Genomic DNA, 143,115 nt, shown 5'->3' with positions numbered 1-143,115 from the left:
GTAGCTTTGGTTCCTGTCCCGGAACTAGCAGACCAGGCTGGCCTCGAACTCCCAGAGATTCGCCTGCCTCTGCCTTCTGAGTGCTGGGATTAAAGGTGTGCGCCACCATCGCCCGGCTCTTATTTCCTTTTTGGTGATGGAGGCCGGACTCAGGCCTGTTACCACATTCAAAAATCTACAGTCAATGTGTTCGGAGAAAAAGAAGAAGAAGAAAGAAGAAGAGAAGAAGAAGAAGAAGAAGAGGAGGAGGAGGAGGAGGAGGAGGAGGAGAAAAGCAAAAGCAAGCTTTGGGCCAGTGAGAAGGCTTGGTGGATGGTGGATAAGGGCACTTGCCATGATGCAAGTCTAAAGACCTGGGTTCAATTCCCAGAACCCATATAAAGGTCTTGGAGAAATTGCCTCCATCATAGTGTCTGTGTTTTGTAGCATATATTAGCTTCCATCAGGAACATACATAATAATAATTATAACATAGACAAGAGCTGGGCAGTGGTGGTGCACACCTTTAATCCTAGCACTTGGGAAGCAAAGACAGGCAGATCTCTGTGAATTCAAGGCCAACCTGGTCTACAGGACAGGCTCCAAAATTACAGAGAAACCCTGTCTCGAAAAACCAAAAAATAAAAAATTTAAAAAAAGAGAGAAAGAGACTGAGTTCATGATGGGGAGAAGACCATTGGGACTTGAACTAGAGATTACTCATGTTATATTCTGGAAAAAATTTGTCTCTGTCCTGAACATTTTGAAATAGGCTGTATTAAGAAAGAATGAGATGGCTCAGTGGTTAAGAGCACTGGCTGCTCTTCCAGAGGACCCAGGTTTAATACCCAACACCCACATGGCAGCTCACAACTGACTGTAATTCCAGTTCCAGAGGATCTGACACCTTTACACCAATGCACATAAAATAAATTTAAATAAATTTTAAAAAAAGAAAGAAGAGACTAATTACTTTGGCAGAGTAATTTCAAGGCAGCATGGCATTCAGACTGTTGAATGATTTGTTTTTATTTATTTTTTTAAATTTTTTTTTCTGAGATGAGAGCAGAAAGTGGAACAGAAAGATTTGAAAAAAGTGCAGTTTGGCCATGAAAGGTGAGTTTAAATTCGCAGACAACAAACCGGTTCAGATGCAGCTGCTTACTATAGTGCTAAAGAAATCAGTGCCGCGAACTTTGCCCTGGGACAAAGGAAAATGGTTTTGACAGCAAGACCACACCTGCTCGTGGCTGCAGGGTGTGTAAAACTAAACACTCACTTGGAAGACATTACTTTATAATAGTCTCCTGGTACGTGGAAAAGGCCATCTGGGAAGTATCTTTCTGGCTGCAGCTGTATACCTCCGAAGCCTCTGTGGCTGTACTTCAAGACACCCAATTAGTACTTGAGAACCCAGTAAGAACTTGGTGTTTACCATTTGTTGTTGGTTTTGAGGTTTACAGATTACAGAAATTGCAGAATTATGAAGAACTCAACCTGAACTTTTAAGGACCAGCTAGGAGCATCAGGGATATGCAAATTAAAACCGCTTTGAAGCCAGGCATGGTGGCACACACTGGGACAGAGAGGCTGGCAGACTTCTGTGAATTGTAGACCAGCCTTGTCTACACGGTGAGTTCCAAGCCAGGACGACACAGAAAGACATTGTCTCAAAAGAATGAAATAGAAAACCCCCAAAATCTCACTTTGAAATTCATCTTAACCCAGTCAGAATGGCCGAGATAATAAAACAAAAGACAGCTCAAGCCAGAGAGGATGTAGGAAGGGTGTGGAGTCTTAAACCTGTTGCCACACCCATCGTGCCCTCGAATGTCCCAGTTGTCCAACATGGAGCTCTAGGATTTAATGCTTGCTCTGCCAAGTCTCGGGCTTGGTCTTACTTTGATCCAGGCCCTCATTACTCTCTACTACTGTGTATTGGAACGACATAATTTTCTTTGTGAACTAACTGAGGCTCACAGGATATTTTGTGTGTTTTGGTTGGTTGGTTTTGGGGACTTTGTTGTTCGTTGCTTGTTTTTTTTTTGTTTGTTTTGGTTTTTCTTTCTTTCTTTTTAATTGATATTTATTGAGCTCTACATTTTCTCTGCTCCCCTCCATATCTCTCCTCTCCCCCCTTCAATCTTCCCCCAAGGTCCCCATGTTCCCACTTTACTCAGGAGATCTTGTCTTTTTATACTTTCTACTTCCCATGTAGATTATATCTATATAAGTCTCTCTTAGTGTCTGCATTGTTGTCTAAGTTCTCTGGGATTGTGGTTTGTAGTCTGGCTTTCTTTGCTTTATGTTTAAAAACCATCTGTGAGTGAGTACATGTGATAATTGTCTTTCTATGTCTGGGTCACCTCACTCAAAAGAATGTTTTCTAGCAAATTTTCCTGCAAAATTGAAGCTTTAGTTATTTTTTTTCTGCTGTGTAGTACTTTATTGTATAGATGTACCATATTTTCCTTATCCATTCTTCAACTGAGGGGCATTTAGGTTGTTTCCAGGTTCTGGCTGTGACAGACAAAGCTGCTATGAACATAGTTGAGCACATGTCCTTGTGGAATGATTGAGCATCCTTTAGATATGTACTCAAAAGTGTTATTGCTGGGTCTCGAGGAAAGTTGTTTCCTAATTTTTTGAGAAATCGCCATACTGATTTCCAAAGGGACTGTACCAGTTTTAACTCCCACCTTGGTGGGCTGGCGGTGAGTGGTTATCTACCCCGACTATGCAGTGTATGTGGCTCCCTCTTTGCCCAGTTCAATTGCCCAGGTTTTTTCTCTCTTCTTTCTTTCTTTCTTTCTTTCCTTCTTTTTTTTTTTGATTTTTTGAGATAGGGTTTCTCTGTGGCATTTTGAGCCTATTCTAGAACTAGCTCTTTTGGACCAGGCTGGCCATTTATGAATACTTATTCCCCAGCTTGTGGCCCTGCTTTGGGAGACTGTAGAACATCAGGAGATGGGTCTAGTTGACAGAAGCAGGTCACTAAGGACAATCTCCTTTGATGTGGTATTCACCTCTTGATTTGACCTCTCACCAAACGCTGCTTCTCAGACTACCATATAAGGAGCCCCTGACACTTATTTTGCTACTGTGAACATGGTCAAGCCTTTCCTGCCATAATGGTCTGAAATCATGAGTCAAAACAGCCCCTTTTTTTCCTTCTATTTTTTTAAAAATATTTTATTTATTTATTTATTTATTTATTTATTATGTATATTGGGTTTTGCCTGCATGTATGTCTACATGCCAGAAGAGGGCACAAGATCTCATTATGGATGGTTGTAAGCCACCATGTGGTTGCTGGGAATTGAACTCAGAACCCCTGGAAGAGCAGTCAGTACTGTTAACCTCTGAGCCATCTCTCCAGCCCAAAACAGTCCTTTCTTTCTTCAGGTTGTTTCTGCCAGGCAATTTGGTCATAGGAACTCAAAGTAACTAATACATATGTGTATTCTAGATGATGTTCAGAGTTCTCTCCGTCCACCATGGTGTTAGGTCCAAAGTAGGCCACCAAAATGGCAGTACTGGTGATAATGTCCTAAACAAAAAGAATCTAGCCAAGTAACCTGAATTGTCTTGATGCATTGCATTGTAGAATCAGGGTGCAAACACACTGAGAAAATGAGATGGGAGAGACTAACAACTGAGTGAAATAAAGCTTGACAAGCAAAATCTTCCTTGCAAATAAGGTTCTAGGCAGCATGGCACAGGGTCTGTTCTGGAATTTGTACCAATGTTTTACAAGATTCTTTTCCGGATTTGCTTGTGAAACACTCTGTGCTTTCCCTCTTCTTAGTATCTAAGTTTACACACAAGAAACTAGAGGTTCCTAAGTATTCACTAAAGAAAAGCTTCTCTTTGTTTAAGCCACCAGTTCTCCAACAAAATACTGTCTGCTTTTTGCCTATTAATACCTAAAGGGATGGCGTTCTGTGGAATGCAGCATGGGAAACACTGGCCTGGGTTTTTATTTATGGTCTGAGTAGGAAAAGGACAATACCACCTTTGAAGCACACCAAGAACGTAGCGGTTTCCAGAGCATGCAGGAAGCTGCACCTGCCCCTACCATGTGGACCTCATAGACACTGACTGAGGGGCATGGAGAGACTGAGGATTTCCTGGGAGGGCGAATGCACACTGAAGCTGTCCTGGTGCGAAAGCTGACATAGAAAAGGCTTTTCCCTTCCTGTCTGTCTCAATGCAGGATGCTTATAAGGGGCGGCAAGGGGAGGTAGGATACATGGATGATGAAGATGCACCAAGCGGGCTGAAAGGGCTCTGGTGAGGATTGGACCTGCTTCTTCTGCAGGGGTCACTGGGAAATGGCTGAGAAACATTTACTGGCACATCTTGGAAGGGGACCAGAGAGCAGATTTGAGGCAGGCAGATTGTAGTTACAGAGAAGCGAGAACATTTTCTGAGCATGGGCACAGTCTGGGATTTGGTCCCAGAACCACAATAATGAGGACAATAATGTTTTTTATAATTTATTTATTTAATCATATGTGCACTGGTGTTTTGCCTGCATGTACATCTGTATGAGAATGCCAGATACCCTGGAATTAGAGTTACAGACAGTTATGAGCTACCATGTGGGTGCTGAGAATTGAACTTGGGTCCTCTGGAAGAGCAGCCAGTGCTTTCTTTCTTTCTTTCTTTCTTTCTTTCTTTCTTTCTTTCTTTGTTTTTCAAGACAGGGTTCCTCTGTAGCTTTAGAGCCTGTCCTGGAACTAGCTCTTGTAGACCAGGCTGACCTCAAACTCATAGGGATACACCTGCCTCTGCCTCTGCTGGTATTAAAAACGTGCGCCACCACCGCCCAGCTTGCAGTCAGTGCTCTTAACAGGCCTCAGGAGAGGCAGCAGAGTGAGCTCCTCTACTTGCGTGCCCTTAGGGTCTATTCACCCTCGCCTGTGGTGAGGGGTGGGAGCCAACTCTCCTGAGTGCAGGGGCCAGCTCTCTTGCTGTAGTAGGCAGCAAAATGCAAGCCCGGCTTTCCTAGTGTAGCGAAAGGCGGGGCCAGTTCAGCATGACCCTCTGATTTCATCTTGAATGGCCTTCCGAGTTGACACTGGCCATAGACATCAATAGAGACCCCAGCTACAGCTGGACCATGAACTCTGACATGGCTCTCTGTAGCAGCTTGGGCCCAGACACATCCTGGTAGAAGGGACGGCCCCTCAGGTGTTCTCAGGAAAGGTTCTGGCAGCCATGTGGCCAATGGACACCGCCAGTCGATACCACCAAGGCCTCAGGCTGTAGCCCCAACCCTGGGCCTCTATGTGATCTTTGGTGGCAATGCAAGACCAGGACTTCAGCTCAGACCCCAGCCACAGTAGGACCAGGGACCCCCAACATGGACCTCAGCAATAGCTGGGTCTGAATATCACCACTGTCTCAATGACAATATGGCCCTGAGACACCAACATGGCCTTTGATCTTGGGTATCTGCCTTCAATGGTAACAGGGGCATTAGACTTCAGCACAGACCCTGGCAGCAGTAGGGCCATTGACCCTGACATGGCCCGGACATCACCATGACATTGAATAGCAGTAATAGCAGTACAGAACACTCAGATCTAAATGCATCCTGGTCCATGGACATCAACCTGGACTCAGGTGATTGATCTGACCCCGGAATAAACGTAAGTGGAGAGCTATTGTCAGAAACCTGGGCCTTGTGCTCAAAGGGACATTCAGAAGACTGGACATCCACAAGGGCACTGAGCACCACAAAAGATCGATGGCCGCTTGGTGAGTAAAGGGCTCAGCCCATGAAGCCAGGAAGTGAATAAGAAGACAAACCAAAGAAAACACATCCAGAAGCCACTAAAAAGAAAGCAGAGGTCAAAACGCTGAAAGCTCTGAAATAAATTTCATAGGTCACACCAAATACCAATTCACTGAAGGAAATACAAAGTAAATGTTTGTGGAAAGTGTGAACAGGGACTAGGGATGCAGCTCAGGTTGCAGCAGTGCTCACCGGTGTGCACAAGGCCCTGGGTTCAACCTCCCAGGTTGAACTTCATAAAGCTGAACACGGTGACACATGCTTGTAATGCTAGCACGTACTAGCACGTAGGGGTTGGAGATGGGAAGATCAGATGTCCAATGTCACCCTTAGCTACAGAGTGAATTTGAGGTCAGTCTGGGATATATGAGACACTACCAAAAAAAAAAAAAGGTAGCCACTTTGGATGACACAGCAAGTCAGTCTTGACTGCCCAGGAACTCCCTCCCTGCTGACTAGATACATCATGCCATCTGGGAAGGAAATGCAGCAGAGATCTCAGACAGTGCTTGTCCCTGCTGCACTACAATGCCAACATGTCTGGCTAGATGTGCCCACGGACACAATAATGGCATTACAATTATGGGGCAATGTAGGGCCCACAGGGCTACCCCTCCTCCCAGGATCATCTTGAGGACAGTTTCTGGCCAAACATCTTGTTGCAGTTTCCGGCTAAACATCCTGTTTGTTTCTGTGCTCCCTCTGCCCCCACTGGTTTTGTTTACTCTTGAGCCTGGTCATTTCCCACCTGCCTGGGGGGATTTCCACTGTGCAGCTGCTAGGTATATAAGGTTTTTTTCTAAGCTTGAATAAATGGCATTCTGCATCCTTTCCTCATGAATGACCCACATCTCTGTGTGTTCCTTGATCTCCTGGCCCGTGCCCGGCTCGCGAACAGCACAGTAGTGTGAACTGTATCATAGAGAATAACACAGGCATTACAGTTGGAGGCCACCAATGAGATCGGGAAGTAGGGGACCCCTGAGAGATTGCCCTCGGAAGGCTGGCCAGCAGGTAAGATATTGATGGTGAGGGTGAATTGAAGATGGGTGCTCGTGATTCTGTTCAACTATTGATGGGCCAATTGACAGGCCAATTGATGATTCTTTTAGAGAAGCAAGGTATCAATTGATAGTTCTTTTACAGAAACAAGGCACCAGTATTAAAACTAAGACAGCACAGGAGTGCATTACCTTATTTTCTGAGATAGTTTAGTCCTCGGTTTCTACATGTAGGGGGCTTTAATATTCCTGATTGGGAGCAGGTAAAAGCTGACCTTCAAAAAGAGTTAAAAGAGCGAGGCCCAGAAGAATTTCCCATAGCAACGTTTTCACTATGGCGTTTAGTCAAAGACTCTCTACAGTGATGATGTAAAAGTAAAAGAGCAATTAGAAAATTTGGCAAAAACCTTTGAGGAGATTCAGGATGAAGAATCTGTGAAGTCTATCAAGAGTTTTGAGGAGGAGGGGGAAGATTAAAATATTAAAAGGGATATAGAAGAGGAAGAAGAGACTTTAGAAAGGGAGATTATATTGTTAAAAAGGAAGTTGGAAGAAGAAGACATTGAGCAACTAAAAGATGCAGTGGCTTTGATGGAATCCTTTGTGGATTTGTTATAGAGAGGTGAAATGCAGGAAAACTACACAGATACCGTGTGGCGTATCGCCAAGGGGGGTTTCCCCAAGCGTAACCTTGACATGTTAACTGGTGCAGGACAGTACGTGGGCTTAGCAGCACAGATTACTTATGACCCTGATGCTTATGCTCAGATAAATGCTGTGGTCGATAAAGCGTGGAAAGCTCTACCTAATAAAGGAGCAGGGGAACAGCTGTCTAAGGTTCTTCAAGGAACCTCAGAACCTTATCCTGAGTTTGTTGACTGCCTGTTATAGCTGGGAGGTCACATTTTTGGGGATGTGGACACAGCTATGCCTGTCATAAAGCAATTGGCCTATGAAAATGCTAACAAATACTGTCAGGAGGTTATATTTGGCCATAGAAATAGGAGTTTGGGCTGGAGAGATGGCTCAGCAGTTGAGTGCACTGCCTGCTATTCCTAAGGTCCTGAGTTCAATTCTCAGCAACCACATGGTGGCTCACAACCGTCTGTAGTAACATCTGGTGCACTCTTCTGGCCTGCAGAATACTGTATACATAATGAATAATATATCTTTTTAAAAAAATTGAGCCGGGCGGTGGTGGTGCACGCCTTTAATCCCAGCACTCAGGAGGCAGAGGCAGGTGGATCTCTGTGAGTTGGAGGCCAGCCTGGTCTACAAGAGCTAGTTCCAGGACAGGTTCCAAAAGCTACGGAAAAACCCTGTCTCGAAAATCCAAAAAATAAAAAATAAATAAATAAATTAAAAAAAAATGAACTCAACGGGTTACATTTTTTTTAAATAAAACTAAAAAGTAAAAAGATATGGATTTGGAGGGGTATAAGGAGGTGGGGTAGTTCAGAGCAGAGTTAGGAGAGGTGGGAGGGTGAGTATTGTCAAAATACAATTGTATGAAAACCTCAGAGAATAAGAATATTACAAAACAAAATGAGGTCTATATGCTGACAGATCACCAGGCCAGGATCTAGTCCCGGACACACAAAGAACAGGAAGTAACCCGTCCACAGAGAGACTCTGACTCACTGGATGTAAGGGGTACTGACCACATCCTTTCAAGGGCTTCCTTGGAGACCACCAATGCTATATTGGAGTGGGAGCTGAGAAGACCAGAGGAGCAGGGACTGAAGCACCCAGAGCCTGACTAGGAACTGCTAAGCAAGGGGAGTTGCCCCAAAATGTACCAGGCTTTTTCTTTTGGACCACCAACCAGGTCCTAGGTCATGACAGAGACTTATTGTTAGTTTTGAAAGTTCAGCCTAGCTTAGGCATGCTTCTAGCTTGCTCTTTTAACTTTAGACCAATCAGGTGCCTTAGGCAGGCAAGGCAAAACAAATGCAACACATCTTTTCATAATTAAACAAATGGAGCACAAACAAAAGCAACACGCCTTACACAGTTAAAGCAATATTCTGCAACATAAACGTAACACATCTTTGTCTAGTTATAATAATATTCCACAACATCAAAGCTCTAAGCTCTGGAGTTTGCTCAGGTATCACCACTGTGTGCCCCCCATTCCCACCCTGGCACACTCTGGGAACCTCACAGCCTTGCTTAGTCATCATCAGACCAGTCAAATCCAGTAAACCAAGTAGGTGACATATCATTGCCACACTGTCTTGCCTCCTGGACAGGGCTGGGACTGGCCAGCCGAGTCCCAGACTCTGGCCTCAGGCCTCTCGGCCAGCCAGGCAGGATGAGTCATTCTGGGAAGACACTGTCTCGGATGGCGGTGAAATGCTTCTGTCTCCTAGAGCAATCCAGAAAAGGCAATGTGGAGGAGCAAAGAGCATGTCTTTAAAAATGAAAGTGTTGTTAGGCATGGTGGTGACTCAAGAGCTTGAGGCTAGCCTGGACTCTACATAGTTAGCACAAGGCCAACCTAGGTTGCACAGTGAGATCCTGTCTTAAAAAAAAAGCAAAGCAAAGCAACAACAACACAAAAATAAATAAATAAAACCCAAACCATAAAAGAAATGTCATAACTCAAACACACCCAGGGGAGTGAACTGTCAGTTCAAGAGGTCATACCTTGAATGCCACTCATGTGGGTCAGCTCTCCTTACCACCTGTGAACGAAAGTACATCCATCTCCCTGCTGACCTTTGTTTCCAATCCCCTGCCTCCACCTCTGTGCTCCCCTGCTGCCAACCTACACCTACGTGAGTCTCTGTAATCATCTAAGTGCTCGAGCTGACTTTTAAATGAAGCAAACGCTGCACCTGTCTCATTTGGACTTCTACAAAAGTGAAATCTGTGTAGAGGTTGTTTGGAAACTATTCCAAAAAGAGGGGAAGTGAGACAAGAAAGGAAGGCGTGTTTACTACCGTGAGACACGGTCCTACTGGGGGGGGTCCCTCTGAGCTGTCCTGTTGAAGGCTACTCAGAGAGGTCTGATGAAAGGAACCTAAGGCCTGGCGCTTGGTTGAGCGGTGTCCTTGGGCTGCGAAAGCATGGGTGTGTCCCAGGCTGGAGGAGTGACCACGTGTTGGAGAAAATGCTGACACTTTTGGAGTGGGCTTCTGTCAGGGGTGTTCCATATCCACCATGGAGATTTCTTCATGGTTGTAAAGTTAAGAATCCACATCTGTATCCCAGGCAGGTAGAAAGGTAAAGATACAAGTAACAGTAACAGCTCTGTCTGTCTGTCTGTCTTCCCCGCCCCCACGTGTGTTGCAGAGGTCAGAGGAGAACATCGGGTGACCTGACCTAGCACTCTCAGCCTGTTCTAGTTTGCTTTCTGTTGCTGTGACAGACCACTCTGACCAAAAGGAAGCCAGGGGAAAGTTTATTTCAACTTCTATGTCGAGGTCGCAATCCATCATCGAGCGATGTCAGGACAGAGTCCTGCAGCAGAAGGAACAGAGGAGCCCTGTCTGTTGCCTCACTCCCTAGCTTCTGCTTGGGGAGCTTTCTTATACATTCTTATGCCCACCACCTCGGATGGTGAGCTGACCTCCTACAACAATTAACAATCAAGAAAACATCCCCACAGACATGCCCATAGTCCAATCTGATCAAGGCAATCTTTGGTTAGGATTCCCTCAGAGGACCAGGAGGGATAGCTCAGTACTTAAGAGCACTTGTTGCTCTTGCAGAGGACCTGGGTTCAATTCCCAGTACCTACATGGTGGTTCACAAGCATCCTTAATTCCAGTTCTAGGGTATCTGATGTTCTCTTCTGAGCTCCTTAGACACCAAGTATGCAAATGATGCACAAACATACATGTAGCCAAGATACTCACATAAAATAAGTAAGTGTAATACACACACACACACACACACACACACACACACACACACGTCCCTCAGTAAACTCCAGACTGTGTCAACTAACTGAAGCCAACTGAAGCTAACTAGGAGACTGCCTTATTCCTTTGAGGCTCTCACTGAACTGGAACTTGCTGGTAGCCAGCAAGCCTAGCATCCTCTTGTCTCCGCTCTCTACACACTGGGGTAGGAAGTGCACATACATTCATGCCTGACTTTTATGTGGGATCTGGGTTTTGAAGCCAGGTCCACATCCTCAAGCAAGTGTCTTACTCACTTATTCATCTCCACAGCCTCTAACACTTTATTTTTATGTATTTTCCACCAACAGCTTCCACCTACATTCTAACAGCCAGATGTAATTTCATGACCATACTTACCCACAAGAGATACTGGGAAACTGTTTGTTTGTTTTTTGTTTTGTTCTTGTTTTTTTTTTTTGGGGGGGGGGGGACAGGGCTTCTCTGTGTTTCCCTGGCTGTCCTGGAACTTGCTCTGTTAAACCAGGCTGGTCTTGAACTCAGAGATGTGCCTGCCTCTGGCCCCTGAGTGCTGAGATTAAAGGCATGTGCCACCACCATGGGAAACAGTTTTTATATTCGTGGCCAAATTCAGGTAATCTAATGGTTAAGTTACTTACCCAGCCAAGATTTTATTTTTCTATTGCTATGAACTAGAGGAAATTAAGCACAGGGCTGTGGCCTCCAGTCATCTGTGCCACACGAAAGGAGGCAGAGCTATGCCTCCTGTTATACATACCACAAGGCAGTCCCTCTGGGACAACAGGAGCATCCCATCTTCTAAAACATTGCTCAAGGATGGCCAGGAGAAGGCACTAACCAGAATGGAACCAGGGGTCCTGGGGACATTCTCATCACTCTAAGGAGGAGAAGCATAGTTTAGCAGGAGAAGAGCAGGAACCCCTTTTGCCTGTTTCCCTGAACATCTATGGCATTCGCTCCACAGGAAAGTTCCCTTCGTCTTACAACCAATTGTTTCCTGTTCAAATCCTTATGGCCAGGGCACTGGCACATTCATCCTTTTAATGCTCATCCCAAATTGAGAGCCCCTCTGCATCCATATCAGATGATATCATCTTCCTTCTTCCTTCTAGAAGCCTTTGTTGGACCCTAGAGTCCAAACACTGAGGAGGAGTTGCCCCAAGAGACCACTTCTCACACCACAGATGATGTAAAAGCATGAGGATTTTATTAATTCTGTCATGACAGGGTCCTCCAGCATTAGAGGCCAGAAAGACCCTGAATAGCTGGTACAGGCTACTTTTAAAGGAAAAAGCCACAGAAGTAAGGGGGGATTTCGGGGGGTTGTTCTTTGACCATTCTGATTGGCTTATTCAAAAGGGCTATTACCAATATTGGCTGGAGAGCAGTTGCCAGATCAGAAGAGGTAAGAGGTCACTTTGACTCCTTTTCCCAGGGACTGAGTCAAAACATACATGTGTAGGTAATTGTTCAGGAACTGAGTCAACATCTTGAAGGTTATCTTGCCCCAATTTCTGGAGAACATACATGCATGTGTAGCTGTTAGGTCCTTGGTTCCCAGGGTGGAAGGGGGGGAGCAATACTGCTGAGACCGAGAGGGCTCAGAATTGTCAGAAATGGCTTCAGAATTGTCTTAAAGTTTTACACCTTGAGCTGAGTCATTTTCTGGGACTTCTTCCTTTGTTGCAGGGATGCACAGTGTGGCCACTGAACCAATCAGCATTCTCCGTTGATGTGACTTCACACCCTTAGAGATACCCTCTCTCATTTCACCAACCTCATCATAAGGTTTCGTCACTCATCTCTGAAATCCCCACAAGGAATCCTAGTCATCGGGAGGTCTTGCCCTACAGACTTGACCTCCCAAGGGCCTGGATGAGTCAGGAGCTTGAGATCTGCTTGTTCATTGCTTGGTTCTGAACTGTCATTCACTGAATGACAAGAGTATGTCACCCCTGAAGAGGGTCACTGCCCTCTTCACTTCCCTCTCTACATGTGGATTTGGGAAATCACTTCTTTGAATTGGGAAAGGCCTCTGTGAGTGGGAGGGGCACTTGGGGAGCTGAGGACTCGGTCCCAAAAAGCCATGGAGCTCTCATCTGGCCATCTTTTTGTTTTTGTTTTTTTCGAGACAGGGTTTCACTGTAGCTTTGGAGCCTGACCTGAAACTAGCTCTTATAGACCAGGCTGAACTTGAACTCACAGAGATCTGCCTGCCTCTGCCTCCTGAGTGCCACCACTGCCTGGCTCATCTTCCATTTTAACACAGATGCATTTGAGATACTTCCCCTCATTCTCCAGCCACTTTTTCATAAGGAGTCTCAAGCCACCTTGGAAGGCCATCTTAGGAATTTTAGTTAATTGCTCCAGCTGAGTTCTGAGCAGTTAGCATCAACTGCCAGTCCTGTAAATGAGCCATCCTGAATTTGGAGTCAGATATTCAGATGACTGCTACCCTAACTAACTCCCAAACCCAACCCAATCCAAGTGAGAACTGATCTAGCCCCATCATCTCCCCCAAACACAATACTCACACCAAGTGTTCAGCAACTGAGTGTTAGTATTCACAATACAGGAAAAGATGAGCAGAAAAGTGGCTAAGTCAGGAACCGGTCTGTCCTAATCACCCAGGAATGCCAGCCCCCCCCCCCCCCCCCCCGTCTGCCCACCGCCTGCTCCAGGTGCACTACCGGCTGGCAGACGGCAGCTGGTGGTTCCGCTCATGCAGATGTAAGTGGAAAGTAGGATTTAACTCTGGAGTGGGTGAAGACGCAATAGATATTTGCATAAAGAGATTTTTGTTCGTTCCCCTTGAATAACCTGACATGTTCCACTCCCACCTCACTCCTGTCCCATCTCTCTGTGTTGTGTTTTTGTTTGTCCTGTTGCTTTGGAGCAAATGTGGCAGGAGAACAGAACAGCACCTTTTCAGAAGACGCCTGGGCGTTCCTGTTTGTTTCTGTCTTCCAGAAGCTGTTAAGGCCCCATTTCTAGGTGAAAAGCAATAGGGTGATGATCGTTGGGGGGCACGCACACACAGTCTACCACATGGGGTGATCGTTGGGGGCACGCACACACAGACGACCACATCCTAGAAGCCATGGAAATCATGATGAAACTTCACAGTTGAGAATACATTTGACCCTAGTCATGAGTGAATGGCGCAGTTCAGGAAGTATGCTCCACTGACCTGCGCATAGCCAAATCAAGGCGGGGACAATCAACAGTGCAAAGCACAGAGAACAGATGCAGGAAAGGGTGTGGTTCTATGGAGCTGGGGACAGGTGGGATTTGAGTATGGATTTATAAGTACAGTGATTGATAGATACATAGCAGGATGAACGTAGACATCGATACCTGCATTTAAAGAAAGAAATATATAGAAATATAGATGTGTATAAACACTTCTCAGGTAACTCATCTATGTGTGATAAATATAAGTATCTTTATAGGGAAAGGATTATGAGAGGGCTAGCGATTTGAAGAAATTTTTTTTTTTTTCAAGACAGGGTTTCTCTGCGGCTTTGGAGCCTGTCCTGGAACTAGCTCTATAGACCAGGCTGGTCTTGAACTCACAGAGATCCGCCTGCCTCTGCCTCCCGAGTGCTGGGATTAAAGGCGTGCGCCACCAACGCCCGGCTTGAAGAAAATTTTAAATTTTCTTTATTGTTGCTATTCTTTCAAAATCATTTATGAGTATAAAGACTTCCAACCTAGAAATATTCTCTCCCCCCCCCACCACCAAATTGGTGTCACTATGTAGCCCTGGCTGTCCTGGAACTCGCTCTGTAGACCAGGCTGGCCTCGAACTTCTGCCAGCTTCTGTCACCTGCCTCAGCTTCTGGAGTGCTGGGACTAAAGGTGTATACCACGACTGCCTGTCTTATAATATTCTTTAAAATTTTCATGAAAATATTTTTAAAAAATGGTATAAAGAATAGCATGTATATTATAAATATGATTACAAAAATGTTCAAGAATATGCCCCATTGGTACTCTAAGAGCACTTGTTACTCTTGCAAAGAACCTGGGTTCAGTTCCCATCATCCATATGGTAGCTCACAAACACCCTTAACCCCAGTTCTAGGGGACCCAATGTCTCCTTCTAATTTCTGAGGGCATACATACATACATACATACATGCAGGCAAAATATTTATGCACATAAAACAATGTCCCATTGGGTATCTATACTGGGGAATAGCACACAAAAACTCTTGGGAGAGTGGAGTATGGGATCAGTTTATTTAGCATTGTAAATTGTTTTACAGCATTTGTCAATAAAAATAATTAAAAAGTGAAAGTTCAATAGTAGGGTGTAGCCGTGAGAACCTGTATCCTCAGCTACTGGGGTGGGGTGGAGAGGAATCCCCAGGCAGTGTGAGTCCAGAAGGTCAGAGCCAGCTAGGTCAACAGGAATCAAAAAAAAAAAAAAAAAAAAAAAGCACGACTGGCTTAGTACTGTCATCTTTTTTTTTTTTTTTTTTTTTTCGAGATAGGGTTTCTCTGTGGCTTTGGAGCCTGTCCTGGAGCTAGCTCTATAGACCAGGCTGGTCTCGAACTCACAGAGATCCGCCTACCTCTGCCTCCCGAGTGCTGGGATTAAAGGCGTGCGCCACCATCGCCCAGCTAGTACTGTCATCTTCTAAGCGGCCACCAAAGGCCACCAATTATCTAGTGCCTGCCCTCGCGGCCACGCCATGGAGTGCCTTCATAAAGCGGCGCTGGACATGCTGCAGATCCCATAGTTCAGAAATGAAAACTCTTTATCTTCAACCCGCAAGACACCCCTGTTCTTCACAGCTTTAATGATTACAGTGCCTATCGGGTTGTATTTTACAACTAAATCTTATGCATTTGAAAGCACTTTCGGAATGTCTAATAGAAACAGCTACTTTTTTTGACGCAGTTGTTGTTGCTGTTGCTGTGGTTCTGGCCCCGTTTGTCTGTGTGGCCTGGAATGAGGCTCATGGCAGTGGCATGAAGGCAAACAGGATTAAAGTGAACATCACCTTCTGACAGCATGAAATTTATTTTTGAATATGTTAAGTACTTCTGGGATATTCATAATAAACACAGTTTGTTTGAATAAAGTTGAAAGAACACACAAAAACCAAAAACTCTTGTAGGGGGAGAGAGAGAGAATAAGAATAGTGTCTTAGCTTCTTTCCCTGCTGCACATTAACTATAACCAATTGGGGAGGAGGGACACTTTTCTTCTCAGTATTCTATTCCCAGGTCACACACTGGGGGATATCAGGGCAGGAACCTGGAGGCAGGAACTGAAGCAGAGGCCATGGAAGAGTGCTGCTTCCTGGCTTGCTCCTCATGGTTGCCTAGCTTTCTTATACAGCCCAGAACCACCTGCTCAGGGGTGGCACTGCCCCCACACTGAGCTGGGCCTTCCCACATTAATCTTTTATTAAGAAAAAATGGGTCTACCAGCCAACTGATAGAGGCATTTTCTCAGTTGAGGGTCCCTCTTCCCAGGTGACTCCAGCTTGCGTCAAGTTGACGGAAAACTAACTAGCACAGGAACCAAAAACCTTAATTCTGAAGCTGAACCTGAAGGTCAGTCAAGTCTTGGAATTCCATCTCTCTCTCAGGAAGCTGAGGCGGAAAGATCTGTCTAATCAAAGACAGCATAGGCTACTCATGAGACCCTGTGTCAGTCAGCAAACAACTCCAATCTGGATCCACCAAGCAGGAACAGTGCTTGCTTTGGAGGTCGTGTTTGTCTGAAGCCCTTGGGAGGCACGAGGTTTACTGGCAAAGTTCACAGCAGTACGGTGGGCAGGCAACTGATTCAGATGCTTTCTGAGTCCTCTACAAGAAATCAGGCCAGAAAGGAAAACCGGAAACCACTAATTGTGTCAGAAATTGAAACAAGAAAGTGCTGACTCATTCGTGTCCTGGTTTCCTTTTTGGACGCTGGTCAGCCCTGGCCATGTTTAGGCTGTAGGAAAGTGACAGACCTAGGCCCTCTGCTGTCTGTTAGGAGCTTCTACACAGCGGGACACTCCCTAGACTCCAGCCTCTTAAGACTGGGAGGTGAAGCCCCTGAGCCGATCCCTGGAGCTGAATGTGAAGTTCCCTGGGAATTCGGCAACAGTAAAAGGTTTCTGAATGCATTGTTGTGATCTGCTGGTCTGTCACCTGGTAGCCATATTTGTCACGTGATTTCTCTCCCACCCTCCTGAAGGTCACGCAGGAGTGCTTTGCTCTGTTCATTAAACTTGGATTTATTAATTTGGTTTGATTGGCTTATTACATCAAGCAACAATGGATAGCCAATAACCAGGGATTCCCATGCATGGTGGCAGGACAGACAGGACTGTTACACAGAGAAACCTTGTCTCAAAAAACAAACAAAAGTAATGGATTAAAGGGCTGGATAGATGGCTCAGTGGTTAAGAGCACTGAAGGCTCTTCCAAAGGACCCAGGTTCAATTCCCAGCACCCACACGGCAGTTCCCGCCTGTCTGTAACTCCAGTTCCAGGGCTTCTGACATTCTTGCACAGACATACATGCAGTTCAAAACATCAGTGAACATAAAATAAACATAAATTATTAACAAACTAAAAAGAGGGCTGGAGAGATGGCTCAGCAGTTAAGAGCACTGCCTGCTCTTCCAGAGGACCTGAGTTCAATTCCCAGCAACTATATGGTGGCTCACAACCATCTGTAATGAGATCTGGTGCCCTTTTCTGGCCTGTGGGCATACGTGCAGACAGAACACTATACATAATAAATAAATAAAATCTTTTTAAAAAATTAAAAAAAAATAAAAAGAGCTGGAAGGTGATGGCACATGCCTTTAAATCCGGCACTCGGGAGACAGAGGCAAGCAGATCTCTGAGTTTCAGGACATCCAAGGCCACACAGAGAAACCCTGTGTAGAAAAACGAACCCCTCCTCAAAAAAAAAAAAAAAAAAAGAAAAGAAAAGAAAAGAAAACTAATAATTTGACTTGTGATTAGGAGAGAATTCCCAACAGTTTAGAAACATTTAGAAATGCCCTAAACATACTTCTGTCATTTTATGTTACTAATTTATGCAAATGGAAGCTCAGCATTATAAAATTAAAATGTCAATCAACTCTGAGAAACACTGACGTTCTCCATCTGAAGTGCCACTCAGCCAACGCTTCCTCCACAGCCAACCATGGAGACAGAATGGCATCCATGTCATTAGCGTGTACATTCGCTTTTGTGTTTAATAATTAAAAAATGCTAGAATTATATGTGTATCAGAGAAATGTTTTAAAACAAATCTTTGATTTATTATTAGGAGGAGTTTGGTTGGTATCTAGTGTGTGTGTCACAGTACACGGATGGAGTTGTGAGGACAAATTGTGGGGGCTGGTTCTATCCCTCCACCTTGTGTGTCTCAGGGATCCAACTCGGGCTGGTAGGTGGCAGGCGCATCTGCCCACTGAGCCATGGGCCCCTTAATCCTACAAGGCAGTGAGCTTTCTACAGATTTAAGCTATCTCACGTCCCTGATCAAAAACCTTCAAGGCATGCCTGTTGAATAGTCAGGTCTCGCATTGTGTAAAGCTAACCTACTTCCACTTTGTAATTGTGTAGTTTTTTTGGGAATTTTCTCTGCCCATGGAGATGGTTCCAGGGAAGCAGACGCAAACCACAGCAGCCAAGCAGAACTCGTCCTGGGATGTTTCTACCTGGGGACCTCAGGGGAGACTTGGCCATGCACAGGAGTTTAAAGCATCCTGAGAATCTGGCTCCAGCCTCCCTGATGTTTGATGGCCTGAGAAAGAGGCCAAGCAGCATTGTAACTAGTTCACTCCCCTGAAACAGGTTCTTTGCTCTGGTCGTTGTGGCCGTCAGACCCAGACTGACCCATCAGAGACCTGAGGAGGCCTCGGCTCCCGTTTCTAGAAGGAAACAGGTCAGGCAGTTTGGGAAGCCCAGGAAGAGAACTCTGAAAGGAGGAAGAATATGGCACAGCCTATAATCCCCGGTGCTCCTAGGCTGTCTGCAGAGAGCACACCAGAGACCATGATACAGGAAGAAGGAGATGCAGACCTGGCCACATCACTCAAACCCTGGGCAGGGGAGGATTCAGCACAGCAGTCCCCAAATTCCCTTGTAAATTTTAGTCAACTGGAACAGTGTTTTTAAAATTTGCACTCTCATGAGCCCTGAATGATTCACTGGTTCTTTTTGGAAGCAGCTGTATTTTGAGATCATTTTCAGGCGTTCTTTAAATATCCTGAATGTTCCACTTTCAAGGGTGAATCAAAAAGAACCCTTTCCATGGGGGAGGGGAAAGGGAATTGGTGTCCATTGAGTAGAGAGCTTGGTTTGCAAGATGAAAAGATTCAGGCACAGTGCACAACAGTGTGCTTAACACTGCCGACCTGCAATCTAACAATGCTTAAGCTGGACCAGCATCATGGCTCAGGATTGACCGTCATCCCACAGGAAGGAAGACAGAAAAGATTCCTTAGAGCTGTCTTTCTCTACATGCACAAGCCATCAGGTGCACGTGCGCACACATATGTGCATGCACAAATAAATACATAAACATATGAATGAGCCGGGAAGAGTTGGACACCCCTTTAATCTCAGCACTTGGGAGGAAGAGGTGGTGGATCTCTGAGTTCAAGGCCAGCCTGGTCTACAGAATGAATTCCAGAACAGTCAGGGCTGCACAGAGAAACCCTGTCTCAAAAACAAAACAAACAATAAATGCACACATAAATAAATAGGACTGAATTGGGAAGCTTAAAAGTATGTATGTTAAGCACAACTTTAGAATCCTGTAGAGGGCTGGAGAGATGGCTCAGAGGTTAAGAGCTTCGCCTGCTCTTCCAAAGGTCCTGAGTTCAATTCCCAGCAACCACATGGTGACTCACAACCATCTGTAGTGGGGTCTGGTGCCCTCTTGTGGCCTGCAGGCATACATGTAGACAGAATATTGTATACATAATAAATAAATAAATAAATATTTTTAAAAAAAGAATCCTGTAGAATGCTGGCACACACATGTGTCTGAGTTCATCCAACTGTGAAGTTAGAATTGAATACTTATGCCAAAGGAGTTGTGCCTTAGTAAAACCTACCCCCCCCCCCCCAAAACAGGGTCTATGTAGGTTTGGTTGTTCTAAAACTCCATATGTTGGCCAGGCTGCAACTCAAAGAGAGCGCTTGCCTCTGCCTCTCCAGTGCTCGAAGTGAAGCTGTGCCTCTGTGCCCAGCTAGTAAAACTGATTTAAAAAAAAAATGGTTTCTCCACAGCACACAACCTCATAGCATCCTGTGACATCCTGCTTCAGAACTCCATCAGGACCCAAACACCCACTCCCTCACGGACAGGGAATGTTCCGAGGCAGATGCTGTGGACTTGTTTTGTGCCCCAGAGAATGTTGTGAAAGGACTGGACAGACGTCCAACTGGCTGAGCAATGGACCCACCAATGCGCAGAGGCATGCTATGTCTTCTCTGATTCATGGACTCCTCCTCTCAGCACGTGCTTCTTTAACAGCGGCTGGCTTAGAAATCTGAAGTGATACAAACTAGCAAAAGTCTGTGCTCCTGTGCATTACATTCTGGGGGGGGGGGGGGCACAGTAAAGGAATCCTTGTGATGTCAGAGGGCAGCATTTCCTCAAGTCCCTCTGAAATTCTCTCTGGCTTATGCTATAGCGCTATAGCTTTGATTTTTAGATAGACTTTAGGACCACCTTGCGACCCCTCCCTACTTTTCCTGTAGGACTTTAATTAGGATAGAATTGCAGTTGTAGATAAACTTTTGCTTTATAAAATTGAGACTTAATAAATTAACAAAATAATTATTACGAATCTCAGTAAGATTCCATGAATTTCATTAAATGGGTTAAGTAACTCTCCATTAACTTAATCCTCAAGTGTGTTCAGTTTTTGTGAATGAGACTTTGTTTTATTGAACATGGAGATAAGTATTATCTAGATATCAGCATGCTAAAGTGGAAACACCCTCAACTTTTATATTCTCATCTATTTTACTAAATTCTCTTATTTGTGCTGATTTATTATTTTTTAAAAATTTATTTCTAAGCCGGGCGGTGGTGGCGCACGCCTTTAATCCCAGCACTCGGGAGGCAGAGGCAGGCGGATCTCTGTGAGTTCGAGGCCATCCTGGTCTACAAGAGCTAGTTCCAGGACAGGAACCAAAAGCTACGGAGAGAAACCCTGTCTCGAAAAATCAAAAAAAAAAAAAATTTATTTCTAGACAGGGTCTCATGTGGAGGCCTACTTGTTTTGGAACTCACAGAGATCCTCCTGCCTCTGTCTCTGTCTCCTGAGTGCTGGGATCAAAGGCCTGCGCCAGCTACTAAACTTGGCTCTGATGTTTAAGACAGTCTCTTGTTTTTTGAGGGTTATAATAGACTTAGAAACTGTGACTGGATTTTCACTTTCTCTCCCCCTAGGCACTTCTCATTTCTGTGGCAAGAATGAAATTTGCCATGTTAGATGACACAATTTCATTTCCATTATTTTCTGGATCTCATGACCCATTCTTTCTAGCTTAGCAGTGCTGAGGGTTCTCTGCTTCCGCTCAGGGAAGAGGTGACACAGCAGAACAGAGGAAAAGGAAGTCATGTTGTCAAGTCTTTGTCAGATATGGAACAGCAGATGACAGAGTGACCATATATCAGGCTCCCCAACGTTGACCCAAGTCCCTGAGCTGGGCGTCACAGATATGGAAAACAAGCAAGCCTTTATGAGCTTTCCCAGATGGTGCCACAACCAATCAAAGGGCACAATTTCCAGACAGACAAACAGATATCACTGAAGTACAGATCAATGGAAGTCAAAGAGAATCGACTCTCCACCACAGATGGCTTTAAAAGAGCCTCTTTCTCTGTGGAGCCCTGTCTGTCCTGGAACTTGCTCTGTAGACCAGGCTGGCCTCCAGCTCAGAGATTCACCTGCCTCTGCCTCCAGAGTGCTGGGATTAAGGGTGTGCGCACTCGGCTAAAAAAGTGCCTCTTAACACTAATGAAATGCCTCTAGATTCTGAAGGAAAAAATGAGTTAGAAGCAAATGTTCAACACTGAAAAATATTGCCGCACCCTATCTTCATGGTCCGGAATTCCAGGCACTGGCATAAAGAGATGGTGACAGCTGGGAGGGTTTAACTGTCAGGAGAGAGACCCCAGGCAGACAGGGAGGGTTTAACTGTCAGGAGAGAGACCCCAGGCAGACAGGGAGGGTTTAACTGTCAGGAGAGAGACCCCAGGCAGACAGGGAGGGTTTAACTGTCAGGAGAGAGACCCCAGGCAGACAGGGAGGGTTTAACTGTCAGGAGAGAGACCCCAGGCAGACAGACAACTGGAATCTAGGGAAATCCATGGTCTTTTCCTCTGCAGTGTCCAAGAGGCAGCAAGTCTAATGCTTCTTCAAGGAACTGAAAACTCTGGGTTCACTTGGGCAGCCGAGCACTGTGCTGGAGGCAGCAGCATGGCTTGACATGGGCCTAGAGGGACCGCCCCAAAGCTGTTACATCCTTGGACACTCGCACCAAGTAGGCACAACTGCTCCTGCATGTCCAGCTGAGAGGCAGAAGCATCTGAGAGACACAGACCGAAAGAGGATTCTCAGGGGAGCCCAGGGACTGTAGTGATATTTCATTTGTATTTTAATAAAGAAAGCTTGCCTGAAGATCAGAGAGTCAAACAGCCCCACTGGTCAGCCTTACAGACCAGGCAGTGGTGACACACACCTTTAATCCCAGTAGTCAAACACTAGTTGCCATAGAAACAGAATGGTGCATGTCTTTAATCCCAGCACTAGAGAGGATTATAAAATGGGAGGAGACAGTTCTCAGGCACATTCTCATTCTGAGATTCCTGGAGGCAGGATGGACATTTTAGGGCTGAGGGAGAGGTAAGAGCCAGTGTCTTGGTATTTTGCTTTTCTGACCTTCAGGTTGAACCCCAATTTCTCTGTGTTTTTACTAATCATGCTTCAAGGGAGCCCCACAGAAGTTACGCTGTGTACACTCTAAACAAGTCATATTTTAGCATGTAGTAGCCTCAGCATACATGTGGGTCCTAGCACTTAGAAGGTAGGGCAAAGTTCAAGGCTAGCCTGGGCAACACACACTGCCTCAAAAATTGTATGAATGAAACAACAAAAGCTCAGGGGCAAGGAGATGGCGCAGCGAGTAAAAGCACTGCTGGCACAAGCCCGGTGGCCTGCGCATGCCGGACACAGTACGCTCATCTGTCATCTTACCAGTCCTGTGCGGAGATGAGAGGTACAAACAGGAGAACCACCCAGAACTAGCTTCAGGTCGGCTAGCCTGGACTACACAGCACAGCACAGAGACCCTGCCTCAAAAGGTGGAAGGCAAAAAGCAACTCCCCAAAGTCGTCCCCGGAATCCACACACACCCTGTGATGTGTGTGTACTCTCTGGAATAATGCCCGTGCTCACACACACGTACACACACAAAGTATTTTTAAAGACTTATTTATTATGTATATATAGTGTTCTGTCTGCATGTACGCCTGCACACCAGAAGTGGGCACCAGATCTAATTATAAATGGCTGGGAATTGAACTCAGGACCTCCGGAAGAGCAACCAATGCTCTTAACCACTGAGCCATCTCTCCAGCCCCCACAAAATAAATTTTAAAAAATTAAAACCTACAAACTAAATGCTAGTGTAGATGCTCATGGGTCAGGGGCTTCCCCTCCGCGGAGCTCTTGACACTACATGACCTCCTTGCTCCCATTAAAGGGGGATACTCCTTTAATGACTGAGTGGATTTCCATGACCTGGAAGAATGATGACTCATGACAGAAAGTCAAAATTCAGTGGAATTTTTTTAAATTAAAAAAAAGAAAAGCCGTACATTTTTAGGATTTGAGTGTGTGGTCTGAGATTTATGCCTGCTGTGGTCTCATTATCCAAAATGACAGATGTCTGTAGGCACCCCCCCCCCCTTGCTTCTGATCTTAATGGGAATGCATCTGACATTTTGTTAGTTGTGATGTCTGCTGGTAATTGTTCATGTTTTAGGAGGTTAGGTGCCACCGTCTGTTTGAAGCTGGGTGGGGTTTATTTGTCAATACTAAGTTCAGGATGGGTATTCAGCTTTACCGGCTGTAGGCTTTGGTATCTATCAAAATGGTCACACAACTTCCCTGCTTCACCTGTGAAGGCAGGTCAATGTATAACACAATACTCTTGACTTTGCCGACTTATTTTAATCAAAAGCTAGGCTTTATCCTTCTATAACTTATTCATAATCTTAAAATCAATATTTGGAAATTAATTTGGGCAAGATTTTATGAGGGTTATACTAGGTTTGTAAACAGTGACACATTTAAACATTCTTCATGGTCTAGACTCTGCAGTCACCACAGCCCTCAAGGTTTATTAGGAATTTCACAGCATATTATCAACTAGGTCTGAAAATTCAGGGAAGACTTTAAAAAAAACTATATATATATGTGTATATATAATGTATATATACATATATATTTTTGTTCTTATACATATATTTTGGTTTTTTGAGAGAGTGTTTCTTTGTGTCCTGGCTGTCCTGGAACTAGCTGTAGACCAGGCTGGTCTTGAACTCACAGAGATCCGCCTGCCTCTGCCTCCCTAGTGCTAAGATTAAAGGCGTGCGCCACCACGCCCCAGGTTAAAATTTACTTGGATGTGTGTGAGGGCATATGCATGCTGGTGTTCACAGAAGTCAGAGAGACTCAGTCCCCTGGAGCTCAGCGGTCATGTGGGTGCTAAGACCTGAACAAGTGCTCTTAACTACTGAGCCATCACTCTAATCCTAAGACTTTTTCTTCAGTGCTAGGAACCAGGGCCTTATGCATGCAAGGTAAGCATTCTACCAGAGTCACAGTTACAGTCTAGACTGTGTGTGCGTGTGTGCACACGCATCTGTGTGTGTATAAGGATGTAAGAAGTGTGTGTGTGTGTGTGCGAAGGGGACAATCTCAGTGCCAGTCTTTGCCTTCCACTTGAGACAGGGTCTCTTTGCTGCTTGCTGCTTCACAGGACAGGCTAGCGGGCTCCTGTGCTTTCAACGGTCCAGTCTGCTTCCCCTCTTGCTGTCAGGGCACTGGGGTAATGTAGTGTTAAGATGTTTTTGCTCTTTTGGGAAGCCCGCCACCAGATAAATCACATGGAGGCTTATTCTTAGTTATAAAGGTCTGGCCTTAGCTTGGATTGTTTCTTGCCAGTTTTCCTTAACTTGTATTATTCTGTCTACCTTTCGCCTCTGGTCTTTTACTGCTCTCTCTTGCTTCTGTAAATCTTAAAACTTACTCTGCAGGTAGCTGATGGCTGGCCTCTGATGTCCTCCTCCTTCTCCGGTTACCTCTCCTCCCAGATTTCACCTTCTGTGTATTCTCTCTGCCTGCCAGCCCTACCCTATCCTTTCTCCTGCCTCACTATTGGCCAATCAGAGCTTTACCAGTCAGGTGTTCTTGATAGACAAAGCACCACAGCTTCACAGAGTTAAACAAATGCAGCATCAACAAAAGTAACACACTTTAACATAATATTCCCAACAGGGTAAAAGACGTGTGCTACCTGGCCTGGCTACACTTGGATTCTGGGGATTCAAACTCAGGTCCACATACTTGAGCAGCAAATTCTTTACCTACTAAGCCATCGCATCAGCCCTGGAGTAAGACTTTTAGGTGTTTTTTTTTTTTGTTGTTTTTTTTTTTTTTTAGTTTAGTTTATTTTGAGACAGAGTTTCTCTATGTAGCCCTGGTTGTCCTGTAACTCAATACATAGACCAGGCCGGCCTTGAATTTAAGAGATTGATTGCTTTGCCTCCCGAGTGCTGGTGGGATTGGGAGGTGTGCACCACCATGTCTGACTTAAAGTTACTTTTTAAATATTTTCTTAACCATTTTATTATTTTTATGTTTATGGGTGCTTCGCTGAGTTATATGTCTGTGCGCCACATGCAAGCAGAATTCATGGAGGACAGAAAAGGCATTGGAGTTCCTGAAACTGAGGTTACAGATGTCTGTGAGCTACTATTAAGGTGATGGGAATTGAACCTGGGTCCTCTGGAAGAGCAGCTAGTGCTCTTAACTGCTGAAACATTTCTATAGCCCCTGAAAAATGATTTTTATCACCTTTTCCAGTCCACCAGAATTAATTTCCTTCAATAGCTGGTCCCTTCTGAGGCAACTGTCAACTAATTGTGTGCATGAGAGCTTTGCTTGCATGTTTGTCTGTGCAGCGGGTGTGTGACTGGAACCCACAGTGGTCAGAAGAGGACATCAGGCTGTAGATGATTCCTTTTTTGACTCCTGATTAAAGCGCTATGTCTACAGTAGGTGCTCAAACTACAGACATATAACTTCATGGAAAAAGGTGGAATTCAAGGTGAATTCATATGTAATTTAAAATCAAAGGCTTGAGATAAAAGCCAAGGTTAGATTAATGCCATGACTGATTATAGTTAAAAATGTGTAAAGGATCTAGTTGTATGATAGAGTGGACTTCAAAGTTCCTGCTCTGCTTTGGTGGTTAATGTTTAAGTTGAGCTGCTTTAACAAAGAGATATTTTGCTCTGAAAGTACTCTCTAGTACCTAGTTTCGGTGATCTGGGGCTTGGTAGGCAGGCAATGCAGGTCCATTCTGCCAATACTCGATATGCCATTATAGACTCTGTACCTGCCTCCTTTGGTTTTTCTAGATTGCAAAATCAGTCTCTGTACAATGAGAGATTAATGTCTTTGATGCCAATCTGATAAGACTGTTGGAAACAGAAGGCTTTCCTGCCCCTTGCTGGAGGAGAACTCCGGAAGCACCAGCACTGCAACACAGTAGGAGACCTCATGATCAATGTTCAGAACAAACAAGAGGCTTGGCCTAACACCAGCACCACTCCATGGCTCTTTGGGTGAATTCCCCATTAAATTAATTCCCCATTAAATGCTTTACCATTTTCTCATATTCCCAGTTCAACATAGGCAAGCCAACAATGTACCACATTTACAGAATAAACAAAAAATACTGATCAACCGGGCGGTCGTGGCACACACCTTTAATTCCAGCACTCAGGGAGGCAGATCTCTGTGAGTTCGAGGCCAGCCTTGTCTACAAGAGCTAGTTCCTGGAGAGCTAGGGCTATTACACAGAGAAACCCTGTCTTGAAAAAAAAAAGTACTTATCACCTTAAAAGATGTAGAAAATTGTCTACTAAAACTCAGCATTCTGCTGGGCAGTGGTGGTAGATAGCCTTAACCCCAGCACTCAGGTGACAGAAGCAGGCGGATCTCTGTGAGTTCAAGACCAGTCTGAGGCCAGCCTGATCTACAAATTGAGTTTCAGTGTTGTTATACTATCTGAAAAACAAAAACCCCAAAACCTTGGCATCCTTTTATAGTAAAAGCTCTCAAGAAGGTAAGCACAGAAGGAATATACCTTTGAATAATAAAGACCATACCTTTTGCTTCTGGCCTTTTACTGTTCTCTTACTTCTGTAAATCTTAAAACTTACTCTGGGGGCTAGAGAGATGGCTCAGTAATTAAGAGCACTGGTTGCTCTTCCAGAGGTCCTGAGTTCAATTCCCAACACACCCACATGGCAAGTCACAACTGTTTGTAACTCCAGTTCCAGGGCATCTAACTCTCACACAAATGAACATATAATAATAATAATAAATAAATAAATAAATAAAATTTAAAAAACTTACTCTGTAGATAGCAGGCCTCTGATGTCCTCCTCCTATACATCAATACCAACACATTTATCTCAAATGCTATATGAGATTGTTTATACTTTTTAAATTTATTTTTATATGTATGGGTATTTTGCCTGCATGATTATGCACCACATCTGTCCCTGGTGCCTAGGTCCAGAAGAGGGTGTCATATTTCTTGAGACTGGAGTTAGACAGCTGTAAGTCACTATGTGGGTGATGGAGATGAAACCCAGGCTCACTAGAAATACAGCTAATGCTCTTAACTGCTAAGCCATCTCTCCAGTCCCGGAGGAATTTATTCTTGAGCCAAAACTGAGTGACCATGGCCCCTGAACACAGATTTAGGTCGCCCCAAATTCCACATTCCATCACAGAGGCAGTTTTAGGAAGGTTTTTTTTTTTTTAAATATTTATTATGTATACAATATTCTGTTTTGTATGTATGCCTGCAGGCCAGAAGAAGGCATCAGACCTCATTACAGATGGTTGTGAGCCACCATGTCGTTGCGGAACTCAGAACCTTTGGAAGAGCAGGCAATGCTCTTAACCACTGAGCCATCTCTCCAGCCCTAGGAAGTTTTTAATAGTAACGTAACGAACATCAGTCAAGGCACTATTCAGACACAGTGGTGGAACACTAGGAAGGTGGGTTATGGCAAGCCAGGAACCTCACCACGGGCCTCAGATGCCCTCTGATGACATTCTTGGCTTTTTCAGTTGATGGAAACAAGAGTTAATATGTTCCGAAGGGTTTTACCTGTTAGTCACAGGATCTTAGGTCAGACACAGAAGTGGGCAAGGAATGCCTATTTAGGGAAACTGTAATTAGGCCCTGGACCTGCAACATTCCAAACTCTCTACAATCCTTGAAGTCCTAATTAGTTAATCAGCCTTGCAGAAGGTTCAGTGGGAGGTCAGCTTCTTTCTGGGAACTTTCATTCCCACATCACACACTGGTTAATACCATAGTCTTGGAGAAAACGTTGGAAGGCGTCCCGCTATGGCTGAGGAGAAAGTAAGTCTGCCCATCTCTCCACTTCTGAACAGCGCAGTATGGAGAGGCTTGGGGCAGTTAGGCAAGGAGAAGAAACGGGAAGGTGGCGTCCACATTAGAGAGGAAAAAAATCAGTCTGTGTGCAGATATATACCTTAGTATATAAACAATACAACAGCCACTCCCTGAACTACCAGAATCAAACTAAGTCAAGTTTCAGGGTACAAAACCAACACTCTTGTGAGACCCTGACTTCCTACAGCGCTGCATAATAAAAGCGGCAGACACCAGAGCAGGTGGCCTGGCTTGCCCTGGGCTGCTCATGTGGCCACACCCAACACCTGCTTCGAATGTAAGGCATGCCAGCCTCAACTGTGCCAGGCCATAAACCCTCCTAGGCCGCTGGTGATTCCGCTGCTGCCACTTTCAGCATCAGAAGCCACCAGCCTCAGGGAAGCAGATTCTATGAGTTCCAGAGAAAACCTTCTCAAAGGATTAGCTCAGACTGGAGCATTTACAGCCGGTTTTCTCAACTTACTGAAAAGGATGGAAGAATGGGCTTGTCAGACTCACGGAGGAGGAAAACCACCGCCTTCGATAATCAGGACTTAAGTCAAGTTTGCAAAAGGCTTTTCCTGCCTCTCTTGGAGGGGAGAAACTGAGCAGGCTGCTCTGTCCTCATCTTGGAACTGTGTTGGTTTCTCATGCTCACGGAAGTTTTCTCAGAGCCTTTCTGCACGGTTTCCCTGCCCTGGCCTTCTGGAAAGTTTCCTCACCTCCCGCCCCATTGGTTTTGGTTAGAGTGATGGTACCTCAAGAGGGCTACCTCTCCTGGATTGTCTTACCCCTCCTAACCACCAGCCTAAGGTGAAGACATGGACTAGAAGGTGTAGAGGGCTCAGGGATAACGAAAATCCCAGGATCTTGTTACACTGCAAGCTGACGGAGCGCAGGTCCCAATGCTGCATTCTGACAGTTCCCAAGCGGTACTCCTCTGCTGGGTCAGAGCAAACTCCTGTGATGGTCTGGATGAGAATGGCCCCACAGGCTTGTGTATTTGTGACTGGCCAGCAGTTGGTGGGAGCTGTTTAGGCAGGACTAGGAGGTCCATCACTAGGCCATTCCCAGTTAGCTCCTTTCCTCTGCCCTGTACTTGTAGCTCAGATGTAAGCACTCAGGTACTCAGTGCCATGCCTGCCTGCTGCCATGCTATGATGGTCATGGACTTTAACCTTCTGAAACTCAGCAAGGCCCCAGTACTCTCTTAGAAGTGTCTCTTCACAGCCACAGAAAAAGAATACAGCTTCTAAGTAGTAAGGGGCAAGACAAGAGTAAAACAGAAAGGACAAGCTTCAGGAGGTCACAAGTGCTGCTGTCACACACGTCACCTCCAAGGTCTTCTCTGCAAGGTTCTGTCTACGCCTTTAAGAACTGGGGCACACTGGCCAGGCGATGGTGGCACATGCGTTTAATCTCAGCAGAGACAGGTGGATCTCTGTGAGTTCGGGCCAGCCTGGTCTACAGAGATCCAGGACAGGCTCCAAAGCTACAGAGCAACCTTGTCTTGAAAAACCATTAAAAAAAAAAAAGAACAAACAAACAAAACCAACAACAAAAACTGGGGCACACAAAGGCCCAGGCCCAGCCACAGACAAAGGATTACTTCACACCCTCCTTACATCCACAGGAAAGCAGCCCTGCCTCTGGGGCAGCTGTCACAGAACGAACAGGCTCCTCAGAAGGGAAGGACGGCAGATGAGTTCTCTGGTGGGCCCTGCCCTCTGACAGAGCGGCCTTCACTTTTCCCAGCAGCAGCTTTATTTAGCGGATGCTGATGTACTCAGTTCTGTGCACAGGTCCCTCCAAAACTGCTTCCCTGAACTCTGCCAATGCATCCCTAAGGAAATTTATCCCATGTAATAAGTAAGTAAAGCTCAAGGTAATATGTCTAACACCTCATAGCTAGGAGTGTCCTTTCCTCCCATGCATTAAACCATAAACCACATACCTTCGGGACAAGAATCCTCAGGATAAGATTAAGGTAACAAGTCAATAAGCTAAATGACTGGCAAGTGATACTTCAAGGCAAAAAGTCACATTGTGGAGTTGCCCTAACACTGGGTTCCTTTGTTGTACACCACATGCTCTTCTGAGCTAGATGGTCAGTGTAGATTCTGGACCCACAGGACAAATTCCAGGTAGAGGTCTGACTCATCACCACCGCCAAATTGCCCGCATGGTAGCGGGCACAGGACCACATGGAAAAGTCTGAATTAAGCAGAACCAGCTCATCTACCCAAGCTGCAAAGGAAAACGGAATGTTGACATTTTGACTCTTCATATATAAACAAAGACAAATCGTTATTGGAGGGAAATTTGTAGTCTGGGTCAAGAAATAAGCAAGTTGTGGGGACTACTACAGTGAATTGGGAAATCCTGCTCAGTTAAAGCTACCTTTACCTGTTCCAACGTGCTCACCAATTTCCTTTTTAAAAGAAATCAAACGTAACATCACATAACTCTTTTTAAACAAAATGCAAGCCAACAAGTGACCATTAGTTTGCCACCCCTGTCCCTCAGGACCACCCATCTTTTCTTGTTGTACCTCCAGGAAGAATGGAAGCGGCAATTCATATCTGATATACTGGCCACGGGTGGCACTTGACACCACAGTAGCAATGCTTGGGTTTGGTCTTCACCACACGCAGCACACCAGGAGTAACTGAGGCAGTGTCTCCTTTGTGTTTCCTGGGAAGTGTAATAGTGGTCACAGTGACTTGTGCCATCTAGTCTAGTCAACAGCCCAAGATGGCAGGCTGCTTTCTGCCTTTGGGCAAACGCTCGTTTGATAAACGGCCTTGGTCTCCACTGCTCCTGCTGTAAGGACTGTGCACAAAGTCTCAGCAAACAGTTTAGGGAATGCTTACCAGGGGCTGCAGAGATGGCTCTGTGAATAGGAACGTGTAGCACTCTTCCAGAGGACCTGAGTTTGGTTCCCATGTTAGTAGCTTAATAACCTGTACTTCCAGCTCCAGGGGGTCTGGCCTTTGTGGGCACCCATACACGTGCCAAATTCTCATGCATATGCATTACGGTTTTTGTTTTTTTTTTTAAATCTTAAAAAAAAAGTTTACCATCGTTATGGAGATCTAGACCTTTTCTATAAAGCACCAAAGAATACAGTTACAGTCAATGCATCTAAGTCTGATTTTAGCTCAATAAAGAGATATTTGTGTATCTCTTATTAATAAGGCCGGCCACTAAAATGAGATTATTAGTGTGACATGGGACATCAGAGGAGGGGTCTAGCTCCAGGCAGTAGTCTTAGGATGATCTGATTATGCACCTACACAATATAGACTAGTCCACCTTTGACACAGTAAGAAGAGGGTGTGGCTGATGTATAAAGTGTTAGCAACACTGAGGCCTCCAGACTGGGCATTGCGGGAAATGTGGCTGGGTTCCTTGGGTATATAAAACTGTGTGTAGGGGGCTGGAGAGATGGCTCAGTGGTTAAGAGCATTGCCTGCTCTTCCAAAGGTCCTGAGTTCAATTCCCGGCAACCACATGGTGGCTCACAACCATCTGTAAAGAGGTCTGGTGCCCTCTTCCGGTCTGCAGGCATACACACAGACAGAATATTGTATACATAATAAATAAATAAATATTAAAAAACAAAAAACAAAAAACTGTGTGTAATAAAAAAGACAAAAAGGGATCCCAGAACCATATAACTGGGCCTGGTTTTGGTTTGTTTTCTTTGAGGCAGGATCTCACTATATAGCCTTGGATGTACTAGAACTCACTAAGTGAACCAACTTGGCTTTGAACTCAGAGATCTATCTGCCTCTGCCTCTAGAGTGCTGGAATTAAAGTGTGTGCCAACTACCATGCCCACCAGGGGCATGTGTTTCTATGCTCACGACTGTCTGGAAAGTAACACAAGGAACTTATGTGGGCCACATGGAGATGAACCCGAACAGATCTTACCCTTGAATTCTATACCCTTCTATCATTTCTTATTCTTTGTAGCATCAACCCTATAATTTCCACCAAGATCTTTGGTACGGCTGAGCAGCCAGTTGTTTCCTTCTAAGTGTGTAAGTCCACTGGTGAGCTCTAGCCCCATGGCTCTGATGATACTATCCAAACACCGACTCTAACATTTCTGCCTCCAGACAAACCCAATCTGACTTCCAGACATACAGCTCTGCAACTGTCTCCCTTTCTATAACTCTCCTTGGATGCTGAGTAGACATCTAGTTTCAACACATCCAAAAATTATCTTTTTCCCCAAACTCCCCTGTTAACAATCTTGCAAATCTTAGTTGATGACAGCCCAGACTTCTAGCTGTCCAGGTCCATAACCTCAGAGGAAAAAACTGATTGGAAAGCAGAGTCTGACTCATACAGCCAGTTACCCAAAAACAAAGACACTCCTGGGTACTGGGATTAAATGCACCAAATCATTAGAATGCTTTTCTAAAACACGCCTAAAGAAAATCATTTTAACTCCAGAATTTGAATTATGACACTTTAGTATTTTTTTAAAATGTCACTTTTTGCAAGCTGAAAACCAAATTTGACCTAATACATTAGCAGGGATCTTGGCCAAGTCTTGTAATACTGAGCAGAATGATGTCATAGTACCAGGTGCCAGCAGTAGGGTTATAAACTCCAAGCACACGTATCTACAGTTTTACTAAGAAATAGCCCAAGTCTCATCCTTAAAGATGAGTCACGTACCCTCTTGATCTACGAAAGCAGGCTCACCTGAGTTTTGTGGAAGGTAACCTATGGAGAAACCAGAGGAAGTATTTTGGTTTTGTTTTTTTATTTCAGAGGTCTCACTTGGCAGCTCTGGTTGTCCTAAAACTCCACGATCAGGGCATATACCACCATATCCAGCGAAGCTTACATTATGAAAACATGCTTTGCGGTTTAAAAATTCTAGGTTGCTGTCAGTTTTAAAAAAGTCTATTACAAGACAGGCGGCGGTGGTGCACGCCTTTAATCCCAGCACTCGAGAGGCAGAGGCAGGCGGATCTCTGTGAGTTCGAGGCCAGCCTGGTCTACAAGAGCTAATTCCAGGACAGGAACCAAAAGCTACAGAAAAACCCTGTTTCGAAAAACCAAAAAAAAAAAAAAAAGCCTATTATAGATGGATCACAGATATTTAGTCTTATCAGAATATGAAGGTTTGAAGGTAGAGAGCATATAGGATGAGACAGATATTTTAATTTTACCATGATGTGCAGGTAGAGGAGAGTGTGAGGGGTAAGATAGATATTTTAAAAATAAATTACTTAGTAATAAGAAACTATACATAATACATTTTCCATATGCTATAAAAACTGACGACAAAGGCAAAAGGGAGGCTCACCCCAAGGGTCGCACTTTTCACTACGGAACAGTCTGCCTTCCCAGACAATGAGCCTCACAGTTCTGACATGATGCATACGCAGGTGGAAAAACTTGTCAAGCTGCGCCAGGGCCAGCAGAGGAAAACAGCATGTCCTAATTAGCTAATTACAAAGCATGAACATTTTGGAAAAGGACTCAAACAATCCGGCCATTGTCTTGCAAAACATCTGCAAACTGTAGACTTCCTCAGCCCTCAGCCATAGTTCCTGCCCCACTAAGTGGGTGCCTTGTCTCTTCAGAAGGCCGAGGTGACTGCTAGTCATCAAAGTCTGGAATGTCATCATAGGAGTAACCCCGGTAGCCTTTGGAGGCATAGTAGGCGATGCGCAAATGATAAAATCCAGGCAGGAACACCAAAATGCCAATGATGAGGACAGGAACAGCTCGGTCTGCCCCCTGGTGGCAGAAGGAAAATATTATTACCACACAAGTTACACCTTCGTATCTCTTCCTGCTGATCATAAATTGTCACCCCCTCTTTTCTCTTATCCGTGTTGGGGATTGAATTAAGACCCTTGGGCATGTTAGGCAAGCACTACACTCCCAATTTCCTTTTGATTACAAATTAACCAACAAATTCAAAATAATAAAAAAGAAAAACTATTTTTAAGTTTAAGGCTTATTTCCTTCTGCGGTTCCAAACTCTGTGTGCATGTGTATGAGCAGGCGAGCGCACACCTGTGTGTTTAGTGGGTATATACTATCTGTGTCCACAAGTGCACACAAGTGCACCCGTACGCACGTGTGCCAGAGGTTGACCTCAAGCAACTTCCTCAAGGTTCTTCTTTTTCTTTTTGGTTTTTTGAGACAGGGTTTCTCAGTGTAGCTTTGGAGCTGTCCTGGAACTCACTCTGTAGACCAGGCTGGCCTTGAACTCACAGAGATTCACCTGCCTCTATCTCCCTAGAGCTGGGATTAAAAGCATGAACCACCACCACCCAGCTTTTTGTTTTGTTTTGTTTTGTTTGTTTTTCGAGACAGGATTTCTCTGTAGCTTTGGAGCCTGTCCTGGAATTAGCTCAGACTCACAGAGATCCAACTGCCTCTGCCTCCTGAGTGCTGGGATTAAAGGCATGCTCCACCACTGCCTTGTTTTTCTTTTTTAAAAAGATGAAGGTTGCTTTCTCACAAACCACCACGTTCCACTACTTGGTCCCCATAGACTTGTTGCCATATCATAATGCGAAATGTACTAGTCCAACTTCAAAAGTCCCAACAGTCTTTCCCAGTCTCAACAGTCTAAAAGCCTACCAGCTCTTCTGAGACCGACAGTCGTGAACTCTACCATCCATTGGAACCGTGAGTCCTAAACTACATGCTTTCTTTTATAAGTTACCTTGGTCATGGTGTCTTATCACAGCAATTAAAAATATCTAGGGCATGTATTTTGCTTGTATGTATGTATGTCTGCACCACAAGTGTGCCTAATCCCAAGAGGCCAGTGGATGTCCTAGAACTGGTGTTATAGCAGCCACGTGGGTACTGGGAATTGAACCCAGTCTCCTGGGAGAACAGCCAGTGCTTTTAACCACAGAGCTATCCCTTCAGCCCCAAGATTTATTTTTAATTATGTTCCACATTTATTTTCAATTTATTTTTAATTAAGTTACTAAGAGTAGACGCTGGAAGTGGTCAGAAGCTTCAAGTCCCCCTGGAGCTAGACTTACAGGCAGTTTTGGCCAGCCAGCTCTGGGGATATGCCACCTCCACCCTGCAGTGCTGGGTGACAAAGCATGCCAAGACATCTATGTGGCTTTTTATTTGAGGGCTAGGAACCAGAACTCAGAGCCTGAAGCACTTTCTTGATGAGCAACTTCCCTATCACTTTTTAAAATTGTAAACACAACACACTCTTGTCCTCTGATACTACTAATATTAGTAATATTAAATTAATATTACATAAGCTGCACACACCTCTAATCCTAGCACCCTGGAGGCACAGGTAGGAGGATTTCTAAATTCAAAGACAGCCTGGTTTACACAGTGAGTTCTAGGTCAGCTAGAGCTGTGCAGAAAAACCCTGTCTTAAAACAAAAACAAAACAAAAATACCCCAACTCTTGCTTAAGCTATAACGGCATGTAACAGTCCCTGAAATGCATGCCCTACAATTTTACTTAACTGTCATCTGAGCAACTGGATGATGCTTAATTTTTGCTTTTTGAATTATAAAACACCAGTAGGGACTGCACTTTTTTCTAGGGTATGAAAGAATGGACCTGCACCGTGATCAGAATACCTGTTTAGGATAACTTAAGACACAGAGTACATAACATAACCCAAGGGAAAGAACTGCCAAGAACCACTTAGGCTTTGAACACTGAAACTCAACAGGACTCTGACCAAACCAATGGAAAAAGGAACCCAATTACAAGGTCCGGTGGCCACACTCTTACACAGACTCACTGCCTCTCCCCAGACACTGCTGCAACACTACGATGCATACTACTCTAGCTACAGCCTGTATCAGTCTGGAAGCCTGAAGCCAGGCACAGATGTATTATTCTAAACTCTACGAGAAGCTGTACCTTATAGGAATTATGGAAACATTTGCTTAAAGGGGAAAGGAAACCACGCCTTATTTTAGTAGAATTTAATCTAGAGCATAAAGAGTGCTCTGGCTCACAGGTGAGACCCATGGCAGTCTCACACACCCATTAGCTTACCCCTTTGCTGATGTAGCCGGAAAGCAGGAGAGAGCCTATGATTATGAGGAAGGTGCCAATCAAAAACAGCACGGTGGCTAGTGCAATGGCCTTATAAGGGATCTTAGGAGGGCTTTTCTTAAACTGGAAGAGAGAAATAAAAACAATAAACAAATATGTCAAAGAACATTATGAAAATACCAGGCCCAATGTACTTTAAAGCAGAGAGGGTAACTAAGAAGCCAAGTGGATACTTCAAGTATCTTAAGTATGTCCTAAGTCAGTCTTACGTCAGTGCAACAAAGCAGGGACATGAGTAGATGATGCTCCTGGCATTCTAAACCCCTCATTACAACCAAGAAGGCCCTTTAAAGCTACTGCCACCTAGCTGTCTTACTAAGTACATGTGCACGGAAGCTTACACTAACCTGTGGGGATTTCAGAGCGAGCACCATGCTCTGCAGAGTGAAAAGGTGACTTCTGCAACTGAACGTAACTTAGCATGCAGTCAGGCAAAAGTTTAGAAATAGAATTTCAACTTTCCTTTTTTTAAAAAAAAAAGATTCACTTTTTAAAAATTGTGTGGAGGTATGTACATGCGAGTGCAGATGCCTGTGCAAGTCAAAGGAACTGGATCCTCCAAGAGCTGTAGTTACAGGCAGTGTAAGCCACTGGACATGAATGGTGGGAACCAAACTAGGGTTCTCTGCAAGAAGAGTACTTGTAGACAGGAGAGATGGCTCCAGGGTCAAAGCATTTGCCTTCCAGATGACCTGAGTTCAATTTCCAGCACCCACATGGTGACTCACAACTCCAGGTCCAGATGACACCACACCCTCTTCTGGCATCTTTGAGTACTGTATATCCATGGTACACTGACAGGGGTTTGGTTCCTAGCACAGGTTATGAGCATGGGCGGCTCATAACCTGTAACTCTAGTTCCCAGAGATCCAATGCTTGCTTTTGGCTGTCTTTGGGCACCAGGCACACACATGGTGCACATGAAAGCAAAACACTCCTACACATTAAACATAAATATAAAATATTAAGAACACTAGAAGACTATGTGCTGTTAACTGCTGAGCCACCTCTCTGGCCCAAATTTCAGCTTTCTCAAAGCACTACATTCTGAGTAAATTCAGGTCAAGATCAGAAACAGATTGTGGGTAAAATACAGCATGAACACATACGAAAATGTCACAACGAACCCCACTATTATGTACAAATAATATATGCCACTAAAAACATTTCTAAAATGGTTTAGAGGCAAACCTTCTAAGATTTGGCTCATTTCTGAATCTGATGTTAAGTGGAAGCACACCAGAGCTATTCTTACCTTTCTTCAAATAAGTCCAAAGAGTAATTGATTTATTTACATGTAAAAGAATGGATTCCAAAAAAAAAAAAAAAAGAATGGATTCCTTCTTGCTACTTCACCCCCGGCTCAAACTTCACCCTGAATTAACTGATAATGACCTGAGTTTACTCAGAATGCAGTGCTTTGAGAAAGCTGAAATTTGGGCCAAAGAGGTAGCTCAGCAGTTAATAGCACATACTGTTCTGGTGTTTTTAATATGAATACTAGAATATTCTATCCTAAGGGAAAGAGGGGAAAAGGAGATGCTATCCTACTTGAGGTCAGGAGAGGACACAAACTTATTTACTGGCTGTCTGCCATAAAGAGTATCTGTAACTAACTGCATCCCATGACATCAGGAAAGAAGATACTTTCTGGATAACAGCATAAAAGTTGTAGCTACATGGCTTTAGCACTTCAAGTGAAACGGGAAATGGGTAACTCTGTAACGGTTTAAAATGGCCCTGCCAAGACCCCTTCTCCAAGCTGGGGCTGGAAGGGTCTTAGAAATAAGCTTGCTTTTTGCTAATCCCGATAACAGATACACAGCTACATGATTTATTTGTTGGTTGGTTTATTTCCAATTGTGTTACCTGAAGGTCAATGTAGCCATCGTCTGTGCTGGCAAGTCTTGAATATTTTACTTTACTACTGGGGATTCCAGTCGCCAGGTTGGTACGGGATGGCATCATAACACGGCGGCACGGCTAGTCTGGAAGGAAAGACTGTTACTGCCATAGAAATAATAGTGCATGACGGGCAAGGGCATCAGGTACTGTGCACTGGAGTTCTGCAATGCCATGTTCTATATCACATACATGGCAACTTAGGCTGCACTGCCCTTACAATGACTGATACCTCTTGGACACGCTAAGCACACTTCCTCTATGTATCTGGCTTGTCTTCACGGAATGACATCGAATGATGCATTTCACATAACATCAGACCTTGTTACTTTGCCACCAATGTTTCCAAATTCTTCCCAAGTCACACAGAGGTGAGTGAAGACTTGAACTCACATTTTCAACTCCTCCCTTGCAGTACTGCCTGCCCTTTAACTTTCCTCAGGCTGTTATTTTCAAGTTAACCTTTTGTTTGCGATGAGGGGAGGATAAGCAATGGTACACACTCACATCTTCGCTTTGTCTACTCTAGATGTGATACCATCCTAAGAGCAAGTGATCCGAAAAATCTCATCAACGTGGGTAACTTACTGGCTATCAATACCACACCAGAAACTTCAGAGCCACCTGCCTCTCTGCTCCCATCCCAAGCATGAAACAAGTGATTTTACTTCCCACATCATGCAGCTCCTGAAATAATGGATTTAAAAAATCTGTTTTACTCAAACTATTCAAATCAGACAGCAGTAACAAAATCATAACTACTGTATTATTTGAGAGTAGGGAAGGTTTAAAAACAATGACGTTTAAATTTTAAAAAATTTAAAATTTGAGCTCTTACTGCAGTAGGTGACTAATACCAATCAGCTCCTTGGGAGGACAGGTGTGAATTATGAAGTTGGAGGACAGTCTGGGCTGCATAGTGAGACCATATGCTCTCCCCTACCATGATGGAAATTTGCAGATTCTTTACAAAGTCATAAAATTATGTAAACAAAACGGTATTTTAATTGCAAAAGTAATTGTAAAAGCTTATATCATTAAGAAGAAAACTAAGCTGGGCGGTGGTGGCTCACAGCTTTAATTCCAGCACTCAGGAGGCAGAGGCAGGCAGATCTCTGTGAGCTGGAGGTCAGCTTGGTCTACAGAGCGAGTTCCAGGGCAGGCTCCAAAGCTACACAGAGAAACCCTGTCTTGAAAAACAAAACAACACACAAAGAAGAAAACTAAGTATTTCGAAAGCCAGGCCTTCACTGGTGTGGTATTTTGCACATCATCTCCATAAAGGCATGTGGTATTCATTTGATCTTGGTGAGGTGTCAGACACTGCTATTACAGTCGAGCTAAAGTAACTAGCATGCAAAAACTGGTGCCAAATGTTTCTGCCTTTTGTTAATTACAGTCTAGCTCAAAGCCGAGTATTAAAAAGCGGCAACGTGTTTCTAAAATTGTTAGATCAAGTTGCGTTAAGTACCAAGATTTTTGGGTTTTCATCCAATAACATGCTTAATTCCTTAAACCTGAAAAGCCAAGCTACCAATAAGCGAGTTTTGAGGCAATAAACCACGCCTGATTTGTAGTACATGCTACAAAGTTACGTGCTTTGTCATTATAAACTTGCATCAAAACAAAAATGTTGGCGGAGTATGACGGGAAAGGAAGATCTGTGCTTTTTTTAGCCCAGGATTCTAGAAGGGAGTTATCACATCCTAAATAACAATTCTAAAAACTACCAGCCCAAGTTTCTGCTATGCTTTTACCGGTTCCACAGCAACCTTCGCCACCCCCCACACCCCCAAGCACCTGCGCGTGGCGCTGTGGGCAGCCTCCCGCCGGCCTCCGCCGTCGCCACCCACGGTCAGGACCCACGCGAACTTAGCACTGACAAAACTGGCTCCCGGGAGCAGCCTCGGCGGCGGGGCGAGGCCTCGCGGATGGCTTCCGGGAGCGCGCTCCCGCCCCCTATCCGCTAGGCGCTCTAGCACCGCTTGCCCAACAGCCAACGACGGTCAGAGAGCCAGCCCACCGGAAGAGGTGGACGAACAGGCGCCCCGGAAGTGGCGCCACCAGGAAGCCACGTCATCACACCCAGCGGTGCAAGGTGGCAGAGTTTCTCCACGTAGCGTTGGCTGTGCTAGGACTCCCTACGTTAACCAGGCCGGCCTTGAATTCGGAGTTCCCCTTGCTTCTGCCTCCGGAGTGTTGGGAATACCCAGCGGGCCAGCAGTTTGGTCTTGTGCTGGTGACCCTGGCCTGCCACCTCGATATGGTGGGTGGGCATAGAGCCCTTCCTACTGGGATGGAACCCACAGCAAGGCTGTTCACGTGGTCCCAGCTGACTCATCATGCCCAAGTCTGTGCATAGCTGAGCCCCCGGGATCCGGAGGGGTGGGCAAAGAACTGACCAGGAACCTTCCCCTATCCTATTCAGCCTTTCCCCGAATCCGGTCTGTACCCACTGGAGTTTTTAGTCCCAAATTCTTCTGCTTGTTTCCGTAACCCCGCCCATATTAAGAGTTCTAACTATCCTCATGGAGCAGTGACCAGACTTCATTAAGCATGCCCATCACCCCAGAGTTCTGTAAGTGGGGTGTTATTTGCAGCCAATTAATTTCCTTCTCTGCGAGTTGGCACAAAACTTTGAATAGTAATAGCTACTGGGTATGAGCTCTGATTACCTAGAATTAGCAAAACAAATGGCCAAACACAAAGTACATTGGGAAAACTAATTTGAGAACTGGAGATAGCTCAAGTGTGGCCCTCCCATAAACCCAGACAAGACTTGCTCTACAAGCCCTGGGTTTTCCACATGCATGCCCACATAAAAATTAGAGCGGGATGGTGGGGTAACTTGGATGATCAGTACTGGGTGAAGGCACTTGTCTCCAAGCCTGAAGAACTGCACTTAACCCTGGAAGCCACATGATAGTGGGTGTACCAATGCCTATAAATTGTCTCTGCACTCTACATGTGAGCCTCCACACATACACAGTAATACAAAACATTCAAGTATTCTTTAGTATGTAGTATGTCATGACTTTTCTTTAAACCCACAAAGCCTTTTAAATCCTTCTTGCTTAGATATCCACAAGATTCAAATTAGGCCTTCGAGATGGGGGTCTATGTAGTCCTGGCCAGCCCAGGAAGCGATCCACCTGCCCCTTGCCTCTTGTGCTGGGATCAAAGTATTTTAAAAGCTCCACCTCAAACAAGACTACTCATACTAGAAAATATTTTATATAACCTAATCACAGACTAAGGCTAAACATCTATTGTCACCTTCATGATGCATTTAACTCCAGGCTGCTTTAAAATGGGAAAAAAACAAAAAGCCATTACATAAAAGGGTAACTTCCACTGAGTTCAGAAGTCATGCTTCAAGACACTGTTGACTTTTGAAATTCAGTTAACTTTATTTAAATTGAAAAACATTTCCTGAAACTGTATTTAGCGTCAAGATCATTTATAAAAATCACCAGTATTTCTAATGTAAAAAGTTTATGTAAAAAGAACCAGTTTTTACTTTGAAGTTTATTCTTTAAACAAATTGTGAAGAGAAAGAAAAAGTAGGTTATTTACAGAAGATATCTACATATGTACTCAGGTACAAACTTGGTGACAGAAAAAGACTTTAAAACATGCTGGCATGTCAGAAGCAGTTCTCCAAGGGGATTAGTTTTCTCAGATTCTAGCAATGCCTAAGATCCTTCTTCATCTTCGATCTTGGGAGCCAAATAATATTTTAAGTGTCCCATGTCAGAAATTTTGTATTCTACAACTGAAAGACAGGAAAAGTTAATTACTGAGGAGTATTAAATACCACACATAAAACAATGCTCAAAGTTAATATCTTACCAAGAGGTACATCTGCAGACATACTGAGTGTTACCGTAGGAGACAGTGGTGTGGCTTTTGTGAAAAAGTTCAGATACCTCAGTGCAAAAGTTAGCTGAACCGGCTCATTCATGTCTACGGTTACCTAGGAGAAAACAGGCTCACTATAGACAACATCAAGAAACTTAGATTAATTCATAATACACAGCACAAAGCAACACCTTTAGTTACCACTTTGGAAGGTTTCTTATGAAAACTTAGAGGAGACTTAGGAAAAAAAAGTATTTAGCTTGTTTCTCCTGTAGAACTGTACCCCAAGCAAGCAAAACAAAGGCAGCTTATCCAGGCAACCACTAATCTCGTCTAAAGAATATAGAGGAAAAAGAAATGGAATGGTAGCTAACCAGTAAAGCACTTGACTAGTATGAGTACAAGCAAAGTTCTGGGTTGAATGCCGACACTCAACTCCCACCCCAAAAAGTAACCCGGGCTGGAGAGCTGGCTTAGGGGTTAATACTCAATGTTTTTCCAGAAGACCTAAGTTTGGTTCCCAGCATCCACATCCAGTAGCTCATAACCAAATCCAATCACTCCAGACCCAAGGGATCTGACACCCTTTTCTGACCTCAGGGGCTCACACTGACACACAACCACGTCTAAAAACAAGAAAGACCAACAGATTGAATGCAGGCTAAGGGACATGTTGACCAATTTCCATTGCATCAGCATCAATTTTATTCAAGTCTAACTCAAACTAATGAAGTAAGAACATGTGAATACTGAAAAATTCCTTAATTTCCTTTCTTGTAGTAATGCTATACATCAAACAAAATACTTAGGAATTAAATGTGTTGAGATCTGAGGTTGACAGGGAAGCAGAAATAATTCAGCACAGACTGTGTGTGTGTGTGTATATATATATATACACACACACACACACACACACACACATATATAGTCTAATTATTATACATTTATTTTAAACTCATGCAGAGGACAAGTTGATACTTGTGCCAAACATTCTGGAATTTCACCATATTTAGCCCTAAAATAATTTAGTTCAGACTTCTGCCTGCAATCCTGTTGCCTGTGCCCCAGTCTAAGTTGACACTCAACTCTGCTCAGCCTGCTTCTGCACCACTGAATGGGCTAGCACATGAACCTCCAACTCATAAGCTACTACTAAAAGAACTACATGATCCCAACAGACTTTCACAACCCCAAACATTTTCTTCTGTTCACATGCTAACCCTCACATATTTGTCAGTCACTTCTAGGAAGCAAAACGTTGGACACCTAGTTTTCCAATCCCATCCGTGACAACACACGGAGTTCAAAGACAGCCTGGCCTACTCAGACTCCATCTCAGAAAAGCTAGGGTTGGAGAGCTGGCTCAACAGGTAAGCTTGTATTTCCCTTTCAGACATTAATTATGCAACAACTCTTGCTACTTACAGCTTCCTCCTCTTTATCAACGTTACTTGTTTGTGACAACTTAATGTGTCCATTTCCAAGCTCTCCACTTGCAGAAAACGTCACCCCGTTCTTTGCACAGGATATTACCACAGCATCTCCAATATGGCTAAGGTCTCGGCATATGCGTGCAAATTCACCAGAAGGCATCTTCACTACACAGCTGTACTCCTGTTCCTGTAAATCCCAAAGTTAAAGGTCAGTAATGACAAGCGTGAAGACTGCTTTACTCTAATTTTAGACTGGCAGAGCTTAGTGAAATTGTGCCATTCATTCCAAATCCCACAACCCCACTGTGGAACATGCAGCAGCTGCTATCACAGCTTGGGAAAATACACCATCAAAAACAAGATAGTCTGCCAGCACCCAGGAGGCAGAGGCAGACAGATCTCTGTTGAGTTCGAGGCCATCTAGTCTACAGAGTGAGTTCCAGAACAGCCGGGGCTACAGAGAGAAACCCTGTCTTGAAAAACCAAAACAAGATACTCACAGGGATTCCAAGTTGCTCAACATCTAAGTCCATTAACTTCATTTCATAGTCTGAAACTTTCTCTTGATCTAACAAAGAAAAGCAAATGTTACTGAAGCACATGTTTACAACTACGATGTAAAATTTATAACCATAATAATTCTGATGTTTAGTGTCGAGAACATCATACATTGTTTTACTTTCTCTTGATCTAACAAAGAAAAGCAAATGTTACTGAAGCACACGTTTACAACTATGATGTAAAATTTATAACCATAATAATTCTGATGTTTAGTGTCGAGAACATCATACTTTGTTTTCTGTAACTGAGTATTAAAGGTGTTAACTTACTTGGTGCTTCAAATACAAGCGCTAAGGTGTCAGCGTTATCTTCAGCCCTCAGTGTAATTATGTCTTCATTGCCAGCACACTTTAGTATTTTGGACATGCTACAAAACAAGACACAAGGCTTATCAACATGGGCTCAACAGCTACGTTCTTAAAGGCAATTTCAAGATGTTACTATTTCACACCCACACCGATGGAGGAACAGTTAAACAGGCTACTCCAAATACCCTCGGAGTGAAGTAAACTATTGGGAGTTGTGACTCTTAAAACCCACTAAATGGCAATATGCCAGGAAACATTTTTTTTTTGGTTTTTCGAGACAGGGTTTCTCTGTGGTTTTGGAGCCTGTCCTGGAACTAGCTCTTGTAGACCAGGCTGGTCTCGAACTCACAGAGATCCGCCTGCCTCTGCCTCCCGAGTGCTGGGATTAAAGGCGTGCGCCACCACCGCCCGGCCAGGAAACATTTTTTGAGCAAGGTGTCCTTGTCTTCCAGTGTCCTAGGAGAGTGTGCCCTATCACGTCTGACCTTTTCATAAATCTTTAAAGAATGTAAAGAAGTGATATTAAAGCCGGGCGATGGTGGCGCACGCCTTTAATCCCAGCACTCGGGAGGCAGAGGCAGGTGGATCTCTGAGTTCGAGACCAGCCTGGTCTACAGAGCTAGTTCCAGGACAGGTTCCAAAGCCACAGAGAAACCCTGTTTCGAAAAACCAAAAAAAAAAAAAAAGAAGAAGTGATACTAATTCATGTATCTGTAGCAAAATTAAGTCACACATAGCCATTGAATACGCGCACAGGTGGCGCTAATCCAAGGAGCAGAGGCAAAGCTAAAAACTAAGACTGGCAAATTTTCCCACAAATGATGCGCAGTAAAATTTCGGAATCCAAGACCAGAAACTGTCTATTGTCTCTCTAGGTGGACATTTTCACTAGCACACGTTTAGTAGGCAGCTAAAATTTGCCAGGATCAGGTTGTGCCACTAAAAAGCTGCTTGCATTTAATGAGCAGATCTCTGAAGCGGGCATTTTCCCGCCGGCACCCGTTTTGTGACTTTGGCGGGGAAACAGCGGGTTCGCGCGGCCGCCAGCGCGGGCTTTTCAGAACGCGCGCTTCGCTGGGCTCCGCCTCCGGTTCCACAAGCCAATCAGAAGGCGCGGATTATCACGCCAGCCAATGAGAGCATGGGGCCGGAGCCCCGCCAAGAGCCGAGGCGGGAGGGCTAGGGCCCAGCTCCCGCCACCCGCTCACCTGGTGAGGTTCACGCCCATGGCGAGGTTGCGGTCGCAGCGGTACGTGTCGAAGCCTTCGGAGCGCAGAGTGAGCTGCACCAAGGAGACGTGCGACGAGTCCATGCTCTGCAGGTTCACGCCGCCCGAGCTGATGTCCCAGCAGGCCTCGTTGATGAGGTCTTTGAGAGCCTCCAACACCTTCTTCAGGATGGAACCCTGGACCAGGCGAGCCTCGAACATCGTGGCGGAGTCGCGACAACTAGATGCTAGCTAGACACTGACTGAAGCGAGGTCTGGCAGCCGAGCTCTCCCGGTTCACGATGCAGAAGAGGCAGCGAAGACCCAGAGGGTACGACTGGAGCCCGCTGCGCCCGCAACCGTTTAATGCTGCCGCATCCTATGCGCGCGCTCTTCCCGTGCTCGAGGGTCACGACGTCACCGCGCTGCTCCACCCACCTCCCCTTCCGGACCAATCGTATCTGTGGGTCGCGCAAGGCCCGCCCAGTCGCGCACGCGGAGGCGGGGCTGCGGCATACGAGCGTGGGTGGCGTGGGGCATCATGGGATCCGCATAGAATGTCGTAAAGGCCCTGCTTTGTGGCGTAGGCTTGGTTGTTTTTTCTTTCCTGGGATGTTTCCGCGCCACTGAAATAAAAGTCACGTACGAAACGAGCTGTGCGCGGCGGCCCGCCTGAAGCCGAAGAATATACCTACATCAAACACTACAAAGCGCGTTCCTTTTGCTACTACGTAAGCGAAAACGCTGCAAAATATCGAGTAATAAAGAGGCCATCGTATCTTAACCCCGATTTCATAACACTTCACTGTGTGCGTCGCTCGGAACTTTCTCCCTATAGATTAAAGAATACCTTCTTACCGTGAACACTTCTGCAAAGAACCACAAAGTATCACTATCTCTCAAATATATAACCCACAGGTGCCACCTACTTGATTGGTTTGTTGTAGTGCCCGTTTCTCGTATTTTCCTAACTGTAGGTGTTAGTGCTTTCATCTTAATTTGAGGCTGGAGATGAACCCAGCCTGAACCTTATCTAAGCCGGGGATGAACCCAAGATCTTGACAAAACTCTTTGAGCTAGACGCTAAGCACCAATAATCTCATTTTAAAATCTGTTCCCATTCGGGAAAACGTCCGTCAGCTATTACAGGTGGAGCGTCTTTCACTGTTCCTGGGCTCTGCATTTTGTTCTACTGAAATTTCTTTTTCCTATTGATTATAAGGGTGAGGAAAACTGAATGCAGGTCATAGGCACCAGCTACAAACGGATGTAAAGCTAATTGTTTTTCTATTTCTAATGTTTTTTATTTTTGGTGATGGATAAAATATATTTGATGCTTAGTGTAAAATGTTAGTGTGAAACGCCACAGCTATTTCAAATGCCTCTTCTAACTATAGAAATTCATTGAGTTGTTATAGAGTTTTGGTGTGTGATGTTTTTATTTATTTGCAAGTTTTTAAAATAATAAGGCTTATAAAATTTTAAAAACTTTAATATTTTAGCTGATAAGAATGGTTTACAACTGTAATTCCAGCACACGGGAAGACTGAGGGTGGGTGGTAATGGATTTTAATGTTGGCTTTGACCATCTACCAAGACTGACACAAAGGGGAGAAAAGGAATATTTTACATATGATAGTATTAATCAGGTATCTTGTATACGTATCTTTTTCTTGTTTATAGCATTTCTCTTTAGGTCAGTCTTGTTTGTTTTTGCTTTTCCTCTCTTGGAGATCTAGCCAGAAAATGGTGTAAGAACTCTTTATCATTGAGTAGAAGATCACTCCTACTGTCCAAAGCCAAAGAGGACCAGGAGTTTGAGGGCATCCCTGGCTACGTGACAAGTTTGCAGCCAGCCTGAGCTACATGAAACCTTGCCCTGCCCCCCCCCCAAAAAAAAACCAAAAAACAAAAATGAGAATAGTGGGGGGGGGCTGTCAAATTTAAGTTCAAATGAATGTAAATTCAGTAAGAAAAATACTTTGATAAATTCTTATGAGATCTTGCTTGTGTTTTTCTAAACAAATATTCCATAAGACATGAAGAATGACATGACTTTTAAAACTAATATTCCTGCCAGTCAGTGGTGGCTCACACCAGGACAGGCTCCAAAGCTACAAAGAAACCCTGTTTCAAAAAACAAAAAGAAACAAAACAAAAAAAGAGGGAGTTGCTGTGGTCATGGTGTCTCTTCACAGCAATAAAAAGCTCAGCTAAGACAGAGGGAAGACTAGTGAGCAGGAAAAAAAAAAAAGAAATCAGGAATTGAGGAGGCATAAGACAACGTGAAGGAAGCAAATTCTTTGCCTGGGGATAGATGAGACTTTTTTTTTTTTTTTTTTTTTTTAAGTTTTTCTAGATGGGGTTTTCCTATGCAGCACTGACTGTCTTGGAACTCATTCTGTAGACCAGGCTGCCTCTGCCTCCCAAGTGCTGGGATTGAAGGATTGAAGGTGTGAGGAAGAGGAAGATTTTTTTCCTTTTGATTTTTTGTGCAATCGAAAGAAAGGTATTAAAACTGACATAAAGTGCTATTAGCATGACTTCTAGAACTGTCTGAGTAATGAATTCTTGCTCCCCACAATGCTGATTTTAGGTGTGAGTTCAGTTAACCAGTTCAATTCACTACTTGGTGTGATCCGGATAGGTCTGATGATGCTAATTGAGAACTTTGTTCAGGTCAAATTCTAAGGCATTATCTAGTTGAATACATGTTTCATAATTCCATAACTCTGACTTCTATTAATTGGTTTCCAGGTCTTGGTTTATTTTATTTGATGTGTATGGGTATTCTATCTCCATGTATGTTTGTGTACTATGTGTGCAACTGGTGCTGTCAGAGGCAGGAAGAGGATATTGTATGTCCTAGGTCTGGAGTCAAAGACATTGTGGCCTGCCATGTGAGCGCTGAGAGCCAAACCTCTGCAAGAGCAACAAGTGCTCTTAACCTTTGAGCCATCTCTAGCCCTGTATTTTGGTTTTTGAGACAGGGTATCTCATGTATTCTAGACTGGACTTGAACTCATTATATAGAGGAAGATGTCTTCAGACTTTTGATTCTCCTGTCTCTACCTTTCTCATACTGGTATTACAGATGTGTACCCTCATCACACCCAGTTTGTGGGATGCTGGGGACTGAACCCCAGCTGTGTGGGTGCCATGCAAGCACTCTACCAACTGAGCTACATCCCAGCCCTCTAGCCTCTTATATTTGACTGGGCTTGAAATACAGCAACTTTCATTTGTACAGACCAATGAAACACCCTTCAACTACATGATTGGTACCCAAAAGGAGAGCATCTGGATAGTAACCTTTATTTGTCCCAAAGATGCGGTCGCTCTGAACTGATGCTCTAAATCCTTTAGATGCTTTGATAGATAAAGCAGTGACAAATGGTGTTGGTCCAACACAGACTTCGAAGCATTTACAAGCGTTTTAAAATTATCATCGGTATGCTTATTTTTAGAGACAAGAAAGAGCAGCTTTTGTGGTCTGACGGCAGTGGTACTTTTTATCTGATAAAAGAAAACAAAACCCCAAACCCAACAAAAACAACAGCCAGCTGAGCAGCAAGAGCACCTAAGTATTTGTGCAAAGTTGTTAAAAAGGAAACAAAATTCATCGTTCAGAGCTTCTGAAGTTTGTCTAAGTGTTATACTGCCACTTTGGCTCCATTCTTCTTCCTCTTCCTCCTCCTCCCCTACCCCTTCTTCTTTCTAGACAGGGTTTCTCTGTATAACAGACCTAGCTGTCCTGGACCTCACTCTGTAGACCAGGCTGGCCTATAAACTCACTTGAGATCTGCCTGCCTCTGCCTCCCAAGTCCTGGGATTAAAGGTATGTGCCACCACTGCCTGGCTCACTTGAGTCATTTTTTTTAAAGATTATTTATTTATTTATTATATACACAGTTTTCAGCCTCCATGTATGCCTGCAGGCCAGAAGAGGGCACCAGATCTCATTACAGATGGTTGTGAGCCACCATGTGGTTGCTGGGATTTGAACTCAGGACCTCTGGAAGAGCAGTCAGTGCTCTTAATCTGAGCCATCTCTCCAGCCCCACTTGAATCATTTTTAACAGGAATTGAAATATACTCAGAGACCAGTATCATTTATTTATTTGTCTTTTTCAGATACTTTCTGAAAACTCACAACTCAGATTGAAATTGCTAAGAAGAAACTGTACCTCCCTGTTGCAAAGACCTCTTACTGTTAGATTACAATATGTTTTAGGGCTGGGAGCCCCCGATTTTCACCAGGGCAACGCTGGAGCAATACTAGTGTTACTGAGTTGGGGCAGCTAATGGGAACAGTGACTACAGTGTGATTTTGGTAATACACTGGGTTTTTTTTTTTAAGATTTATTTATTTATTATGTATACAGTATTGTCAGTATTCTGTCTGCATGTGTGCCTCCAGGCCAGAAGAGGGCACCAGATCTCCTTATGGATGGTTGTGAGCCACCACGTGGTTGCTGGGAATTGAACTCAGGACCTTTGGAAGAACAGGCAGTGCTCTTAACCACTGAGCCATTTCTCCAGCTCCCAATACACTGGGTTTTAATTCTTACTATTTTGTAGCTTCCAGCTAAATACAGGTTTAAAATCCATTCATCAACTGCTTAGGCTATGTCAGGCATGTAGGGGAGCCATAGTAACATTCCAAAAATCAATTATGGGAGTAGCTTACTCGTAGAATATGTTAACATAAGCTGGCCTGAATTCTGTCTTCAGCACAAACAAGACATAGACTTAAGACAAGAAATTTGTAATACTTTGTGTAATGGTTAAGTAAAACGGTGCTGTTTCCTCGTGTGGCAGCAGTGGGCAGTGGGCACGAGACCATTCCGCAGGTCCCTGAAGGCAGCTGGTCCCCGGCAGGGAGCCCCTGAGTGGCCCACGGGCCATGAGTGGCAGTGGATCCCAGGCAGGGAGTAGCATGGTGGGTGAGAGACCGAGAGGGATAGGCACGGCATGCAGAGAAAGTGGGTATTTATTTATTTAGTGGGTTATGGAAGGGAAGGGGAGAGGGAGACGGGGAAGAGAGAGAGGGGGGGGGGGGACAGAGGCATACATACACACAGATACACACATTTATAAACACACATGCACACAGAGAGGAGAGGAGCCACAGCAGTAGCTACCTCTTTGGAAGAAAGGAAAAGGAGAGCCTCTCAGACTGGAAGCTGAAGAAAGACCCGCCTGCCTCTGTGGTGAACATGGAAGGCAGTAGGCGGGGCTTGTCTTGTCTTGTCTTTTTTTTTTTTTTTTTCCTTTGGCAGGGTCTCATTGTGTAGCCCTGGTGCAGGCTACATAGATCAGATCCACTTGTCTCTTCACTTGTGCTGGGAAGAAAAAAGGCATATGATTTGAACGAGACAAACTAGCCAAAGCGATTTCTGAGCTCTGTGCCTAGACAGAATCAATGCTCACTAATTTACTAAGCACGGCTTGACAAGGCAACCTGCGCTTAAGTTTGGGTTTCACCTCTGCTATGAAGCCCTCTGCTCAGAGGTCCACCTGGTCTCTCCATTTGGACTCCAGGCCGAGAGCAGCAAGTGATGGCTAGTTTAGACCGCCGGGGGGCGCTGTCGTCTCCCAGTAACGGGTTACATCCTGCGCGGGCACACGCGGTAGGACGCAAGCGCCCATTGCTTCGTTTTGCTCCCTTATCCCGCCCCTCCCTGTCCTGTCCAATGAGCTCCTTCATCTTCTCCTCGTACCCACCCCCTTCCTTCCCGCTGCCCCGCCCCCTAGCGTCTAGGCTCCCGGGGCCGAGATGGCGGCGGTGCGCGTGCGCGCTGGCTCACAGCTTCCCGGGAGGAGGAGCGAGCGGCCTCCAGGAGGCAGCGGCTCCGCTCTCCGGGTAAGGGCGGCGGCAGCGGCGGTGCTGGGCGGGGCCGGGCTCGAGGCTAGCGGCGCGGCTGCAGGAACTGTGCGAGGTATTGTGGGGCTGCGAGGCATTGCGGGGCTGCGAGGCGCTCGGGCCCGCGGAGAGGCCGTGCGCGCTGAGTCGACCTCCGCGGCCACCGCGCTGCTCGTCCTGGGTGACGTCGCGCCTTGGTCCCCAGCATGACCGAGCTACGGCAGAGGACTGTCCGCGAGGACGCACCGCCGGAGGACAAGGTAGAGGCGTCGTTGAGTGCGGTGGGCGGGGGTCGCCGGCATTCTAGTCATCTGACCTTTGTAGCCGCCCTCGGCACCGGGCCTGGGCTGCGCAGAGGGTCGGCGGGCGTCCTTCGCTCGTGGGGTAGCCGTCCGCGGGCGCGGGGAGTAGCGCGTGAGCCCTGGGGTGGGGGGGGTGGGGCCCACGCTTTTCCTAGGCCTTCCCGGTGTGGAGACTGGACACCCCACAGACCTTGCTTGGGGCCCGGTGAGTGCGATGTAGGCTCACCGCTCGCTTTAAAAATGCTGTCGTTAACTGGGGAGTGGGGGAGACTCAGGCCATAGCATTTGTTCCCTGGGAGATTAAAATCCTATTTTGAACATGATTAAAACATTAAATCTGTTGGGGTCTATCCGGGAGGCGTCTTGATTCACGCGGTGTGCCGTCCAGTTAATGAGCAGGTGTGTGCTCCCAATGGTGGGTTTGTTTACTGCGCCAAGTGTGGGCATTGATGGGGTAAAGGAGGAAGGTAAGGAGGAGGCCATTTTGGCAGGGACACAACCAATGTGGGGAGCGTTCCTTTGAAAGTGCAAGGTTTGTGTGGAGAAGTTGGGAAAGGTGGAGAGTGCTTATGTTACTGTGGACGTTGTGTGGCCTTGCGCTTTTCAGCTTAGCAGTGGTCAGGATCGGTGATGTGTAGAACAGACTGAGGGGTCCTGGACCAGAATGATGGAGATGCTTTCTTAGGCCCACAAGCTGATACGGAAATAAGGGTTCTTCTGACGGTTTCTAGCCTGTGTTCGATATTGCAGCATCTGCCGCGTCTCCTCTGATTAATAGTTGACAAGGTTTAATATCTTTTTGTTTGTCCGAGATAGGCTTTCTTGGTGTCGTAGCCCTGGCTGGCCTGGAACTCGCTTAATAGATCAGTCTGGGCTTGAACCTAGAGATCCTGCCTTCCAAGTGCTGGAATGAAAGGTGTGGACCATCATTCCCAGCTTAGTATCACCTCCCCTTTCCGTTTTTTTTTTTTTTTTTTTTTTTTTTTTACATCAAGCCTACATTTTTCCTCTGAACTTTTGTTTGGTTTTAGACAGAATCTCTCCATGAAGCCCTGCTTGCTGGCTTGGACGTCATCCATCTCTGCCTACCTGTGCTAGAGTTAAAGGCATGAACCATCCAGCCAGCTTGTATCTTTTGACTGTGTTTAAAGTGGTTAGAGAGGACATCAGGAAGGAAATAGGCATAAGCTTTAGTGACAGTACACCAACAGCAATTTTACCAGGAAGAATGTTTCAGATGAAAGATAAAGGGCGTCGATAACTTTGTTACTACTGTAGACAGTGTGGTCAGCAGAGGAGAGCTCTATCCCTTTGGAGAAAGTTAGGTCCAGATTTCCGAGTGTCTTGCAGACAGAATTTACAAATCTCTAATCCTCCCTCTTGAGTATGGTAGATTGGCCCTGGATCCTCGCTGGTGAGTTTGAAGGCTACCCTGTGAGCCCCTGTCTAGTTAGTGGAGGTTCTGGACCCAGGAGGTAGGAGAAGTGGGAGAAGAAGGCCTAGAGGGGTGGAGTGTTGTGCTGCACCTTTAGGCCCCAGCAAAGGCAGAGGCAGGTGGATCTCTTGAGTCCTCTGAGTGAGACCAGCTTGGTCTATGGAGCAAATTCCAGGACAGCCAGGGCTATATAGAGAAACTTTGTTTTTTTGGGGGGTGGAGTGGGGAGCCTAATCTGGTGGACTACAGCAACCCCCCCCCCCCCTTAACTATAATAACTAGATAAGATAAAACGTCCGTGACGTTAGCGGGTGAAGCAGTTTCTACACTCACTGCCCAGCTTTTTGGCTCCATTCCCCAAGCATTATTGAATTCTTCCATTCACATCCATATTTTACATAGAGAAGGTCTGAGGAGCTGTCCAGCCTTAGTAATTATAAGTGCTTTTAAAGCGCGTGTGTCATGGAGGAGGCTTGTGGTTGTGAGGTCTGCTAGATGTATGCTCCCTAAAATATAGCAGTTATGCATTCTGTTCAAAAGATTGTTGTAGGCAATTAGCTCATGCAGGGTAATGATTGTTTATTATATCTAAATCATAATGGGATTTTTTTAATAAAATAAAATATATAAAAAATTATTTTAATAGAATAAAATGGGATTTTAAAAATAAAAAATATTTCTAATAAAAAGTACATTAGGAAACATTTAAAGATACATTATTTTCTTTTGATGAATAATATATGTAGTGAATTTTTTTTTTTTTTTTTTTTTTTGAGACACAGTTTCTCTTTGTAAAAGGATGTCCTGGAACTTGCTTTGTAGACCAGACTGATCTTGAACTCACAGAAATCCACCTGCCTTTGCCTCTGGAGTGCTGGGATTGGAGGCATGCACCACCACTGCCTGGCTTAAAAAATTAAAAAAGATTTGTTTTTATTTATGTGTCTGTGCCTTTTTAAGGAAACGAATTGTGAAATTTGAACTCTGTTACTTCATATTTCAAGAATCCAAAGAACAGTTTTCAGATCAGTTTTTTAAGGGGCAATCTTGAAAGATTTCTCTAAATGCTGCAGTTGCTAAACTGTGTTTGCAAATCTGTCTTGTTAATAGACAATCACCACTATCAAAATAATCTGGAGAATGTGTTTATAAAGGTCAGGAGGTATTTTGATATATTTAGCATCCTAGAATGGAATTCTCAAAGCACGTTGCTAATAAAGGAAATGTTCTCTGGGATCTAGAGTCCCAAAGCAGTTGCCAGACTAAGACCCCTGGAAGGTAGCTTTAGCAGAGTCTGCGCTGCCTCGTCATGTTTTCTCAGCATAGTTTAGGAAGAAAAAGGATAAAACCTGGACCAAAATACTGAAAACGATTTGTTTGTCATTTCAGGAGATTGTTGTTATGTACTTAAATGTAAGGCTCTGGGTTTTTGCTCTACTTAGATGCTGAAATGGTGTGAAAATTACAGCTTTAGTTGTTTCAAAGTTCCATTCTAGATGGATGAAGTTAGTATAGAGAGGCAGCAAGTTATTTATTGCTCTACCTGTCTATCTATTGATTTATTTTGAAACGGGGTCTTGTGTTCCCTACCAGTACACAGGCCGGCTTCAGACTTGCTTGTGTGTAGCGCAGGCTGGTCTTGAATTGGAAGTCCTTCTGTCTCTGTCTTCCCGGGGCTGGTATTATAGGTGTATGCCTCACCTGACTAGAAAGGAGAATTCAAGTTTTATCTGTAGACAATCTACCTTGTGCCTGGGCTCCGCCACTTTACCACTTCTATAAGTCAGTTCATCAAGCCCTAAACTATAGATGGTGAAATTGCATGGGCTTCTTCCAGTCATTTGACTGGGTTCAGTGTATACACAGGGTATACACTAAGACAGTATGGTGCATTGTAAGAACACGTCAGCTACTGTGGCTGCTGGTTAAAGTAGATTTTTAAAGGATTTAAATTAGTATTATTTTTTGTCTTGCCATGTGTTTAAACCTTCAAGTTATGTTTAGAATAATGCTTGGCCTTCTGTGACCTGTTTTGAGTTCATTTCCTTGCTAAACTTTTCAGTGCTCAGATGACACACTTTAATTGTAGAAAGAACACTAGGTGTTAGCATGTGCAATCTTTGTCTCCTTGGTACCAGGAAAGTGGATCCCAGGGCTTCAAACATTAAGCAAGTGCTCTACCACTGAGCCATATCTCCAGCCCTCTTGTTACTTTTACTTTCTCTGTCATTATGTGGACTAGGCTGGCTTTGAAGTTGAGTTCCTCCTGCTTTAGCACCCTGAGAATAGGCAGGCGACAGGCTTGTGCCTCCTGGTCTGGGTTGTAGTTATCCTTCTTCCATAGCATTAGCTATGATAAACTTCAAGACTCTCCTAAACAATTAAAAATGTTTTTTTGGTAGATTTTGAGACTACACTACTGAAATTTTATTTTAAGATCTGTAACTAGGTTTTCAGAAGCAGAATTACGTTATTTATTTTTATAATTAAAAAAGATTATTTTAAATGTGTCAGTGTTTTGCATGAATGCATGTTTATGTACTACATGTGTGCCCACGGAGTCAGAAGAGGGCATAAGATTCCCCGGAACTGGAATTGTTGATGATTGTGAGCAACCATGTGGGCGCTAGGAACTGAACACCCTGGTCCTCTGGTAGAGCAACCAATGCTGTTAACTACTGAACCATCCCTATGTGAGTCGTGAATTGGCAACTGTGAAGGTCAGAGGATAACTTGCAGGAGCAGGCTCTTTCCTTCTGCTTCTTGAACCCTGGAGATTGCACTCAGGTTGTTGGGTTGGCAGTAAACATCTTTACCCATTGAGCCATCTTGCTGGTATTTATGTTGGTAAAACAATATTGTTTTATTTTAAAGACTCAGTTGCTTCCCCATTTATTACTGCTGGAAATGACTTTTCCTACAAAACTGATCTTATTAAAAAAAACTATGTCGTGCATTTGTATGTTTTTCTTCTTCTTTCTTTCTTTCTTTCTTTTTTTTTTTTTTTTTTTTGGTTTTTTGAGACGGGGTTTCTCTGTAGCTTTGGAGCCTGTTCTGGAACTTTGTTCTGTAGACCAGGCTGGCCTCGCATTTGTATATTTTTAAAGTATCTTATCTATTAGATGTAGATGGGTTGAGAGTGTGAAGTCACTTAACTTTTTCTCTCATATTGCATACTGCTGCCTTTAAGGGTATAGAATTAATGCATTAGTTTACAGTCTTTAGGAGTTCCTATACTGATGAGTTTTGGTTTGGAAAAAAAAGCCTAAATTTTATCTGTTTTTTTTTTTTGTTGTTGTTGTTTTTTAATTCCTTTATGTTTTTTGGGACAGAGTTGAGACTATATAGTCCTGGCTGCTCCAGAACGCAATGTGAAGGCCAGGATGACCTTGAACTCAAAGATTCTCTGCATCCTGAGTGCTGGGATTAAAGGGATATGCTACCACTTGAGGCCTGATTTTCTTATGTAGTTATAAATAAAAGATTGCAGGGGCTGGAGAGATGGCTCAGTGGTTAAGAGTATTGCCTGCTCTTCCAAAGGTCCTGAGTTCAATTCCCGGCAACCACATGGTGGCTCACAACCATCTGTAATGAGGTCTGATGCCCTCTTCTGGCCTGCAGACATACACACAGACAGAATATTGTGTACATAATAAATAAATAAATATTTAAAAAAAAGATTACAAAATCATCTTTTAAAACGTAAAATATAAAAGCAAGTAAGGTTTTAGTGTGTGTGTGAGTGTGGGGGTGAGAACTTTTTTTTTTTTTTTTTTTGGTTTTTTGAGACAGGGTTTCTCTGTGGCTTTGGAGCCTGTGCTGGAACTAGCTTTGTAGACCAGGCTGGTTTCGAACTCACAGAAATCCACCTGCCTCTGCCTCCCGAGTGCTGGGATTAAAGGCATGAGCCACCATCGCCTGGCGAACTTTTTTTTTTTTTTTTTTTTTTTTTTAAAGAAAAAATACTGCACTCCCTCGTGGTCTAGTGGCTATTAGGATTTACACTTTCACCTCTCTTGCCTGGGTTCTATTCCTGGTCAGGAAAGCCTCTCCAGGCTGGGTGGTGGTGGCGGCACAGGTATTTAATCCCAGCACTGGGGAGGCAGAGGCAGACAGATCTCTGTGAGTTTGAGGCCAACCTGGTCTACACAGTGAGTTCCAGGACAGCCGGGGCTGTTACATAGAGAAACCCTGTCTGGAGAAACAAAACAGAAGAAATAAAAACAATAACGAGGAGAGAGAGAGAGAGAGAGAGAGAGAGAGACAGACAGACAGACAGAAGGCAATTCTCAGTTATTGGTTCTCTGATTTATATATTTTGAAGTCCAGCCCTAAGAGTAGCCACTGGGGCATCTTTGAGTAGAGCTCCCTGTTTGGCTTGGCCACCAAAGAACTCCATTCAGGGCAGTGTGTGAGGCCTAGAGCAAGTGCTGTCCAGGCATGACTAAGCATCAGGACTGTGTGGTCTAGCATCGTCAGCCATCAATGTCAGCAGGTCCCAGAACATTCTCTCTTCAGTCAGCTGTGGGCTGGAACCCAAGGCCTTGTACATGCTAGGTAGATTGTCTACCAACTGACCCACCTATATCACAGACTCTATATCTATTTGATTTCTAGTGATTTTTTTTCCTGATTTAAACAATTGTTTTTGTTTTTGGTTGTGCATGGGGTTAAACCCAGGCCATAATGGTTGCTACTTCAAATATTCTATATTGCTAGCCCTTAAAAAATTAAAAATTATTGTGTGTGTGTATTCTATACCCCTAGCCCTGAAAAAAATCTCTCTCTCTTTCTCTCCCTCTCCCTCTCTCCCTCTCCCTCTCCCTCTCCCTCTCCCTCTCCCTCTCCCTCTCTCTCTCTCTCTCTCTCTCTCTCTCTCTCTCTCTCTCTCTCTCTCTGTGTGTGTGTGTGTGTAGGTTGGGGGAAAGTTTTGTGAATCAGTGCTCTCCTTCCACTTCTCTTTGTGTTTGAACTCAGGTCACCGTCTCGCAGGTCAAGCCGTCAGTGTTTTGAGACAAGATCTCATGGAATTCAAGCTAGCCCTGAACCCTTGATCGTTGTGCTTCTGCTTCCTGAGTGCTGAGATTATGGGCATGTGCCACTGTACCCAGCTGAAAAACTCAAAGTGAATCACTGTCATACATTTCACCGTACAAATAATCATTCTTTGGATTGTTTGAAAGCATCTTGTCCATGTGTCTAGTTTTCCTAATTGCTTGCATTTTGGGCTTGTGTAGCCTGAGCAGACTCCTTCATAGAGCTTGTTTTCCTGCTTCTGTGCTCTGACAGCGCTAGTCCTCCACTGGCGCAAAAGGCTGTGGGGTTAGAAAAGTCCAGCCACTCCTCCAGTTTGGAAGGACTTGGCTCTTGACAATTAAGTTTGCCAGAGTCTTGTTAAATGAATACTGATTTGTTCCTGGCATTAAGCAGAGTTTCTGCTTCCCAAGTCTGGCTCTGTATTAGCTGTGTGGGGAAGTGGTCACACCCCCACCCCCACCTTCTTTGTGCCCGTCGCTGATCTTTGACCTCGTGTTTATTCAACAGTAGGGGATGGCATTGGATCCACAGAGTGACCTCAAAAAGTTAAATTTTATCGTGTTATTTTAAGTGGCAGTGCGTGCTGGGTCAGGATTTGAGGGAAGGGTTACTGTGAGGCTCCTTCCTCCTGCCTGTGTTTCCCCAGAAACACACCCCCTTCCATGGTAAGCTGTAAGCTCCTGAGGGCTGGCACCCGTGGAAAGGTGCTCTGTCTTGCCAAGATCAGATGTCCTTTTGATTTGGTGCCTGTGGCATCAACCTCTTTGCAATAGGGTCTCTCCAGAGTCATCTTGAGTGTTCCTGAAGACTTGATTGAGAATTTGAAAAAGTTTTTGGGTCCTGGGATCCACGGATTGTTTTTGAATCTTTGATATGGAGAGATGCCTGTCATGGATTCTTCCCCACCCCCACTAGTGACTCAGAGCTGTGTCTTCCCCATCTTGTGTCCTAATTAGTCTTGTGGATTCACACACACACACACACACACACACACACACTAAATTATTAGAAAGAAATCTGTTAGTCTTGTGTATCTCTTCTACTCCTCTGCCCAGTTCAGGACTCAGGCTCTAACCAAGCGTTTCCTGGATTTTACCTGCGGCCCTGGCACATTTCCAGTAGTTTGGGGCTTGAAGCCTTTACCTTTGTATAAACTCTCCCACTGAGTCTCGTCCAGCTCTTCAGGATGGGCTCTCTCTCCATGCCTGCTGTGCTCTGCTTCTTCTAGGCCTTCTGCAGTTACCCTGTGAATTATGGAACAAAGGCATAGACTCCTTTCTGTCTCCCTGGTGCCTCCTCCTGCTGGGCGCCTCTGCCTCATTGATCTTGGTCCTTGGTTCCAACCTCTGAAATATCTTTTGTTGTCATCTTCTGCCACTTTGTCTTGTTTAAATCCCACTTTCTCACTGGAAATGATCCAGGCCTATACTGTAGAAACAAATGAATGTGCACATGTCAGAATAAAATCTGTCTGTGAACCCATGAGAGACCCAAACATGGTTCAGCCCCTGCACAGGTAGCTGTGTGACTGAACCAGCGGCCATGAGTAATTTGACAGCCTTCCCCTTTGTGCTGATGGAAGCCAGTGCCCTCAAGGTTCTTTGTAAACAGTGTTTCAAATGTATTCATGGTTATGAAGAAACAGATGAAGATAAAGATACTTACTGTAGAAGCACCAAAAAGAATGACAGAAATTAATTAGTTCTTAATTCTGCTGCCTAGGTACCACTGTTAATATTTTGATATATTATGTCATTTCATTTTGAACATTTTATACATTCTTGCATTCTGTGTATACAGCTGCTTTATGACCCATGTTTTCCCCATTTTTCTAAAAATAGGATTTGAATATTGGGATTTTTAGCTCAGTATTTTTTTTTTAAAGGTTTAGTTAACTTGTTTATTTTTGTGTGCGGGCGCTTTGCCTGCATGTATATATCTGAGTACCATATGTGTGACTGATGCCTGCAGAGGCCCAAAGTGGGTGTCAGTTTCCTTGGAACTGGAGTTACAAAAGGCTGTGAGCTGTTATGTCAACTCTGGGAACTGGACCTGAGTCCTCTGGAAGAGCAGCCAGTGCTCTTAACCATTGAGGCATCTCTTGAGCTCCTTAGCATCCTTAAAAATATTTTTTATTATATTTATTTATTTGTGTGTATGTGGCAGAGGTCAGTTTATGGAACTTGAACTTGTTTTTTTTTTTTTTCCTTTCTTTTTGTGTGGGTTCTGAAGACTTAATTTTGGCCACTAGGCTTGGTGACTGGTACCATTCCTTTATGAGCTATCTTGCTGGCCCTCACTATTGGTTTTTTGTTGTTGTTGTTTTGTTTTGTTTTTTGTTTTTTCTAGACAGTGTTTCTCTGTAGCTTTGGAGTCTATCCTGGAACTAGCCCTTGTAGACCAGGCGGGTCTCAAACTCACAGAGATCCGCCTGCCTCTGCCTCCTGAGTGCTCGGATTAAAGGCGTGCGCCACCACCGCCCGTGTTCGTTTGTTTTTTTTAACTTAAAAAGATAATTATTTTTATGTGTAGTTACCTAAAGAAATTAGTGTAGAAATTTGCAGAAGCCAGAAGAGGGTGTTGGATGCCCTGAAACTGGAGTTATAGGAGGTTATGAGCTGCTGTATAGGTGCTAGGAACCACACTCGGTCTTCTTCTAGAGCAGGAAGTACTCTGACCACTTGACCATTTCTCCAGCCCCAGCACCCATCATTTTAATAGCAATAGGCCATTGTGTTGTGTGCTGAGCCTTAGTCTATTAAACTAGTTAATTTAAATTGTTTTTAAATATTTGGCTGGGGCTGGAGAGATGGCTCAGCGGTTAAGAGCATTGCCTGCTTTTCCAAAGGTCCTGAGTTCAATTCCCAGCAACCACATGGTGGCTCACAACCATCTGTAATGAGGTCTGGTGCCTTCTTCTGGCCTGCAGGCATACACACAAACAGAATACTGTAATACATAATAAATAAATAAATATTTAAAAATAAATAAATAAATAAATAAATATTTGGCTATTGTAAGTCACGATGTATGAGAGTTGTGGTTAAAAAAAAAATACAGCACTAAACTCTTATTCATGCATGATCTCCATGGCAGATTCTTTTGTTTAGAATTACTGACCCAGAAAAGGATGTCCATTGTTTAAGCCTTTGGTACAATTGATGCATTTCCTTCTACAGGAAGTTTGTAGTTTCCACAGTGTGTTTGTAATCTTTCCTTCACTTGCTTCTTGATTTTCAAGGGAAGTGTTTTAGCCTGGCAGGGACAGTGCAGACTTGGGGGTTGGCTTGCCTGGTTTATACTGCGGTGTTGTACCAGTTTGCCATCTGAACAGTGGACTGGGAATGGTGGCTTATTAATTGTTCTGAGGCACTTTCCTTCTCCACATGAAACATACTTTAGAACAAGCTACCTATTTTCTCTAGAGAAATTTTTACCTGACTCTGGATACATAGGTGAATAAAGTAGATATACAAATCAAACATTTAACCAAGTTCATAAGTTTATTTTAGGGACAGGGACATCCCTAATAGCTTAACCATCAATTTGCTAGCTACATGAGCATGAGGAACTGAGTTTGGTACCCAGAACCCATCCAAACAAGCTAGACATGGTGGCACATCTTGTAATCTACATCTATGGAGGCAGACAGATGACTCTGAAGCCAGCCAGCCTAGCTTACTCATCAAGTTCCAGGCTTACGACAGGCTTGTCTCAAAAACAAAGCAAATGACTCCTTAGTAATGATACTTGAAGTTGACCTCTGGCCTTCACATATGTATATACACATATGCAAACATATACAAGCTGCCACACTAACACATGTGTACATGCATGCACATACAAATTTTATTTATTTTTTTTACATTTATGTATGGGGTTGAGCAATGGTGTGTATATGATCATAGGATCACTTGTTGAAATCAGTTCTTTCCTTCCATCATGTGGTTTTCAGGGACTCAAACTCACACTATAAGACTTGGTAGCAACACCTTTATCACTGAGCCACCTCCTCAGCTCCAGTAGTTTTCTTTTTCTTTTTTTTTTAAATATTTTTTTAAATATTTATTTATTTATTATGTATACAATATTCTGCCTGTATGCCTGAAGGCCAGAAGAGGGCGCCAGACCTCTTTACAGATGGTTGTGAGACACCATGTGGTTGCTGGGAATTGAACTCAGGACCTTTGGAAGAGCAGGCAATGCTCTTAACCACTGAGCCATCTCTCCAGCCCTCTAGTGATTTTCTTTAAAGTTTCTATACATATAATTTTTGTTCTTTAAACACAAAAGCACATGTATGTGAGTTGGATGCTCTTATTTTTTTATTGTTTTTCTTGAGCTATATATTTTTTTCCATTCCCCCTTTTTTTTTCTCCCCTGCCTTCTGCCTTCCCCTGCGATCCCCAAATTCTCAATTTACTCAGGAAATCTTGTCTTTTTCTACTTCCCATGTAGATTAGATCCATATAAGTCTCTCTTAGGGTCCTCATTGTGGTCTAGGTTCTCTGAGATTGAATTGTAGACTGTTTTTTTCTTTCCTCTGTGTCTAAAAGCCACTTATGAGTGAGCACATTTGATATTTGTTTTTCTGGGTCTGGGTTACCTCACTTAGTATAATGTTTTCTAGATCCATCCATTTGCCCGCAAATTTCAAGATGTCATTTTTTCCACTGTGTAGTACTCCATTACGTAAATGTACCACATTTTCCTTATCCATTCTTTGGTCGAAGGTCATTTAGGTTGTTTTCAGTTTCTGGCTATGACAAATAATGCTGCTATGAACATAGTTGAACACATGTCCTTGTGGCACAATTGAGCATCCTTTGGTATATATGTACACACACACACACACACACACACACACACACACACAAAGTGTATTGATGGGTCTTGAGGTAGGTTGTTTCCTAATTTTCTGAGAAATCGCCATACTGATTTCCAAAACTGCTGTACAAGTTTGTACTCCCACCAGCAATGGAGGTGTGTTCTCTTTACCCAACATCCTCTCAAGCATAAGTTGTCACCAGTGTTTTGATCTTGCCATTCTTACAGGTGTAAGATGGAATCTCAGAATTGTTTTGATTTGCATTTCTCTGATGACTAAGGATGTTGAACATTTCCTTAAGTGTCTTTCAGCCATTTTAGATTCCTCTGTTGAGAGTTCTCTGTTTAGGTCTGTACTCCATTTCTTTTTTATTGGATTATGTGTTCTTTTGGTGTCCAATTTCTTGAGTTCTTTGTATATTTTGGAGATCAGACCTCTATCTGATGTGCGGTTGGTGAAGATCTTTTCCCATTCTGTAGGCTGCTGTTTTTGTCTTGTTGACCGTGTCCTTTGCTTTACAGAAGCTTTTCAGTTTCAGGAGGTCCCATTTATTAATTGTTTCTCTCAGTGTCTGTGCTGCTGGGGTTCTATTTAGGAAGTGGTTCCCTGTGCCAATGCGTTCAAGTGTACTTCCCACTTTCTCTTCTATAAGGTTCAGTGTGGTTGGCTTTTATGTTGAGGTCTTTGATCCATTTGGACTTGAGTTTTGTGCATGGTGATAGATATGGGTCTATTTTCATGTTTTCTTCTACATGTTTATATCTAGTTATGCCGGCACCACTTGTTAAATATATTTTCTTTTTTCCATTTCATATTTTTTGCTTCTTTATCAAAGATCAGGTGTTCGAAGATGTGTGTATTGATATCCGGGTCTTCTATTTGGTTCCATTGGTCCTCCTGACTGTTATGCCAATACCAGGCTCTTTTCGGTACTGTAGCTCTGTAGTAGTGTTTGAAGTCAAGGATTGTGATGCCTCCAGAAGTTCTTTTATTGTACAGGATTGTTTGGGCTATTCTGGGTTTTTTGCTTTTCTATATGAAGTTGAGTACCATTCTTTCGAGGTCTTTGAAGAATTTTGCTGAGATTTTGATGGACATTGCGTTGAATCTGTAATTAGGGCTCTCTTATTGTCATTAAATATCATGACCAAAAACAACTGGGGAGGATTTATTTCTGCTTACAACTCTGGTCACACTCCATAACTGAGGGAAGTCAGGCAGGAACCTGGAGGCAGGAGCTGATATAGAGGCCATGAAGAAGTTTTTCCTTCTGGCTTGTTTGGCCTGCTTTTGTATATAGTACCCAGGAATTCCAGCCCAGGGAGAGCACTGTTTACAGTGAGTTGGGCTCTTCCACTTCAGTCAGCAATCAAGAAAATGCACACAGGCCAATCTGATGGAGGCATTCTCTTTTCTCTTCTCTTCTCCCTCTCCCTCCGTCCCTCCCTCTGTCCATCCAAGACAGAGTTCTTTGTGTAGCCCTGGCTGTCCTGGAACTAGTTCTGTAGAGCAGGCTGACCTGGAGCTCACAGGGATCCTCTGCTCCTTGAGTGTTGGGATTGATTAAAGGCGTGCACCACCACTGCCTGGCAAGGGGGCATTTTCTGGATTTGAGATTCCCTCTTCCAAAATGACCTAGCTTGTGTCAGGTTAACCTAACATTAGTCATCACATTGAACCAAATAGTTGAGTAGGTAAAGTTTGTCTTTATAGGAAGTGGCAAAGGAGTGATAGAGTATTAAGGACTGGGGAATGATATAGATCTGTGGTCAGGCCCTGGGTTCAATCTCCATTATTACCAAAACAATAATGGAGCGGTTTCAGCCTGGATTGAATTAATGGAATGAGATAGTAATTGTGCTCTCATAGAGGTAGCCAGATATATTCTGTAGCTTCTGATGGAGGAGTGTTCTTAGAAAAGTCCTACTTGCCAGTGATGAGAGCTTTTTGTTGTAAAGACTAATTGAAGGAAATTGAAGGACAGAAGAACACGCTGTAAAGCCCGACTGGACTAATGGCCTGGGTGCTTCTGTAAATAAATGCTCAGAAATGCATTGCTTCCCCCATGGAACAAGACAAGGTTGTCCACTCTCTCCATATCTATTCAGTATAGTTCTTGAGGTTCTAGCTAGAACAATAAGACACCAAAGGGAGATCGAGGGGATACAAATTGGAAAAGAAGTCAAACTCTCACTGTTCGCTATGATATGATAGTTTACATAAGTGATCCCAAAAATTCTACCAAGAAACTTCTACAACTCATAAACACTTGCAGTAATGTAGCAGGGTACAAGATTAACTCCAAAAAAATCAGCGCCTAGAGTTCTTGAGGCTTGCATACTGTGGAAGCGGAGCATCCTGGGGCAGTGTGAAATGAGGTCCACAGAGCCCCAGCCTCTCTGTCAAACTCTCAGGACCCTCCAGCCATTTCCATACCATCTTCCCCTGCTTCTGTGGATATCACTGTCCACATCTCCACTGGGTGGCATCTCCTGCCATCTTCTCAGCAGATGGTCTCAGGTTTGCCTCTTAGATTTCTGCAGCTGCCGTGTGTGTGTTGGACTCACAGGCCTGACTTTCTTGCAGACTTGGTCATGGACTCCTTTCAGATGGCTGGACCCAGTATCAGGAGGTTGAGGTTGAGTTGGTGTTTAATCAGCTGTGAAGATTAACAACTGCTTGGGCAGTGCGAAGCAGGCCTGGGATTTAGGGAGGAGTTAGTGAGGAAGGTGGTGTGAAGCACAGAGAAAATTGGCCCGTCAGTGTTTTATTTTAGTGCTGAAGTACCAGGTAAATATGTGTTAATGCTTAATTAACACACCAAGTATTTTATTTAAAAGTGCTTAGGAGATAAGAAATAAATAAAATCAAGCAGTTCAAATATTCAGTGTTTGGATATACCACAGAATAGTAATTAAAAACCCAAGTTGCTAAAAATGTAATTTTGCACATTAATTATTCTTCCTGGGTAGGTTAGTAGGTAAAATTTTAATATTATTTCCAATTAAAATTTACCAAAATGTCTCACATTAACTGAGTTTATTAAATATAAATTCAAAACATAGAATTAAATGAAATGCCCTCTTAAGATATACATCAGTGGTGACATTGACTTAGGTATTTTTGTTCACTCCAGGGGGAGGGAATGGTGGGACCACTAAACCGCCACTCTTTCTCTTAGCCTGACATTGCTCCGGGCTCCCCAGTAGTGTGGTAACTTTGAGGACATTGAGGCCGGTGCTGACTGGCCTTTAGTTGTTAGTAATCTGGTTTATGTCTCCGAGACAGGATTTCCCATTTGTCTATCACTGATGCTCTTTAGTTTCATATCCTTTTTAGAAAGTCCTTGAACCCTATTGGGAGTTTGTCTTCAAACAGAACCTTTGCCTTATTGGTTGTTTTTCTTCTGAGGATTATTCAGGGAAGTAGGCTTCTAAAAGAGTACATTTGGTACAGGTGAGCCTCACAGTGAATACGGGCAATGGGAAAAGCTGTTCTTCAGAGTGTATCATGCAGGGGTTTAGTGTGGTGCTGCAGGTCACACCCAGGGCCTAGCACATGCTACCTGAGTGCTCTTCCACTGAACTATAACCTCAAACCCAAGATTTTCATTGTTAAAAGGGTGTCTTTTGTCTGCCTCGTCATCCTTGTTGGCCCCAACACTAGGGTTTTCATCTGTGTGTGTCAGCTTCCATGTTCATGTGATTTGGGAATAAAAGCTTCACAAAACAATACTTTGCTGGCTGTCCTGAAACTCTCTCTGTAGACCAGGCTGGCTTCGAACTCAGAGGTCTGCCTGCCTCTGCCTCCTGAGTGCTGTAATTAAAGGTGTCACCACGTCCCTGCTACAAAACAGTAATCTGGCTGGGCGATGGTGGCGCACACCTTTAATCCTAGCACTCGGGAGGCAGAGGCAGGCGGATCTCTGTGAGTTCGAGACCAGCCTGGTCTACAGAGCTAGTTCCAGGACAAGCTCCAAAGCCACAGAGAAACCCTGTCTCGAAAAAACCAAACCAAACCAAACCAAAACAAACAAACAAACAAAAAACCCAAAACAAAACAGTAATCTGTGAACATGTCAAAGTTTGCTGCTCTTTGATTTTATTGTATCTACTCTTTCTGTAAATCCTTGTTGAACTCTAACAGATGTGCAGAAATGTCCACTCACGGTAATTTCACAGTGACTTTTCATAAATTAAGCCCGTACCTTTAGCCACATCAGATCAAATAGAACATCCCCAGTCCCTGGGGGTGGGGGAGCTCCTGTGTGATGTCTTCTGTTTTCTCACCTCTCTCCTGGAAGCCACCTGCGTTCTGGCACGTGTGTATGTGTGGCTAGTTGTGACCCACTAAATTAATTTCAAGACCTAGTGAGTCTCAATGTGCTACTTGAAAAAAATATAGTCATATTTTATCTAATTATTCTTGAAATAGGAATTTTCTTTTTTGTAGATGAAAAAGATGAAGTCCAAGATGACTTGATTTCTCCCAGGATCATGGCTTGTGCTGTTTGTCTTGTTCCCATGTCATCTTCTTCCTGAGATGAAGAGTGTCTTGTTTAGAAGGTCAGTTGTAGCTGTTTTGTTTTATACTCAGCTTGTCCCTCTTTTGTGCTTACAGAATAGATGTTTATTAGGAAGACAGTTTTCGTGAGTTGCCGATATTAGCACTCTGAGCATGAGTCAGATCCATGTGCATGTTGTTTTGGAAGCTTTCTTGACATCTGTCCTCTGGTCTCAGAATAGCCACAGCTGGGTTCCTTACATCAAATGTCGGCGGTGTTTTTGGCAGTGCTTACCCGTGCTGCATTGTATGACTTCACTGTAGCCTTGGTTCTGAACACAAGACAAAAGCATTTTGCAGTGTACATACTGTTGCATCATGCAATGTGACATTCTGCTTGAAATGTTTCAATGCAGATTTAGGACTATCATATGTTATGCACTGATATGTTTCTGTTGTTGTTGCTTTGTTGTTGTTGTTTTTTTCCCTGTACACATAGTTTTCTGCTCTTGTAGAAACATAATGGCTTAGTTGTTAAGAGGGGATACTGCTTGTGCAGAGGACCTGAGTTCAGTTGCCAGCACCAATGGTGGGTGGATTATAACTGCATAGTAATTTCAACTGTAAGGAAATCCAGTGCCCTCTGTGGCCTCTGTGGGCATTGCACCCACATGGTGCATACTGCCTCCCCTCATCTACCCATAGTTAAAAACAAAATCTTAACAAAAAAGAGACATAATGATTTAATTGTGGGAAACAAAGAATTTTAAACACCTTCTGTGTTTTAACAGAAGACTTATTTTTAATTACGTGTGTGTGTGTGTATGTGTCTGTCTGTCTGTCTGTATATGGGTATGCACATGTGAATGCAGGTGCTCCCGCAGAGGCACAGGATCTTCAGCAGCCGGAGGTACAGATGCTTGGGTTGCTGGGAACCGAATTCAGGTCCTCTGGAAGAGTCTTGAGGTGCATCATTAGGTTGTTTGAGAACTCACTAGTTTTTAAATGCGAGCTCTCATTTAGAATGGCTGCAAGAGACAGAGCTGGAAGTTTAGCCAAGATCTGATCCTAAGGGAGTTTGAAAGGATTTAGACATAATACTTGGAGACTGGGCTACTCTGCAAGGTCTAGGGTGGAGGAGCAAGTTAGTTTCTTTTCTATTCCTGTGATAAAACACCATGATCAAGGCCACTTAGAGTAGAAAGAATTTATTTGGGTTTACAGTTCCAGAGGGCTAGAGGCCTTGATGGTGGAGTAAGGCATGACTGCTGAAGCAGTAGCTGAGAGCTTGCACCTTGAGCTGCAAAAAGGAGGCAGAGTGAACTAGGAATGGAGTTTTTAAACTCTCAAAGCCTGCCCCCTCCAGAAAAGCCACTTCCTAATCATACCCAGACATCACCAACTTGGACCAAGTATTCAAATGCCCCGACCTAGGGGAACATCTCATTCAAACTACCTCAGGGAGGGGTGAGATTAGCTGTTCCTCCCTGGCTGCTGAGTCAGAGTGGGGAGTAGGGTTCACTGCTGGAGGAATGTAGCTAGTTGGGCTGTTGACATTATCAGAGGAGGGTGATGATACTAGCTTCAATTCAGGAGTCACAGAGGTAATAAGGTAAAATGTAGCCAAGCCTTTAATCCCAGCACTCGGGAGGCAGAGGCAGGTGGATCTCTGTGAGTTCAAGGCCAGCCTGGTCTACAGAGCTAGTTCCAGGACAGCTAGGACTGTTTCACAGAGAAATCCTGTCTCAAAAACAAACAAACAAAAGACCAACAATAAAAAAAGATGAATTGTAGCTGAAACCAGTTTGGGATGTAGCGTTTAGAAATTTATTGATGGGTGTAAGGATTGTGGGAGAAGTCACATTTCACACTAGGAAATTCAAGGTGAATGCCACCATTTGCTAAGATAAATTACACAGTAGGAGGAGGGGATTGTAAAGGAACTGGTAGATTTGGTTTTGGACACGTGGAAAATTTTAGGTACCTTTAGGTATTTGGACATAAATGCCTGAAATATAGCTTAGTGGTATAGAAAGCTTGCCTAGCATGTACAAAGCCCTGGGTTTGGTCTCCAGTAACCCCCACCACCACAACCCCCCCCCCCCCCCCCCCCCCCGCCGCCAAAGGAGAAGGACAGTGGAGGCCTGATTTGAGTGAGATTACTTAGAGCATGTCCAGTGGTAGAACAGCTTCCTGAGGGACCCCCAAATTAAGGGACAAGCTGAGAAAGAAGAACGCTGAAGAAAAGGCTGGCTGAGATAGCCTGGCCAGAGAGGCAGATGGCAGACCAGGAGACTGTGCTGCTTGGAAGCCAGAATTTTTCTTTTTCTTTCTTCTTTTTAATAGCAGTGTCAGAAGCTGCTGAGCTGAGGATGGAGCATTCAGAGGATTCAGTGATGGTTCTGTTGATGACCGGGCTTAGATGAAATTGGCTGGCTGTGCTCTGAGGATGGTGCAGCCAGGGACTGCTTTTCCCTAAGGTTTTCTGTGGAGTAGGGAAGAAAGTCCATTAATTGGATGACCTTTTAGAAGTTGTGTATTGTTGAGCCTGCTTAGATGGCTGGGAGGAAGTGGTGAGAAGAGGGAGGAGGATAAGCAGTGGGGTGAGGCAGTGGGTCAGGCATGCGCATGGCAACTGCCCAGTGTAGCTTTCCAGAGCCCCAATGGGGTACATGGTCATCAATGCTGTGTCCTCTGCAAACATCCCTTATCCCTTTTAAATAGTTTTGCCTGGATTGGTGAAATGGTTTACAGTCAATTAGGTTTTTAAAAGCTGAATCTGCACACCCTCCCCTGCCTTGATGTTTCTCTGAGTGCTATGCTGGTAAGGAGAGCCTGTAATGACTTTCATCTCGCTGAGTGGACTTTCTGTAATCTCAGTATTGGTTGAGACTTTTAGGAGGCAGGGCATGCTGTGGTGGGGGTGTCTCTGTTAGGGCTCAGAAAAGATACCCCAACGTATGTTTTTAACTAAGTCTCAGGACCAGCATCTTTTGGTGCTTCTCTCCTATGGTCACTCCTAGCTCTCCTGACGCCCAGAGGAACTTTCTTTAATGTTCTGGAATGGCCAGCAGAGTTGCAGTTATAACTTTCTTTTCCCAGATTTCTCAGCAGCGAGCTGCTGAACCACATCACAGGAAGAAGGACTTGACTCCATGCAGGATAGACTTGGTCAGTTAGCACCGGCTCTCATTTCCCTCAGAATTGCCAGCGTGCTCGTGAAGAGTGTAGATAGTAAGTTTCTGTTTCCTGGGGTCATGAGTGTTCACGGCCCTGTGATTGCCCTTCCCTCTGGAGATAAAGTCTTTGTGCCGCCTTTCCTGTTGCTCTCTGTAGGGCAGGGAGGAAGTTCTCTCTGCTTCTACAGGTCCAGACTCATAGTAACTCGTCTTTGACCTTTTCTTCAGACATGTGAACTTGTCAAATGGGATTAGTATTAAAAAGGGCTAGAAGTATTTCTTTGTTCTCCCTAACAGTTGTCCCCGCCGCCCATACAGTACACATGTAGGCGTTTATCTTTTTGTCCTGTAAGAACTCAGATGGAAACCCATAGAGGACATGGGGATCCTGACATTCCTTAAGCAGTTTCTCTCCCAGGGTCTTGTCTCATAAGTGGGGGAGTTGATTGTGCTGGCAGCTGGCCAAGGCTTCTTTAAGATGGCAGGGCTAGGTCTTTGCTCCAGGAGGAGGCTTGCAGTTTGCATGGAAAGCAGTGTAAAAGACAGTTTGTGAGTTGTGGAGTCACTTCAGTCGTGAACTTACGGACCAGAGAGAGGAGAGCTTGGGGAGCCACCACTTGACGTTTCCTTGGGGATGAAGGATGAGCCCGATGGTTGGTTCTGCTTGTCTCCTTGCCCCCAGATTTTAGCTCTTCTTAGACAAACTAAGGTAAAATGTGAAGTTTTTAGCAAGATAAAAGAGAATTAGTGTCTGGTAAAGAAATGGGGTGTAGAATAGGATGAGTGAGTTCCAGTTACCATGGTTCCTAGTACACAGGGACTTCCGTCTTCCTGGGCCCCAGTCACACTTCTTCTAATGGTCAGAATGTCACATGGGGAGCACCAAAAGGTTGCTGCTTTTGTGAGCCCAAGGCAGTCCTTCATGAAATCCTGAGAATTGAGTGGGAATGAGAAGGAAGTAGGTGTAAGTCAACAACAGGGGTTCTACCTAGAAAGCAGTAGCAGGCATGAGTTACCATGGGCTGTTGCGGGCTGAGTGAGGTTCCAGCACAGCAAAGTCCAGACCTTGACACGAGGCTTCCTTGTTCACCCACTGGCTCTCTGCTTCCTTCCACTATCTTTCTGTTGGCGCCAGACTTCTCTGCTGTTCTGAGACTTGTGTGCTCCTGGGCTGGGGTACAATGACAGTGTCTTTTTGCTCGGCTCTTGGTGTCCAGGACTCTCTCTGTGTCCTCACTCTAAGTGCTGTCCCCTCTCCCTGAGGGGTCTGTGAATCCAGAGGGACGGTTTTCACTTCCTTGCAGAGAGGAGCTGTTTCCTGTTTACATCAGCATCCCCGCTCCTCTGAGACTGGCTCGGACTGTGGGAGGATGGGTGGAGGCTGAGGGGCTGCTCTGCTTATCTTCTGCTCTGGGCTCGGAGGAGTAGAAAGGAAGGAAGGCTCCTGGGAAGGAGGAGGGGCCCTGGTAGCAACCTGTTCCTCATGCACATCCAGGAAGGAGGCAGGAGTGGATTCCAGGAGCACCGAGTAGCAATGGAGGCAGGCTGGGTGTTGTCCATGTGAGCTGGGAGTTGGTGAGGGTGCTGTATATTCAGTAAAATAGTATAAGGTCTTGAATGTGGGTTCAAGAGGAACACTAAGATGGATTGTTGGGTGCATGGAGTTTATTTGAAGAGTTATTAATTCATGGACAGACAGAAAACAGCATTGCATGGGTTCTGAGGAGAGCTCAGGCCCCAGCATCAGACAAAAACAGCGTGATAGGCCTGAGCAGACCACAGCACCGTCAGCCGTCCTCTCAGATACCCCACAAGAACTGAGATGCTGACTCCTAGTGACTAGACTCCCAGGTGTCAGGATCTCATCTAGGAAGTGACACAGCAAAGAGCACTGGTGTCACTTATCCTGCTTCCCACGTTCCCTGCCTCCTGCATGGGACTCTGACACCCTGGCTGCAGCTTGTGCTAGGAAACCACCCATTCTTAGAAACATAGGAGAGACCCAGGGTCTGGAAAAATGGCTCAGTGGTTAAGAGCATTCGCTGCTTTTCCAGAAGAACCAGGTTCAGTTCTCAGCACCCACATGGTGGTTCACAGCCATCTGTAACTCTGTTTCCAGAGAATGCAACCATAGCGTAATGCCTGCTCTATGCACTAAGTTATGGTTCACGAGGCGGGCAAGGAGATGGAGATTGAAACACACACACACAGCCACATGCAGAGTCATGGGCCATCCTTGAAACAAGAATGCCAAGAATGCTCCCTTGAGTCAAGAATGCCCCTTTATTGTGTTCCAGGGCAGATTATACAGGGTCTCCTTGACTAATGGCCATGCTCTAACTCTCAGCTGTTAGCCCACCAGAAACCACTCTCCTGTCTTGTGCGCAGAGCAACTGCAAGCACAGGAAAACAAGTTGTTTACAGGAAATTCAGGGTCTGGGGGTCCACAGTCCCCAACATCCAACACCCTCTTCTGGTCTCCAAGGGCATTAAGCATGCATATGATGTACATAATGCATGCAGAGAACAAAACACTTATATGTATAAAATAAAATAACAAATCCGTAGAGGAGGAGACCCTCATTTCTGTATTGTGTACATCCCAGTGGAGAGTGAGCACATACATGTATTGTTGCTTTAACAGGTAGCCTGCATGTGTTAGAGATTACACACTGGCTTAAGGAATCTTAATTTTTTTTGGGCGGGGCTGCCTATATGAAATAAGGAAACTCGGCAGGCAAATGGTGCATTCAAATAATTTGTTAGTTCTCCAGCCCAGTATTTTTCTCTCTACCCTTCCTCCTTTGTTTGATGTCCAGGTTGGCTAGGTGTTTAAGGTTCTCTTGCTTCTGAACTGTGTGCTTTGGGCGTGTTACTGAGAGGTGGGCGTGGGAGAGACTGACAGGGTAGCCACAGCAACGTGTGAGGTAAGGGAGTCTTCTCCCTATTGTAAGACCAGAGAGGGAGATGCCTGCTAAGTGTGACGGACATGAGTCAGCCTTGCTTCCCAGACTGAAGCTGCCACCTCCTGTGGAAGGTTTTTCTGGGCTTCTGTCTTTCTTGGTATCTCCTGGAGCGCAGCACCTCTGAATTTTTAGTTTTGTAAATTATATTTATTTACTCATTAGGGGGTGGGGCATATGTGGAGGCCAGAGGATAACTTTTTTTTTTAAAGATTTATTTATTTATTATGTACACAGTGTTCTGGTGCCAGCAGACCAGAAGAGGGCACCAGATCTCATTATAGATGGTTGGGAACCACCATGTGGTTGCTGGGAATTGAACTCAGGACCTCTGGAAGAGCAGGCAGTGCTCTTAACCACTGAGCCATCTATCTCACCAGCCCCAGAGGACAACTTTTATGGAAGTCAATTCTCTCCTTTCAGCTTGTGGGTTCCAGAGATTGAACTCAGGTCATCAGCTTGACAGCAGCTGTGTTTACCCACTAAGCCATCTTCCTGGCTCCACATCTGATTTAAACAAAACAAAACAAGAAACAACCAACCCAAAACGTTAAAATTTTCATGTGTGTGCTACATGTGTGTTGGTCCCTGGTGAGGTCAGAAGAGGGCGTCAGACCTCTTGCAGCTGGAGTAACAGACAGATGTGAGTGCTGTGAGCTGACCTTGGGTCCTCAGGAAGAGCAGCCAGCCCTCTTCACTGCAGAGCAACCCCCCCCCCCCCATTTTTCTCTGAAGAGTGTGCTGCTTTTATTCTGGGCCAGGATTTGGCTCCAGGTCCCTGCCTTCTGCCCACTGGGGAAGCTGCTGTGGGCACTCCATTTCCCTCGTGTCCACATGAGCAGCTGCTTTCTTGAGTGGGAGGCCTTTGCCTGTGAGTTGAGGGAGGCCAGAAAACCTGCAGGCTGTAGGCTCTCACAAGTTTCTTGTCCCTTGGTGAACTTGGTCCTGAGCGCCGTGCCTGGGTGTGAGTGTGCGTAGCTGGAGAGGTGTCAGCATAGGAGCGTGGTGTCAGCAATGGTTGTTGGCCTTTTGTCTAGCGAGTACTCTTAGGTGGGGCTCCAAGGTGTTTATCCAGAGAGATCCTGAGGTTGCTCATTGGAGGCAGGTGAGACCTAGGGAGTTCCCTTCCTGCAGGCTTGTTCCTTCTAGACCTACTCCATTTCTTAGTCCTTCATTCTAGTCACCTTAGGGTTTTGGGAATAACACAAAGAACTTTGCGGTAGTTCTTTATCTCCTTTTACTGACTTGTATTTCAGAACACCTCTTCTTCTTTTAAGAAGTAGAATCAGGTTTGGGAAGGTGTAGTATCAGGCTTGAGGTTCATAAAAGGCCCATGGAGACTTATTCTGCTTTTGAGACAGTTTTACTATGTATCCTTGACTGACTTGAAGGCCTCGGTCTCAGAGTAGACTCCCTGCCTCAACCTCCTGGGCTGAGATCTCAGGATTGCAGGCGGGTAGGTGCTGCTCTGCCTGACCAGAGAGGTTCTTAGCATCCTCCCCTTGCTTCCCCAGCTCTACCTCTGTTTTTGTCCTTTTCTGCCTGGGGACCCAGCAGTCTTTGTGAGTCTCCTTGACAACAGGATAGATAAGCTAAAAATAACCTTGCGCTGTGCTTTCTCTGGTGCTTGGCTCAGTTCCTGGGGCATCTAGATGCTCCCAGAGTAAGTCAGTGAGTGGCTTACTGGGTGGGGGTGCTCATGTTTGGAAGCCTGAGGTCCAGGAATCAGAACTAGATAACACCACATGGCATTATTATCTTGTCCTCCTTGCCTAGTCGGTGGCCAGTGCTGTGGGATGTAAACGTTAAAGAGTGGAAACTGACGTTGTGCCAGGACTTCCGTGTGTCTCTGTGACAGTGGAGTAGGACATAACTCTGGTGGAATTTGCTTCTCTCTCTCCTCGGGGAATACCTATGCTAGACTGGAGGCTATAGAGCAGTGGTAGTAAGGTAGTGTGCCTGCCTGGCATGTGCAAGGCCCTCGGTTTAATCTCCAGGCTGTAAAATAAAGCAAAACAGCACATAAAAAAGGAACTCCCAAGGATGAGGAGGACCTCTCCTGAGCCCCTTTCATAAAATGGAAATATAAGGATTCAGAGCCATCTGGGTCAGTGGTGACAAGCTGTGGCTTCTCCTCACTGGGTGTGCTGTGTCTGTAGGTCCTTTACCAGAGCCAGCTGTCTCTTAATGACAACAGCCCATGCTAGCCAAGACCCCATGTCAGGGCTGATCACAATTGTAACCGGTTTAGCTGTAGCTGCCTTTCTTAGGGCAGCAGCTGGGTCTCTCTGTCACACCTGGGATTAATCCCCCTCCCTTTCCTCCTCTACCCATTAGCAGGCATTTTACTGTGGACCAGGCACGAGGAAACGAGAACAAGATGTCGTGGTCCAATGTTTCGAAGTTGCCCGGGAAACAGTTTTATAAAAGAAGGTTCGCTGTGAGCAGCATTGAGAGGGAAGGTCCCAGGGTGACGAGACCATGAGGCTGAGGGAGAGAACATGTCTGTGACAGAGTTCTTAAATAAAAAGGGTACATTTAAAACATTTTACAAACTAGTAAGACAGAAAGCTCAGAAGAAAAAAGCTTACCAATAGCTTGACAAACATTTCACAAAAGATATAACACTGGTCAATAATCATGAAATTATGTATGGGAGAGTGTAAAATTTATTTAACTTTTAAAAAGTGACAGTTTCGCCGGGCAGTGGTGGCGCACGCCTTTAATCCCAGCACTCGGGAGGCAGAGGCAGGCGGATCTCTGTGAGTTCGAAGCCAGCCTGGTCTAGAAGAGCTAGTGCCAGGACAGGAACCAAAAGCTACGGAGAAACCCTGTCTCGAAAGTCAAAAAAAAAAAAAAGTGACAGTTTCTGTGTCATATTTCACAAGGTTTTGAAGATTTAATAAAATGTCTGTCATTTTTAGTTTTTTTTTAATTTCTTGATGAAGAATGAAATGATTTCCAGACTGAAAGAAAATATAGTGGGGTGAGCATGTTGAAGTTAGAAAAGGTGGGTTAGTATGTGGCACTGGGCCACACGGGCTTCCCAGAGCCCATTTCTTGTCTGTGTCTCCTTTCCTCCCAGTTCTGCTCTGAACTCACACTGTGTTGGGTTGGAGACAGTCCACAGATTGCTAAGAGTGCTGGTGGTCAGTTCTCAGGGACCTGATTCCCCTCCTCTTCTCACAGCACCCGGACCAATTGCTCCCAAGATGGTTTGTAGGACCAGAATAGTCTGTGGCTGGTGTGCTTTTGTTCCTCCCACTCAGGCAGGGGACAAGGTCAGTGCTACAGGTGTTTCCTGGAGGATAATCCTGTGTGCAGAATTTGCTGATGTCCAGCCTCCTGTGTGAGGCGGAGGGAGAGACCCAGTTTTGGCTAGAGCATTGACTTGAATGGACCAGAACGTGGGGCTTTACTCTGGTTGTGGCAGCTCTCACAGTGTATTCTTGTGAGGGTCAGAAGTCTCTTGGGCTTTGGGGCATGGCGGTATTTACTAGTCTCTGGGGGCAAGAAGCCACAAATTTGGCTTCTTCTGAGAGCCTGGACAGTGCCACTGGCCACTCTGGAACTGTATGCCACGGCACAGGAGAGGCTGCACTCTCAGGTTCAAGTGCTGGTGGTGAGGGGTTTTCAGAAGTGGAGAGCTGTTTCTGGGTGCTTGTGCCCTGACAGGGATGAGCCTGGGATACTTAGATAATGGCAGGCTCATGGGCAGGCCCTCAGGAAGTTAGTCGCAGCTTCCTCCTTTTTGCATTCTCCGGATACAAGTGAGCCATGTCTGTCTTCTCATACCCCCGCTCCCCATGGTGTGCATGGCACAGATGCCTCTTCTCAGAACACTGTCAGGATTACTGCGTGCCATCTGCTCTGTCACCTCCTGTGCCAGGTGCTCTTTGAGCCTTTTTTCCATGGATCTTCCATGATAACCACTCACTTCTTAGTAGTTAACCCAGCATTTTTGACCTTTGCTCTTCTGTTTTTGCTGTATAGGAATTGGAGTCAGAAGCGAAGATAGATGGAGAGACTGCATCAGACAGTGAGAGCCGAGCAGAAGCAGCTCCCCCACCAGCCCCCATAGATGACACCCCAGAGGTCCTTAACAGGGCCCTTTCCAACTTGTCTTCAAGGTAACCAACTTAGTGGTGACCGAGCCAGTTGCATGAAAGGCTGAGGTTTTTAGGGTTTCTGGTTCAAGATTATTTTCTCTCCACATATATCCGCTGTGAACATTTCTTTCAGTTCTCAAGGGAGAACTAAGAAGTGTCTCAGCTTAAGTGAATCAGAGGTAAAACTCTTGACTCAAGAAAACCAGTCCCCTAAACACCAGCTGTGTGTGTATGAGAAGCACAAATCGTAAGACTCCAGAGCATTCTCTGAAAGTGTTTGTGTGCCTTCTGTGGGTAAGGGCATCATGGATCCTGGGTTGAAAGCCCAGCTTACCATTAGCTTGCTGCAGGATCTGTTTTCTTTTTTTTTCTTTCCTCAATTTATTTGTATAGAGTGTTCTATCTGCAGGCCAGAAGAGGGCACCAGATCTCATTACAGATGGTGTGAGCCACCATGTGGTTGCTGAGAATTGAACTCAGAACCTCTGGAAGAGCAGCCAGTGCTCTTAACCTCTGAGCCATCTCTCCAGCTCCCTGTTTCCATTTCTAAGCATAATATGTACAAATATTATATGCTGATTTAAAAATGCCAGTTGAAATAAAACCTATTTAGACTGTTGTGTTGAGGGTTGGGTGAGTTAATGCATAAAGTTCTTATAGATACGCCTGTTGCATGTTTGTGACAGTTGGTACTCTCTCTGTCTAAGACAACTGTTATCATTGTGATTTCAGGGCCATGCCATGAAGAAGCCAGCTGTAGGGAAAAAAAAATGATTTTAGACTTAGAAATGGCCATGGAAGCCATCCATGTAGACACAGGAGCAAAGGACACTGTCTTACCTGCTGGCTCTCTGCACACTGCCCTCAGACTTTGAGGTGTGTGCTCGTGTGGCTTCTGCACCTGCTGAGCTTGGCTGTGAGCAGACAGTGGTGCCGGGTCCTGCCCTCCCCAGCTGTGCCTCTGCTCCTGAGAGGATTACTACCTGCAGGGCCCTCGAGTCTCACTTCCTTTAGGCTTGTGTTCTGGTTCTCCCTGGGCTTCTAACGGGTCTTTCTCTCTCGCCTAGATGGAAGAACTGGTGGGTGAGAGGCATCCTGACTTTGGCCATGATTGCATTTTTCTTCATTATCATTTACCTGGGACCAATGGTTTTGATGATGATTGTAAGTACCGTTGACAAGCCATGATAGTGCTGCATCAGCTTTACCTGTGGGGTTGGCCATCTGCAGTGCCTGCTGCCAGTAGTGCCTTGTGTTGGGTTGGTTTTGAGAATGCTCGGAGCCCCAAGTTTCTCAGAAGCTTCTGTCCTAGAGCACAGCCTCCTCCCATTTCTCGTATGCCGGCTGTAGGGTCAGTGGCATGAAGGACCCTGGCTGCTGGTTTGTGTGAGATTCCGGTTTTGTTTCTTGTTTTCCTGGGGCTTTACTCACAGACTCAGAACTTTGATTAAGAATTTGCAGTTCACAGGAGTTGAATCTTCCTGCCTGTTTTAGTTTGGCCTTCTGTTGCTATGATAAACACCATGACCAAAGGCAACTTGGGGAGGAAAGGGTTTACATGTCCTGATCACAGTCTGTCATGCAGGAAGTCAGGGCAGGAAACTGGAGGCAGGAGCTAGAGCAGAGACAATGAGGAACACTGCTTGGTGGCTTGCTCCCCATGACTTGCTCAGTCTGCTTTCTTATACATCCCAGGATCCCCTGCCCAGTGATGGCAGCACCCACAGTGACTGGGCCTTCCACGGCAATCATCAGTCAGGAAACTGCTCCACAGGCTGGCCTACAGTCTAGTAGGGGCGTTTTTCTCAGTTGAACTTCACTCTTCTCAGATGTCGCTAGTTTGTGTCAGGTGGACAAAATGTAATCAACACAGTCATTACAGACAGTTCTAGGTGGTGACAGCTGGATGCTGAGCAAAGCAGCGGAGCCCCTAACGTATATATTCAAGCTCAAGGTGGGAAGAGGATTGACTGAGTCCTGGAAGGTTCTAGAGTAAAAGGTTAATAAGGACACTAGGACTGTGCATCTTCCTATGAGAAATTGTGAAGTAGAGGTCTGTATTACCCTGGGGTGGTCTGAGACAAAGGGGGAACATCTCTTAAGTACCATGACTGTGCTGAAGGCCTGTGAGGACCCTAGGAAGAGCTCTCCGATTTCTCTGTTTTTCAGGTGATGTGTGTTCAGATTAAGTGTTTCCACGAGATAATCACCATTGGCTACAATGTATACCACTCCTATGACCTTCCCTGGTTCAGGACCCTCAGCTGGTAAGCTCTCTTGGTCCATGGGGCACCTTGCCTGATGTGGGTGATGTGATTGGTGGTAGGAGATTACAGAGTGACGGTGGAGACAGCCATTGCCACAGACTTGCACGGTATCTTTGAGTCTGTGTCTTTCATAGGCTGGATTGTATGACTGTCTCTGAGGAGTCTTCAGTAGCTGGTGTCTTCCCTAGAAGAAACAGATGTGTCTGGGCCTGAGTCTACCTCAGTAGTAGGATTCCTTCGTTCCTGCAGCCAGGGATGGCAGCTTGTGTCCCCACCTGAGATCAGCGTAGTTTTATGCTGCAACCCAGCACCTTACTGAACTCACTGGACTCACTGGGAGCTGGCAAGTTCTGGTGTTAGTGCTGCTGTCTCTGGAACTTGATTTCCTCATCAGTACAACAGATCATTGAGGCTTCATCTGTTGGAACCATTCTTCCTCTAAGGCACTCATGGTGCCAGCGTGGTGATGATCTGAGCTCCTTCAGAGACTGTTTTTTCTTCTCCTAAAAAGACTTGGCTGCCTAATGAAGTAATAAGGGCGGCGGAGGGGCTGCGTCCCCAACACCCCAGCCGCCTGCCCGGCTAGCTTATGCCCCGAAATAATTACACGGACACTGTATTCTTTTAAACACTGCTTGGCCCATTCTCTTCTAGGCTAATTCTCACATATTAATTTAGCCCATTTCTAATCATCTGTGTTGCGCCCCTAGGTGCGCTTACCGGGAAGATTCTAACCTATGTCCATCCTGGGTCGGAGCTTCTTAGCGTGCGTCTGCCCAGGAGCCAGGAGCATGGCGTCTCTCTCAGGCGTCTGCTCCCGAGAGGACAGCGGTCGGTCGAGTCTGAGCTCACTTCCTCTTCCTCCCAGCGTTCTGTTCTGTTTACTCCTCCCACCTATCCTCTAACCAATAAAATGGGCCAGGGCAGTTCCTTTATTAGCCAATGACCTTCCTCCATCATTTCCCCTTTTTCGGTTTAAACAAAAAAAAAAAGGCTTTAACATAGCAAAATTACATATAACAAAACAGTTATCAAGTAAAAGTTACAATAATCTTTATCATAACTAAGGAAAACTATAACTATAACTAACTATTCTTAACTCCATCAAAGACTCCAGAAAGATACACTACTACCTAAGCAAACAAGAAAAAAGCAACTTTTAAAACTCTAGAAATGACAGAGACATCTCGCTGCCTGGACAGTCACCCAAAGTTCCTCTGTATCGTTGGGGCATCCAACTTCAGCCTTCAGGCCCATGGTATCCAGCAGACATTTCCATAAAGCAGGAAAATTCAAAGTCAGTTCAGTCACTATCTGTTGTGTCCTGCGGAATGTCTCGCAGACTCTTTCAAAATGAATCAGGAACCCCGAAAGATCATCTCACCTTAGGCAAGTTCAGTAGTCCTCTCTCTGTGGGTTCTCTGTGTCCAGTTTATGCAATAGTCCAGGCAAGAGCAGTTTCTTGCCCAAATGGCTATCAAACTCCATAACGAGCCTCTTCGATGCCCATCTTCCTCTTGAAGTAGATTGGTGCTGCCAGGAGCAGAGTGTCTCATTGTCATGAAAAGTCCTAAGTTATTAAAACATTTAAAATGCCATATTCTATAATCTTTGAAAAATATGAAGAATGCCTATCTAAAATATATCTACGTACATCTAGAAAATATTAACATGACTACAAACTTGACTATTATTTATGATTATCTATTAACAACTTATATTTCCTAATTATACATTACATTTTTTAATAATGAACTACACAATCACAACACCTTAATCAATATCAGAAATACATATACATATAACAAAATTGACCGTAAATCTCAATCTATACTAAAAGCAAAATCTATACTAATGCAAATTATTCATACCTATATCATATCCCCCTTTAAATGTAAAAGGACGTTTATAAACCATATTTGGGAACATGGGCACAGTTTTTTCTCTCCAAACTGCTTCCTGCTGAATGGGGGCATCGTTAATTAGGTCTTTCATGGTATAACCTGTGTGCTAGTTTCATCTCAGTTGGCAGTTGAGCGAAGCAATTTTTTGAAGATGTTCACTGCAACCCTTCAGGAGGGCATGGTCCATCATACCAAATCGGAATAGAAGAAATGAACAGCGTCTCATCCTCTGTGAAAACAAAATAAGAAACTCCTTTCCAAAGTATCATATCCTTAGATCCAAACTTCAAATTCAAGGCATCAAAATATCTATGTTGGATTAGCTCAGCAGCATTTATAAATAAATATCTTTTAGCAGCTGTTGCTCCTTCCTCAACATTTAAATAATTCAAAGAGAGCATAATAGCATACAGTATCAAGATTCTCTGTGTATTTTCCATCTTTGTTCGTTTTATTTTAACCTCTATTTTGTTTATTTTTACTTTTAACTCTTTGCTTTTTGAGACAGGTTCTCTGTATCTTTGACCTGAAGTAACTCTGTAGACCAGGCTGTCTTTGAACTCTCAGAGATCCGCCTGTCTCTGCCTCCCAGGCATTGGGATTAAAGGTGTAAGCTACTACACCTTGAACTCACAGAGATCTGTTTGTCTCTGCCTTCTAGGCACTGGGATTAAAGGCGTGTGCTACCACACACAACAACTCTCTTCCTTTTTTTGTTTTTTACTTTAAGAACTTCAACTTTTAGTCTGCATATATTTTTTTTTTTTTTGATTTTTCGAGACAGGGTTTCTCCGTAGCTTTTGGTTCCTGTCCTGGAACTAGCTCTTGTAGACCAGGCTGGCCTCGAACTCACAGAGATCCGCCTGCCTCTGCCTCCCGAGTGCTGGGATTAAAGGCGTGCGCCACCACCGCCCGGCTCTGCATATATTTTTAACACACTTTAAACCATTCAGAAATTTTCTCTGTCTTTGAATCTCTCTTTACTGTATATCTCTCTTTTTCTGACCACATGAATCTTTAATTTACCAAGCAATATCAGTAGGATTAAAGGCGTGGCTTTGCCAGCTATATCCAGTCCATCCCTTAGCTTTCCAGCCTCATGGCGGATATACAGGCTGTAGCCATGTTTACTGCAACAACTGTATGGCATTTCAAGGTCCCTGCCAGCAAGTGAGCTACAACAGACAACACTCAAGTCCTCTCTCGGTAGCCGGCTCTCCTGCCTCAAACAGTCAGAGTTTGCCCTGGCAGGATGGCCCAGAAAGCTGGCATTTTTAAACGGCGCAGCTTTTTTCCTGCTACGGCTGAAAACTGAAAAGCATGTGTTCAGCTTTTCGTCAACACCATTTAAGTGTTTCGTGGCAGGACCTCTTAATGAGCTGCAGGGTTTTGCAGCTGAAGCTGAGTCAGGAAGCCTCTCTTAGATGAGAGCGCTGGCTTGCCTCTAGCAAGCAGAGTAGAACCGAGAAATTGCTGCTACCAAGAAACCAGGCACAATGCTTTCATTTTGTTCTAGAATTACTTCCCAAGCTGTCTCAGGCTTTATGTGGAAGCAGTTGTCCACGTGGGCGCCATATGAAGTAATAAGGGCGGCGGAGGGGCTGCGTCCCCAACACCCCAGTCGCCTGCCCGGCTAGCTTATGCCCCGAAATAATTACACGGACACTGTATTCTTTTAAACACTGCTTGGCCCATTCTCTTCTAGGCTAATTCTCACATATTAATTTAGCCCATTTCTAATCATCTGTGTTGCGCCCCTAGGTGCGCTTACCGGGAAGATTCTAACCTATGTCCATCCTGGGTCGGAGCTTCTTAGCGTGCGTCTGCCCAGGAGCCAGGAGCATGGCGTCTCTCTCAGGCGTCTGCTCCCGAGAGGACAGCGGTCGGTCGAGTCTGAGCTCACTTCCTCTTCCTCCCAGCGTTCTGTTCTGTTTACTCCTCCCACCTATCCTCTAACCAATAAAATGGGCCAGGGCAGTTCCTTTATTAGCCAATGACCTTCCTCCATCAGCCTAACAGCAAAAGCTAAATAAAGAACTGTAGCACGTATGATTTCTGAGCCCCTTCCTGACCCACCTGCTGTTGGCTCCCCTGTTCTCAGGTGGTGCTATTCTAGCAGAGCGGGGAAGACTCACTGACTGTGGTAACTGCTTTGGGACTTAGTGGACTGATGGTACTGATTTGTGCGTGAGAAACGTGGTGATGACCAGGAAGCTGACTTGCTCAGCCGTGGGCACACTCTTCCATGTGTTTCAGATCACTCAACAGTACAAGCTGACCCTCAGCCCCCACCTGCCCTTGGGATTGCTCTCTGGGCCAGATGTTCTCTTTGTGTCTACAGTTAGACAGCTGTGTTTTGAATTTTGTTACATACTCAGGAGGCCTGACCCTTGCTATGGTCACTTTGCAAAGAAAGTTTTTCCACACAATGGAAAATAAACCCAGTGTGGGGGTTTTTCGTAACTGAGAGATGGGAAAGAGAAGCTCTTTGGTTTCTTTTGTTGAGGGCTTGGGCTTGAGCTGATGCAGCATGATCCCGTATCCAGAAGCATAATGGAGCTGTTGGTTGTGGCTCCCCCCTCTTGTTCCTCCAGTTGAAGAGAGGATGCAAACAAATGCATAGTTAATGCTAGGTGAAGGATTTGGGTCACAGCCAGGCTTCCAAAGGAGGGTATGTCCTGAGACGGAGCCCAGGTGCCTAATGAAGTCATTAGCTACTGCCTGCTATAGAAAATGTGATGTGGTAATGGATATCAGATCATGCTTCATCTATCTATCTACCTATCTGTCCGTCCATTCATCCGCCCATCTATCCCTCCCCTCTCTCTCTCTCTCTCTCTCTCTCTCTCTCTCTCATCTACTTAAAATGGCGTTGGAGCAATGAATGAAAACAATGGATAGATGAAGGGGTGTTCCAAGCAAGGAAGAGATAAAGCAGAACAGACAGTGACAAGGCCAAGTGAGCCACTTTTGACAGAAATGGGGAGATCCTGTGTGAAGTCGGAGTGACCCTAGGGGGTGGGCTGAGGCACACTTTGGAGGGTCCCAAGATTGGCTGTGTGAACACCACAAAGGGGGGGGGCAGACTTCCAGGTTTGTAATAAAGGGAGAGTAAAGTAAAATGTGCTATAAATTTCTAGATCAGTTCTCAAGGTGGTGGGCTGTTCCCTTTTCGAGGTTTTCTGAGAGCTCATGGAGGAGGGCTGCACACAGTTCCCTGGCACTGCCTTCTCATCATTTCCAGGTACTTCCTTCTGTGTGTAAACTACTTCTTCTATGGCGAGACAGTGACGGATTACTTCTTCACTCTGGTCCAAAGAGAGGAGCCCTTGCGAATTCTCAGTAAATACCACCGGTTCATTTCCTTTACCCTGTATCTCACAGGTATGTATCGTGTGCTTCCCCAGTTCTCCTCTGGGCATTGTGTTCCTCTGTTTCATTTGTACGAGTTGGTTAAAATTTTGTGATGTCAACTGACCATGCTAGGAAGCAAGCTAACAGCTTGATTACATTGCTGTAAGCTAATTTTCCCTGTGGGCTATGAAATCTCTGTACTGCTTAATTGTTACAAGTAAGTTAGTCAGTAGACCACTTAACTCAGCTAAAGAAAAAGAGGAAGAAATGCAGTGTGAGTCATTTGATCTTCTCTCCTGTCTCCAACTAGGGTTCTGCATGTTTGTGCTGAGTCTAGTTAAGAAGCATTACCGACTGCAGTTCTACATGGTAAGGGGAGTGTGTGTGTGTGTGGGGGGGGTTATGAATGTGCATTTTATGTGTGTGAGAGAGAGATTGAAATTGATTTCTTGATTCACTTGAAGATCTGCAGAGACTAACCAGGCAAGTTTGTTGGCTTGATGATCTGTAGAAACTAATTAGGCCTTTGATGTTCTGTAACAAATCAAAACTTGATATGGCTTGTTCTGTATTCATCTAGAACATAGAGCAGGGAGACAAGAGTCCTGCAGACCAGACTCTCCTTACACCCTCAGAGGTCTTTCCTCTGAAGGTGGGCTCCAGGGAGGGCCATGCTGCAGCCGTGGAGGCACTGCTGGAGAGCCTCCATCTCGTTCATTGTTGGTGCTGGTCATTGCTTGCCTCGGCCTGAGACAGTCTCTGTGAGTGGGAAAATGAAATGTCCCATGCTCGAGAGCGGGAAAGAACCCATTCACTAGTAGGAGGCAGACCCTGCTGGTTTCTGTTATTGTTTGGTTGGGTATGATGATGTAACTTAGACTGGTCCCACATTTACAATCCTCCTGCCTCTGAAGCGCTGAGATTTCAGGCATGCCTTACCCATGTCTGACTTAGTCCCTGCTTTGATGGGACAGTCACTGGGAAGGACTATGCTACTCCAGAAACTCGTTCGGTCCTTTTCCCTGCCAGTGAGCCAGGTGTGAAAGCAGGTCTTCCCTAGTTCTCAGTAGTTTCCCATTTGTCCCTTCCTGTTCTTTGAAGCTGCTTTGGCAATACGCTTGGTAGGTAGAGTTCATTCCTTTCTCTTGCAGTTTGGCTGGACCCATGTGACCTTGCTTATTGTCGTAACCCAGTCACATCTTGTTATCCATAACTTGTTTGAAGGAATGATATGGTAAGTAGTGACATTGAGACATTTTTTTTCCCTTCAAGGTTGGGGGTTCTCATACACAGGCAGGCTAAGGATCTCTGCCTCCGTTTCTAAGCTTCTCACCGTGAGCACATCAGAATTCTCTGTGGGCTGGTTTACAAAGTACAGTTGATTCCCATAGGTCTGGAGTGGCACCTGATTCAATTTCTAGTCCATTCCCAGGTGAGGTAGGTGCTGTTGTTCAGGACTGGACTCCGAGACGCTCTAGTCTAAATTGACAGGTTCATTGAAAGTTAAAGAACCGAAGGTCAAAAACTGTGGCAACAGACTTGATAATGTAGGCTAGATAATCATGATTTCCTACAGCCTATAAACAAGGAAAGTAATGAATATACACATGGAGGCGGATTTTTCTCTCCCATCAGCCAGCTCCCAAATAACCACATGGAAAGCTCGGTTGAGAGCTTAGGCCTTTTTTTTTTTTTTTTAGCTCTTACAACTTAACCCATTTTCATCAATTTTTACTTTCTGCCTCGTGGCTTACTTACCTTTACCGTGTATTGCCCATGCTGCTTTCCTGTTTCCTTTGGGCCTGCCTTGTCACTCCACCTTCTTGGCATTTTCTCCGCCCTGAAAATCTTGCCTACCTATTAGCTGTTCTGGCTTTTCATTAAACCAATACACTCGGGAGGCAGAGGCAGGTGGATCTCTGTGAGTTCGAGACCAGCCTGGTCTACAGAGCCAATTCCAGGACAGGCTCCAAAGCCACAGAGAAACTCTGTCTCGAAAAACCAAAAAAAAAAAAAAAAAAAAAAAAAGAATGACACGTCTTCACAGTGTACAAAAAGATTATTTCACAGCATACACACGTGACTAGGTCAGTAATTACAGGGAGCTTTGAAAACTGATAGTTCCCCATGTGGCAGAAGAAACAGGACCAGATAGGTCAAGAATTGATAGTTACCTGACCCTGCTGAAGATCATACAGAGGGAGAAGGAGATGGGAAACTGATTTCCTTTATGATGAATAATAAATAATGTGCCAGAGAATTGAATCTGGCAATGGGTCAGAAGAACAGTATGCTTCTGTGTGATCTGATTTAAGAGCATGGGAACTTGTCTGTTGTTAGTCACAGGCTGACTGGAGAAGCTAGATGCCCTCAGTGGAATGGTCAGGACCAACCTGGTGTACTGTGAAAGATGGTAAATGCTGTGGGTGACAAGCCCACAAGCTTCATCTCTAAAGAGTGCCTGCAAGTGTTAGCTTTATGTATTATATTAAAAACAAGTGTAATGGCCCCGGGAGGCACCCACCAGCTCCTTCCCTGTCTGGGTTTTTGTTAGGTATTTCTTAAGAGTGCTAAATTCAGGGCCAAGCATACCATGAGGATTATTTGTGGCTAATATTAGCCTTTCTAATGAAGGCCTCATCATAGTTCTGTAGAGTAGAGATGGTGGGAAGCCTCGATGAAGGAAATGCTGTGGGACCTGAAGAGCCCGTCACTTTCAACTCCCTCAGAGTAAGCTGGGAAATACCACAATTTCCATACAGCATATTACACTGGAACAGAGGAACTTAGAACAATATCAGAGTGAGGTGAGGGGTGGACTGGACCAGTTCTGTTGGGAAAGACATATCAGCAGGGGAGGAGCAACGAAGAAGCATATCTCTGAACCCTGAACTTATTATAACCAGGAAACAGAGCAAGAGAGAGCGAGAGAGCGCTAAACTTTGAAATTTTAGTCTTTTTGAAACCTGCCCCCAGTGATACACCTCCCCCAACAAGGTCACACCCCTAATCCTTCTGAAATAGTTCTGCCAACTGACAACCACGTGTTCAAATCTGTGAGCTATGGGGTCGTTCTCAGTCAGACCACCACAGTCTACTCCTTGGCTCCTGTAGGCTCGTGACCATATCTTTATGTAAAATGGATTTATTTGAACTTCAAAAGTCTTCATAATCTTTCAGACTCAATAGCTTCACAGTACAAAATCTCTGAGATTCAAGGCAATTTCTTAATTGTAATGCCCTGTAAAATCAAAAAAACAAATTGTATACTTTCAACATACTGTGGCACAACAGTTTCCAAGGGAGGAAATGGGGTGTAGTGAGGAAATACTGGACCAAAGGCAAGACCAAACCCAGCATGGTAAACTCCAAATCCTGTAGCTCCATGTCGCATGCCAGAGGTGGAGATGTCTCCTCCCCGCGTTGTCGACTACAGCACACTTCTTTTCTTGGGCTTGTTCCACTTATTGGTACAGCTCTCGTACCTCCAACATTCTGGGGTCTACAGTACAATCCAGGCCTTACTTTGACAGCCTCACACAATGGAGGCTATTATGGGTCTCCATTCAGGGACTCTCTTGCCACATGTCTGTCCTCAGTAGCTTTCCTTAACCTAGGGAGAAGATTCCAAAACCCCTTTGCTTCTGTGTCTTTCATGAATAAAGCCAGAATCACTTGGTTGATGCTGAGGATGGAAACTGACCTCCTCCTTGAATATCATTTGCATAAGCTTTGATTGTTGTTGCTCTAAGGAACAGATAATTCCTTAGGCAAAACTTTTCACAAGTTGTAGGTTTAGCTGGGTGATGTCTTACCTTGAGGGCAGCACTCACTTTATCCATTTCTCCTCATCTCTCTCAGCACAAACCTTGGCTCCAACATTAAATTTTTTGGTTCTTTTTTCTCCTCAAACTGAACACTTGCCATTTCTTTTTACCCCACTATTCCTTTCCATTGAACATCTGCAGAAGAGTGATCACTAGTAACCACAGCAGAGTCAACGTTAGGCTGTCCATCAAAGTTTCCTCTGCCAACGAAATTAGTCCAAAACTCCTCAATTTAGCCTCTGGCAAATTCTTAGGATAGGGCAAAAGTAGCTACATTCTTTGTGAAACTATCACAAGAATGGTCTCTGGCTCAGTTGCTGATACTGTTCTCTGAAACCTCTTGAGCTGAGCATCCACAGTCCACTGAGCACTACTAAGCTCCTATTAGAACTGTCAAGTTAGCCCTGGTACAGCATTCAACTACTTTTCTCGTCCAAAGTCCCAAAGTTCCACATTCCTCCAGAAACAGCGTGGACAGGCCTGTTACAGAAATAGCCCACTCCCTGGGCTTTAGTTGGTCTTAGTTACTTTTCTGTTGCCATGACCAAAACATGAAAGAAAACATTGTATTTGGGGAGAGTCCGTGACAGAGAGATAGAGACACAGATGGACGCACACACACAGAAGGCTTAGACTTTTTTGAAGCCTCAAAGCCTGCTTTCAGTGACACACCAAGGCTACACCTAATCCTTCCCAAACAGTTCCACCAACTAATGGCCAAGCAGTCACATAAATGGGCCTGTGGGGGCCATTCTCATTCAAACACATAGAGAATATTAGTGCTAGTAATTAACATGGGAAATTTAAGTATGACTATATGATGTGTATTACTTAAAAACATAAAGATAATTACTAGGCAGAAAAAGATTTTAGGTTGCTGTTTTGAGGAGTAGTATAAAGGGTGGGAAGTAAGCAGATGCCTCACCTTGAACAGTTTGTTATCTTGCTCATGTACTACTTTGTAATGAAAGAGATTCAAATGGCATTTATAAAATGCTGTCTTCATTTGTTCAGTCATTCCGTGAACATCTGAATATCAGTCATGTGCCAGGCTCTAGATACAGCATTGGTGTGTGTTCTTCCTCTGCTTTTTTTAGAGATGGTATCTGTGTGTAGCCTAAGCCAGCCTTGAACTTAGAGCAATTCTTTTTTATCCTTTCCAGGTGGTGTTAGAGGCTTGTACAACCATGCCTGACTTACTTTCTTTTTAAATTTGTATTTATAGATAATCAACTAAACATAGTAATGTATTTTATTATGTTTTCATATGTGTATACAATATATTTTCATTACTCACCCCTTATTGCCCTCTCTTCCTTCCCACTTCACTGTTTCCTTTCCTCTTCCCATATTTATTTTCTTCTCAACTTAAATCTTAAAGAGTTACAAATACACCATGAGTTATCTTGGTACTGAATTATTTCTGACATTCTTTGGTAGACTTCTGAGATCATCTTGGTAGAGTTACTCCTCTCTCGGATTTTTTTCTAGGTTCATTGTTCCCATTTCGTGTGTCATCTGTAATGATATTATGGCCTATATGTTTGGCTTTTTCTTTGGTCGGACCCCGCTCATTAAGGTAAGTGGGTCACCTTGATATGGGTTGTCCCAGTGGGTGGTAGTGCTTTCTGTATGGCTTGTCAGTGGATTAGAGAAGAAATCTTGTTGGTGTGTATCTACTCTAGTGCTGTCTTTTGTCACTCCGGGGTTATGTAAGAGAGAAAAAAAAGCCCAAAGAGAAATAGGCAAATACTTATTTCTAAAAACCTACCAAATAAAATATTTTTATGTAGACATACTTTTGGGGCTCTGGTCTTTGATTATTATTACTAATGTATATTTTTATAATACAATAAATGTGTAAGTCACTAATGGACTAGAAAGAAAACTAATCTGAAAAACATAGGATAGGAAATAAGGAAAACATTTTTGGAGAGAATTTTGAAAGTGATATGATTAATTGAAGAGGGTTTTTATGTAGAAATACTTCTTGTTTGTATGGTTTTGAGATGGTCTTGCTGTGTAGCCCTGGCTGGTCTAGAACTCACTGGATAGACCAGGCTGGCTTCAAAGAGAGCCTCCTGCCTCTGCCTCCTTAGACCTGTGATTAAAGGTTTGTGCCATCACACCTGGCTGGAAATACTTTTCCTAAGTAACCAAGCACCAAACTGAAGTTACAGACTTATCCTTTGCTGACAGTGTGTTTCTGTCTGCAGCTCTCTCCGAAGAAGACCTGGGAAGGCTTCATTGGGGGCTTCTTTGCCACTGTGGTGTTTGGCCTTCTGGTAGGTGATAAATACTGTCTGGATGGGGAGGGGACAGGGCCTGACACTGTCTTCAGAGGCCTGTGCAGGAGTGGAGAATATGTCTTCCCAAACCAGAGACTCTTTCCTGCCCAGTGCTGACCTTGCTCAAAAGAACAAGTTTTGTAACTGGCATGGCAGCTTCCAGTTTTCAGATTGTTGTGTAGGGCCCATGCATACCCTATATGTCCTCTTATGCCCAGGCACCAGGTATTAAACTAAGACTGGGGTGGCGACTGGCAGCTTGGATTAAGGGGTGAGGTAAGAAGTGTTGCTTCCTCTCAAGGTTTTCTTCTGCATATGGCTTGTCCAGGAGTATAATCTTCTAACCCTTTGAAGACACCATTCCCTGCTGCTGATTCTCAGTCCTTCCCTTTTCTAATGTTGGCTGCCTGTCACTGTACCCTCCCCACCACATCCCTACCATGGCTTCTCTGTAGCACTGACTTTAGAGATTCTTAGCACAATGGGGGCAGGGCTCCATAGGTGGGAAGAATTGTCTTACAGCTCTTTGCTCAGATCTTTCCTGGGTCTTTTTTCAAGGTTTGTGTTTGGACATATATGTGTGTGTCCCCAGTGAGACATATGAACCTTTTTACTTAACAATTCAGGTAAAATATACACTAAACACAAACTTTTCTTTGAGCCCATGGCATCCAGTGAGCGAGGTGGGAGGAACTCTGAGAATCATGGTGCTGGCCATTCAGGCTGGATGTCTACAGCTGATGTTCCTGCTTGCCCCTCTGCTCTCCATCCCTAGCTCTCCTATGTGATGTCTGGGTACAGATGCTTCGTCTGTCCTGTGGAATACAACAATGACACCAACAGCTTCACGGTGGACTGTGAGCCGTCTGACCTCTTCCGCCTGCAGGAGTACAACATCCCTGGAGTGGTCCAGTCGATAGTTGGCTGGGTATGTGCCACTTACATACTGGGTGGCTGCAGGGAGGGGTTCCCTCCAGAGATGCTAGCTTCCCCTCCTCCCAGAACTCTGAGCTCTGGATCAGGATCGGGATAGAGGAGACCTTTCCCCAACTTCATGTCACTTAGAGGAGTGGTTCTCTTACTGTGTGGGTTCCTAGAGGACCCTGAGATCTCTGTGAAGTCCTGGCTGCTTTCTAAATAATATGTGCCTCTTTCTCTGGGTTGACATCTTCTGATGATACAGAATATGTGGTGAAAATTTGTGACATTTGGGTGTGAGTTAAAACTACAGCCCTGCCTGGACTAGCTCCTGATTGCTTGCTCAATGCTATACCTTCCTGGCAAATGTAGACAAGACAGTTGCTCTTGTGTATGCCCTGGATGGGATTCTAAAATTAGTAACTTCATTAAAATATTTCCGATCCTCGACACCATTTTAATATTCTCTGTACTGAAATGGAAAATACACAGAAAGTATTTCTGCCAAATGCTGAAGCATAGTGTGTTCCAAGGAAAGAAAGACATACAGTTGTGTAAGTTGTGAGCTCAGTTCTTAGTATAGAGCTTTTATTTGTAAAGACTTGGGTATAATGGGACATTTTTCTTGAGAAGAATGAAGTAAGCCTGTCATTTCAAAGAAAATGACTGATAGTTGTTACAATGACAAAAATCCACATTTCAGGTGAAAATGAGAATTTTGAAAACATGCACCTGTCATTGTGAACATGGTGGCTTTCTGGCACTTCAAAGCCGTCTGACCTCACATGACAGAATGTGCCCACATTTGCATAATAGTTGCATAACAGTGACCTGGTGTTTCTTAGATGATTGGTGTATGGTGCTCATAGTCATGTCTGGGTAAAAGATCCATCTGCAGTACATTGTAGACCAATGGATTTATGTGAAGAAGCACAAAAATTCATTAGGAAGACTTCAGATTCCACACTGTACCTAACTTTTCTTCTGGCTTTTGTTTTTGTGAGGCAGGATCTCACTATGAACTTGGAATCCTTCTGCCTCCTTGTGAGTGCTGGGATTGTAGTTGTGTGCCACCACCTGGCTCTCAGATATTTTTCTTCTCTTCATGTGTGTGGTTGCATGAATGTATGTCTATTTTTAGGTGTCTCTATACATACATATGTGTGTGGAGGCCTAAGGTTGATTTCTCAATTGTTCTTCTACCTTATTCTTTTGAGGCAGGGCTTCTTGAGTAAATCATGAACTTAGCACTATGCTTTCTTGCTAGCCAGCTTATTCTGGGATCCTCTTCAGAGTCTGGAGTTACAGCTGGCAGCCATGCACACCCAACATTTCCATGAGTTCTGGGGCTCTGAACTCTGGTCTTCTTGTTTGTAGGGCAAGTACTTTAACTGGTGAGCATCTCCCCAGCCTGCCCCTAAGCTTTAAGAAACTATGCCTGTCAAGTTCTGGTGAAAGAATGCCCACAATTCTCTGAGAAGACTGCTAAAATACACATCTTTTTAAAATTATATTCTCTGTAAGACTAAGACTGGATTTCCTTATATATTGTCTGCAAAACAGCATAGGAAGTTGATTAGTTGTTTGTTTGAGACAAGTTCTTATGTAGTATAGACTGGCCTTAAACTCTCTGTAGCTAATGATACCTTTGAACTCCTTATCCTACTGCTTCTGCCTTCCCAGTGCTGGGATTATAGGCATGTACCACTACTCCAGGCCAGAATATCTTACTATCTACTATTGGGCCATATGTTAGAAACTTTAACTAAAAACAGGGACCAATCTTTTTTTCCCCCCCTAGGTTAATTTCTTTTATATGTATGAGGGTTTTGCTTTTAGGGCTGTATGTGTGTGCAGTGCCAGTGGAGGCCAGAAGAGGGTGAGAGATCTGTTGTGGAATTTTTGATCATACCATGAACCCTGAGATTATGTTAATTAAATAAAATCAACATTGAGTCAAGAGGCTGAGCCAGCAACTAGTTGACAGGAAGTAGTGGTAGAGAGTGAGAGAGAGTCAGGAAGACGAATAGAGAAACACAGGAAGTAGTGGTAGAGAGTGAGAGAGAGTCAGGAAGACGAATAGAGAAACACACAGGAAGCAGTAGAGAAGGATTTTGAGTTTGGCAGCCTTTTTGGTTTGAGACTGTGGAAGAGAAGCTCTTTTTTGAAGTTGGCTGAAGAGGAGGGTCAGTTGGTTGGTTGCTCCTCGACTTCTCTGAGCTAGTAGGTTTTCATCCCAGCATCTGACTCCAGAGTCTTTATTAATAAAATCGTAAGATTGAGATTTAGTTTGAAAATAAAACAGATCTCCTTGAACTAGAGTTATGGGTGGTTGTAGGACCACCATGTGTTCTAGAAACTGAACCCAGGTTTTGCAGAAGCAGCAGGTGCTCTTAACCACTGAACCATCTCTCCAGCCCTTCAGTCTTCTGATTAATTGAAAAAGAGAGAACTAGTTTTATTAACTTGTTCCAATAATTGTAAAAAGCCAGACTTGCCCATTGCTTGACTTGAATTTCACTTATTCTCTTCAGAAAACAGTGAGGATGTACCCTTTCCAGATCCACAGCATCGCTCTCTCCACCTTTGCCTCTCTCATCGGTCCCTTTGGAGGATTCTTCGCAAGTGGATTCAAACGAGCCTTTAAAATCAAAGTAGGGAAACGCTCCTCTCTATCCCTCACCCCTCACTTCCTGTTGCCCATCCACGTTTCCTTCTCTGCCCTGCTCCGTCAGCATTTACCACTCCACCATACCAGTTTATGTACCTTGGCACTTAATGTCTGCTCTTCTTGACCCATGTGCTGGACTTGGGGGTCAGTAAGCGAAAGTAAAAGTCAGTTTTTAGTTTGTTAGTTTCTTTCAACAAAAGAACATTTTGAATTTTAGTTGTATTCTGTGACTACCTGAGCATTTGATTCTATACCTCTTTTCATCACCTTGTCTACCCAGCAGGGCTCTGTTATGGGGTGGATCTTATAGTTTGGGATTTGGTTGTTGTGAGGCCAGACTCACCCTTCTTTTCTCTGCTCCAACAGGACTTTGCCAATACCATCCCTGGTCACGGAGGCATCATGGATCGCTTTGACTGCCAGTACCTGATGGCCACCTTTGTCAATGTGTACATTGCCAGCTTTATCAGGTACGGTTCCCTCCACCCGAACCACATGAGTGGATTTCTTTTTTCGTTTTTTGTTTTTCTCAAGACAGGGTTTCTCTGTGTAGCCCTGGCTGTTCTCTCCATAGACCAGGCTGGCCTCAGACTCGGAGATCAGAGTGCTGAGATTAAAGGTGTGCGCCACCATGCCTGACTGGATTTTTTAAGTATGATGATATCCTCAAATTAGTCTCTTAATTTCAGTGAAATTCATCCTAAGCTTGAATGTGGTTTTTAGTTGTTAATGTTTATGGACCCCCCCCTACTAATAGTGAATTTACAGATCAGAGTTTCACTTGGATAACTGGGCCAGCAGAGTAACCTCCCCTGCTCAGTCATGCTTCTTGTTCTGTTGTAGGGGCCCAAACCCGAGCAAACTGATTCAGCAGTTTCTGACGTTGCGGCCGGATCAGCAGCTCCACATCTTCAACACACTCAAGTCTCACCTGACTGACAAGGGGATTCTGACCTCTGCCTTGGAAGACGAGTAGTGTCCACCCAGAGCCAGGAGAGCCGGAGCAGGACTGAGAGGGGCAGGTCACCACGGCCAGCCCAAATGCTGTGACTTAGATAATGAAAAGCTAGAACTCACTGTCTTTTTTTCCCTCCCTTTTAAATTTGTGAGTTTTGTTTTTTAAAAATCTGTATATACAGTCTGTTTATAGTGTGGGCTGTGAGTAAGTTATAGCTTTGAGTTGCAAAGGAGTCACAGGGAAGAACCATTTGGGTTTCTTAAGTACAGGTATTGAACAACATGAAAGACAGTGTTGCCCAGCTCGGGGTCTGCTGGTGGTTCTAACCCCCACCCATCTAGTTTCTGGGCTGTCTGAGAGTCATCCGTTCATCTGTGTCTAATAGTAGAGAGACTCTCCCACCTGGCACAGCTTCATGGCCTCATTGCTTTTGCTTAACACCTTTCACTGGGGCTTCTGCAGGCATCCCTGTCTGGGAGCAGTGGAGGGCCACCCTCTGTAGAACAGAGGTGGGAGGCTTACTGATCAGATAAGCTTCTTGTCCAAGCCAAAATCCTGCAGAGGGCACAGGAGCTTTGCTCCTAGTTTGCGTTCACCATACAGACTGAAAGAAGATTTCAGGCTTCATTTTTCTCAGAAAGCGTGAAGAATTGATGAAGTCTGGAAAGAGAACCCCACACTGTAGTATTTCAGGTATATGCAGTAGAATGCACTGTCAAGCCTTCCCTGCCACGCAGGCTCCGAGGACTTCTGGAGGAGGTCCTCCAGACTGTTTCTTTCAGAGCTGAGGCCCTCACGTTTGTGCTATGGGTTTGCTGCTGCTGAGTTCGTCTGGGGACTCATGAGGGGTGGGGAGCAGTGGGCTTTGGTTCACATACCCCTTGCCTGGAAGCCCACTTGTGTTGCTGCTGTGTTGTGTACATAGTACTCTTGAGGTGAATGTGTGTCTGTGTGTTTATCCGGACTTCTTCACAGAATCCCTGAGTCCTGCTTTTTTACTACAGCAAGGCTAATCTTCTTATGAAATGTGACCAGTGTAGATGTAGTTTTTATGTTACTGGGGACCTCTTGCTGTTGTTTGTGTAAGCTGTGATTGTTCTTTTCCTTCCTAAGCATAAGCTGAAATTGAAAAGTCGAGAGGCTGGTTCTTTGTCAGGCCCAGGAGCAGGTGGCAGAGAAAGAACTTGTCCCAAGCATGTCAACACCATGGCCACGGTGTCCCCACTGCTGAGGAGGGCGCCATGACTTGCTTTAAGCACATTGGTCTGTGCCAGTTTGTTTTCAGATTAGCCTTTCTATCTCCTTCAATAAACAGACAGCTCTCAGAGTGTCTGTCATGCGCCATCATGCGCCCCACATGGGAGTAGGGGTGGAACGGCTTTTTGGCTCTGAGCTTCGACGTCCACGTCAGCCTTGTGGCTTTTCTTTCTCAGCTCCCAGGGCTGCATTGAACCCCCTGATGCCTTGGGTTTGGGTTGTGTGGCCTTGGCTGGGAAGCTTTGCCCTCAGGGTTCTGCTTTTTTGACTTACCCTGGAAGTTCACCAGTTCTGTAACTCTCCAGAGAAGTTCCTGTCACTAGAGGCCCCTGTTGCTATTGAGTCATGTCTTGGGCACCCAAAAAAGGAAATACACTCAGGTGCATTTTACAAATGCTCTTAGGATGAGTCAGTGTCTTCTTAAGATTTTCAGTGGTATTTAGGAAGGCGACTGTACTTTTCTGACTGAAGAATGACCTTGGATCACCAGACTAGATAGAGAAGGCACTCCAGTCCCCAGCAGCCAAGACTCTTGAGCCGCAGCAGTAGAGGCTTGAGGAAGTGGTTGCTGGTGCCGAAAACACGGAAAGTCGGTGCTCACTGGCGCTGCCAGCCAGAGGTCTGTATTCTTTTCTGAGTTCCCGGGAAACAGGAGACTTTCCAGTCAAGTAGCCAGGAGAGCAGTGCCACCGTGTGTCTGTACAGCATGTTGTTTGTCCCATTAAGTAGGCAGGATCCGAGAGACGGCTTTAACACGCACCGTGCAGGTCTCAGTGGCTCACATAACTTGCTTTACACTCATTTTGTCAGAAATAAAATTTTTGTGCCTTCCCTTGTCATGAATTTAGTGTTTGTCACCTTCATGCATGGCTTTCTATTTCCACTTTGTGTGATTGTAAGTATTGTGCAGTTTTAATTTAGAGGGTTTTGTTTTTCTGTTTGTATGCCATCTGTTCCTAGCAGCCTTCTGAGGCCCCTCGAGTGAGAGCCAGGGGCGAACCAGAATACTGCATCTCAGTTTGTTTGCAGGACGGGAACGTCTAGTCCTTGGCGTCCCCACACCTGAAGTTCTTCAGTGTTCCTTCTCCTAGGTCCCGGGGGCCTGAGAAAGGCCTGAGCCAGTGCTTAGCTGACTATTAGCTTATAACCAGTGATAGTGGGGTCGTGGAACCCAGGCTGACAGACAGAACAAGCCATGGTGGCTCCCTGGTGAGTTTGTTCACGAATGTTCCCACGAAATGGGGCCTGCCCTTTGTGTGTTATTCCCACCCTCTTAACCACCTCAGTGTGAAAACAAAGTTCATGTTTGTATCTTACTTCTGAAAGTGAAGTCCTGTAAGGAAATTGGAGAGTGTACACACACACACACACACACACACACACACACACACACACAGCCTGTTTCACAATCTCAGCCTTTTAGTGTGTGCTTTATAACCACATTTAAAATGTATTTATTCCTAATGTACTGTAGTAAACATGAACTGGTCTTCAGAGATATTAAATCTAACATGTAATCTTATATAGGTGGACTGTGAAACTATTTTTATGATATTTCAGAAGACTCAAAAAAGACCTTATGGGCTAATTGCTGGATTGGCAAGAGCCAGATTTGAATGTGTCCCTGAGTTTACCGAGCCCATGGCAAGCTGAGGTCAGTCCCTGTTAAGGAGCTGGGTGGAGGAGTGATGTAAGGACTTAGGACAGGGTATCTCACACACAAGACTGTATGGCAGTCACTTTTCTTGTGAAGTCAGCCTGAGGTAGATCTCCAGGGGAGACTTTTCCTCACTCCCAAAGTGAACTAACATAGCTAAAGCTTCTTGTTAGGAACATCTGAGGCCATGTTGTCCTTGTCTCTCAGAGTATTTCGTGTCTGTGCCCACTGTTCCTGCTCACTGGCTCATGTGGGAAGAGGTGGTTTTTCTTGCCCAGGTCAGGATGAGGAGGGAGACCTGAGCGAGGGTGGCAGGGTAGCTCTGACACAAGGTGGTCAGCTGTGGGTGGACTCTCTGGAGCACAGGGTACAGAGGGTGCTTTGTATGCTGAAGTGTTGGGGTTTTAGGACATGGGATGGTTTTGAGACTAGAAGGGCAGAATATGTAAAAACTAGAGTTTGATGACTAGTGGTCTTCAAATCCATTGGCTGTCTGAAGACTCTGTCCCCACCCTTCCTCTTCGTCAGTGCCTATCTGCTTGGCTCTTTATCTTGTTCTCCAGCTGGCGAAGTGCAACAGTGTGTTATTAACAATTGCAAACATATAGTGCTTAATATGCGCCAGGCACAGTGCTAAGGGTTTGCATGCGTTACTCCTTTACTCCAGAGGACGCTCTGGCTAGGTGTTCTCCCATCTTAAGGATGGGAAAGCTGAAGCTCTGGGTTAGAAATGAGAACAATGTGAAGAAGACTGACCTGAGGCTCAGACAGCCTCCATCTGGCCAGGTTCCAAGCAGCTGGCTGTGAGGATGCTTGTGAGGATTTCCTGAGCTAATGCATGTGGTTAGCAAGGTGCCTGGCACATAGTCAGCACTCAATAAATAGTAGTTGCTTTTTTTATTCTGTTTAAACTGAGCTCAATGAGTGGTTCAGCCCACACTGATGGGCTGATGGGTATTCAGCTCCCATGTTCCCACTGCTTGCACACAGTTTGCTGTTTGTGTCCTATAAAGTGACCACACTGTCCTTCCAAGAGGAGCACTTCAGCCGTCCAGTGGGAAGAGCCCTATGCAGCAGCTTGCTGTTTCCCATGGTATCGAAGCCACCTTGGCTGAGGGACAATGTGAGGCTGCTTCCTCTTTTCCTGTGGCTGAGATTGCTCACAGGAAGACTATTTGCTCTGACCTGGGGGTGCCTCACCCTGGGCAGCAAGGGCCTGTCTTGCTCTGAACCCCACTTTTCCCAACCAAGGCCTGCACTCTTGTACAGTGCAGGAATCCATGGTTCTCTCTACAGGTGTGTATTTCAGGAATAGACAGGATAGAGAAAACAATCCTGCTGCTGAGTACACCAGCCCGAAGCCTAAAAGCCCTGCCTGTGCTCTTGACACCACAAGCGTTCCACCCTGCGTTTCTTTCTTAAGAGAACAGATTACAGTAGGTGACCATTGAGGCCAGGTGATGTGTTTCTGTCTGTTCTAGATTAACAAAGGATCCCATACACATAATTATTAATCATGAATGGAGAAATGTTTAATCGGTTTTCTGAATGGACATGGGGAATTGGGGAAGGAGAGAGAGAGAGAGGGTGTATATGTGGGTGTGTGTCTTGGACAAGCCTTCCCTTTGATTGAATGGCATTGGCTAACATGATTCCGGAGCTTCTCAGACCACGTGAGTAGGAACTTTGGTTCTGACTGTGGAGTATCCCAGGGTGTTGATGGGACCTGCAGGCCTGTTGCTAGAATCCAGAGACTGGAGCTCCTCTTGCTCTTCTGGACTTGTGTTTGCCGGCCCCGGCCCCTCCTCCTTCACTGTGCCATCTGATGAACCAGGCAGTCCTTTATCTGGAGAGAGAAGTCCAGTGCTGACAGAGGTCCTGGGGCACTGCTTTCCTAGACCGTGGCCATGCCCAGCTCTAGCTCTTGAAGGACTTTGAATGAGTACAGCATCAGAAGGACTTGCCACATGGCCATCTGCCCCAAGGGAAATTTTTAGGTGTTACCTTCTTAGCCACCTCTGCCCCCTTACTAGAATTCCTTTCTCACCCGTTATGTTTGTGTGTTGGTTTTTCTGGCTTTTCTCAAAGGAACACTGATGTAGAGAAGGGGTGAGAGTGTTTTGCAGTGAGCTGAATGTGCATACGTGTTTGAGTTCTTTGTATGAGGCTTTTCTCATGTCTTGGTTTCTGTCTTGGGACAACACTGAGCAGGTGTCGAAGGCTGAATAACAAAGCAAATGAGTGGAGGCAGGGGAACCATTAAGACCCTGGGAGGCAGCAACTCTTTGTCCAGTTTAGGGACTCCGGAGAAGTCACAGGTGCAGCAGCAGGACTGAGAGCAGGGGACGGGGTGGGAGTCACACAACCAAAGGTAGACTCAGGTCAGTTCAGTGCTCCTTGGTGGCTGTAGATGTCAGAAATCACCTCAGAAAATCTATCCTGGGATTCTTAGGCTCATTGGCCCCTTCTAGAGTCTGAGCTGAAGTTAACACTTTTCCTAACAGCAGTGGGGATCACAGTGGCAGACGGCACAGAGCACCCTAGTTTCCTAGCCTTTTTCATTGTGTGGCGGGACCTGCTGAATCCAGTTGTCCTACACTGCCTGGCCGCTTTCCTGTCCTCAGACGGGGGCCTGGGACACAGCACTTGGCTGTGTGGCATCCATGTGACAATCCTTAGTTCTCTTAGATAGATATGTGCGTGTGTGTGTGTTCCTGTTGGGTAACTTCTCTAAGCCAGGCTTTACTAAATCAGTGTTCTCACCATGCCCTGCCCTTCTCTCTGCACTTAGGATTGTATAGAACACATGTAGATTCTTCTCAGTGCAGTGTAAGAATGTGATATATTGTATATTGGAAAGTATTTACCTTATTTATATACCTGAATGTTCCTATTAAACAAATAAACATATCTTAAATTCTAGATTGTGTGTGGTTTTTGATGGGAGAAGCCCTTTAAAAATTACTTTATGCATATGGATGTTTTGCCTGTGTGTGTGTGTGTGTGTGTGTGTGTACCACACATATGCCTGTTACCTACAGAAGTCAAAAGAAGACAGATCCCCACCACTGAAATTACAGATGGCTTTGGATTAATATATGGGGGCTGGGAATCAAACCTGGGTTCTCTAGAAGAGCAGTCAGTGCTCTTAATCTCTGAGCCATTTCTCTCTTCCCAAGAGGTTGGCTTCTGTGTTTTGTTTTTAAGACAGTCTTACTAAAAGCCTAGGCCGACATTAAATGTAATAACCTCTCACCTCTGCCTCTGAATGCAGGGGTCACATACATCACTGCCTGTATGTGTGTGTGATACGCTTGCATGTGAGCGTGTGTGTGGAGGCCCCCAGGTTGATGTTGCGTGTCTTCATCTCCTTGTAAGGGGACCCTTACGGAAGGACCATGAGTCACATTCTGAGTCACAGCCCCTGTCTCCCCATAATTACCAAAAGACATTCATCGCCAGTTCTGGAATCAACCTAAATTCAGGGAGTTCCCAAATAGAAAGCAAAAAACCAAAACCCAAACCTAGCAAGAAATGAGCAAGAGTTGTGGGAGTGAGAGCACACCTTCAGGTAGAGGGGTTTCAGGACGAATTCCATCTTCCTATGGCCAGTAATAGGAACTCTCTGCAGCAGGAGGGAACTCTGGGCTTGACCGCACAATCCCATTGCTCTTAGGTTTGCAGTACCCCAAGACTGTGTGTTTGAAGCCAGAGATTCTCAAACTTGGCTGCATATTAAAAATATCACGGAGTTTCCTAAAGTCCAGGTAACCAAGACCAGTAAGTCAGAGATGCTGAGAATCAGACTTGTCCACCATTCTCTTGAAAAAGCTCACTTTGGGGGCTGGAGAGATGGCTCAGAGGTTAAGCTCATTGTCTGCTCTACCAAAGGTCCTGAGTTCAATTCCCAGCAACCACATGGTGGCTCACAACCATCTGTGATGGGGTCTGGTGCCCTCTTCTGGCCTGCAGACATACACACAGACAGAGTATTGTATTCATAATAAATAAGTAAATTTTTTTTTTTTTAAAAGAAAAAGCTCGCTTTGTGCTTCCAGCGTACGGCAATGGATGGATGAAAGTGGTTGACTCTCCCCGCAGTGAATGCTGTCTTCTGACATCTTCCACGGTGGTTGGCCCGCTCTGCTGGAACATCCCCAGGATGCTCTGCGTCTGGTGTAGCCATGCTCTTTGAGCCAACAATGGTGGCCCATGGTATAGAGTGATGTTTATCTCTGGTACCTCTGCTCAGTTCTTCGGCCTCCTCAGACTCGAGTTTTCTGGCAGAGCAAATGTCTGTAACATGTCCCACCTGTTTCCTTTAGCTTTCTGGTCTTCTTGTCCCAAGTTTCTCATCTTTATTCTTCACAAAACAGACTGGTCCACAAGTCCCCCAACTGCAGTGCTGGCCAGTGTCATCTGGATATACGTTTACTCTTTTGGGGTTCCCTATCATTTCCTGTAGTTGTGTGTGTGTGTGTGTGTGCATTGGAGGGGATATGTATGGGTTCCTGTGTGCCCTGAAGATCCTCAGCGCTGCTTGCTGAGAGGCAGCTGTTCCCTCCTGTACCTTCAAGAGTCTGTTCACTTCCTGCCTACCATGGTGGTCACCATACGGAGTAGCCAGGCAGCTCCATGGATGCCAGGCGCAATCTCCCGTGGATGCAACTGGTTACAAGAGAGCATGGTGGGTCCCTTCCTCAGGTGCAGCTGTTAGTTTTGATTAGTTCAGGCTTCTAGAGCAATTACAAGAACAGTATGAAGAACACCCTACATTTTAGCCAAATTGCCCAAATGTTAATATTTTGTCATATTTTTTTTTGTGTTTTCTCATGCACTCTTTACATTTTTTCCTGATCCATTTGAAATTGTGGGCACAGTGTCCCTTTACTGATTTATTCAATCTTCATGTTATCCTAGTGTGTCCTTCAAACTGAAATATGAATTTCTCATTTGAAAAGTTAGAAGTGTCCCTAGGTGGGGATGGATGGCTTATACATAGAATCCTAGCAATTGGAAGGCTGTGGCAGGGGAGTTACAAATTTAAGCCTAGCTTGGGCTACATAGTAGGACTGTTTTTAAAGAAAAAAATTGGTTTTATTGCAAGCAATAAAATCCAGAAACACAAGATTCTCATTTTAAAGTAGAAGTGTTGCATCTTCTAGAACTTTCCTGTTACTGCACCATTCTTGTTGCTGTTAAAAAAAAAACAACAAAACAAAAACAAAACAGCCGGGCGGTGGTGGCGCATGCCTTTAATCCCAGCACTCGGGAGGCAGAGGCAGGTGGATCTCTGGGAGTTTGAGGCCAGCCTGGTCTACAAGAGCTAGTTCCAGGACAGGCACCAAAGCTACAGAGAAACCCTGTCTCGAAAAACCAAAACCAAACCAAACCAAACAAACAAAAAAACAATTTCCAGATCCCAAATAGTAAATGCACAACTAATAAACACGTTTCTCATGGTTCTAAGGGCAGCCCTAATTATTTTTCTAAATTTTCATTTGTAGTAGTTTAAGAATTATGTATTTTTAGTTGTTTGTGTTTGTGTCTGAGTGTGTCTGGATGTATCTGTGTGTGTCTGTGCTTTTGTGTATGTGTGTTTTTGTGAGTCTGTGTTGGTGTGTGTACTGATGTCTACATGTCGGTGTATCTTTCTGTGTGTGTATGTCTTTGTGCCTTTGTGTATCTCTATGTGTCTACATATGAATGTGTTTATCATGCTTTTAAAAAAAAATCTGGTTTGTTTGATTTTTTTTTTTTTTTGCCTTTTTGTTTTCAAGAGTGAAAGTAAGTTGTGGAGGTGGAAGGATGGGAAGGTGGGGAAGATCTGGGAGGAGATGATGGGGAGCCATGATGAGAATGTATTGTAGGATCTTGAAGAGTAACTCTTAATGGAAGCCACCTTGTAGAGACACCTGTCTTCTAGGAAGGCAGTCTCTGAATCAACACCTGTAAGACACAGGGTGAAGTCTAGAGAACACTCTTTTTTTTTTTTTTTGGTTTTTTTGTTTGTTTGTTAGATAAAGAGAAGAGTCTGGGGGTATCATGAATCTCCCTGGGAAGGGGAAATAAAGTAAATTTTGTGGGTGAACTGGGGGTGGGTGAAGATGGGGAGAGGAGAAATCTGGTGGGGAGGGTGGGATGGAGGTAGAGAATACAGGGAGAGATGACTGACTAAGTTTGAGCCCGTCACTGGCTGCACAGGAGACCCTGTTTCTAAAAAAAAAAAAAACAAGGACCACTAGACACCCACTTTCCTGTAGAAGTAATATTCCTTTGTGATTTTAATGAACCAAATCACATACTACCAGGAGACATCAAAACCTTGTTTGGGGACTCTCCTTTTAGAGACCTGCCCAGTAATTTCCATGGAAGATAGTTCGTGTGTATATGTCTTTTTTTGGAAAGTTGCCATCTCCCTTCCTCCCTAAAGCACTGTGACCACCTCTAGTCCCTTATTTATAAGTTTGAGTTGACCTAAAACTTTTTATCATAGAGATTCCCTTAAAGTCGCGAATTTTACAAGTTGGCCCCAGTAAGGCAGATGTCTTCAAATGGCATAATCATTGCCCAGTTCCACAGAAAGTGTTTAGTTCTAAGAATAAAAACTGATTGGCTTGTTTACAACTGATTTCAATGGTTTGAGGTTTGAATAATTTTATTTCGTTGATAGTAAGGATTTTGTTTACATGTTAAATAATTTCCTGATTATTCAAACAGAAATAGAGAAAGCAGGAACAGCTGTCAAAAGGAACCACCCAACTTACAGAGTGTGATAAGGGGAGGAATTTCAGCATGGGCTTCAAAATGCCTGGATGCACAAGCTGTCTGTCGTCTGTCTACCTAACTACTTGGCTTATCTATCTGTAATAGTTACTTTTGTTTGTTGGATAAAAACCATGACAAAAGCAACTTACAGAAGAAGTTTATTTGGACTTATGGTTACAGAGAGATAAGAGTCCAGGGTGGAGGGGAGGCAGCAGGCGGCAGGCAGCTGGAGCAGAAACTAAAGGCTCCCAAGCACAAAACAGAGAGAGGGAATTGGTGATGGCATGTGGGTGAAACCTTACAGCCCACCTCAGTGACATACTCCTTCTAAACCGAACCAAACAACACCACCAACTGGGGACAAATATTGAAACATCTGAGCCCATGGTAGGCATTCTCATTCAGGCCACCGTACTATCTACCTATTTGTCTGTCTGTCTGTCCGTCCGTCTATCTATCTATCTATCTATCTATCTATCTATCTATCTATCTATCATCTATCTATCTACCTACCTACCTACCTACCTACCTATCATCTATCTTCTATTTATCATCTACCTACCTACTATCTACCTACCCACACATCTGTCTATCTACCTATTTATCATCTATCTACCTACCTATTTACTTAAAAATGTATCTGATTCTTAAAAGGGGAGAAGAAGCCTGGAAACCCACGTAAAGAACCAGAGCAACCCTGCTGTGATGAAATGGCAGTGTGACACTATTGTTCTTGTTTAATGACGTGAGTGCATGTTTTACAGCAGTAAAGGAATTGTCATTTTATTTTGTATGGAGTCCTTGCTACACAGAAGAATTCCTGGGAAATGGCCAACTTTAATCCTGATTATTTGCAAAGGATAAGCACACTTGGCATCACTGTCTCTGAGCTATATTCTCTTTTCTAAATGTGTACTCTTGTCTGGGGGCAATTTTGAGGGGCCCCATAATGAGTTGGAGAACAAGAAATGCTCTCCCCTCTTATTCTCTGACTGTTCCATATCTCCTTTGATGGAAACACCACTGATCCTGTCCTCTGCTGTTTGAGAGACCTGAGTAAAACATGGTACCTATTTAGAAATATGTATGTATAGACATATATGCACGTAGCAACCAACTAATAAAAAAAGAGGTCGTGAGTTTGTAAGAGAGAAATGAAGTGTGTTTGGGGGCGTCTAGGGGGAGGAAAGGAATAGGGAAACGTATAAATATCTTAAAAAAAAAAACAACCTTTTTTCCCCCAAAACAAAACAAAAACCCAAACCAACCAACCAAACCAAAAACGCAGTAGCCATTGCATCCCGGCAGTGCTGTCATAGGCCCAGCAGAGGGCAGTAGTGGATCAGGGACTAGACTCAAGTGCTCTAGCACAGGACACAATTGAGTAGGATCCTGGCCCCAAACTTCACTGGCTTTTCTGCCTTGATGAAATTGCTCAACCACTCAGCCTCCTCTGTATGAAACAGACATAACTGAGAAAATATGCAAAGCACTTGTCCAGTTCCGTTCCTAGCATCTAATAACCATTGTGGCCAGAAGCTTCTGCTTGTAATGCCATCACTGTAGTCTGAGAAGTGAATTTCTTTCTGTGCGAAAGAAAGAAAGGGCGTCAGTATTCCAGGGAAATCGGGGTTGGATGTTGCAGCTGCATGCGCCAAGAAGTTCAGTCGTGGGAACAAAGAGGGAGGCAGATTTTAACTACTAGAGTTGACTTTTAGCTCCAGTGCCCTAGGGCTCATAGCTTTGAGGGATACAGCCCAACGTGGTGGGGTAGACATCGCAGCTGCAGTGTGGCCATATGACAAGACAGGAGACAGTAGAGGCAGAGACTAGGACCAGAGTAAGTGTGAGATAGGGTACATTCCCACGTCCTGCATGGAAGCACCATGTCCCAGAAGTTATCTGACCTTTCCAAACAGTACCATCAGTTCGGGACCAGGTATTCAAAACAGAACCCGTGGGGGACAGTCCACATTCAAACCATAGCACCACCCCATGCAATGGTAAGGACTGAATGAGCGTCTGCTTGTAAAAGCTTATGTAACCTCTGGCACACAGCAGATTTTCATAAACACTAGCCGTAGTCAATTTCATAAACCTAGCCGGCTGCGGGTGGTGGCTCATACCAACATTTATGGTATTTAGGAAGCTGAGACAAGAGGAGCCCTCTGTGTTCCAGGATAGCATGATGATGCTGAGTTCCAGGCCAGCCTGGGATACATAGTGAGAGTCTGTCTCAAATATCTGAGAGCCAAAACCACCACCTCCAGCGAAGCACCGATATTTCCCTTTCACTCCTGTGGTCCATGTGGAGAACTTGGCCTTTGCTTAATTTCTTTCTTTTGTCTTTATAAAATAATGTGTTTTTATTTGACGTGCACTGGTGTTTTGCTTGCATGGATGTTTGTGTGAGTGTCAGATCTTGGAGTTATAGTTATCAGCTGCTATGTAGGTGCTGGAAATTGAACCCAGGTCCTCTGGAAGAGCAGTCGGTGCTTTTAATTGCTGAGCCATCTCTCCAGCCCCCTTAGTTTCTTTCATTTCGATGTACCCTACAGGCTCAGCTTTTCGTTTTCTTCTTTCCTACCCACCCAGTCAGGCTTTCTCTGTAGCTCGGTCTGGCTTGAGTATACCATCTTTTTGTCTAGTATCATAAGTATGGAATTGTAGTTGTGCACCTCACACTGACATGAGCCTTCCTTGTCCCCTTTGAGAAGGCCCTGTTGTGGGCAGGGAGTAAGCCCCAGTCTGGACCCGTGTGCTCCCCCCAAGCAGCACACCCATATGACAACACGGAACTCTTCGTAGTGGCCATTCTGTGTTGTAGGACCTTTGACCAGCAGCACACCCATATGACAACACGGAACTCTTCGTAGTGGCCATTCTGTGTCCATTATGTGTTGTCATAGATATAGAAGTGCTAAGGAAACGATAAAAAAGTCAAACAACTCCAAGCCAGTAAGAAGAGGCTTCTAAAATGGGACATTTTGTACTGTGGAATCCTGTAAAGATTTGTCACTTGTACTGGTTTAATAAAATGCTGATTGGCCAGTAGCCAGGCAGGAAGTATAAGCAGGGTGACCAGGATAGGAGAATTTTGGGAAGAGGAAAGGCTCAGTCTGCAGTCGTCACCCAGATGCAGAGGAAGCAAGATAAGAATGTCTCACTGATAAAAGGTACCAAGCCATGTGGCTAACACATACAAGAATTATGGGTTAATTTAAGATGTAAAAATTAATAAGAAGCCTGAACTAGCAGGCCAACCAATTTATAATTAACATAGGCCTCTGTATGTTCCTTTGGGACTGAACCGCTATGGGATCAGGCAATACAGAAACCTCTGCCAACAAATGGTGCCAACATGGACAACTACATTCACATAAAACCTGAGAGCTTGGAAGTAATTCTAGACACAAAAGAACAGTCTTAAGCATGGCTTCTTGGTAGCAGCATTTTCTCAGGTGAGCTCTGTTTGCTAGAGGCAGGTGCATCTCATTTAAGAGAAGCTTCCTGACTCAGCTTTAGCTGTAAAAACCTTGCGGCTCTTTCAAGAGACCCCACCACCAAGCACTTCAATTGTGTTTATGAATAACCTACAGCATGCTTCTTGGTGATGGCAGGGACACTGAACTCAAGAAACTAAACATCAAATTACCAAATAATCCAATTAAAAAAGTAACTGGAACTTAGTTGGATCCTTAGACTTTTGTTTGAGGTAGGAACACATTTTCTCTATTCCTGAAGAACAAGGTCTGGCTATTAGCCACACCTGTTGACCTTGAGCAAGCAGAGCTCTCTGACCCACCTCTAGGTGGAACCTTTGTTTGAGGTAGAAGCACAATAGTCTCAAAGGAACTAAAAGTAAACTCCAACTCTGAACTTTGGTCAATGTGGAAATAGGTTCATATTTTTGGGCCTTCACAATGATACAGTTACTCAGTGATAAAAACAATGACATCTCGAAATTTGCAGGCAAATGGTCAGAACTAGAAAAAAAACCATTTTGAGTGAGGCAACCCAGATCCAGAAAGACAAATATAGTAGGTACCCACTCATAAGTGGCTATCAAACATAAAGCAAAGGATAACCAGTCTACAGTCCACAACCCCAGAGAAGCCAGAATCCTCATCCAGAAACAGATAGAAGCAGATGCAGAGATCCAGAATATAATTGAAGAGAGGAATGGATGATCATATGAACAAGGAGGCCAAGACCATGATGGGGAAACCCACAGAATCAGTTGACTATGGACAGACAATTGGGGAACCTGCATAGGACCAAACTAGGCCACGTGAATGCAGGTATTAATGGTGTGGCTTAGGCAGTATGTGGGGTTACTGGCAATGGGACCAGGATCTACCCATAATGCGTGAGCTGGAGCCCATTCTCTATGGAGAGATACCTTGTTCAGCCTAGGCATGAAGGTAGGGGGGAGGGGATGGCTTGGTCCTGCTTCAGTGAGGTATTGGGGCAGACTTAGTTGACTTCCCAAGGGAGGCCTTATCCTCTCTGAGGTGCAGATGAGGGGTGGGGTGGGGAAAAGGGAAAGGTGGAGGGAGGGGGAGGAGAGGAGGGAGGGGGAACTGGGACTGGAATGAAAAAAAAAGTATGACCTGACCTATCAATCAAAACAGAAAACAGGGCTGGAGAGATGGCTCAGCGGTTAAGGGCACTGCCTGCTCTTCCAAAGGTCCTGAGTTCAATTCCCAGCAACCACATGGTGGCTCACAACCATCTGTAATGAGGTCTGGTGCCCTCTTCTGGTCTGTAATACACACAGACAGAACATTGTATAATAAATAAATAAATAAATAAATATTTAAAAAAAAACAAAACAGAAAACAGACCCCATGTGCTCATTAGTAACCAAACTTGTCTTTCTCTTGACCCTATTAAAAAAGGCCTCAAACAATGACTGGGGCCTTGGGTGTCTTCACTCATGTGTCCTGATCCTCCCTGGCAGCGTCGTCTGATCTTTCTGTTGCTTTGCTTTAAATAAAGTCCCTTGCTGTTTTTGCAAATCTGTATAGACTTTTATTTTTATTTCAACTCCTTAAGTAAGAGACCAAGAATATGGACGCACCTGACCTCAACCATGGTAATAGTTACTGGGATAAAATACCCTGATGGAAGCGACTTACGAGAGAAGGGACTTATTCTGGCCTGCAGTTCAAGGATACAGTCCTTCCAGGTTGGGAGGTGAAGGTGCTGGAGCTTGAAGCAGCTGGCCACTCACATCCACCATCCGGGACAGAGAGAGGTGAGTGCATCCTACGGGTCCCTTCCCTTCTGTTGTGGGAGGTCCTCCCGCTCCTCCAGCCTATAGCTGCTGAGATACCAGCCCATTGGGGCGTGGTCTCTCTCCCTTTAAAAAAGCGGCCACTTCCCTCTCCTCTCTCTCTTCACTTCCTGCTCCGCTGGCGACTAGACTCCCTTCCTGGTTGCGCAGAGGGCTGACGGTGATCTGTAAGTTTTTTCCCCTTTAAATAAATACCACCCTATTAATCATAATTCCAAACTGGTGTGGCATTGTTTATGACTTACGCCTTCACCCTTCCTCCACTCACACAGTCCAGGGCTCCATCCAGGAATAGTCCAGTCCCGTGGGTGAGAATTCCCACTCAGTTAATACAAGAAAACACCCTAAGTCCTCTTCAGAGGCTGGCTTCCAGTTGATTCCAGGTCCTGTCAGGTTGGCAACACTAGCCAGCCAAGTAATTGAGCAACGAGAAGCCTGGTGGGAGGAAGAAACAAGGCTCTCCTGTGAGTCACCAGCCGAATCCTGTCATCAACACACTGAGGTTGGGAAATTTCAGTCAGTGATGATTCTGATTCTATGTCTTGGGGAAGGGAGGGTAGACATTTCTGAGAACAAACCTGAGGCATTTAGGGAAAGGGAGAAGCTACGTGTAGAATCTAGCCTACTGTTCGCTGGGTTTAGAGATGGTTTCTCTGCCCTTCCCTTCCTTTCTTTTCCCTTCCCTCTCCTCCCCTTCCCCTTCCCTTCTCTCCCCTCCCCTTCCACTTCCCTTGCCTTTCTGTATATCATGGATGAGGTAGGTATAAGGAGCCTTGGTCCTCAGGCAGTGACAGGAGTCAATGGCCTGGAATTGTCCTTTCACTTATGTAAATAATAAACAGAGACAAATAAGCCATCCCTTGGTTCTTATTAATCAAAAAGATAGATGGTCAAATACACCATCATAGGACTGGGATGTAGATTAGTAGTAGAATGTTTGCCCCACATACATGAGGACCTGAACTGATAACATAATAATTATAACCCATTCCAGTACTGTGTGGTAAGGTTCATTAGTAGGTTCAGTGATATTTTAAAAACTCTCTGCAATGATCCTTATTCTGTGACTAAGAGTTTATTAGCACCATTTTGTTTACTCCCTATAGCACCCCTGAAAGTGACATTATGACATTGAGTCAGAGGGTTTAGTTGTTCATGACCCCAAGACAGTCCTTTTGCCAGGCCCTTCAATCGAATATCACTTGTCAGCTAGGGGATCAAGCCTCTGATCCCAGTGCCCGAGAGTCAAGGAAAAAGGATTGCTATGAATTTGAAGCCAGCCTGGGCATCAAGGTGAGAGCCTGTCCAGAAAACAAAACACTCAAAAGCAATGGTTGATAATTCTTTTTTTCCCCAGAGACCACTTATAAAATTGGTTCCCTTTCCACGTGGATTGAGCTGAGGTTGATAGGCTTGGTGACAAGAGCCTTTTCCCCGCTGAGCCATCTCACCTGTCAGGAATAATCGCTTCTTTTACTGCCACACTGTTTCTTAGGTTATTTGAAGCCTGAGGCTAGTTAAAATTCTGGCTCATGTGATTGTAATGATTCTAACATGATTGAGTACTATTTGAAGTTGAAGTATGATTGATTTTTTATTTTTTATTTTTTAGGGCTGTGTGATTAAGGAGGATCCTTGGTAGCTATGCCCCAGGGCATCATCTCATCAATGCCATGTCCCTGCAAGAGGAAGGTCCAAATGGCTGCAAATAGAACAAACCCAATGGCTGTCTTTTGTAAAGTCACCTGAGGCACTGGAGGAACCTGCCCGTGTTACAGCCACATCATGGATTGTGAAATGAAAAGAAAGAAATCACAGGGGAATTAGAAAATGCTTCAAGATGAAGGAAAACGAGAACAAGGAGCGAAGTCAACCTAAATAAAATGGAAAGAAGAGAGCAACAAACATTAGAGAGAAAAATGGAGGCTAAAAGAACACTGGGAGAGCCAGGCAGAGGCAGGCAGATCTCCGTGAGTTCAAGGCCAGCCTGGTCTACAAGAGCTAGTTCCAGGACAGGAACCATAGCTACAGAGAAACCTTGTCTTGGGGAAAAAAAAACCCACCAGGAAAATTACTAAGACTGAACATTTCTTTCTTTAGAAAGGTCAACTATATCGATAACTTTATATTTTATCGAGAACCAAGCAAGAAAAAAAATCAAAGAAGACTATTAGTCTTCATTCTCCAAAAGAATGGGGAATTAATATAATATAAGGGTTTAGTACTTAGGGGATTTATCAGACTGACTTACAGAATGTGGTCTGTGTAGTTCAACAATCACTGTCTCAGTCCATGAGACTGGATGTCTCGGCAGCCCCAGTCTGGTGCTGAAGGCCTGGACGATTCTGGAGAGCTGCTGATCTTCAGACTAGGAATGATTAAGTTGATTCTTTTTTTTTTTTAAGTTGATTCTTATACTGGTCAAGAATGCCATAGCAACAGGATAGATGAACTTGCCAGCAAGAGTGAAGTCAAGCAGACTTAAAAGCAAAACTTCCTTATTTCATGTCCTTTATCTGGGCTGTTATCAGAAGGTACCATCTACATTTAGAGTGAGCCTTCAGTTTTAATAGTCTGATAAAGAAAATTCTTCACAGAACTGGTTGGGTTTTAATTGATGCTAGATTCAGACAAGTTGATAACCAAGTTTAGCCATTACAAGTACTTAAATAGCCAAGGCAGGACTATTTAATAACATTAAACTATTTTTACAGAAATAACATTACTATTTTTACAGAAATAAAAAGGTTTCTAAGAGACCACTGCATGTCAGCAAGTTAAATAACAAAGTAGATAGATTCATGGGAAAACTCACAAACTATTGGAACTTACCCCAGAGGAAATAGAGAATCCAAACAGACTTGCAACAAATAAAGATTTAACTAGTAACTCTCCTTCCCATGCTGGAAAAGGCCTAGATTAAATTTCTGGTTTTCCACAAAATAGAAGACAACATTTCCTAACTCATTCTGTGAGGTCACTATTGTGCTTCTCTAAAACCAGAAAAATCAGTATGAGAAAAGAAAACTATCGGCCAGCAGCTCTTATGAAAATAGATACAAAAATACCTAACCAAAGTGCTAGCAACTTAAACTGAGTATCATACAAAAAGGCTATACAGTCATGTATTGCTTAACAGTGGGGGATACTTCTAAGAAATTCACTGTTAGATGATTTTATCATTGTGTGAGCATCATAGAATGTATTCACACAAATTGTAATGGTTAGACATAACTTGGTAATAGAATCTGTGGAGCCACTATCACATGTATAGTCTATAGTTGACTGGAAATCTTGTTAGGACATGAACGGCTGTGTAGTCAAGTGGGATTTGCCCACTGAATGTGAGGTTGGTTTAGCGACTGGTAATCAATTAACACAATAAACTACATAATTATCCTAATAAATGCAAAGGAAGCATTTGACCAAATCTAAAACCCTTTCATGATTAAAAAAAAAAAACAATCAGTAAGGAAGAGAAGGGAGAGTTCCTCAGACTGGTAAAAGCCAACATCAACTCACTGCTTTCTGAAACTGGGAACAAGATTGGAAAATCTACTCTCATCACTTCTCTTCTACATTGTGCTGAAGATCTTAACCATCCACACAAGAAAGAGGAAGAAAAGGCATCCAGAAGGACTATCTCAATTTGTGATGAGACAAACCTGTACATACAAGACTCAGAGGAACTCACTAAAATTCTAGCAAAGCTGAAAGTTCTGGAAGATATTAAGATTTTAGCTCAGTGTATAAAAGTTGCTCAGCATATTCAAGGTTCAGGGTTCAAAACAACAGCAAAACCCAATTGTGTGTGTGTGCATGTGCGTGTGTGTGTGTGTACACATATAAAGACAGGGTTTTTCTGTGTAGCCCTGGCTGTTCTAGACTGAACTGTATTTTTGTGTACCAGAATGAACTGTCAGAAAAGATATTTTTTAAAAGTCCTACTTAAAACAGCCAAAATATTTTGGAATAAATTTATTCAAGAAGGTGAGAGACTTGTACACTGAAAACAAGTATTGATGAAACTACAGAAGATGTAAATAGATAGGAAGACTCCCCATATTTATGGATTAGAAAACAATCCTGTTATGATGTCTGCACTATCCAAAGTTTTGTTTTTTGTTTTTGTTTTTTTTTTTTTTTTGGTCAGATTCAATGCAATCTCTGGCAAATTCTCAATAGCATTTGTTGTTGTTTTCGAGATAGGGTTTCTCTGTAGCTTTGGAGCCTGTCCTGGAACTAACTCTTGTAGATCAGACTAGGTCTACAAGACCCGTGCCTCATAGACTAGGAAAAGGACTCTTCAAATTCCCTTTGCAGAGAAGGGCAGAAGTAGCCACTGACACGCAGGATATTGTAGCCCTCTAGAATGGAGGCTGATGGTGGCTTGGAGAGTTTCAGCTACAGAGAGGCAAAGATTCCCTATTTTAGATAGAGAGCCCATGGAACTTGTCAAGGAATTGAATGAGGGTGGTGAAGTAAAGAGGTAGCAAGAACCAATGTTAGTGGGGTTTGATGTGCATGCCTCCAATCCACGAAACAGGAGCAAGAGGACTACATTGTTAGCCAGGCAGTGGTGGCGCACGCCTTTAGTCCCAGCATTTGGGAGGCAGAGGCAGGCAGATCTCTGTGAGTTCAAGGCCAGCCTGGTCTACAAGAGCTAGTTCCTGGACAGCCAGGGCTGTTATACAGAGAAACCCTGTCTTGAAAAACCAAAAGAAAGAAACAAACAAAAAAGAGGACAACTTGTTGCAGGAATTTTGATGACACTCTGACAAGAGTTAAATAACATTTATCTGGAGTCAGGGGACAGAGCTAGTGACTAGCTGACCTGAATTGGCCATGGAGAAGCCAGCAATTTGGATAGAGAAGATGTAAAGAAAGGAAAGGGCAAGGACTTGGGTGTGGCTCTTCCTTTTGGTTTTGGGATGAATGAAGAGGTAAGTTTCTCTCTGGCTAAGAAGCAAGGTGAGCTGGTTACTTCTCAGCTTCTCCGATCTAGCAGGTTTTCACCCCCACATCTGACCCTCGAATCTTTGTTGTTAAGTAGAACAATAAATAGAGACTTACTTTAAGCCTACATACAGCGGCCTCGACCAGAAGGCCTTCCAAGCTGCGACCTGAGTAGCTGGTGGGGTGTTGACTGTGAGGCTGTGGGGCTGTGGGGCTGTGGGGGCCACAGACAACAATTAAAATAGCACTAGATTCATGTGCAACTGCTAAGCCGACAGAAAAACATCACTACTTCAAATCCAAGTCCAGCAAGTTCCAGGCCAGCTGGGCTACAAGGCATTTCATAAAAACCAACCAAATAAACAGAAAACTCAAGTCAGAAAACACTGCTAAGTTGTTTCCTAGCCCCTGGCAGGTGGATAGGGCACCATTTTTTTCCTTACAAAGTTCTTGCGCTTCATTGAGGGTTGTTCTGGAGGTAGGGATGGTCTACAAGAGCGGGAGCCAAGCTGAGTGAAGGCAGTGAGGATGTTGGAGAAGGAGGATACAGGAGGAGGGGAGGATGCTTGCTTCTCCCTTTTCTCTCCTCACTTTGGAGATCAGAGCTGCTTCCAGCAGAGGCTTATCCATCTGGGGCTGAGAGTATTTGGTGGGGTTGATTGCTTTGTTGCGTTTTTCTGTAACCTGTTTCGACATCATCTTTTCCAGTATTTGGTGAGTGTGAGCATATTTAGAGTGGCAGAAGTCATAAGTTTTACTCTGCTCTCTGAGTGGGATTTGCATAGTTTAGATTCCTCTATGAATAATCACTTCTTGGTCTACTCTGGAGTCTGAAGAATGAAAGCTGAATCTAAAGGCAAACAAACAAACAAACAAACATAGCAACACTAACAGTAATCAAAAGATCTAAAGGCAGAATCAACTCATCTAGTAGGGGCTGGCTTGCCTGGCGAGACTGAGCTTGTAAGTGGTTTGTGTGAAGGGATGCTTGGAAGGGACCACAGAGGAAGCAGGGAGACAAGACAGTGGAGTGTAGGATGCAGTAGTTTGGGAGGCTCTAGGGAGCCTTCAGAGTTGCCAGCACCAAGAGTAAGGCCCTTCCTCCAATCTGCTTCTGTTCTGGGGACACGGAATCTTCAGCATACCCTACCCTCTGTACTTACTGCTGAGAGCATCCATGGCACCAGAGAAAGTTCTTGGGTGCTTAGTCACAAGTGCTCACAGCTGGAAGCCAGTGAAGACACAGGAATGGTTATCTCCAAGGGAGCTGTTGGTCCTGCCACCGACTGTTACTACGGCTGCTTTCTGGTATGATGGAGGCTGTCAGACTGGGGCAATGGCCACAGAGAACACAGACTATGATACCAGGCTTGGCGCAGTGGATAATGTTGTTGGCTGTGGTGTTTTCATGGCTTGAGATCCTTATAACTTATAAACAGTAGAAGGATACCCACGATTGACCAGGAGTGGCAGGAACGCATAAGTAAGAAACCTGGATAATTGGCTTTAACTGAAGGGTGCCTGGTTCACGTGGACGCAGACTGGAGTTCTGTGGTGCAGATCCTGTGTTACACAGGCTGTCCAGGGCTGGCGATGTGGGGGAGGGAATGCAGTCTACTCTGTTAGCTAAGCCTTTCTTCCTGCAGGAAGCCAAGTCTGCAGAGTGTGCCTGTGGACTTGCACAGTAGCCACATGTTAAGTGGACATGCTGAAAAGGGGCACGGATTTAGAATAGATTGATTTATAATCGCCGTATGTCATTAGGGCAATTGTCAGGTATATTACAGGCACTGCATTAGTGTTCGGAGTCACAATCAGTTTTAGACGCTGCCACAAGGCTTCCTGAATACATCTTGGTCTTTTTGAGGTCATTTAACTATTAGCCCGAAAAAGACTGCATGGAAAACCACAGGAATCATTTTTGTTTAAACAAATTGAGAGAAACCATCCCTTAAATAAATTTACAAACTTTTCTGGGAAGCATCACTTCTATGTCACCAAAAGGGCAGACAGCACCGAGAAGCAGAGAAAACGGCACTATGAACCAGCATCGGAGTAGAAGCCAGGCAGCACCGCCTTCAGAGCCCCTGTGCGAGGCAGCACCGGCTTCGGAGCCCCTGTGCGAGGCAGCACCGGCTTCGGAGCCCCTGTGAGTCAGTGTGCAGCCATCACAGTTTGAATTGGCTTCATGTGGTCTGTAGGAAAGTTGCCATCTGAGCCTTAGCTGTGGCCACCTCACAGGGGTGGCCGTGAAAGGCAGCACCAGTGACAGCTCAGTGCAGGTCTTTGTTGCTAGAAAAGAAACCATGAGAAAATGTCGGAATGATTGGACACCGTTCCCTCTCTGTCTCAGCTCCACACCACCCAGGCAGCACTGATGCCAGGCTCTTTTCCTGCCATTCGGGTTGTGATAAGAATATATCACATAACACTTGGGCCAGGCAATCAGGAGGCAGAGGTAGGTAGATTTCTGTGAGTCCAAGATCAGCCTGGTGTAAAAAGTAAGTTCCAGGACAGCCAAAGCTATACAGTTTTTCTTTTCTTTTTTTTGAGTAATATAGTTGAATCACACAGTTATACTCTGTCTCAAAAAACAAAACAAAACAACAAAAAAGTCACTTGTGGAACACATATGCTTTTTTTGTTTGTTTGTTTGTTTGTTTTGTTTTGTTTTTTTGAGACAGGGTTTCTCTGTGGCTTTGGAGCCTGTCCTGGAACTAGCTCTTGTAGACTAGGCTGGTCTCGAACTCACAGAGATCCGCCTGCCTCTGCCTCCTGAGTGCTGGGATTAAAGGCATGCACCACCACTGCTCAGCAAAATATAAATTTTTTAAATTGGACATTTTCTATTCAAACATTTCCAGTATATCTGGGTAGGAAATGGGGCCAATTCAGCCTAGACTGGCTTTGGATTAGTGCACACTAAGCCAAACTGTCCTCTGAGTGAACTTTTAGGGAGAATCCCCTATTTACCATTTTATGCCTATGCATAACTGAGTGTGCTTATGATTAAATGCGGTACATTATGGGAGGCTGCATAATTTAACCCATCAATCAAGATAAAGAACTGTACATGCAGGGCTGGAGAGACAGTACAGTGATTAAGAGTCCTTGCTGCTCTTCTATAGGACCGGAGCTCCCAGTACCCACGTGTCAGTCACAGCTGCCTTGTAACTCCAGCTCTGGCCTTTGCAGGCACTGCAACACATTCCTATGCTAAAATTAAACATATATATATATATATATATATATATATATATATATATATATATTAAGGGAAAAGAGACACACATGCTACATCATTTAGCAACCAAGTTCTTCCTTCTCTTGAACCCCATGAAAGAGCCCCAAACCACAGCCGGGATCCCTTATGTTGTCTCCCACACGTGGCCCACGGCTCTCGCACAGTATGTTCTGACCTGTCCTACCGCTTTGCTTAGAATCAAGTCTCTTTGCTATGCTGTGAATTTATGTCTACTCATTTCAGTGCTTTAACTATGATGCCAAGAACCTACAAACCTCCAGTCTGAACCCCGACACTGTTAATAAGGAATCTTTACTCTGCTGCCAAGGTCTGGTTTCATTTCCTCCCGCTCCCTTCACTTGCTCAGAGTAGACCACCCTGGCCTCCTGTGAGTGCTTGCACACGCTCTTCTCTTTCATGCACTGTTCACTTGCACAAGCTGTTTTCTTGTGTGCGCTGTCCTCTTGCATGCTCTATTTGCATGTATGTTCTACTCACTTGTGTGCTCTGTTCTCATGCATGTTCTATTCACTTGTGTGCTCTATCCTCTTGCGTGCTCTGTCCTCTTGCATTTTCTATTCACTTGTGTGCTCTGTTTTCTCGCACATTCTGTTTTCTTGTGTCCTCTGTTCTCTTGTGTGCTCTATTCACTCGTGCTCTTTGTTCTCTTGTGTGTCCTGTTCTCTTGCATACTCTACTCTCTTGTGTGTGTGCCTTTAGAACACATCTACCTGGCTGCTGCTTCTCAGTAAGCTCCACTCTTCTCAGCAGGCTACCCATCCAGCTGTGCCCGCACTGGCATTCCTGCTCTTCCCTTTCCTCCTTCCCAGCTGTGTTTCCTTAGCATTTGGCGCTCACATACTGCACATTTTACTTCACTTTTGGTTTGTCATTTGTGTACCTCTAAAAGGTAAGACACCTGAAGGGGAATCCGCTTCCTAGGTGCTTGGGCCATGTGTATCATACAAATGTGTAAGGAGTCTGTGTAATGAGTGGGACCTAGAAATGCTCCCTATGAACTGTCAGCAGCAATGCCAGTAGGCCACTTCCCTCACGAGTTTCCAGGTATACAGAGGATCAAGTGGTCTGGTTTGCATCTTGGTCTCAGTCTCTGACTGCTGTGTGCACACACACAGACTCTTTTGAACCCTCTAGGCCAAAGTTTCCAATAACATAATGGATTCAAACCAAATAATGGAACTTTCCTAAATTTGAAATTCAGTTCCCTAAATCTTTGATTAAAATTTTTCTTTACTACCTTCAACTGGATTATATCAGAGCTGGGCCAGGGATGCTCTCTGGGGAGTCCCCAGTTCCAGCTGCTTAGAATAGTCACCAACCCCCAAATTCTAACTCAGCATTCCAGGACATGCCATTTGCATCCTATGGCAAATGCCTGTACTTTTTTCCCTTGGTCCCCCCCCCCTTTTGCCCAGTGATGGGCAGGCTGGAAGTGCTAGGAAGCATGTCAGGGACTGGCTTCCAGCCAGAGATGCATTAAGTTGGTAAATAAAGGGAAGGGCAGTGGGATAAGGAGATGAATAAAAAAATAGTTATGTATAAAAATGCCGTAGTAAAACACTCTGTGCACTAACTTAAAAAGACCATTGTCTTATGGGCTGAAAAAAAGTTGGTTGATAAATAGCTCAGATCCTCTGTCTCATGCTGGGCTATCTTTTATGTGTAGTCTATGTTGTCTTAGTTACTGTTCACATTGCTATGATAAATACCTGACCAAACAGCTAGACGAAAAATGAGCTCGCTTCACTTATAGTTCCAAGGGGATTTACGTCATCATGGGGACCAGGGAAAGGCTTGGCAGCAGGAGCCTGAGGCAGGTTGGTCATACTGAATAAGCCATTATGGGGCTCAGGCGAAGGCATGGCAGCATGAGCAGCATAGCTGGTTGGCCATATTGAATTGGCAGTTAGGAAGCAGAGAGAGAACAGAAAATAGGGCTGGCCTATATCACATTAAGACCCATCCCTAGTGACATACTTCCTTTAGTAGGACTCCGGCTCCTCAAGGTTCCATAGCTTTTCTACAGCGCCATGGGCCGGAGACCAAATGTTCAAACACATGAGCCTACAGGGAACATTTTACATTCAAACCTTAACATATACTGTCTCCTAGAGTTCTCCAGCAAGATGGGCCCCAGTTGCCCTGAGTGGCGTCATGCCCCTTAACACTTCCTGTCATCCTAGATAACTTGACAACCTCTCCTCAGTACTCCCCGGGATTGTTTCCCTAATAATTTGATTATATGCAAATCCCTGTCTTAGGCTAATCTTCAGCCCTCTGCTGTCACCTGCACAGTAACCCACTGAGTACCTCATGCTTTTTCTGGCTGGAGTCATGTCTCTCTGGGATAGATTACGGTAGAGGCCTGTTGTGTCAGCTTCTCCTGGGGACCAATGAACACACGTCCACGCATCCTAGAGAGAACACCAACAATAGACCAAAGTAACAACTTGATCTAAGTCTAGCTTGGTGAACCAATGTGCATATTGGCTGTATTTGAAGGATTTGGGGTGAAATGTTACTTAAAAGAGTGTGGGTAACCCCCAAATAGTCACATGACTGAAAAGTCTCCCACCAGCTTGGATGATGATTCTTCTATAGCTGCATCGATGAAGTCCATACTGTATACATTCCGGCAAACATGCAGCAGAATCATAAACAGCTGACAGAAAGGCACAGGAAGGAGTAGCTGAAACATTAAATCCTCAAGTGAGGATTTAATGGCCCCTTCTACTCCTTCCTCCTGTGAAGAAATATCAACAGGCTTATCTGGAGGGTTCAACAGGAATAGTCATGGGTGCTCTGAAGATGATAAGGACTGGCGTGGCCGGAGGACATCTCATTCCACAGCATAGCCCCATTCTCCCATTGCTTGCTAGGCATGTCCTTTTATAGATGCTTTCCTCCACCCCACTCCTTTCCTCCCACTTCCCTATCCTAAACCAAAACTGTTACACAGAACAATTTAATTATTCTAGATCATCATCATCTCTGTCCCTAAGTTGTTCCCATGGAAATTGTCACCGTCTCCTGTCAAGGTTCTTAATAAGCAAAATAATAGATCTTGTCTGTGTATTGCTTATATGAGTTTGAATGTTGCTCAGCCTGCAAACGGGTGAGAAAAATGCATTCTCCTTGTCATATCAGACTCCATGAGCACAGGATCCACTATTGGGAAGCACTTTTCAATCCGGGTAGGCACACTCTGTTGGCCGTATGAATGATGACCTAACAGAGAAAGAGGCAAGTAATATAAACAAATATATTAGTATCCTTTAGTATTCTTTCTCCTTGGGTGCCTCCTAAAGATAATTTAAGGACTTTGGATCATATTAATCTGGAAATTGACATATTAGGTTGGTGAGATGACTTAATGGAATTTAAGTCATCAGACTTAAATCCTCTCACTTGGTGGAAGGAGAGAACTTATGTCTGAAAGTTGTTTTCTGACCTCCACACATGTAATATGCTGTGAGCATGCACAAGTGAGCACACACTGAATAAGCCAATGTAATGATAAGCATGTAAAAGAAGGCATTTGATAAGATTTTCTTTTTAAAAAATTGGCATAGAACGTCAAGTTGCCAACTAACTCAAGTATACACTTGAACTTAGAATTTTCTTAACTCTACTGCACACAGATGTTAACCTCTGTGTCCTTGACTAGATAAGCAGTACTGATTGTCTGGGAATGTTGATTTGCCTGCCGGGGGGGGGGGGGGGGGGTGGGGGTGGCTAGCTGAGTTTGCAAGTGGGTGGATGTTCTACAAGCCCGTGAAGCATCGTGTTCTTTGGAGCTTGGAGAACTGTAATGTGCTGCCCTCCCCCTCTGTTTTACCAAGAGCCTCCATTAACTCAGGGGCTGTTGGCCCCTGTGTGGGACTGAGCACAAGTCGGACAGGTTTGACTCTCCCCGCAGTTGTGAGGGTTAGTGGTTTTTGTTTTTGTTAACTTGACACAAGCTAGAGTCATCTAGGAAGAGGGAATGCCATTTGAGGAATTGCCTTCATCAGACTGGCAAGTCTGGGATATTTCTTTTTGATTGATGATTGATGTTAGAGGCCCAGCCCACTTCAGATTGATATGGGAGGGCCAAGCCCACTTCAGACAGTGCCACCATGGGCAAGTGGGCTAGGACTGTATAGAAAAAGCTGGTGAGCAGAGTTCCTTTATGCCTTAGGTCCCTGCTTCTGGTATCGTGCCTTGTGGTCCTGCTTGACTTCCCTCAGTGATGAACTGTGAGGTAGAAGAGGAAGGCAAAGAGGACACCTGCTCCTCTCCATGTTGCTTTAGTTAAGGTTTCTAACAGCAGCAGGAAGCAGACGAGGATACCAGTTCTCATCCCCCCATGTTACCTCAGACTGACTCAAAACACACTCAGCTGATTGAACTCTGGTCATTAGAGTCCACACTGGGATATAGGTAGGTAGTCATGGAGTCACTTCAGAGCTTGACCATCATATTCCAGAGAACATTCCTGTCTTAGTCACTGTACTATTGCTAAGAGAAACGCCATGACCAAGGCAGCTTGTAAAGGAAACAGCTTAAGCAAATAAGAGGACAGAGAGGGGATGCATCGTTTTTCATCGTTTGTTATGTGAATAGAGCCGAGAATATTCCTTCCTGGCCTTTTCTTGCCGTTCCCATAGCGATAGTGGGGACATGCCCAGGCAGTCCCCTCATGTCCTTGCTTCCAAGTGCATTCACTTATCATAGTTTATGCGATTCTTTCTAGAAGGCTGCCTTGTGGGAAGAACATTCTATTGTACCCTCTGCCCCATCCATCCTTCCCAACTTTCTTACCCAGGATCCTGCGTGAACCCACAGGGCCTGTGGTGGTTTGAATGGGAATGAGCTCAACAAACTCCTGTATTTGAATGCATAGTCACCAGGAAGTAGAACTGTTTGGGAAGCATCAGGAGGTGTGGTTCTTGTTGGAGGAGGTGTACCACTGGGAGTGGGCTTTGTCTGAGGTTTCAAAAGTCCATGTCAAGCTCAGCTCCACATTCTTTGCCTACTGCCATTAGTTCAGGATGTAAGTCTTAGCTGCTTTAGCACTGTGCCTACCTGTCACCGCGCTCTCCACCGTTATGACGATGGACTAACTCTCTGAAGTTGTAAGCAAGCCCCCGATTAAACGTTTTCTTCTGTAAGTTGGCTTGGTCATGATGTCTCTTCACAGCAGAAGAGCAGTAACAAAGTCAGGGCCATTGTCATTCAAGCCACCACAAAGATCTTGTGGGAGAAGCACTCACAGGATCGTAAAGTGGAAAGTACAGTCGTCACCCCATTTCTTTATTTGAGAGGTTGCTGAGGTTGGAACCCAGGGCCTTGCATCTGCTAGGCAGGTGTTTAACCATTGATCTCCACATACAGCCTGTCAACAAGTTACATAGGCAGATATAAATTATAAATGAAATAGTGAGTAGCTGTCATACACATGCTCTTGCTATACATCTACACAACTCATATACAACCACGCATGTGTACGGGTGGGGAGAGCAGACAGGACTATATTCATAATAGGTGGGGAATGATGTGGAATCTGGGGAAAAAGCTATTTGTGTTTCCCAGTGTTTTATTTTAGTCATGATATTCTTGCTTTGTTTTGTTTGGAGACAAAAGTCTCAAAGGTGGTCTAGAATTAGCTATATATTCCCAGCTTTGGACGCACTGCCCTCCGTATTCCCATTTCCAACTGCTGGGATTGAAGGTGTGTGCCACCATGTTCCGCCAACTACGTCCTTTATGAATAGAAAGGTAGATCAAGAAAATCAACAAGGTCTTTCCTCTGACTTTCATCCCTCCTGATCCAGGCGGCCAGAAGCAAAGCTCCTCCCTCTCCCAGTTGCTCTTTTCTTCCACTTTATAAGGGGCTCCGTGACCCCATGGTGCCCAGCAATGCACTTCGCTGTAGCTGCAGTGGGGGTCAAAGGGTCGATCACTATTGAGGAGGACCAAGACTTAGGTCCTTGCCTGATCCTCTATCCCTCTGAGAAGCTTCAGAGTGCCCTTTAAGTCCCATCAGCCCCACCCTGATGCTCTTGGGGGACAGATCTTGAACCTCATCCTGCATCTCAGGGGGTAATTCTTAGTGTTCAGGGTCTCCCCAGTTAACCACATCATTGCTACATTCTATATTAGTAGCCCCACAAGTTCTCATACCTTCTGTGCCACAAAGCAAATCACTGCCGACTGTGTAGCAGAGAATGAAGAAAATCAAAGCAGCAGAAATCAGTAATAATTTGCAGAGTCCCCATCATACTCCAACTATCAACTAGTTTCAGGACAAAATGCTGTTATGAAGCATTTTCCCAGTAAGATGCTCTAGTGTCTCCCAACACCATTACAGAGTGAACATGCTCTAGAAACAGAAGACAACAAGCATGCCTAGTTTAATAGTTTTCTCTCCCACTGTTATTTAAATCACCCCTAATAAGGGGGCTCTCAGATGTATAATTCATAGCAAAATAAAGCCTGCTTCCAGTTGTATAAGCTGCCCTGAGATGGGCATGGGAAATGTACTAATGAGATGTCTGACTGAGTTTTAGTAGTGGTTTTAGCAGCCACAGTGAACCAGGGCAAATTGTACTAATAGCCTCTGGGCACTGGGAATAAGGGAGCACAGTGGGCAGAGTTTCCTAGCAAGATTACAAAGAGAGACTTCCAGCCTAATGGGGCATTTTAATTTCAAAAATTTCATTAGTCTATTTTGTATATGGGTATGCACGCAATCGCGCACGCGTGCGTGCGTTGTGCGTGTGTGTGTGTGTGTGTGTGTGTGTGTCTAAGTCAGAGGATGACTTGGAGGAGTCAGTTCTCTCCTTTCACCATGTGTATCTCAGGGATTGAACTCAAGTCATCAGTCTTTGTGGGAAATGCTTTAACCCATCTTGTGGGCCCACAATTTAAGTTTTGGATAATCTGTTGGTACGGATCATTATAACCTGACTCCTTTCTCATTCACTCACCTATCACCATCTGTAGAGGATGCTGTCGGTGTTCCATTTGACAGGGAGCTGGGAGAAACTTTGCTTTAGATCTGCACAAGGACCCGATTTATCAGTCAGCACAGATGGCACTCAACTAATGTGGGCTTTGGCTTCTAGCAATTCACTGTGCAGACCTTTCCTTGGTTAGGGCCCTTGCTCAGAAACCTCCGACTTCATACCCCTCACCCCTCAGCCACAGTGAATGACTTACCGATCTGATGCTACAAAGGGCCAGTCCCCTCGCCCTAAGGGGAGTCTCACCTAGCAGCAGCCAGACCAGCATGTCCAGATACCAATGAAGCAGAATCTGACGCAGAGATGTCAGAATGGTGTCTTCTGCCAGCCTTGTCCCCGTTGAGAGTCGTGTGAAGTAGCCATGACCCTTTACATGTGTGATTTATGAATTCTTCAGTACTTCACATTGACTGTCTCAGAGGTACACAGATCGTGAGTGCTGGAGGATCCTCAGTCATGTCTCCAGAAGGTGTGAGGGGCTGCACTGTGTTCCACTCCACTTTCTATCACTGTGACGGAGACTGTGATCCAACTAACTTGTAAGGAAAGGGCTTTTTGGTGTTTTAGTTACTGTTCTGTTGCACCAAAAACCATGACCAAGGTAAATTATAAAATAAAGCATATAACTGGGGGTTTACCTACAGTTTTAGAGGGTTAATCGATGACCATCATGGCGGAGATCATGGCAGGAAGCAGGCAAGTATAGCACTGGAGTAGTAGCTGAATGTTCACATCTGATACACAAGTCGCAGGCAGACAGAAAGAGTGAGGTTGAGTCTGGAACGCACTTTTGAAACCTCTAAGTCCACACCTAGTGATTCATCTCCTCCAACAAGGCACCCCCTAAAATTCCCTAAACAGTCAACCACGTGGGACCGAGACATTCAAAATATGGTCCTATGAGGGCCATTCTCATTGAAACCACGACATGTGGCTTGTGTCTTTATCACAGCCAATATTGAGGGAAGTCAGGAGAGGAGCTCAAGCTGGAGCAGGGGCAGGAACTACAGAGGAGAGCTGTTTACTGACTTGCTCCATGGCTTGTTTAGCTTGCTTTTTTATATGACCAAAGCCCACCTGCCCAGGGGTGGCACTGCCCATAGTGGGCTGGGTCCTCACACATCAATCAATCAAAGCCCGATCGACTTGCCTACAGGCCTGCTGATGGAGGCAAACCCTAACTAAGGGTTCCTCTGGCCAGGTGACTCTAGATTGTGTCAGGATAACAACAACAAAAACCTAGCTAGCACAAATGATGTCCCTCCAAACTGTGTTGAAGCTTTAATAGTTAGAACTTAAGAATGTGGCTTTACGAGGCTGGAGAAATGGCTCTTCCAGGGGACCTGGATTCAATTCCCAGCACCCACATGGCAGCCCACAACTGTCTGTAATTCCAGTTCCAGGAGACCCACACTCATGGCAAAACACCAATGCACTTTAAAAAAAAAAGAATGTGGCTTCATTGAAAATTGGATAATTGCATATATAGTTAAATAGGATAATGTCATACTGGAATATGGGACCATTAATCTGATATCGTGAGCATCCTTATTAGAAGAGGAAAGAGACAGAGAGGGAGATCAGAAAGCAGGGTGAGACCCCTGTAACCAAGGAATAAAAGGACTGTGGGGAGATGGGAAGCTAGCAGAATGCATCCTTCTGAAGCTTTCAGAGAGTGTGAGGCCTGCTGAACCTCAGCTTCAGGCTTCTAGCTCCAAACTGTGAATATTATCCTGTTATTTTAAGCTGCCAGTTGATGGTCTGTTGTTATGAATATAAGCCCCTCCCACATGTCTACCTTGGTGGATTATTCTAACCACATTATTTTAAGGTAAGGGCATTGCCTGGTCCCATTTCTCTTTCCCTCAAAGGAGGAAACTAAGTCTGGCCTCAATTCAGTGTGCACAAAATAAAACTTGAATAAGACTCTGTTTCCATCTGGACTCTTTGTCAAGTGCTTGGTTTAGAATGGCAAGCAGGAGAGGTTCTGAATCATGAAGGGCTCTACTGCAAAGTGTTGAATAGCCCTTAGCACAGCTCATGAAAACCCAGGAGAACACAATAAACCAGACTCTTGGAGGAGCCCCAGCCTGCTATATAAACATCCCTGGGCCATGGTGCAGTGTATGTGTGTGTGTGTGTGTGTGTTTTTCCTTTTCTTCCTGCCCAGAACTGTTCCTGAGTGACAAATTCTTTGTAGATTCCCTGTTTTATTTAGTGGCTATTGCTTCTTTGCTTCTGCCATTTCTGCTCAAGGAAGAGACCAGCGGCCCAGGCGTGGCCTCTCCACAGCTCACACATCCTCCTCCCCACAATGGTGCATCACTGCATTTGGGTCCCGTGTTTGCGTTAGACTCTTCATCCTCCTTCTGGTTCAGAGCTCAGATGGTTATCTCACTTGAAGCCATTTCCAGAGGCAAACATAACCACACAAGGCTTTCACTGTGGACTCTTGTGAGTCAACATAAAATTATCATCCCTGTTTTGATTTGTTCTTTGAGACAGGGTTTCTCTGTGGCTTTGGAGCATGTTATGGAACTAGCTCTTGCAGACCAGGCTGGTCTCGAGTTTACAGATATCCGCCTGCCTCTGCCTACCGAGTGCTGGGATTAAAGGCGTGCGCCACCACCACCCGGCTGTTTTGTTTTCTTGAGACTGACTTTCAGAGTGTAGTCCCAGCTAGCCTGGAGCTCACTGTGTAGAGAAGACTGGCCTCAAACTCACAGAGAGATCTGCATGCTTCCGTCTCTGCCGTGCTAGGATTCGAAATGGGCACCCCACACGTGGCTTCAATCATTGCTTAACTCATCAAAGCATAGTCTCCCAAGACAACATTCAAAGCTAGTGAGAATGGAGGTTTTCTTTTCCTTGTTTTTTTTTTTTTGAGGTTTTAATATCTTATTCAAGTTTTATTTTAAGTGATATTAATTACATCATTTGAAGGGAAGGAGCTAATTCCATAAAAATGGAAGATTCTATAATGTACCCATTAAATTATTAAAATACAGAGTGGTGAGGGTTTAACAGAGGTCACACAGGTGTGGACGTGCTTCACAGCAGTTACGGTCTTGGGACGCCAAGGTTGGTTAGGAAGTCACAATTTCACCTGTGGACTAGATAGAGATTTACAAAGGGTCCCACACACTCCCAGCTTCCACCTGTGGCCTGACATTTCTAGAGGGCTCCTCCCAGCCCTCATCTACAGCTAAAAGGACCCTTTCTGGAATGGGATTTTTTTTTTTTTTTTTGCTGTACCTCTAAAATGGCAAACACCCTAAAGCCAAGGCTTCCTTAGTCTGGAGATCTAATGCAGTATCTATCAATTCTTGCATCCCTAACGTGCATTAAAAGGTACACTAAATTCTGCACGTAGCTATGCTGCAAAATGGCTTAAAATTAACGATTGTACCATCTTCATTTATGCTTGAAATTCCAGGCTTAGATCAAGCTCGTGGCTTCCTGCGTTGATGTTTTTGCCATCCCGCACAGCTGACAGCGTCAGTTTGATACCTGGTGTTAGGGCATGAGTGTACCCTAAGTTGATCAGGCTGGAGTTGTTTGATCACTTTGGCCCAAAAGCGGGCATCAGGGTCGACCTGATACTTGGCTGCTATTCCCAAGTGAATGTTACTGTTTCCTGCTACCCAGGAGAGATGGATAGCGACCTCCAACTTCTTGTTCACCTTCTGGTAAATGGAGCCACCAAACTCTGTGCTGCTGTTCACCTTAGTATGAACCTGAATCTACCTGTCTTGTAGCCAGCTGTGGAGTTGCTCTGGGTCACTCAGCACTTCAAGGTCTCAAAACTCGTTGGGTACCCAGCCAGTCAGCCCTCACAGCCAAAGGGCCCAGGGAGGTTAAAGTCCGTATCACAGGCCAGGCTGATATGGTCCCTCCTGCACCCTGTCTTGTTTTTAGCATCCCCCCACCCCTGCCCAGTGTTAGGTGAGAAGGAAGAATCGATGTTCAGCTTCGGTCCAGACACGAGCTGCTCTTGCGCGGTGATCTCGAGGGCCATGGTGTCGTCTGTGTCCCACTTCTCTGTAAAGGTCAAACTTGACTCCGTATGTGGTTTCCAGACTGCCGTTCACTTTGGTGGTCCCTGTGTTGGCTGAGCTTGCAAATTCCAGTCTAGTTTCAGATTTCGTTTGTAAATCAACTTTTATTAAGAAAAAGCCGTAGCCCTTGGTGACGACATCCTTGGCCGGCTTGCCAAGATTGGCGTATGTGGGAGGCAGAGCCATGTTCTCAGAGGAAGGGAATGGTGGGATCCGGGCAGCAATAGCGGGGGGGCTGCGACTTGGCACCTCAGCTTTGCTTTAAATAGCTGTGAGTTTTAGAAACAGAATTCTTCCAGGTCTTCGTAAGACAAAATAACAAATCTTCCTGATGACCTATCTTTTGCTTCGTCATTCTTCCAACAATGGCACTCAATATGAGTCTGCATTCCAGTCTTTCATTGACCATCTAAGATTTCTTCCTAAGCAACTAGCACAAAACATTATTTTCTTCCTGGAAATCCAGAGGAATTATTCATTCAACAAGCGCAAGGCCCTTGATATGGTTCTAAGTCCAAGCCAACAAACCATGGCAGCTTTGACAGCATGACTTTTTAGAAATTTCCTAAAATATGAGTTAGTCAGAAATATGGTGTATAATCCTGAGGTTCTGATTTGAACACACAACTGTGGTAACAAAGTCAAAACTGCACATCAAGGCAGAATTCTAGGCCACTCCCAGATGCACCAGCTCTGGGTGGAGACTGAGGACATCATTGCTCAAATGGCTGTGTGGTGCAGGTTACAAATGAGTTTCTGCCACTGTCAGACAGAAGGCCACTTTTCATTAGTGTATACCTTCCTGGGCAGCCAGAGACTGCGGGTTAAGAACAATGCAGTGTGGGGCAGACAGGCTAAAGTAGAGGGAAAGAGCTAGCAACTTCTTGCTAATGTGGCTGGGGGGAGGGAGGCGGGACTGTCATCCACAGGCCTGCTCTGATTAGCTGCTGGTTGTGAGGTTGGAGAGTGATGGGCAGCCCGTGGGAGGGGCAAAGCTCGAGGTCATAACCTTTAGAACAGTGATCTCAGGAGAGATGCTCTTGTTGACACAGTCCAGGGAGAACAAAACAGAGCGTGTCTGATGTTATTGCATTTCTGACACTGACATCCTGGCTGGGACACAGGTAATACGGGTTCATGGCCTCTGCATGAGGCCCTAAGGAGAGAGTGTGTGCTTCCAAGATGGTGAGGTTGCCTGTGGCATCCTCTCTGTGGTGTCTGTGTGCCTCCAACTAGATTTATTGATTACACACTCCCAGTGAATGAACAACCTTTGGAAGGTCACAGTGAAGAAGTCGCACATAGTTAAGTGACAAGTTAAGAAGACCAGAAGCAAGCTGGAGAGATGCTTAAGAGAACTTGCTGCTCTTGCGGAGAACCTGAGTTTGATTTTCGGCACCAACATGGCGGCTTGCTACGGTTTGTAACTCCACTCCTGGGGACCTGAAGCTCTCTTCTCACTTCTGTGGACACTGGGTACATAGGTGGCGCAGACATACATTTGAGCAAAAGCACTTATACACATAAAATACTAATAAAATAATTTTAAAAAGAAGGATAGAGGGAAACGGAAGGCTAATATCCTCCATTTCCAGTAGTTATCAATTGGAAAGCATAAAATGAAGAAAATAGAATCACATTTGCTCAGGTACTAGTTTCTAAAACTCAAAATTAAGCCAGGCATGGTGGCAGAGAGATTATGAGTTCAAGGCTAGTCTAGGCTACATAGGAAGGACCTGTCTTTAAAAAAAAAAAAAAGAACAACAACGAAACCAAAAGCAAAAAACAAAAACCTGGGGAGAGGATGTGTGGCAAACATCCTTCGGCAAACCACCTGTGCACATTCTGTATCTTCCCAGTTTCCAGCAAAGCTGCCTATGTACAGTGCACACGCTCGCCTACCCAAAACAGCTTTTCAATTTTGTTTCCTGCTCTTCTTTTAATTACCTTTCTTGCATCAGAATAAGAAAACCATTAACAGGGTCTTATATAGGTCTCTACCATTTTCTCTTAAGGAAACCTGGGAAAGATTTGGTATGGATTATGAAATGTTGTAAAAGTCCTCACATAGCAGGGATAATAAAAAAATAAAAGAAATGTTGTAAAAGTCTAAATCAAGCTTGAAATGACTTTTAAAACCAGATGATGGGGGCAGGGGCACAGCTCAGTTGTAGAGCATTCACTAGCGTGTGCAAGGAACTCGATTCTCAGCGCCACAGAAAGAAAACCTTGTGACATGAAACTGACGAGAAAGTGTGAATCTTTGTCCCTCCATCTCTGTTTTTCTCTTTCTCTCTCTCCTCGTCCCCCTTCTTCCCTCTCCCCTTTCCCCTTCCCTTCTATAACCCACTAAATAAATACCCACTTTCTCTGCATGGTGTGCCTGTCTGTCTCTGTTTTACCTGCACAGCTCCTCATGAGTCTGACTGACCCTCCTATCTGCCATGCGGCTCCCTGCCTGGGACCCACTGCCCCTCGTGGCCCGCTGCCCGCTGCTGCCCCTTGGGGAATGGCGCCATTTTATTTTTACCATTACACGGACCACACATTTGTGTGAAATAGTGCTAATCTGTGCAGGGTCAGATGATATCATTTGATTTATAAGGATCCCTCAGACCTTCTGAAGCTTTACTGTCTCTCTGACTCCAAGGTGCCAGGAACACCTTGTCACTCTGGAGTTCATGAGATGTGGTTCTTATAGGCCCAGGATCCCTGGGCATGAGCACAGCCTTCTCTATGCCTTCTGCCTCCATGGAGTAACATGGTTTGTCCAAATGCATCCTAACTTCTCTTTGCCAGTGCTTCTGTCTCAGCTTGCAAGTGTCGTGATTATATCAGTGAGTTCCTACATCTGGCTTTCTTGTCTCTCTGTCTGTCTGTCTTTTGTAGTACCAGACATGTACTCCAACACTGAGCTAGAACCCAAGGCAAGACTTTTCTGCATGCTTGAAAATGTTTATAACAATATCTTTCATAGTAAATCATAAATTAACAAGAACAATTTGAATCAAGGTGAGAATGATATTTCAGCATTAAGATAGAAAGTAAATGGCTTTTGGAATGAAATACGTGGAGTGAAATTGAAATACAAGGGAGTTACATACCAACTCTCTTCTTTTAATACTCTGTTTTATTTTTAAATTATGTGTATGTACGTGTGTCTCTGTGTGCACACATGCAGGTGAGTGCAGTGAATGCTGATGTGCCCAGAGGCCAGAAGAGGGCATCACATCTCTTGAAGGTGAAGTTATAAGCTGCTCTGAATTGCTTGACATGGGTGCTGGGAACTGAACTCAGGTCCTCTGGAGGGGTAGTAAGAGCCCTCATTCACTGAGTCATCTCTCTAGCCCCTTGTTATACTTTAGAAAAATTGGGAGGGGGTGTGTGGTAGAACCTAGCATGCAAGTGGTAAATTAAGAGCAGATATTGTGGTGCACATTTGTAATCCCAGATCTTGGGGAAGTGGAGGAAGAAGGATTAGTTTTCATTCCCTGTACGCTTCCATGACCCCACTCCCCCAAGAAAGAAAAAGGCAAAAATAGGTGAATGAGTTCACATCACACTTCCGTGCGTGGACAACTATGACAGGATGATGACGTATCTCATGCCAGGGGAAATAAGACGGTCACAGAAAGACAAGCAAAACACAATGCCATTGCACTCACGTGGGTGTCTAGTCAGTCACATCCATGGAAATAGGTAGTAGGAAGTGACTCCCTACTTGGGGCGGAGCAAGGAGGTGAATGGCACTGTTGTTCAATAGGTACGGAGCTCTAGATTTGCAAGATTTAAATGTTGAGAGGTCTGTCGGACAACAGTATAAATATACTTAGTATCACTGAACCATAATTTTAAAATGATGAAGATGATCAATTTTATGTGCTGTATTAAAAAACCCATATGGGAAGAAATCACCTAGGGACAGAGAATTATCGAGCTGATTTTAAAGCCTCCACAGGAAGTGCTCAGTAGATTTTGAAATGAAACATTGTGATATATAAACAGTACTGGCTAGTCTGAATCAAGAAACTTGAGTTGCAAATTTCACCAATAAATCTTGCATAACTCTTAGTGGGAGAGATGAAAAAAATGAATGCTCCAATCCAGGGCAGCACATTTAGTGAAGCCCTTACTTTGTACTTTTTAAAATTGAACTTTTTAATTTTCATTACTAAATTTTATATGTATTTTGTGCATTTTCTCTTCTTGTATATGAGTCTGTATTGGGGGGAGGATGTATGTGTTAGATCTACAAGGCAGCCTAAAGAAACAGGACCCTAATGGTTCAGCAGACGGGACTGTGTTTCTGGGACACACAGTGAAGGAGCAGACTCTTTCTCAGGGGAAGCCGAGTGGTCTGCTAGAGGAAGAGATAGCTATGACCCTTTGTAGGGATGGAACTGTCTGCAGCACACGTTTTCCTCTGCAGTCCGGCCAGACCCCCTCCTGGAGCTGCCTAACCAAGACAGACAATCTATCATTCCAAACCCTGAAGGGGTAGAGAATTGTGGAGTGGGGGGTGGTGGTGGAGATTCTTTCTTAGCTTCTTCCTGCTGAGGAGCATCCTTGTTGGAGGTGGGTGGTCTCAGTTCTACCCCTTTCGCTGCCTGGTGGACCAGCTTCCAGCAGCGTGGCTCAAAGGGAAATCCATGGAGTTGGTGTACTGTGACTTTTTCTGAGGGGTTAAGGGAAAAGACACTCACATAGTCTCTTGATGGTTTCCTTCTTTATTCTTCGCCTGTATTCTCTATCCAGAAATGTCCCCTTGGTCTCTCTTGATGTTTTCATTCTAATTACCTTAATGTTTTTTTTTCTAATCTCTCATTTTTGAATTTTTCCTTCTAACTCTATTTTTATTATTCCTTATTCTCTCTCTTTATTTTTCCTCTACAGCTTATATACCCCAAGAAAATCTTTTAGGCAATATATAAATTACAATGTTGTTACATTGTTTTTCAAGTGAATGATTATCATGAATATAGATATAAGCATGCTTTTCATCTTCCTTACATGATTAAAACAAAATTGTCCCAAGAATTCACATACATTATAGATTAACAGAGTGTAAACAAACAGGTTATTTTCCGGAGCCACTTCTTTTATTGGCAGGCTGCATATTGCGGTTACAAAGAAAGAATCAATTACTTAATTACTTATCTTGGAAGATAATCTTATAAGAAATCTTATAGGAATCACAAACCTAAAGTTTTTTTTTATTAAATTTATTTATTTATTAAAGATTTCTGTCTCTTCCCAGCCACCGCCTCCCATTTCCCTCCCCCCCCCTAATTAAGTCCCCCCCCCCCTCAGCCCGAAAAGCAATCAGGGTTCCCTGTCCTGTGGGAAGTCCAAGGAACCCCCCACCTCCATCCAGGTCTAGTAAGTTGAGCATCCAAACTGCCTAGGCTCCCACAAAGCCAGTACGTGCAGTAGGATCAGAAACCCAGTGCCATTGTTCTTGAGTTCTCAGTAGTCCTCATTGTCCGTTATGTTCAGAGAGTCCGGTTTTATTCCAGGCTTTTCCAGACCCAGGCCAGCTGGTCTTGGTGAGTTCTCAGTAGAACATCCCCATTGTCTCAGTGTGTGGGTGCACCCCTCATGGTCCTGAGTTCCTTGCTCGTGCTCTCTCTCCTTCTGCTCCTGATTTGGACCTTGAGAATTCAGTCCTGTGCTCCAGTGTGGGTCTCTGTTTCTGTCTCCTTTCATCGCTTGCTGAAGGTTAATATTCAGGAGGATGCCTATATGTTTTTCTTTGGGTTCTCCTTATTTAGCTTCTCTAGGATCACTAATTATAGGCTCAATGTCCTTGGTTTATGGCTAGAAACCAAATATGAGTGAGTACATCCCATGTTCCTCTTTTTGTGTCTGGCTTACCTCACTCAGGATAGTGTTTTCTATTTCCATCCATTTGTATGCAAAATTCAAGAAGTCCTTGTTTCTTACTGCTGAGTAATACTCTAATATGTATATATTCCATACTTTCTTCATCCATTCTTCCATTGAAGGGCATCTAGGTTGTTTCCAGGTTCTGGCTATGACAAACAATGCTGCTATGAACATAGTAGAGCATATACTTTTGTTGTATGATAAGGCCTCTCTTGGGTATATTCCCAAGAGTGGTATTGCGGGGTCCAGGGGTAAGTTGATCCCGAATTTCCTGAGAAACCGCCACACTGCTTTCCAAAGTGGTTGCACAAGTTTGCATTCCCACCAGCAATGGATGAGTGTACCCCTTTCTCCACAACCTCTCCAACAAAGGCTATCATTGGTGTTTTTGATTTTCGCCATTCTGACAGGTGTAAGATGGTATCTTAAAGTTGTCTTGATTTGCATTTCCCTGATCGCTAAGGAAGTTGAGCATGACCTTAAGTGTCTTTTGGCCATTTGAAGTTCTTCTGTTGAGAATTCTCTGTTCAGCTCAATGCCCCATTTTATAATTGGGTTGGTTAGCCTTTTACGGTCTAGTTTCTTGAGTTCTTTATATATTTTGGAGATCAGACCTTTGTCAGTTGCGGGGTTGGTGAAGATCTTCTCCCAGTTAGTGGGTTGCCTTTGTGTCTTAGCGACAGTGTCCTTTGCTTTACAGAAGCTTCTCAGTCTCAGGAGGTCCCATTTATTCAATGAGGTCCTTAATGTCTGTGCTGCTGGGGTTGTATGTAAGAAGTGGTCTCCTGTGCCCATGTGTTGTAGAGTACTTCCCACTTTCTCTTCTATCAGGTTTAGTGTGTTCAGACTGATATTGAGGTCTTTAATCCATTTGGATTTGAGTTTTGTGCATGGTGATAGATATGGATCTATTTTCATTCTTCTACAGGTTGACATCCAGTTTTGCCAGCACAATTTGTTGAAGCTCTCTTTTGTCCATTGTATACTTTTAGCTCCTTTATCAAAAATCAGGTGTTCATAGGTTTGTGGGTTAATGTCAGGGTCTTCTATTCGATTCCATTGGTCGACTTCTCTGTTTTTATGCCAATACCAAGCTGTTTTCAATACTGTAGCTCTGTAGTAGAGTTTGAAGTCAGGGATGGTAACGCCTCCAGACGCTCCTTTGTTGTATAAGATTGTTTTGGCTATCCTGGGTTTTTTGTTTTTCCATATAAAGTTGATTATTGTCTTCTCCAGATCTGTGAAGAATTTTGATGGGATTTTGATGGGGATTGCATTGAATCTATAGATTGCTTTTGGTAGAATTGCCATTTTTACTATGTTGATCCTCCCAATCCATGAGCAAGGGAGGTCTTTCCATTTTCTGGTGTCTTCTTCAATTTCTTTCTTCAAAGACTTATAGTTCTTGTCAAGTAGATCTTTCACTTCCTTGGTCAGGGTTACCCCAAGGTATTTTATGCTATTTGTGGCTATCGTGAAAGGTGATGCTTCTTTGATTTCCCTCTCTGCTTCCTTATCCTTAGTGTATAGGAAGGCCACTGATTTTTTGGAGTTGATCTTGTATCCTGCCACATTACTAAAGGTGTTTATCAGCTGTAGGAGTTCTTTGGTAGAGTTTTTGGGGTCGCTTATGTATACTATCATATCATCTGCAAATAACGAGAGCTTAACTTCTTCTTTTCCGATACGAATCCCCTTGATCCCTTTATGTTGTCTTATTGCTATTGCTAGAACTTCAAGCACTATATTGAAGAGGTATGGAGAGAGTGGACATCCTTGTCGTGTTCCTGATTTTAGTGGGATGGCTTTGAGTTTTTCTCCATTTAATTTAATGTTAGCTGACGGCTTGCTGTAAATAGCTTTTATTATATTTAGGTATGACCCTTGTATCCCTAATCTCTCCAAGACTTTTATCATAAAGGGGTGTTGAATTTTGTCAAATGCTTTTTCAGCATCTAATGAAATGATCATATGGTTTTTTTCTTTCAGTTGATTTATATGCTGGATTACATTGATAGATTTGCGTATGTTGAACCAGCCCTGCATCTCTGGGATGAAGCCTACTTGATCATAATGGATAATTTTTCTAATGTGTTCTTGGATTCGGTTTGCCAGTATTTTATTGAGAATTTTTGCGTCGATATTCATGAGTGAGATAGGCCTGTAATTTTCTTTCTTGGTTGGGTCTTTATGTGGTTTTGGTATCAGGGTAACTGTAGCTTCATAAAAGGAATTTGGCAATGACTCTTCTGTTTCTATATTGTGAAATACATTAAGGAGTATAGGTATTAGCTCTTCTTGGAAGTTCTGGTAGAATTCTGCATTGAAACCATCTGGTCCTGGGCTTTTTTTGGAAGCTAGATTTTTGATAACGGTTTCTAGTTCTTCGCGACTAACAGGTCTATTTAGATCATTCACCTGGTTTTGGTTTAGCTTTGGTATGTGGCACTTATCTAAAAACATGTCCATTTCTTTTGCATTTTCTAGTTTTGCGGCATACAGGCTTTTGTAGTAAGATCTAATGAGTCTCTGAATTTCCTCTGTGTCTGTGGTTATGTCCCCCTTTTCATTTCTGATCTTATTTATTTGCGTGTTCTCTCTCTGTCGTTTAATTAGTTTGGATAGGGGTTTGTCGATCTTGTTGATTTTCTCCAAGAACCAACTTTTTGTTTCATTGATTCTTTGGACTGTTTTCTGCGTTTCTATTTTGTTGATTTCCGCCCTCAGTTTGATTATTTCCAGTCTTCTGCTCCTCCTGGGCGTGTCTGCTTCTTTTTTTTCTAAAGCTTTCAGGTGTGCTGTTAAGTCTCCGATGTATGCTTTCTCTGTTTTCTTTAAGTGGGCACTTAGTGCTATGAACTTTCCTCTTAGCACTGCTTTCATAGTGTCCCATAGGTTTGAGTATGTTGTTTCTCTATTTTCATTGAATTCCAGGAAGACTTTAATTTCCTTCTTGATTTCTTCCTTAACCCAGGTGTGGTTCAGTAGTTGACTGTTCAGTTTCCATGAGTTTGTCGGCTTTCTGGGGGTAGGATTGTTGTTGAATTCTAACTTTAATCCGTGGTGATCTGATAAGACGCAGGTGGACACTGATATTTTTTTGTATCTGTGGAGGTTTCCTTTGTTTCCGAGTATGTGGTCAATTTTCGAGAAGGTTCCATGGGCTGCAGAGAAGAAGGTATATTCTTTCCTATTTGGGTGGAATGTTCTATAGATGTCTGTTAAGTCCATTTGCTTCATTACCTCCAGTAGTTCTCTTACTTCTCTATTAGGTTTCTGTCTGATTGACCTGTCCATTGCTGAGAGAGGTGTATTGAAGTCTCCTACTACTAGTGTGTGTGGTTTGATATCTGCCTTGAGTTTTAGTAATATTTCTTTTACATACATGGGTGCTTTTATATTAGGGGCATAAATATTCAGGATTGAGACATCATCCTGACAAATTGTTCCTGTTATGAGTATAAAGTGTCCATCTCTTTCTCTTCTGATTGATTTTAGTTTGAAGTCAGTTTTGTTAGAAATTAATATGGCCACACCTGCTTTTTTCTTAGGACCATTTGCTTGAAAGACCTTTTCCCAACCCTTTACTCTGAGTAGATGCCTGTCTTTGTGGTTGAGATGTGTTTCTTGCAAACAGCAGAATGTTGGATCCTGTTTTCGTATCCAATCTCTTAGCCTGTGCCTTTTTATAGGTGAGTTGAGACCATTAATATTAAGTGATATTAATGACCAGTGGTTGTTCATGTCGGATATTCTTGTTGTTTTTGGAAGTAGAATTTGTGTGTCTCCCTTCTTTTAGTTGTGCTAGTGAAGGGTCGCTAGATGCCTGAGTTATTGTAGGCAGTGTTGGCAATGTTGGATTCCTTGGGTTGCGGTTTTCCTTCTATTACTTTCTGTAGGGCTGGATTCGTGGCTACGTATTGCTTAAATTTGTTCTTATCCTGGAATGTCTTGGTTTCTTCATTTATAGTGAACGAAAGCTTGGCTGGGTATAGTAGTCTGGGCTTGCATCCATGGTCTCTTAGCTTCTGCAGTACTTCTATCCAGGACCTTCTGGCTTTCATTGTTTCCATAGAGAAATCAGGTGTAAGTCTGATCGGTTTACCTTTATAAGTTACTTGCCCTTTTTCCTTTGCAGTTCTTAGTATTCTTTCTTTAACCTGTATATTTTGTGTTTTGATTATTATATGGCGAGGGGATGTTTTCCTTTGATCCAGTCTGTTTGGTGTTCTGTATGCTTCTTGAATATTCAAAGGAATATGTTTCTTTAAGTTGGGAAAGTTTTCTTCCATAATTTTGTTCAGAATATTTTCTGGGCCTTTGAGCTGTGACTCTTCTCCTTCTTCTATTCCTATTATTCTTATATTTGGTCTTTTTATTGTGTCCCATAATTCCTGAATGTTTTGTGATGAGAATTTGTTGGCTTTGCAGTTTTCTTTGATCAGAGCGTTTATTTTCTCTATGGTGTCCTCAGAATCTGAGATTCTTTCTTCTATTTCTTGTATTCTATTGATTATGCTTGTTTCTGTAGGCTGTGCTCGTTGACCTAGATTTTCCATATCCAGCTGGTCCTCAGTTTGTGTTTTCTTCCTTGCTTCCATTTCAGTTTTCAATTCTTGAATTGTTTCCATTACCTGTTTGATCGTTCTTTCTTGGTTTCCCAGGGTATTATGTACGTATTTACTCATTTCTTCAAATTTTTGGTTATACTTCTCATCCATTTCTCTTTGGTTTAATTGTAGTGGGGCGATCTGTTCTCGGTGTTTCGCGCAGTCCCTGCAGCCTGCTTCTGCTGCTGGGATGGTTCCCGCCACCAGCAGCCTGTGTCCTCTGCTGCCGCTCTGGTCCCTGCCGGTTCCAGCCTGTCCCAGTTGGTCCCCGCAGGCTGCGCTGGGCGTCCTCCGGCCGCCTTCCACCGCCCGGCCCGGTGCTCCGGCCGCCTTTCGCCGCCCGGCCCGGTGCTCTGACTGCCTTCCGCCGCCCGGCCCGGTGCTCCGCAAACCTAAAGTTTTATACATGAAAAACATGCAGTCAGTTCTACTTTAAATCTTTAGGGCACCTACCCACTCATTAACAGTTTTTTCTATCAGGAGTTTGAGGGCAGAAATGAGTACAAGAAATTAATCATCTTCTTTTATCATCAATCAATTTTAGCAAGGAAAGTATGTCGGCTAGTAACAATTGGGCTGCTTTATACTTTTGATTCTAAAACAATGAATCTATAACTCAGATAAGTGTCCTTATGAACTTTAGATTGTTTTCTAGAGCTTTTTTCATCTTAAAGCTATTATCAAAATATCTAATCTAGCCTGAAGTTATTTTTTTAAGATTTATTTATTTACTTATTATGCACACGCACGTTTTTTTTTATTTTTTATTTTATTTTATTTTATTTTTGATTTTTGAGACAGGGTTTCTCTGTAGTTTTTGGTGCCTGTCCTGGAACTAGCTCTTGTAGACCAGGCTGGCCTCGAACTCACAAAGATCCTCCTGCCTCTGCCTCCCGAGTGCTGGGATTAAAGGCGTGCGCCACCACCGCCCAGCCTATTTACTTATTATGTATACAGTGTTTTGCCTGCATGTATCCCTGCAGGCCAGATCTCATTGTGAGCCACGATGTGGTTGCTGGGAATTGAACTCAGGACTTGTAGAAGAGTACCAGTGTTCTTAACCTCTGAGCCATCTCTTCACGCCCACTAACCTGAAGTTATTTTAAGGCTTTGTTTTAGCTACAATGCACACTGAAACCTGTGAATGCATCTTCCTTCCTTCCTTCTTTCCTTCCTTCTTTCCTTCCTTCCTTCCTTCCTTCCTTTAATTAAGATTAAAAGAATTCATGCCAGCCTGGCTCCTGAAACTCAATTGTTTTCCTTAGTTATTAACCTGAACTGTGATCTATGCAGCCCCTTAGATGAAACTCATAGGCCCTAGCTGTGTAACATTTTCTTGCATATGTTTTTAGTCATTAAAACTCTACTTAAACTAACATTCTTATTATTGATGAGAAAGTACAGCTTAAGAAGAAATAATCTTCATAATAATCCACAGGTAAAAATGCCCACTAGAACAGGATGTTTCTATGAGATGAACACACTACATTACAAGCAGTGGGAATCTCTCCACACCCATTCACACCATGCCAGATAGCAGAGAAAGATGGGAGCAGCAAACACAAAAGACATTCTGGAGTCTGTGGTCTCTATAGACTTGTCTATGGAGGGGCCTTGTCTTTCCGAGATCCACCCATCAGGGATTCGCCTCCTGGTGGGCTGACAACTCAAACTTCAGTTGCCACCTGCTGCTCCTCTGACACGGCCACCTCATACTCCCTTGAAGAGGGGTCCTGTGGTGACAGCAGTTGTAGCTTGATCAGCTGGGATGGATCATGTGACTGCTGTCCTGCGTTCCTGGAGACATTTGAAAAGGAATTTTTTTCAGGGCTGTAAGCAGATGTTTTGATTTCAGTGTAAAACTGAGAGATTGCCCAGGAAGGCGGAGGAAGGGGAAGGGTGGAGGTAGGAGAGACAGAGTGAGCCAGTGAGAGGAAGTGGAGATAGAGCTGGTTGAGGTGACAATGACTAGTCCCGTTGCCAAGGGTGCTGTGGAGAAATGAGCCAGCAGAAGCATTGGGAGCCACAGAGCCTTGAAGGAAGGGACGGAAGAAAATAGAGGACTAATGTAAAGAACTGTATCTGGCCTGGGATGAAAGGGATGAAGGTCCACTGTAGCCAGAGATTCTCCACAGCATCTAAAAAGT

At 44.4% G+C, this 143,115-nt stretch overlaps 3 protein-coding genes and 2 pseudogenes across 4 annotated transcripts; 2 read left to right on the top strand and 3 right to left on the bottom strand.

Moving 5' to 3' along the window:
- The first annotated feature begins 15,372 nt into the window (after positions 1–15,372).
- LOC121459976 lies at positions 15,373–15,672 on the top strand (annotated as a pseudogene).
- A 17,526-nt stretch (positions 15,673–33,198) lies between these two features.
- On the bottom strand, positions 33,199–40,428 carry Tmem230 (transmembrane protein 230). 2 transcript variants are annotated; one of them, XM_041670496.1, is made up of 5 exons: positions 40,227–40,428; positions 39,015–39,113; positions 38,394–38,512; positions 36,465–36,587; positions 33,199–34,195 (listed from the first exon to the last, which is right to left on the bottom strand). In XM_041670496.1, exons 3-5 carry the CDS (start codon positions 38,490–38,492, stop codon positions 34,055–34,057), a joined length of 363 nt encoding a protein of 120 aa, XP_041526430.1. In that variant the 5' UTR covers positions 38,493–38,512; positions 39,015–39,113; positions 40,227–40,428; the 3' UTR covers positions 33,199–34,054. The 2 variants fall into 2 exon arrangements, with proteins under 2 accessions (XP_041526430.1, XP_041526429.1); XM_041670495.1 differs by lacking the exon at positions 39,015–39,113 and having other exon boundaries at positions 40,227–40,426.
- A 1,507-nt stretch (positions 40,429–41,935) lies between these two features.
- Positions 41,936–46,193, bottom strand: Pcna (proliferating cell nuclear antigen). The gene is made up of 6 exons (XM_041670484.1): positions 45,798–46,193; positions 44,551–44,648; positions 44,221–44,288; positions 43,713–43,907; positions 42,279–42,402; positions 41,936–42,201 (listed from the first exon to the last, which is right to left on the bottom strand). The coding sequence occupies exons 1-6, from the start codon at positions 46,016–46,018 to the stop codon at positions 42,122–42,124; spliced, it is 786 nt and encodes a 261-aa protein (XP_041526418.1). The 5' UTR covers positions 46,019–46,193; the 3' UTR covers positions 41,936–42,121.
- Positions 46,194–51,580: 5,387 nt separating this feature from the next.
- Positions 51,581–102,041, top strand: Cds2 (CDP-diacylglycerol synthase 2). Its single transcript, XM_041670947.1, has 13 exons — positions 51,581–51,922; positions 77,903–78,039; positions 79,086–79,182; positions 80,188–80,285; positions 85,434–85,573; positions 85,854–85,912; positions 86,695–86,777; positions 90,862–90,949; positions 91,587–91,655; positions 92,434–92,586; positions 95,111–95,230; positions 95,614–95,717; positions 96,091–102,041. The coding sequence occupies exons 1-13, from the start codon at positions 51,869–51,871 to the stop codon at positions 96,221–96,223; spliced, it is 1,335 nt and encodes a 444-aa protein (XP_041526881.1). The 5' UTR covers positions 51,581–51,868; the 3' UTR covers positions 96,224–102,041.
- A 27,791-nt stretch (positions 102,042–129,832) lies between these two features.
- LOC121460535 lies at positions 129,833–130,658 on the bottom strand (annotated as a pseudogene).
- Positions 130,659–143,115: the final 12,457 nt, after the last annotated feature.

Source organism: Microtus oregoni, unplaced genomic scaffold, assembly GCF_018167655.1.
Source record: "Microtus oregoni isolate MIOR12 unplaced genomic scaffold, Mior012 000020F_ref0000438, whole genome shotgun sequence".
NCBI classification, from domain to species: domain Eukaryota; kingdom Metazoa; phylum Chordata; class Mammalia; order Rodentia; family Cricetidae; genus Microtus; species Microtus oregoni.
This window is presented reverse-complemented; position numbering and strand designations above follow the sequence as displayed.

Coding starts and splice junctions, on each gene's coding strand:
- Pcna (XM_041670484.1), bottom strand. CDS start 46,018: ATGTTCGAGGCTCGCCTGGTCCAGGGTTCCATCCTGAAGAAGGTGTTG. Junction 44,289..44,550: donor GCTTGTATTTGAAGCACCAA/GTAAGTTAACAC, acceptor TTTCTTTGTTAG/ATCAAGAGAAAGTTTCAGAC. Junction 42,403..43,712: donor TTGATAAAGAGGAGGAAGCT/GTAAGTAGCAAG, acceptor GTTTTCTCCTAG/GTAACCGTAGACATGAATGA.
- Tmem230 (XM_041670496.1), bottom strand. CDS start 38,492: ATGATGCCATCCCGTACCAACCTGGCGACTGGAATCCCCAGTAGTAAA. Junction 36,588..38,393: donor ATGGCTACATTGACCTTCAG/GTAACACAATTG, acceptor TCTCTCTTCCAG/TTTAAGAAAAGCCCTCCTAA. Junction 34,196..36,464: donor CCGGCTACATCAGCAAAGGG/GTAAGCTAATGG, acceptor TTCTGCCACCAG/GGGGCAGACCGAGCTGTTCC.
- Cds2 (XM_041670947.1), top strand. CDS start 51,869: ATGACCGAGCTACGGCAGAGGACTGTCCGCGAGGACGCACCGCCGGAG. Junction 80,286..85,433: donor TGGTTCAGGACCCTCAGCTG/GTAAGCTCTCTT, acceptor CATCATTTCCAG/GTACTTCCTTCTGTGTGTAA. Junction 86,778..90,861: donor TTGTTTGAAGGAATGATATG/GTAAGTAGTGAC, acceptor ATTTTTTTCTAG/GTTCATTGTTCCCATTTCGT.